Below are 144179 nucleotides of genomic sequence, written 5' to 3' on the forward strand. Positions count from 1 at the left end.
ATGCCGGGGTAACACCCCTACTCTTTTCAAGAAACACTCTTGGGAATTTTAATGACACAGAGAGTCAGGACCTCAGTTTTACGTCTTATCAGATGGCCTTTTTACAGTATAGTGTTGCCATCACTATAGTGGGGCATTAGGACCCACACAAGTGTGAGCACCCCCTGCTGGCCACACTAATACCTCTTCCAGCAGCAACCTTCGTTTTTCCCAGGTGGTCTCCCATCCAGGTACTCACCAGGCTCACACCTGCTGAGCTTCAGTGGGCTGCCAATTGTGAGTTGCATGTTGATATGACTGGTGCACAAACCCACCATTCATTTATAAAGATCAATCCCATCTTACCAAAGGTCACATGATGACCTAGAGCACAATACACATCAACAAGCTATACTTTCAAATTTGCTTTTATTATTTGTAATAAACAAACAAGTAGTATTGTTCATGTGCACAAAGCTTTGCACATTTCTACAGGTGAGGAGTGAACAATCAGAAGATTCCATCAATGCAAGACAGTGACAAGTCACATGGGCAAGTACACTGATGCAGAGTACACTCAGTGCACAGACCTACTGGAGAGGATAACTGTGGTAAAACAGGTTGAATCACACTGATAAGACGAAGTTTAGTTTAAAATGTTAATGACACTGTCACAAAAATGTGTACAGTTTTTTATCTGATTATACCATCTTGAAAAGTGTTATTTTCATAACACCATACACACTGATTCAAGTTTAAATATTGCAGCCATTTCTGAACTCTCACTGTTAAGCAGCGTTGACACATACAGCCCCTACCAAAATCACAGTTTTAATAACAGACCTATAGGCATTCAGTTGAGTTTAATTGATAACTTAGCATCTTTTGCAGATGTGAAGATTCTTCTTCACTTACATAATTAGAACAATCTTTTAAAATCAGAGGAGCTGACTTGGCTTACCTGTTCCAAGCAATCAGATACAGCAAATGTTAGATTTCATAGGCATGACAAATAAGAACTTTCCTTCAATTCACCTGCAAAATGAATGGTTACTATATGTGATGTCCCACATCTTCTCCATTAAAATGCATATTTTTTCTTGCGGCTACATTAATGTCATACTTAAATGGTAGACTCACAGTTATTATAAAAAATTAAGTGTTCTCTAATGGAAAATATTTCCTAATGTCTGTCAGTTTTTCTTTTGCTTTTTAAAAATGGTTGCTGTTTTAGGATTATTAAATTCCCCAGCATAGAGTATATACCTATAGTATATACCTATTTTCTATGGTAAAAAGATCATTTTTACTAAGCCTGAAATATTAGCTTTGGTTTTTTCACCTTACATTTATGCGATTTTTCTTGTTTTGTACATTAAGAAACAAGTTCTTTAACAGGAGGAAAAAACTTCATTAAAAATGCAGTAAGCACCAGGAATTCTCTATATATACACTGACCGCCACGTAATGATATTTTAATGTTCACATTTATTTCAAAGGAAGCAATTTCCACTATATCTAAAATATGCGGCATTGAAATAAAAACGTCTGAAGCCATGAAGGCTTTTTGATAAAAGTAAAAATTGCATAGGTTACCTACAGTACCACTTAAGTGCCTACTGGCTTCAAAAAGCTGTCAAAAGTTAGGATTCATGCCTAACAGTGCATTAGTTAAAGACTCGTTTAACAGTTTGCCTTTTTAAATATTTCTCAAATTCCCCCAGCCCTGGGCTCTAAACTCTGGATGCTGGGATGGACAGACTGGCAAGGAATAAACACCTTTGCTGTAGATATGGCTTCAGTTTAAGAACGGGATTCTCTTCAATTCCACGTTAGGTTAAAAAGTTAAGAGAGTGTTGTTTCCTAGTTCTGTCAGAAAAAGAGAACTATACAATTGAGTAACGCCATAAAAGAATAGCACAAAAATGCAGAAAATGACAACAGTCAGTCAATATCAAACAAACCAAATTTACAGGCAAAGGCAAGAATACTGCAGGGCACCTCTGCCCCCTGTAGCGGTTTGACTCTTGTGTATCAAAAGACAAAACTCTTCGTAGACTCAACCACCAAGCCATTATTCTTTTCAAGTAACTGGCATGTCATTCTAAAAGCCTTAATAATGATTCTAAAAGAATTAAATGCCATTGTGTATCAAACTAATTTTATACAAAAGCCTCCGAAGAATAAAACAAATAACACAATTAAGTGCCAAACCTTCATAGTTTCTATCTTAATCACATTAATATTTAGGTTCCACATCAGAATTCTGCATTTACACACGAAGAAGAAAAAACAGAATTTACTGTCACAGAGGCACTTGCTTCTTTCACATGTTCTTCTTGTCTGCCCTATACTTGATTTGTACTCCCGCATCACGGAAGAGTAGAACCGAGGAATGCTAGAGATAGGTGTGGTTTGAAAAAAGGAGCTGGATACAGGGAATGTATATGGAAGCAAATCAAGTCAAGCATGCCAATAAGAGTTTTTATTTCATAAGACTGCAATCTTACGTAAATGTAGGTGTGGACGCATTTTGCCTGCCAATATAGCTTTGGATGCAGAACTAATGTAAAACTAATCAAGACTGTGTGAAAAGATCTGAAGTATAGTCTGAGAAGTACAGTATGGTATGGGGGCTCGTACACATCACAACAATTACTAACTGAGAAAGACTAATGTCACAAGGTATCTACTGTTATGCCAAGTGTTAAAATTGAAGCCGACAGCTTCAATCTCAACAATAACATTCGACTCTAAACCATTTTGTTAATAAAACAATTTACTGTATAGTCATTACAAATTAAATCCTTGTACATTTTTCCCATTTATAGTTTTAGATTATATTTATATGATTAAGTCTAGAGCACAAATGGCAAAAAATACTTTGGCCTAAAAAAGTCAAAACTCACTTGTTCTGAAATTAATCACCATGCTGAAAAGACATAAAATGATCTACAGCCACGTAACCTTAAAATAATTAAAATGTTTCAATGACAGTCTTCAGAAAATCAATCTTTAAACCACCCATTCCATAAGCTAAAATCACATAAAAGGCATTTTTAATTTTACAAAAATGTAAATGCATGCACAAAATATCTGTTTTAATGATCTTTATCTGCTTAAACTGTGGCTAAACTGAGTGCCTTGATGAGTCACTGACAGTTGATCAGCCATAAATCCTGAGCAGAAAAAAAAAACAGCTGAATGCTTAAAAACAACACACAATCAGATTTGTATACAGAGTCCACATTTTAAAATTCATTGTAGATGCATAGTGACCATGAAAAGTTAGTATGGCACTAATCTAAATTACTGAATGCTTAAACCAGTAAGTGACCACAAAATGGATTGATTTAAAGACAGTGGAAAGATATAGGAATACCCAAGTATCTAGTTCAATAAATATTGATGTTATACCTCAAACTCTCGTCTTTTTATATATTTTTGCAGTTTAAAAGAGCCAATAGTATTCATTTGTTTTAACACAAATAATTGAAAGCTCTAAGAAAAGTAAATTCTGAATGAATATTCATGTTATCATAGGGCAACCAATCCCCACACCAAAATCACATCAGATAAAGCTTTTTTGGCAATAAAGGTTTAAAATGTTCACTACATTTTTATGTTTTGCAATCTTTTTGGGGCATCTTCATGTAAAGTTCTTATTAATCTGAGTTTAGAAAAGCACCAGATGGTCACCAAATAAAAGGAAAAGCCTATGCTAGTTCACACAATAGGGAACATATCATTTGTGTTAAGAGAGGACACTTATAAAATACAACTTTAGCCTTCCCGATATGGATATTACATTATCCACAACAGGTTTCAAAAGTTTCAATTTTAAGTATTTCCAAACATTTTTATTTTTTCACTGTTTCCAGGAATAGCGCAACATGATCAGCAGCTTTTCATTGGTAAAAACTCCTAGATCTGCATTTTATTCAATTTTCCAAAACGTTCACCAAAAAAAGAATTACAACATCCTACTGCAACATAAATAAAACAGTAACGAAAATACACAAACAGAGAATACAAACACAAACAGGGGACTATAAAGATCTGCAATGTGCTGTGCATTTTTTTTCCTCCCATGGAGCATAACCACCAACTGCACAACAGATTGAAAGACTGGAACATACGAAACAGACATACATACATACTTTCATAAGCTACAAAACCAATCTAAAAGGTTTTCAAATAGAAAATGTCATAGTATCATTCATAATTCACTTCAGGCACATAGAGTATGCAAAAATTCATAGCTACACACTACAGGGTACAAAATTTCACATCACTTAGATACAGTGCACCCCACATTCAATTCACTCTGAAGGTATGTTTAGGGTGCTTTTCCTGTAAAACAGAAGAGCTTATTTTGAAGCCAGTTAACCTTTTGAGAAAGGTTTTAGTGAAGATTACATCGTGAGGGGTCAAAGCATGTTTGCCTTACTTTTGAGAACAGTACTCTTCAATATATATTTGTGAGCTCATTAAGAAATGCCCATAGATTGTATGCTCTAAGGAAATGGGTCTACAGAAAAGATTCTACCTTGATTTCCTGTTATGCAATCCGAACATGAAAAGGTCTTTCCACACCCCACCCACATCCCAGAAAACAAAGATTTTAAGACAAATTTAATATTTTCCACAGTATTTGAGGGAAGATTTGTTGGCTTACAGAAGAAGGAAGTGATTCTAATCATTATTTTGTTGTGCCACACAAAATGCCCACACAGAAAGCTCAGAGAGCGCAGTTCCCATGTATGTGTTGGGACAATGAATTAATTCTCTGTGTTGACCAAGTCAAAACACAGGCAAAGCATAACTCTGATAAAAATCATAGATAATAGTTTAAATTAAAAAGCCTGTGAAACACAGTAGATATGTCTGCAACAGGCCACTACAGTGTCACCTGTATTAGGTATTAATGTCATAAAGGTGACAGCTACTGTGTGTCAACCAGTGGTGTTTGGTAAAGCCAAGGTCTCTAGGGTATGTAACCATTATAACTGAGCCCAAAAGCATTTTGTCAGTGCACTGTATTCCATTTTTAATAATTATTTTCTAAAAGGAATGATATTGCTTTTTACATATTAGACTCCTTTTCGTCTGCCAGTACTGTACTGCCCCACAAAAAGTCTCTGACCGTTTTCTCTTACCATGCATATGCAAATTATGGTACGAATAGAACAGTGCAAAAAGAAAGAAGGATAAAAAAGACAAAGCTATTGACGTCGTACTGTAATCATTTCCTTTTTTTGGTGAAATGTAGCAATTTGGGAATAGTTTTCTAAGTCTGGTATTTTAAATTAAAGACCTTAACAAAAACATACAAAACAACATGTTTTGGAAGTGTAAACTTTTTTGGGATAACCAAATGTCACTTTAACACTGAAAATTTAAATTAAAAATGATTTAACAACCTGATATTGTTCTTATTAAAACATAAACAATGCTTATGTTGGTTTTTACAAGTGTTCTCCTGTATTATAAATAGATATAGTTATGCAGCATTTGCACATTTTATGTCAATCCTAGTTTCAATCTCTTACTAACACTCCACATCACACCTCCACTAGTACTAAGTCTGCAAGGCAAAAGGGAATTCAAGTCACAGTTACACACACATTTCCCTTATAAACAGAGGTGATCTGTTTGTTGTGCTCAGTGAGAGCAGTTCAAAGCTTTCACACTAGACAGAGTCTGTCTAGAATCTATTGCACGCTTCAGAGGCGGAGCAGCGATGCTTGCCCTTACTGAAGGTAGACCCTATGTGCGATTTAGTGTCTGGAAGATTCTAGATATCTGTAGCATCACCGGCCCGGTTTCGGGATCATTCATCCATTGCGTGCTGTTTAAAGGGTTCTCCAGCATGTCTTCAAATGCTACGGAAACAACGAAATGTTTGATTAAAGAAATCAAAAATCACTCCCCTCACCTCCAAACACAGTCACTGCAAAAGCACCGATTTTTCACATCGCAGAATATTCCTCAACGGCAAACGACGACTAAGCTTTACAAACCTAGCAGTGTTTTCGGGTTGGTGAGCCCCAGCTGGACGACGGGGTTCTCCAGAATTGCCTGAAACAGAGGGCTGTTTGTGTCAATGCCCTTGTCCAAATCCTCCGGAGATGGCTTCCTGTCTCCCAATAGCCAATCGCACTGGGAAATCAAAATCAGAGCAGGTTAGTGGAATGACAGTAACATCAAATTACAAATTTTAAAATTAAATTTGTCCATATCAGAAAAGTACTACAGACTACACTCTTCAACTAGTTCAATGCAGGTATAATGGATTTAGATGGTGGCATAAAGAACAATTAACACCCTAATTAATGGGAAACCATTATTCACTAATTTCTGATGCTCAAGTGAGGAGCTGCGTCAGTGTGTTGGCTGCTAAGGAACAAGTAAAGGTTAATTCCACACCTCAAAAAACAGGAGAAATACAATGTTGAGCCTTCGTAAGGTTTGACACCTAACAACAAAAATATAACTGCTGTAAAATCACTCACATTTATGAGAACTCACAGGGTTGTGCACAGAAAAAGAAAAATATTTTTTTCCCATTTCTGCAAACAAATGTGTATAATACACATGGTACATTATTCCAATTTAAATCATTGGACTGAGTCAACAAATAGCCAATCACTGTATTTACCAGTGGAGTCAGCAACATGAAGATCGAGTCTTGATTAATCTCAGATCAAAGCAAGTCATACTAACTAAAAGCTTGCCTTTGGGAAAGCCACTGAGGTTGCACAGTTGGGACTGCCTTACTCATGAAGCCCAATGACTGCATGCGTCTTTAGCCCTTGCTGCAAAAATTTTTCAAAACTTACAGCGGCATCTTGCTGGTTATTATTAACTCGCAGAGCATCAATGACTTCTTTTTCATCAAATCCCATTTCCATTAGTGCAATCACAGCCTGAAAGAAAAAGAATGATAAAAGCATATTTTTAACTAAACTGTTTAACTGACAAAAATGTGTATATGTGGAGTGCACAGCTGTGGAGCTTCTCAGACTCAGAATGTTATCAAAGCTGACACACTGGCTTCCTTCAAGAAATGGCCAGATGGATCCTCAGATCACTTACCCAGTTGCAGCCAACTGAGTTGATTGGGCAGATTGCATTTCTAACTTTATCAGAACAACTACTAACTCCAGAAATACAGTAAACAGAATAAAATGAAAGACATTTTGTTTACTAGTTAAGCTCTAATGTTTTGATACCTGAGTAAAATAATTTGACAAAAAGGCACAAGAGGACATCGGTAAGAGACCCACCCGTGAGTCAGGCCTGAACTCTCTTTTCCTGCGAATCCTTTTGAAGATTTCGGTAAGCTCGTCTTGCTTGGAGTCTTCAGCGTTGGATTCCGAAGGTGCCCTAGCAGTTGCAATGCTGGTGCCAGCAGGAGGAGCTGCTGCGCCTGCAGTCTCCTGGCCTGGCAGGGGGGCGTCGACCGTGGGGTCATCCACATGCTCTATCAGCCACTCCATTGCCTGCGTCACTGACATGCTGCGAACAGACAGGCACAGGAAGCCTTTTGCTTTGATCAGGGACTAGAGAATCCTGGAACACGAGCACACTGATCCAAATATTTCATCAAGGCGTTTCTTGAAAAGAAACCAGGGTGTCAGCTTCAAAAATATGGTTGAGGAACTTGTTCCATACTTTCATAACCCCTTTGGGTAAAGAAGTGTCTGTACTTTCATGCAGTTTCCACTCTGCCCTCTGGTTAGTGTTTCACTGTTCATTGTGAAAGTCCGACCTGGCCTTTCCTGTTGTCTGTCCATTCTTCTGTATTACAGTTTTCAAATGAAGATTCTAACTTGCATAAATACCAGACTGCCTGTAGCACTGTCCTTTATACTGGAAACAGGCAATTCCAGTGATCAAAAGGGCACTGGATCCTGTGGGTTTCAGTCCAGGTCTATTCTTACTAACTAAACTGAACTGATTATTGGGTCAACAAGTCAAGTCACTTGATTCTTTCAGGTCTTCATAAATTGGTAAGTGAAACATAGTTGTACAACCTGAAATATTCTGGCCTTAATGGCACTGAAATGCCCCATCCCTTCCTTGCAAATGCCATAGATTTTACAAGGCAAAACATCAGCTCATTTGTCATTTAACGAAAAAAATGCTGAAGAAAATGCTCATTTTTCAATTTGATATGAAGAATATTTCAACTGCGTGGGTTCAACTGCTGATTTCCCTGTTTAGCCCCTTAGCTGTATCAATACATTTATTCTATATTTCAAATATAGAATGTTTTTCATACTCCTGGCAGCAAGATGAAGGCTTTACAATGTTTGCGCACACTAAACATAAGCTGCAGATGCATGGTTAAATATTTAACACCCGGAGGGGTTTAAAACATACTCACTGGTTTAAACGCAAGGCTTTGACTGCTCGGCTCTCAGGGAAGCCCATTTCGGTAAGCTGCTGGAGGGCCATCTCATCCACTCTGTCCTCCTCGTCTTCGTCCAACATGGCTACAGAGGCAGACAGGCAGGAAAATCACTACTTCTATCGACACAAAAGGAGGATCTGGCTTTAAATATGCATTTTGAAACAATGTGTTTCTGCTGTCATCCCTTACTGTTTTTACACCTTAGCAAGGTTAAAGCAAGGTGATGCTGCTGACATATACTGTATGTTCAGGAATTTTAGATACTATTTTATTGTCATATTTTCACATGTAATAAAGCTCAAGAGAACAAGGAGGAGTTAATTCCCTGCTTGAAAGTAAAAGGCAAGAGAAAAAAAATTACTGCTGTGGAGCAGAAGTTTTGTTCTTCTAGTCCATTTTAATTTAGGACCTGTTCAGCCTGAAAATGTTCCGGGTTTTTATCTAGTTTTTTCCACATTTTTAAAATAAAAAATATTTCTACTTTTATTACTTTAAAAAATATACAATTTTGATCATTTGCAAACTATCATTTTGTTGGCATTCTTGCTTTTCATAATGATTATTACAGAGTCAATCTTGTACAGTACTTTGAATTATTAGGCTCAAAATCAAAAACATCAGCTTTCAATCATGAAGAGAAATAGACAAGATCAGCTTTTACGGAATATTAAGGGTACAATCACATACAATATAGTATAAACCTCACTCTGTCATGTCATTAACAGACCTATGATTAATAAACTCCAGTTATTACATCTGTGTGCGAGTACCTTTAATAAAACAAAGTAAAATTACATTTCTTACCATTGGCTTTCTTAAATAATTCTACAGCATCAGGGTTAAGTGCCAGTAGCTTCTGTGCCACTTCAATGAGAGAGACAAGGATTTTCCTGAGTTCTGTCTGAAACTGAATCATCACAAATTCATGTTGACAGAGACTCTACCATCGGATTACTCATCTGACATTGCTCTACATTTCAAAAACAGTAGAAATCACACATTCAAAGACTTTTTTTTTTACCAAAGCCTACTTTTTGTGTACTGTAGGTTAACTTCAAAAAAAAAAATTACACTATTGCAAGAAGCTACTTTTTTCGTTTAATGGGTGAGTTGCAAAACTGCTAAGCAATATAACAGTAAGTCTGGCTCTTACTGGAACTGGCCTTAAATGCAGTTGTATTAACTAGTATTACAGTAGACGAGCATCCACCCCAACAATGCAAAAGAAAAAAAATGTCTGGTTTTATATAGTAATACAAAAGGAAAGCAGAATGAACAAATAAATGGTTTTGAGCTTTTTGATCCTCAAAATCGGGAGGGTTTACATCTATAAAGCATTTCTTATTACTTAAACTTCATTACCAGTAACAATGAGTTAAGCAAAACACATTCCTCTAAGTTGTGCTCCAGGGATCAATTTATTTATAGTGTCTTCAATGTCCAGCTAAACAGAATCTCCTAGAATATAGGGCACTGAAATAAGTTTTGTGTTTTTAGCAGTAATTTTGTGTCATTACAGAGAACGTATTGCTTCATAGTGACAGCCAGATTGTTCACGGTTTTGAAAACTCATTACATAATTAAATTTGTTAAATGGTTGTTCTCTTAAAACAACTTTAAAATAAAGTTTTATTTTAAAAAAATCTTAGTTTGTTTCTTAGTTTTAATGTTTTATTGATTTTATTTTAGATTGATAAATATAACAGACTAAAATAATGCAGACATTTTATAGATGGATTTAATCAACATGAGATGATGGAGGTAAACAGTGGCTGAAAAAACACAAACACTGCCCAGCTGCCTGTGTGTCACCCAAGTTATTCTATTTATCCCAGGGCAACTGAGTACTTGCAGAGTATGTTATCTTGAACAGTGGCCTGTTTCAGAGCATGGCCAAGCGTGTTAAAGTGAGACCTAATTCTCTGTAAATTAACAAATTGTGTATATTTTTTAGGCATATTAAACCAATAATGTACACATTTAGAATGTGTAAATCTACCTGTATCTAGGCAGCTTTTACATTTCCTTAAAAACCTGCAAATCCATATGATACAAATCTCTGTTAAGAAAAAAACGGTCTATTAAAAGTCTATATCTTCTTGGTTAAAGGCAGTAACATGATTTTATAAGCTTTAGTCCACAGACTGTAAAGAGGCATGATGATGGATTTTCACAAAACAAGGCTTGGCTTTTTTTTTTGCAGGTAAAGAACTGTCACCGATTCTTTTTTTATAACGTTCTCAAAACGTGGTTTATAACTCCTACACCCACAAAAGAGGAAAGAGGACTGGTGGGCATGAGTCTGCCCTACACCTGTGCTTCACATTCACCTTTGTGCTGCAAGCTTGCCTTAGAGGTGAGCAGGATCTTACAGGGTCTTAAACTGCGTGCTGAGAAAGCGCCTGTGTTTGTTGAGCCACAGGGGAGCCCCATAAGAACTCTGTGTAAGAAAATTGTTGCATAGAAACATTTTCCAAGCAGTTTCAGTTAATGATGTTTGCAAATTGAATACTTCACAAACCTTGGAGTCTACCTACAAAGAGCTTAAATTATTAAGCAGTAAAGAAGTAACTAGTACAGCATGAAAGGACACATTTAGTATCCCTGCAGGAAGTCTTCCCAGGATGTTTACTTTGCAGGTTTCAAATATCTAGTATTCTCCCTTTATTTTAATCTAACTCTTTCCATGAAGCACCCCGGCTAGCTCTGTTGGTAGAGCATGAAACTCATAATCTCAGAGTAGTAGGTTCATGTCCCACATCAGGCATCAGGTCCTCCATGTTGGAAGTTGGGCACAAGGCTAACAACCCTGTCCCATAAAAACCAAATGTTATGGTAACAGCAACAGGATGTTGCTGTCCCTATGTGCCAGAAGGCATAATAGGCAAGCATCCATCCATCTTCCCATGAAACTGTATTGTGCTCCATTCAGTTCCTTAAAAAACTCCTCCTGATACCAATAGTGGTGGTATATTTAGGATTAACTGTATTAACTGTATAGAGACCAATGGGTAACATTGCCACAGTGGAATATTTACATTCATCTGACAATCCAGAGAGCACAATGTATTCCAGCTACAGAATTCCAATTCTTTTTCATATTACCCAGTTTCAGTCTTGCTTAATGAAGAGATAATATTAAAAAACACAGTTTCTCTACTCTGTGTTCACTCACATTAGTGTTTTCTTCTACTGCTCTCGACTTCAGAATTCACTAAATTAGGTGTGTCCTTAATGTAAAAAAATACTTGTATCTATATTGAAAATAAAACTGAAAGATTCCATTATATAAACATAATTTATGTACAGAGAGTACATTTTACTTATAAACTGTTGAAAGTAATTAATTTGAAACAAACCTTTTTATGTCCAAAAAAGGGTACTGCCTTGCATTTCCATGACAGTAAAAAGAAAAACAGAAAGGATTCAGTGCTGAGTTTCAACAAAATTACCAAAAAAGGTAAGGCACACTGGAAAGAAATGTAAAGTAATACCACCCAGCTATTACATATGTTCAATATTCTAGCTTATTTATACAGTTAAATACAAAAACAGTTATATTAATCTTCAAATCCTCAATAAAAAAACAGACTGAACAATTTATCTGGGTTTATATCTTCTGCTTTTCTTGAAGACATGAAACCTGTCAGCATCTTTGACAGAAGAGTACAAAAGAAAAGGCAGTGGAACTGCAACAAATTCAAAACAGCTATACCTCACAGTGTTTTGTCTTCTTATTTCCAAAGAGCACACAATCAGTGAGGTATACCAAATGAGAGAATTTTTTCTCTAAATCTAAGACCCAAAACATAAGGAGCTGCAGGTGGTGTTTGCGCATAGTCACTATTTCAAAATGCAGACAAGTAATTTCAAGTTGCAACTCAATCTTGATAATGTAATTCAGGAGACTTTAAGAAATAAAGGAAAAGGCTATTTTCACTGAGCTGTCACACTGACTACCCTTTAAAGACTGTACCTTTAAAAACACTTTGTAACAAAGGTCTTTATTACTTCACAGACTGTGGTCTTATCTCAGAACATACAATTTGTCTAAAGACAAAACCAGGTGGAATTGAGTTACAGATGAAGCTGAATACAAGTGGAGTTAGAAGCTAATAAAACTACATATTTTGTGTTTTGGGCAATATTTATAGTGTTATTTTTAATAAGATCATTTATAAAACATTTCTTGTCATTCTGTAAATGTTAGTACTATTTTTTTTGTTTGTATGGTTAAGGATTGTACAGACACCTCATACCTGTAACCTATAAAGCACAATGCAAAGTTAAATTTGATAACTCACCAAGCTGCTCTTCAAAAGTCTTTGAATTTAATGAAAAAAAGCATTGTAATACTTTTAACAGGGTTCTGGTGTGTTTTCTAAAGGAACTGAGATGAGACCCCCTGGTGCAAGATGTCAAAGAAAAATGTGGAAAACATAAATCTGTTCTTAAAATATTGCAGTGACATTCCCATAAAGTAAATGAACATGCGGAAACTTACATCTCGGATATTGTGTTGTGCGACTGTTCGGTCAGAATGGCGAACAGGAAGGTTTGCTGTTGCTTTAAGGATGGCATCTTTGTCTGGAGCTTTTTGTTCCTGTTTCTTCTAGAAGATCAAAATGGACAACAATCAGGGTAAAATTTAAAAAGAAAGACAGATGATAATGAACTACAAATAGTGGTCATACTCAGAAGACAAGAATGGGCCACAAGAGGGGCCAGACTTGGACACAGAGTAAAGCCCACCAATCAGAGTGAAAAATGTGCCCTACAACCTGGCCATCGTTGGGTCAAACCTGCTCTCTCCCAGCAGCCAACTGTGATTTCAATTCCAGTAGCTGTCAGGCAATTTCTGAGGTATTTAGACATTCTTTGTACTTTCGGTTTGCTGTCTGAGGAGAAACCAATGGCTTGAAAATGCATGGTTCAGATGATGTATACTTCTAGGTTGGTGCATTGGCTTTTGTAGCACTGTAGTGGATTGATTCATAAAAAGCTAAGATAAATATCAAATGGAAAACCTTAAATCAGTATGTAACTTGAATTCAAGGTAGCTGTGAATTCATAACTAAGGTTACCAATGAGAGGCCACTCAGTTCATCTTTTGAACTTCAGACACACAAAATAAAATATCAAGAAAATGGTGATTACAAATGACTGAATGCTGCAATTTCTGTACTCTTTAGCCATTTAAAAACCTTTTTTCTAGTTAGTTCATGTACACGTCAATATTGTCTACAGTATCTTACTGCAGAATTTTACTGCACTAAAAAAAAAAAAGTTAAGGATTCCGGGTTGGAAGAGAATTCACATTTTTCAGTGGTTCTGCAGTTCAAGTCCCTTCTAAGGTGGAAAAGAGTTCACTTCTTTCCACGCAGGAATTTCAGCCACATCCATCCCACCAAGACCATCTGATGGGGGTCTTTGCAGAAAAAAAACAGCGTTGGAACAAAATGACTCCACAAAACCTGTGTGCACACTTTCTCCAAACTCCCCTTCCAAGAAACAGGTTCTGATTTTTCATTAACTCAAAAGCAAATGTTGGAATATGATAATGAGGGTCTTGTAATTATGTTATCCAAAACATAATAGAAAAATAAAATTGTGTGTGCAAAGATAAGTGAAGCAATTTATATTTCTTTGTAGAAGTGAATGGAAAGTCACACTGCTTTACTTGCACCCTTAACTGTTGCCAAAGAGCAATAGCAATATAGTTTTTTAATGCTGCTGATATCTAGCAAATAATATTTCACTTTTTTAAATACATTTGAATATTGAAAAATCTGCAATGACATTAACACCATTTTAAAGTGCAGGCATCATCTTTAAAAATAAACAGTAAAAATGCAAATCTTCACAAATAAATAATATGAGGTAATGGTTGTGCCTAGGATTTCAATAATTTATAGTATGAATGGCTTCCCTAAAGTGCACTGAAATTCAACTCCGGCCTGCCATAGCAAATGAGTTTGAGACCCCTGCTTTAAGGTATAGATCCCCTGCAAAGCCTTGGGCACTTTTTATAGTTGCTGTTTCATCACAAAGGAATTCCATCTCAGGAGCAGCTATAGACGAAATCAGTCTCCCTCCTCAGTTACACAGGGTAACTGATCCATTCAAAAGGGTTCATGTATTTTCGATTAACCCTTCTGACTGCAGCAATGCTGCTTTTAACCTACCAACAGATGGCACTGGAACACCTCTAAATGTTTTACACACAATCATGCATAGATGAACAGCCATTTTGACGAGAAACAATTATGGCCACGTGTTTGTAATATACAGTAAATTAATTCTGACTTCACAGTTTACCGTCGATGTTTGAGTCAAAATAAATCGGAAACAAAATTCCAAATAACCAGAAAGTTTGTGCAAAATACTGTATGTGCAGCACATTTCTTGTTTTTAAATAATGCAACTTTGAAGGAAGTTCAGTTTAGCAAACTGGCTGTGAGAGACTTCAGGGGCACTCACAATTGCAATCCAGAATTGGTTTGCTAAAATTCTGATGCATTCCGTTTTGTAACAATTCATTAATTCTTATGTGAAAAACAGGAGGTGTTTCTCACTGAAGAATAAACTGAGCCTGAGCAGTAATCTAAAAATCCAGTGATATTAATCTATAGGCATGACAACATCTCTTACTATTCATATACAAAGTCCTCACAGAGAGGCAGAAAAATGAAAATTGCTACAAATAGTAATAAAAAATTAAACATACAACTTGAACATGAAACTGGTTTCTTGTTTGAATTCCCTCTTTGACTTAAGGTGCCAGAGTGAACTTTTACAAGGTATTGGTGTGAGGTTGTTAGCATTTGACACCCCTGTGAACTCTCTCCAGTTGTAACAAAAAAGTGAATAGGCATGTTCGGATTAGCATATATTCCAGCACTGAAAGAAGAGCGTGTTTGGTAGCCTCCTATGCATCCTCTACCCAGCTCATTCTGGAATATTTGTGCTATTATAAATTAAAATATTTTGTTGGCCTCTCACTAGGTATTTAAAATATTTTACCTTTTCTTCTGTAGACACTTCAGTCATCTTCGGTGGGGGAGGAGGTGGTCTCTTTTTTATTAACAGTAAGACATCTAGGAGAGGAAACAGAATGGTCCATAACAGAAGGTACCAGATGAAAATTCTCCTCAGATGTAATTTTGTACCATTGCAGTCTCTTTTGGTGCAATCACTCTATAACAATTTTTCAAAATTAGTTCTTTTTTTTTTTCCCCCAACAGATGTTTTCAGAACATTCCAAGAACAGTGATCCAACAAAAGGAAAATAAAAGAAAACTATTTTACACTTGGGTGTTTGTCAAGCCCTTTCTACATAACTGCTTTAAAAAGTCATCCAGCCCATTTTTCTGCAAGTGAAAAACAACTTAATGAGTACACCAACGTACAATACAAAACTATGCATTATATTACCAGTCAGAATTATGGTACCACTATCTAACATAAGAAAGACCATAAGACTGCTTACAAATAACAGGAGGTCATTCGGAAGCAGTAGCTAATTGATGTGGTATTCAATTCCAAAACCTTAAATGAGAGTTTGTCAACCTTAGTAAGATACTAAATATAACATTAAAACCTTCCTCATTTTTAGTTCTGAATGTGTCAGCCTCAAGACATTTCATTATTACATATTGTACATGAGGCCAAAATAATCATTGAAATTAATCACAATAAAAAAAGGATGAATAATGAAATATCTTTATGAGATACAAATGGTTTTCAGCCCATCTAGGCAATTGGTAGTAAATATTTAAATGATCCAAGGACCCCATTCTGGTGATTTCTTGAAAGAAGCCAAGATATATGCTTCAACAGCATGGCTGGATAAACTGGATAAGACTCCCACAAACTTTAACCTGTAACTCCTCTTCCTCTCAACACTACTTACCTTTATCTTTAATATTCTCCTCTACTACAGTTTTAGTGTCTGCTAGGACTCTTTCTGAAGCAGCATGGATCAGTTTGTGATGAGTCACAGTCTTAGGGTCTTCTAGGCTCCCATGGACATACTAGAGCAAAGAAGAAAAAAAGAAATGTGTAACTCTCTTGCTTCTGACAAGTTTAAAACAACTTTCATATACAGAAATTAGTCACAACAGAAATCCACACATCCATCTACTTTCTAACTGCTTCATCCAATTCAGGGTTGCAGGGGAACCTGAGCCTATGCAGGTCAGCAACAAGAGCAAGGCAGGGCACATCCTCAACAGGACGCCAGTCCATCACAGGGCGCACACACACAAGACACACACTCGCACCAGGGACAGTTTTCCCAGAACCCTATTAACCGAGCAGTACGATTTTGGACTGCGGAACGAAAGGCACACAGGTAGAACATACAAACTCCATACACACAGCACCCCAGATCCAGAAGTGAATCCAGGGCCCAAGTGCAGTGAGGCAACAATGCATACCACCTCCCCACAACAGAACCATTGCAAAATCTAAATGTTAAGATCGTAAGGTCACAGATAAGATGAGGCTATTTGGCCAATCAGCTCCATAGCTGGCAGTTTATTAATTACTTCAAGGATCTCGACAAGCTGTTTCTTGAAAGAAACCAGGATATTGACTTCAACAACATGGCTGGGAAGCATGTTCCATACTCCCACAACTCTCCTGTTATTGGTTTTAAAAGCACCTCCAAACCTTAACTATACTTGTGTCTTCTGGTTCATCTTTTGTTGAAATTAGCAAAACGATTAAAATGAAGTTACATCTACACAGAATACACACAAAAAGTCCAATATTAGTAAAACAAAAATACATTCTTTCTAGCTAAGAATGAAATGGAGGAAAACGACAACAAATCAAATCAAGAATTATTACACCAACTGGGAAAATACTATTCTATTAAGATTTCATATAGAGTATACTGAAAATACAACATGCAAAAAATCGTTTCGCTCTGTTTTTATTCGTCGTTGAGGCAGTTAAGAGGCGGTAATGTTAACCGGCTGATGATACTAGTGGCTAGGACAACGGCAATGTGCAAATATAAATAAAACAAGCAACAAGACACCTAAAACCTATCAAGTTGAAAATGATATGGGCAAGAAGCGTTACATTTAAAGAAAACAGATCAGCTTGCAAACATTACGAGAAGGAAGAGGAGCTATGACAATTTTGGGGGGAAAAAAATTACCCTGTTAGGTCGACGCGTAAATTAAATTATAAATAGCCTAGACAAGCGCTCTTCTATAAATACCGGAGTATGACAGTTCTAACAGGCCTACCGGGAAATTCAGTCACTGTCCTGATAACGTCCTGGCTACTGCTGTCCTGACGATCTGCGTTTAATTACATTCAAATAACATAAGAAACAACAGGAAGACATACGTGTTTCAAGCACTTTTCCTTGAGTTTTTCAATGGTGGTGTCCTCGGTTACCTCTTCCAACCACTCTGCCCCCTCCATGGTGCAAATATGGATTTTCAGCACCTTCCCTGCAAAAATCTTCTCCTCCTGCACAAACATAGCCCTCTTCTCTCGAAATCCAAGATTAATAGAAAAGTCAACAGCTCAGCTCTTATTCTGTCACCATTTTACTGGCTGTCCGGTTCGATTATTGTACATCAACAGTACAGTACAGCGGTTTGTTTGTTCTTTTTTGATGGACTTGACAGCTATTTACCTATCAGGCAGGCCTGTGGACTGTGAAGCTCCGTAATACCGCTGCTGCTCAAGTCCAGGGATTGAACTTTAAACTCTGACCTGGAAGACCTTCGGAGGTATTCTGGGAGTTGAAGTTTTACAAGTGGGCGACACAGTGGAAAAAAGTCTGTTATAATACATTAAATGAAAATATTATTAATTTTGATAGGACAAATGAAAAGCTGAAATATATCCTGCAACATTTAATTGAAATATTGAAAACTTGAATTAGGTATTTTTATTATTACTCATGCTGTATGTGAAATCATATTTTTTTAGCTATAGTTAATAAACGGCGTACGATATCTAAACATACAGCATTAAAATGGCATTGATAATTGAATAATTTAGCTTTATGAAATAGCCTTCCAAAACAGATTTAGGATCAAACACCCTGAGCAAAACGATTCTTGAAAACCATTACGATTCTAGAAAAAATAAACTATAAAAAATAGTCACGCTTTTGTGGTATTCCGTTTATTGCTGCCTTTCAATCTATTAGAAAACTTTATATCCCGTCCCCTTCAAAAGTAAAAAGATTTAAAGACAAATCCATTCAGGTTTTTCTGATCAAATTTTGAAGTATCAAATAATGACCGACTTTTCACTGTTCTTTTAATGCCAGCCCGACCGATAGTACTTCCTGTAGTATTGTTTCCATCCCAAGAACAATGATAGGGAGAGGATGCGCTTATTATTTTTTCCATCGGAGGGCGACCTACAACAACAAATAGGCAACACAAAGACTGAGAGTTCCCACATTTAATAAGAACCCAAAACTAGGGTTTCAAGACAAAAATTAAAACGGAGACACTTACACTCATCATATACACACACGGCTACATTTTACGTTGCATTTTCGGCGTTGGGCTTTTGGAGACAAGAAAAGCAGTTCTCATCTGTGGAGCAGGTTATAACAAGACTCCAGTTTCAATACAGTTTTGAACAAATTATCATTGGAGGTGCGGACTCTAATTAAACAAATATCACCTGCAAAGGTTGTCAAGTTATGTGGTCAAGAAAGAAGGTACAGAAGTTCGCTGGAAATAAAACTTCTCACAGATAATTGGTTTCTTGTGGGAAATTCAATCATTATGAGTTATAACACCAGTCACCAGTCACCAGTAAAAAAAAACAAATTAGTTACCGCCTTTATAACTTTCATAATAATCCGATAATTTTGTATCCCTTTACCATCAGTCATACGCGCTATATTCAATATTTGCTTGTGCGTCACCTTATGGTAAACCGACGCCATGCAGTCGGAGAAATCATTATCGGAAAACACTTAAAATATTTCCAGTCATCTTCTAATGGCTCAAATATGTCATCAGATAACCAATGACGGGATTTACAGGTCATAGGTCACACGTTAAAATAGTGCTGCGAGCGAGTGTGGTATATAATCGTCCCTGCACCTGCGCTGGGATCTTTGTGAAAGCCACTCCTCACGTCATCCCAGATGACTAAGAGACTCACAATAGCCAATCTGAAAAAGGCACAGCGCTTGCACTTTCTGCGGTGCTTAACCGCGGCATCACTGTGTGGTACAACAATACTACCATGCATGACAGAGATGCACTACAAAAGGTTGTGGTAATGGGACAGAGGATTATAGGATGTGATTTACCATCAATCGACGAGATCCACACCATCATTCACAGGATCCCAACCATCCAGGCCACAACCTGTTCTCCCCCCTACCTTTCTGGCAAGCGATACCACACTGTTAAATCATGGACCACTTGACTCAAGTATGCATTCTCAACAGCTAACTGCAGTGCCTTAATACACATCTGCGCTACACACTTTTTACATAGTCTACCATTTTGTTTGGTCTACTACATATTTATTGTTCCTGTTGTCTACATTGTGTGGTGCTGTCCGTTGTACTGTATGCGTCCCGAGAGATCAGTGCGATTAAGAATTCCAATGTACGCGTACTGTACGTATGGCGATAAACTACTCTGCTGTCGACGGCAAAGTTGAACGAGAACTGGCTGTACTCTGTAGAGCGTTCATCACCAACTGGCTTTCTTTGGAGACGCCGGTGTTTTTTCATCGTTTGAACCTCGCAGAACATTACAAAACACTCCCGATGTAGGACACCCCATCCCTTAGTATCAACGTGAACCACCCCCCCTACAAACGGCAGAAACAATGATACCCAACTTATTCGTTTGTGTTATGTATTGCTAACTAGCAAATTGATAGAACAACAGGTTTTAAAGTGTGCCAAGTGTGCGTGTCCAGGAGACATTTTACCGCGTAGGAGCTGCGCTGAGCCTGTTTGAAGAGTTTGTCAGGTTACAGTGAAGTGCGGTTGTCATGAAACCAAAATCTTACACCCAAAAAGATGAGCTGAGAGGTCTACTTTTCCCAATCTAATTTGTACGATTTTATTATACACAACCCGAACACAATAAAATATTGGCAATAACGTCTTGCTTTATACTGTTTTCAGTCCATTCGTTAACCTTACTCGAGTTGGAACGTTTTGGATGCTTCAGTCAAACTATTTTTTTATTTTCTTTCAAATAAAACATTTTATCTTTCTCGGGATGTCCCTAATAGCTTGCAGTAAGGCCTTAATTAGATACAGTACAATATGTGTATATGGTACTTATGCCAATTAATAGTAGGTAATTCTGTCTGTATTTTAGCACTGTGGTTCATCACTGAAGGCCAGATAGACCCTTTTTAATAACACTTTACACATAACAAAAGAGAATCCAAACAGCATATTGCTGCTTAGTAAGTGGGTAATTTTTGACCCAACCCAAAACCTGCTGCTAACATCAATCCTGACCATTAAACCACTCTTAAGATCCTATACTAACACTGTGAGAATTGAGGAAATGTTTTATAGCAGTGATATCTGAAGAGAAAAATACACAGGTAACAGAAAACCTTTTAAATTCTGTCAGAGTTTGTGCAAATTAAAAGGCTGTATTGCATGTGGCTGACATGATGTAAAGTTAAGAAATAGAATAATTGAATGTTTTCTTCAATATAGAAAATAAATGAGAAGCCTCACAAAGACAGGAAAATAATTCTGAAACTCTACAATGTAGTACTGAACTTGTCAAAATTTGGATAAAGAGGCCTTGTGATGGATGTAAAATTACCAAAAACACCTTTATGTTAAAACCATGTAATGCCAGTTAGGAAAACTGCATGCATTTTCAATGAATGCTTACTCCACAGAAGAAAAGACTTAAGATGAGTTTTAGTAAAACCTAGACAATGGCATCATTTATTGTAGCAAGAAACAATCATTTACAAATCAGTTAACAGAAAATACTTTTTTTGCAAACTACAACTTTGCAGGTCGGTAATTTATTACAGACATTGTATTACATTTCCTTTGTAAACTACAGTCTAGTTTATAAAACATGACAGTAAGAACGGACACCATCAGATGCTCATCAAAAAAGCATTAGAGATGTCACAATATCACAACAGATTAGAACGCTACAAAACAAGTTTTTTCTTTTAAAAATGCTGAGTTCATACATCGTACCCTAAATCCCAAGGATACAGAGTGGCTTATCTTGTATTACAGCAGAAATCAATAAATAATGATTTATAAAGACTTACTGTTTCTTTTTCTTTTTAATATGTAGGGACTAGAAACAGATCCCATTTCTTTTATATATATTTCAACATATTTATATTTAATTCTTCCTCAGTAATACTGAGTAACATACATGTAATGTATGCATGATGAAACAAAAAATCCCTCTAAACATTGTGACATCTCTAATTGACATGACATTTAAGACTTAGATTTCTGAAACAAAATCCTGCTTTCGTAAAAACACCTTATTTACACATTAAACACACCTGGCCACAGGCTTGCTTCAAACAAGTATTACAGTCATTGAAAACCATTTTAAAGATGAGCAAAAAAGGAAAAGAAAGAATCTTCCCTCTTCTTTTCCTAAAAGCACCTCAAATGGTTTGTCAACACAACTGTTTTCTGAAAGAACAAAGACAAAAGTGTCAAAAAACACTGTGCAATCTTTGCACTTACTCAGACAATACGTTTGTCCCATCTTTCTTTATTTTCCATTCCTGCATAGACAGATTAGTCTGGTGCACTTGTTCACTAGGCATGTGACAACGCCCTTTTCTTTACAATTCCCGAAAGATCCTAGTGCAGTAAATTATAAATACTGTGCCCTGGCAAGGATGTTTACACACAAGACAAACAGCATCCCTGTTCTGTAACTGCTGTGCACCTCAGGAATGACATTTTTTTCTATTTTCCTTTTGTTCAAAATATTGGAATCCAATTTCACCACAGTCTGGACATAAACAGTATTTTCCCACAAAACCAAATTCTACCAGGGGCTTATATCATGAAAAGTAGTGGCAGTTACCTGAATGACAAGAACAACATTCTGAGATCTTGACATGTAGAGCTGAAATACATTTTAATATCTAAATGCATACACCATCGGTATGTATGCGTATTTAGCTTATGGATTCTGGTTACATGAGACCCTTATCGAAACAGAAAACTGGTGATTTCTACAGAAAAAAAAACTTTTAAAACGAATCCTACTTTTTGTTAAGGGACAAATATACATCTACTTAATACTGAAGCTTTAAACAAAGACTTAAGAATCTCTTCTATAAAATGTTCTAAAATAAAGGAAAAAAAACATTCATAAGCACTTTTTACAAAGATTATACAGTAGCACAATAAAATAAAAATTGGTGTACAAATTAATGAAGTAACATTTTTAAGACACCAATAAATAACCAGTGTTTACATTATCAGTAATCTTTCTTTTACTGTTGCAGACAAAAGCATTAACATAAAATAAGCCAAGCTGTTTTTTTTTCTACAAAAGCTATTTTTTTTATTCCCCTAAGATTTAACAGAGGGCCCAATCCTTATACCCCTGCAATTTCTTTAGCACAGACGACAATTAAATGTATAAATAACAAGGCAGTGTTTCTTTTCTCCATGTAAAATAAAAAGTACATAAATAAATACAAAATGAATAGAACATAATTCTCATCCTCGTTAGTATAAAAACATATAAAAGGGATCCTTCAGTCACAAGTTTTTTTTTTATTTTTCCTTGCTTTTCAAAAAAATATTTAAAAGAGTGCTTCTTCAGTTCTTACAAAAAAACATCTAAATGGTCCAAACAGGCCAGAGATTTTCATTTCCACTCTACTTGAATTGATCTGGAATGTGCCCAATTTGGGACTGCATGCTTGTAGGAGGGCTGGAGATGCCTTCTGACCAATCAGACATGTTGGAATGTGGAGAAGAGCTAGACCATTGATCAGGGGATCCTGGGGAAGGGGTCAGAAAGGGGTGATCAGACATCTGGTGCTGGTGGTTGGGTGTGTTGTCCAAGGGGGCAGAGTAACTATGTTGTGAGGGAGGGGTAAGGAACTGGGTGCTGGGCATGGTCTGGTTGAGTGAGGTGGGAAGGATCTGTGTCTCCTGGGGCAGGATGGTGTGGATCGGTATGGCGTTTCCAGACACCTGCTGCAGATCGGACTGGCTCAGGTCACTGCTTATGAAGTTCTGGCTGATGGTGTGACCACTGGTGGCAGTATTAGAGTTCTGGTGCTGCAGCTGAATGCTCTGCTGCTGTTGCTGCTGCTGCTGTTGCTGTTGTAACTGCTGCTGAAGGTTCTGCTGGTGCTGCATCTGCTGCATCTGTTGCGCCTGCATTAAATGCGGCTGGGTGGTGAGCCTGGTGTTCTGCATCCCCTGGTAGCTCATCATCTGTGACAGAGTGGTGGTGGGGAGCCCATTGTGTAGAGAGGTCATCATGCCATGCTGGAGGGATGGGGTGGCCTGGTGCATGCCCCCTTGGCCTGTATTCCTCATGGGGTTGAACTGGTTCTGCCCCATATTGCCGTGCATCCTTGAGAGCCAGTCGCACTGGCCATTCATGCCGGAGCCCCCACCCATTGCCATGGTCATGTTACCGTTGCTTAGCACAGAGCTGCTGGGGCTGGAGACAGGCAGATGGGAGAGGCGGGGCGGCACCGAATCAAACTGCATCCTGCTGGAGCCTCCCATGGTCATGTCCTGCTTACCTGCCATGCCCAGGTGATTGACCCCGATGTGGGTGTCAGACATGCCCTGCAGATGGTTGAGGGGCATGGAAGGGGACTGCTGGAAGGGTGACGTCATCATGGGTGGAGAAGCTACATCTGACATGTACCCATGAGGAGACTCCAGGGAATCCACGGGGGAGAGGACAGCCGAGCTGTCCAGCAGACTTCCTTTGCCATCCTGGGACTTCTTCCTCCTGGCTTTGATATCTTTGGCATCTTTGCCATTGCAGCTGATGCCCTTGGCACTCGGTTTCCTGGCTTTCTTGCCCTGCGCCGAAGGCTTCATGCTGCCAAGGTAGCTGTTTGGCGAACAGAGAGGAGGGGAGAGGGTGGCGCTCATGGGTCCGTTGTGCATGGGAGGGCTCCTCACCAGATTGTACTCATCCAGCAGGCGCACGATGTCGTGATGCATGCGTTCCTGGGCGATGTCACGCGGCAGCCGGTCCATGTGATCGGTGATCTCGCGGTTAGCGAAATGATCCAGCAGAACCTTGGCAGTCTCGTAGCTTCCTTCTCGAGCAGCAAGGAACAGAGGCGTTTCCTCCTGGTGAGAGGGAGAAAAGGTCCGTGTCAACAAGTCTTCCTACACGGCTGTAGGCTTAACTTTTCAGATCTCTCAGGCTTTGCACTATACACTGTGTTAAGCAAAATGCATTTCTTCACATTGACATCATGACAACATACACCTAAAGAGGTTCATGGCTTAAGGATAAGGCTCTGTTGCCAGTATCTGCATGACAAAAACACAACGCTCACCTTATTGTTTTGCATGTCTTTGTTGGCGCCATTCTTGAGAAGCACCACAGCAGCATCCACATTGTTCACTGCGGCAGCCCAGTGCAAAGCTGATTTGCCTGAAGACACACAAAAGTATAAAAAATATTTTTAGTTAAGAAAATAGCACAGCAGAGCTAGTCGATAAAATATTCGCTGGCTTTTTTTCTCCTGAGTGGAATCAATTTAATTAAGACATTATTGGGAAAAGATTTAAGACTCACTGGGCAGTCTGACTTGAATTCACACTGGGCAGCAATAAAAGAAAATGGCCACAGGATTTTTCACAAGACCAAAGCCATAGTGAAAGTCAGGGCAAAGGATTTGAAGATTTTTCATTTACGATCACCTGTAATACCTTTTATTGTCATGTATGGTTACAGGCTTTGCCTTTGTCCCTTAATTTAGAAACCTGATCTCAAACTCTTTAAGAAAAGGCCTCAGAAATCAAAACGTTTAACTGAGTTGGACCTAGCGTACCAAAGTCATCGATGGCGTTGACGTCCGCATGGCAGTTGATGAGTTCCTCCACCATGCCCTCCACTGCCAGGCGTGCAGCCAGGATGAGAGGTGTGGTGCCGTCGTGCATGCGGGCATCCAGATCTGTGGCCCTGTTCCGGATCAGGATCTGAAAGGGAGGCAAGTGACCCACGTTAGTGAAAATTAAGCCGGATAACATGGAGAAGGACATGCATCTAACACTAAATATAGAATCTGATCTGTTAAGCAGAGGCACCGGTAGGCTGTGAGAGCTCTGTGGCTGTGACCTTAATCAGAGAGGTTCTGACAAATTTAACCCCATCTGTGCTTTATATTAAACTGCTAAGCCTCTGTGCCTGTCTAGTCAAAAGTCCTAAGTTATAAAAACAGTTTGGGAGAGTGCAATATCTTAACATAAGCAAGAAAGGATCAGAAAATCTATCCAAACAATCAGGGGGAAGTGAGGTAGGTCTCATGCAGGAATTGTCACTTTTCCCCTGCTGGATTCTGGGACACACTACCTGGAAAACCCCCTGGGCGTCTGCAGCCACAGCGGCGTGAAGGGGCGTCCTGCCCATGTTGTCCTGGATGTTGGCATCTGCACTGGCCTCCAGGAGGCGCTTGGCGGCGTCGGAGCGGGCATACCGGGCGGCCAGGTGCAAGGCCGTCTCGCCCGTGCGGTCTGTCTGGTTGTGCAGGTTGGCACCCTGGTAGATAAAATCGGAGATGACGTTGGCCGAGGCATCCTCCTCTTCCTCGCTGTTCCCGGTCTCCAGGCCTCCTCCGCTGCAGGAGGCGATCATCAGGGGAGTGAAGCCATCTGCAAGACAAAGACCACAGACATCAGCGCTACTCGCACCTATACGACCTGACGGAATACCACCTGAATCCGGGTGCTTGCTAAACTAGCTTCAAAAATACACCTTTCTTTGCTGTGCACTTACTCTACTTTGAGAAGCAAAATTCAAAATGCCTTGAAAAATGCAGAAAACCATCGTCTTCGTTAAAATGCTCAGCTCAGCCAGTTCATTTGAAAAGCACCTTTTAGATCTTTCTGCTATTTTATGCCTTTGATTTTGAATGCGAGCTTGCTGATTCGCGGAAAATGAAGTGCACGCAGTTGACGAGCTCTGCTCTCGGATTTGTGGAATCCATTTTGGGGGTTTTAACTTCTCAACACAGGTATGTGAGTTAAAACCAATATTGTATTTTATTATAAAATGGCATAAAAGAAGAGAAGGGTTGGAAGGCAAATTATTAACCAAGCACAAACGGGAGCTCTCCCAAGTGGCCTCAGCTTTCAGTCTTTTGCTTTGAACCTCATAGCACTGCCCTAAGGGCGACTGAGCTTAAACCACTCCTACATACTGAAGATGTTCACAAGCTACACTAGAGGCATATTCCTGAGTATCCAATGCTGCTATCAGTGTCAGTGACAAAGCTGGTTTCTTTACCGACAAAACTGCTAGTAAGATCAGACAGAATCACCTTTGCATTTTGTCTTACTGTAAATGGCGATCTATTTAATTGTAAAAGAAAAACTCTGCCAAAGACTGACAAATGGAAGTTGTGGATTTTAACCTAAGATTACTCAATTAAAAATACATAAGAGCCGTGTGAAATTAGCTTTGCAGTCAGTACCTGGACCGCGGACATTGACGTCCATGCAATCGTTGTCGATCTCGCCCTGAGGGGGGGTGGGGGCCATGGAGGGGATGCGGAGGTCTGCAGCATCTAGGTGCTGCTGTGTCCACTGCCGGTGGTCAGTCTGGTCATCCAGGTCCAACATCGCCTGCTCTTCAAACTGAAAGGCAGAGAAACCACTGTGGTCAGATACAAGTGACACCCTACCTCCTCCCTGCCTTCAGAAGACAAGAGCTGAAACAGCTCACAGCTTATATCCACTAAATGATTCCATCATCGTTAAAAAATGATATTTTGGCATATGAAAAAATGTAACATAATATTCCAGTTAATAATTTACATTATAGTAATGATATGATTGATTTCTCCTCATGATATTGCTAAAAAAAATATGCACTTACAATTACAAAGTATTTTAGGCTGTTTTTTTTCTCTTCAGTTCTAATCTTACCCTGAATCTCTTGGTGTCTGAAGGTTCCTCATCCCCCCACTCGTTCTGATTATCATCCATGAGGGACATGTCGGAGGAGTTCTTCAGTGGCCTGTTTCCGTCGCACGGGAGAAAAAAATCCCATTATCTGAGAGCCCGACACGGGAGGAAGATCAACCTGCCCTTCTCCCATGTGTGCTGACTGGGACCGTGGCAGAGAAAAAGGAAAAGGCGACCCGAGAAAGCAAGCAAGTGAAAAGTTAATTAACAGCAGCACTTGGGTCTTGCTCTGTCACGCAGTCAAAATCCAAGCTCTTTTACAGCACCAATGCTTTTTACTGTACCCCACCACCCAAAGGTCTTAACAACCTCCAACCATCTCTCCCCCACCCTCTTTTGCACTGCATCCTCTATCTTTGACACCCACCCTCTGATGAAATGACTAAACAAAAACTCCCCACCCCCCCACCAGAAGCAGTTTTCCTCAGATCGGGAAGCAGGAGGCGACAGAAGTCTTAAACGCTGGTGATCACTTACTTCAATCCCACAGAGTCCTCCCCCACCGGCTCCCGGCGTTTCTTCTTGTTGGGTTCGTTCACTTTGAAGCCCTCGGGGAACCACAGCTGGCCGTGCTCCCGGCGCCGCTTCCTGGAGACCACCACCCCCACGCCAACGAACGCCAGCAAAGCCAGGGCGGCCAGCACCACGTAGATGGAGTAGAGCCCCGGGGGCGAAGAGTAGTCCGTGTTCTCACCTGCCGCGGGAGAGAGTAACATTCTGTCAGTCGGCATCCAACAGCCAAAGCTCAGGCGTCATGGTAGGAGAGAGCGAAGTGAGAAGACGAGCCCCCGTCTTGCCCAAGAATTCTATTTGTATACAGAAACCAGGCGGGCAAGTGAGATAATTTGTAAAACAAGGTCGTTTCACTCGCTAATAATCAGAATTGCTAACCACTTCTCAAGCAAAAGAAGCAGGGAAAAAAAAAACACCTCCTTTCCCCCCTTTTCAGCTCAGTGTACCAGGAGACAACTTTACCATTTCTTCTTTAAGAAAAAAAAGGGATTAATGAACTTCAAATTACTGCACGCGCTTTAAGCTGTAAAGACGGCGGATTTATTAGGATTTTCAAGATAACAAAGACTCCCAACTTCTAGCACACTCCCGATCAATTTTTTTCTCCTCTTTTTTTTTCTGCTAACGATTTTGAAATGATAAACTCTCACCACCTAACCCCTTAGAGATGCACTAAGTCCTGGTATTACATTCAACAAGGTGAAGGTTGCAGCATCCCCTTAACACAAGAAGAGGGGGTAGGGGGGTAGATTGGATCTGATTTACTGCAATTAACCATTTTGAAACCTGCAATCTGCAATTATTTAAATCCAAATGCCAGGGAAGGCTGTTTATACAATGTAAATTATAACTATCTTCTCACTGTACAACACTACAGAAATCTCAAAGGTCCAAAAGCAAAAGAATCTTGCGAAGGAAAAGAACACAAAAATAACAAATCCAATCAGTGATACAAAACTCAAGGGTGTGGGAGCCGTAGGTGGGTGATTGCCTCGTTAAGGGAGTGATTAGTGTTCAGAGCTGCAAAGCCTGCATGTGTACTCACTTGTAACAGCCTCAATGATGTAGGGAACATTCAGGTTTCCACTGGAGGCCAGAGCTCCCAAGAAGGCAGCCACATCTGTTGCACTTTGGAAACATTCTGTAGACTGCTGGTAACACTGCCTGTTGTCAATTTCCAAATACACCACTGACCTACAAAGAAAAGTCAAAAAGAAACGTCTTATAATCACAGCGCGGGCAAGTTCTTCTATATTTGGCTTCACATAGAAAGGACAGTTGGCTTGAACTTAAGGTAGGGGTGTAAACAGTGGAGATACTCATAAAACTCTCTCAGTACAAAAGAAAAGCTACAGTGATAAGTCAATATCAAAGGTTTCTCTGCATTTTTAATGACTGACAGTCTCCTTCGCTTGAAAACTAAAGCAAGGCAAGGAGGTTATAAAGCAAGGCTTTTGTATCCTAGCTTGTTGAGAGCACTTGGTCTCCAATTCTTTTTGGCAGCATCACATGTTCAGCAAGGATACTTTCCTTTTAAAAATAAGTCTATCATGGAAGAGCCGATGGAGGGGAACAACAGAGACAGAGGACACATTGGCTAAATGTCTTTTGTCTCCTCAAATATCACCCTGGTGTCCCCAAGCAGCCAAGAGGGCCCCAATCATAAACCCAAAACCCAAACCCCAGGTCCACACTCACCCCTTGATCTGCATCTGGTCCAGCTCCCTGCGCTTCCTGGCGTTCACCACCGTGTACATGGAGTTCTTCATCTTGTTGAAAACATTTCCAGGGATCTCCGTCCAGCTATCTGCTGACCTCTTGATGTTGTGCTTCCTGAGCTCCTGCTCGTTGCCGTAATAGGGGAAGATCATGTACTCGCCCTTGCTGTCTTTGCGGAAGACCACGTTGGTGTGCAGCACCCTGCTGAGCTCCCGGAGGAAGCCGAAGGAGTTGTTCTTCAGCTGATCCGGGAGGATGTGGACCACCAGCACCAGCCTGCCGTCCGCCAGCTTCTCCGGCATGTTGTTGGCGCAGTCTAGACCGTCCCACTCACACTCCGCGTTGTTGCAGCCTTGATCGCAGTGCCCGTCAGCGTAGTGATCCTTACAATACTGGTCATAGAGTGGACTAGAAAAGGAACCAATGCTATTATTAAAGCTGGGAAGGGTATTATTTGTGGCTTGATTACATACAGCATTTCTATCAAGAACATTTGATTTGAACATTTCTATCAACCTCTAGTGGAAATGTACTAAACACAATATTCCAGAACCCATACCAGGACTCTGCTAGGACATATTAAACTGTATTTTCTTAGCTCAGCCACCAGCCTTGCCCATTTATCTTTTTACATGCTGACATTGCTGGAGGGGCAACCATTATCGCCTCCTTTCAGAGTATACTGCTGGTCTTGCACATGGTTTATGTTAATTATGCCAACAACTCGAACAAGAGGAATCATTAATGCTGACACAGGAATCATTAATGCTGATACATTAGTGTTTTGAGAATAAATATTAATTTCTTCATCCCAAAGTTAATGGGAGGATGTGGTCCAAAACGCCAGCTGATATCCGCCAACTATAAAATGGAGATGTCACCTCACGGCTGTGCACTGAGCCAGAAGAAAGCCGCCTGCAGGCGAGAGACGCAACACTTACTTGCACTGGCCCTCCAAATTCTGGCAGTCGAAGCCGTCGTAGAGGCAGCCAGCGTTGTCGCACTGCTCGTCGCACTTGCCGTCGTTGAAGTAGCGCCAGCACTGCAGGGACATGGTGCAGTTCTTCCAGGGGTCGTCGAAGTTGAGGGAGCAGTCCCCGCCGTCCCAGCCGCAGGCGTGGTTGTTGCACAGGCGGTCGCAGATCTTGTCGTTCCTGCGCTTCTCGCACTCGGGGATCTCGCAGCTGACCGCGACCTCGGGAGGAGGCGTGATGTCCCGCCCGAACCCGCCCTGGAAGTTGTAGTCCAGGATGTGGCACAGGAGCCCGTTGAAATTGGTGGGGCAGACACAGTGGTAAAAGGGAGCCTCCAGGGAGTTCTCACAGGTGCCCCCGTTATAGCAGGGGTTGGAGTTGCAGGGGCTATTGGCCGGGTACTGGCATTCAGGCCCAGTGAAGGCGTCGGTGCACAGGCATTTAGGACTCTTGTGACCCAGGATGCACGTGCCCCCGTTTCGACACCGCAACGTACCACACGAGTGAGTGTCGTATTCGCAGGTGGATCCGGTGAAGCCCTGCAGAGACGAGAGAATAATTCAGTTGGCCCTTTATAGCTACACGACAAATTTCCAATTCCAGATTTCTAATTGTTCTGATGTACTTACAGGAGGACATTTGCAGATGAAGCCATGCGGAGTGTTACTGGCCACGGCGCATGTTCCTCCATTCCGACATGGCTTTCCTTTGCAGCCATCAAATACTGTATCACAGCGCTGCCCTGTTGTACAGAATTGAAATACACATTTCACTTCAGAGAATCTAACTGCACCAGGAACAATTTGCTGCAATACTCAAAAAGTGGTTTTCGGTGCTAAGCTTCAATTAGGAATCGGCAACTGAGCTAACTGAGCCTAATCTTTGTAGACGGCAATGATTTTTCAGCAACTTAGTGATCACGTTGGGTTTAAATTTGTCAAGATTCTTGTGAAAATCCATCTTAAAACTTGGCACCGTTTAAATACTGCAACCGAGAGCTAAAAAAGAGAATCGGAAAGCATGCATGCTGTTCTTGTAGCGTCGAAGAAGAGTGATTTTGCCACTGCAGTGTAAACGCATTTCTCACCTGTGTAGCCTGTGCGGCATTCACAGCGGTAGCTGTTGACAAGCTGTATGCAGTTCTGAGTGCCTCGCGGGTCGCAGGGGTTGGACAGGCACTCGTTGACGTCCCCTTCGCAGCGCTCCCCCACAAAGCCTGCCAGGCAGATGCAGTGGTAGCCGCCCACTCTGTCCACACACTTGCCATTGTTGAAGCACTTGGGCTCCTGCGTGATGGGATCTACAAAAGGGTTGCAATCGTCCACGTTGATCTCGCAGTGCACACCTAGATGAGGGGAGGGGAAAAAGACGTCTGTAAGTCAACAGGGCAAATGTGGTTAACTTAACAAGTGCTACTGGGCTAGAGTGGCTTTTTTGTATTCTGGATCTCCATAAAAACCATGCTGACACTAGCACCAGTGTAGAGGAGTGGTTAGGAGGCTCTTGGTCAGAGGATTGTGGGTTTCGAATCATGGGTAAGGACATTGGCTGCTATATACTTGAGCAAGGTACTTCACTCAGATTGCTCTAGAAAATCACCCAGCTGCACAGATGGGTCCTCTCCAGGTTGTCATTACAAACGGAGAATTTGTTCTCAACGAACTTATCTGGTTGAATGAAGGATTAAATAGAATGAAATAAATGTCTTAGGAGACCTTTTTTATCCATAAAAGGGCTTCATTAATGTGTTAATTCTGTAATCAATCCAATGTCCCAATGGGTGACTAATTTTAGACAGGTAACAAGACAGGTAAAGTCATTAACATCTCAAACAATAAACAAGGAGTAACTGTTAGAAATGTGTAGGGCTCTCTCCTGACCTTGAGTTCCCCGCGGACAGGAGCACTTGTATGTATTGATGAGGTCAATGCAGGTCCCTCCATTCTGACAGGGCTGGGAAAGGCACTCATTGATCTCCTCTGAGCAGTTGACTCCATGGTATCCTGGCACACACTGTGAAAGAAGGAACACACAGCAATTAATGCCTGACATAAAACAACTTGTGTTGTTTACCCTGCTTTTGTGTTTACTTATTGTTTTGCTATATAAGCAACTTGCAACAGTGGAGGTGCACATAAACTAGTACCTTAAGACTACATTTGAAAAAACAATCAGCTTTTTAGATGGCATTAGTAGTGAAGGCAGTATTTCCAGAAAGTTTCATCAAAAGGACAAAAGCTCAGAAGCAGATGGATCAGTGCTGTGCTGCATGTCGCTGTACTGAAATAAAATCAGAGCAGAATGCTTCACTTTCAGCAAAGCAAAAAGACCTGAAGGCATAAGGAATAAATTTAAGGTCTTGTTTCAGTTTTAACTCGAACGACGGCAAAATTAAAAATGGAATTGCCATTGGAAATGGAACGAACGAAGTCTTTCTTGGACTAAAGTCTTCAGATGTAAGTCTTGGGAAAATTGAGGAATCAGATATAGATGAGAAGACAAAAAGAAAAAGATTGGGGGTCTCACCTCGCAAGTGTATCCACCCAGGTAGTCCGTGCAGGTGGCTCCATTCTGGCAGGGATTAGGTGTACATTCATCCACTTGTTCTTCGCAGTAGCTGCCAGTGTAGCCTGCCTGGCATCGACAGTAGTGGGTATTGCCAGCATCCAGACACTGGCCAGAATTCCTGCACAGCTGCGTCACATCAACACCTAGAGTTCCAAGGCAGACAGCAGCAGATCTTTGTGAGTATGACTGCACTGGGTGACTGGGTAACTACACACTCAGGCTTAAAAGACCAACTGACTTTCACTGGATTTTATCAGAAGCTTCATACGCATTGTAAGGGGGTGTCTTTACCTTGCTGTTTAGCTGCAACCTCACAGGAAACGCTGGGGACGTCACAGTAAAGACCAGTCCAGCCACTCTGGCACTCACAGCGGTACGAAGTGCCAGTCTGCCAACACGTGCCACCGTTCTTACAGGGCGAAGAGTCACACCAGCGCACCAGGTTCTGAAAGATGGAAATACAGCAACTTTCTCACTTTCCAAAGAACAAAGGAAGCATAAGAAACAGGAAACCATGACATGGAGACACGTTTTTATAATTTTAAATATGGCAATCGAAATGTACAAGCTAGATTCCGTTGTGAGCAAACATAACATTTTACCTTTATAAACAACTTTCTCAGTATCTGACATTCAGTATGAAATTCAGAATGCCTCTTTTTCCAGTTCTCCTTTAAAATTTTATCTTACAGTGATAGACATAATTTAACACTGAAACAATATTATGAAAACGTGTTGCTCACAACATTTGTAAGTAATTTACAATGACCATGATAAAGAGAACAGCCTTTATTAATTTTCCTGGTATTCAGGTTGCAAAGAAAGAGATGTACATTTTATGTCTTTTCTGGCAGTAACCATAATTTATGGTAAATTTATAGCAATTGAACCTAGATAATTATTTTGTATAATTTCAGCTCTATAGAATATGGATTGTTCCTTAAGAAGCCAGAATATAATAACTTCGTTTTATGCTAGAATTATACGGTAACGTGGCGTTGCACATGAAGTACCAAGAATATTTTTTAGACCATATCAATATGCATCGTGTAGAGAGTACGTGTAAAATAGACAGAGATGTAAATGACAATACAGATTGTCATAACATGTTTTTGTTTTTGAAGTTCATTGTGAATTAACTCAAGTTGAAAAAACGTTGACACCAGTCTTACAGAAAAAGCATTTGATACCATCTAGCAATTCTCACACTATAATACATCCTATGTCCATTTAACGGGGATGTTTTGCTGGCATCAAACTTTTAAGGAGAAAGTTGGGAAACAGGCTGTTAACTTTGATTCAAAGATTCAATGGCCGCACTGACACGTTTGGGTCAAAGGGCAGAGCAGGCGGTCATGTTACCTGGCAGTTCAGGCCGGTGTAGCCCTGAGGACAGGTACACTTGTAAGTGCCATAGCTGTCCTGGCAGGTGCCCCCATTCAGGCAGGGCTTGGAGTCGCACTCATTGATGTCGTGCTGGCAGTAGCTGCCCGTGAAGCCAGGAGGACACAAGCAGGTGAAAGTGTTGATGCCGTCCACACAGGTACCCCCGTTGAAGCAAGAGCTTTGGAAAAAAACGAGCAGAAAAGAGGCCGCTCAGAATCTGGACTTTTATTTTGTTGGAATTCTGCCAGCAGGCTTCTGTATCCGCCCCGTTCCCAATTGCCCACCGCTGACGTCAAAGATTAAGCAGGGAAAAAAAAGAAGAGATCAAACAGCGCAGCCGAATTCAATACTAGAGAGTGGAAGGGATCTAGGTGGTGCCCTTATCTAATTACTTCTGTGTCTCCCCCAACTCAGACAAGAGCTGCATTGCAAAAGGAAGCAATCTGAGAGTATGAAGGAGGTCACGCAGCCCCACAGCTGGTGTGGAGTGACGGGGAGGCCATCCGTGCACGCAGCAGGGCTGGGAGAGCAGGTGTCAAGGGACAGGGGGCGTTACCTCTCCGTGCAGTCGGGAGTGTTGTTTTCACACTGGATGCCACTAAAGCCCGGCGGACAGGTGCAGGTGTAGCCATTGACGCAGTCTGTGCAGTTGGCACCGTTTTTGCAGGGGTTGCTGTCACACTCGTTGATGTCCTCCTCGCACTTGCTTCCCCGGAATCCCGGCAAGCAGGCGCACAGGAAGCCGTCTATGCGATCTGTACAGGAGCCTCCGTTACTGCATGGATCTGGGAAAAAGACACAACGTGGCGGGTTTCTTACACCGAAATCCATCAAGTTCAGAAAGTGGATTAAACGAAGGAGAAACTGTGCCATAGACACCCTGTCTTTTTCAAATTTCTGAAGCTAAAAATGAAAATACAGCCTTCAAAACTGACCTTATCATGTTTGTGTGTGAGTTGCTCTTCAGGGCCATGGCAGATTATAGGTTTTGCAGGAGTGAGAGTCTAACTTGTGTTTATTTCAGCATTTGTACTGTCCCCCTGGTACCACAGCATGTGTTCTTGCCAATACTAAGTCTCGTAATGAACTGCAGATGTCCAAGAATCACTTACTGGGCTGGCAGTCGTCAATGTCGGTCTCACAGTTGCGGCCGGTATAGCCTGGCTTACAGCTGCATTTGTAACTACCGATGGTGTTCTGGCAGGACCCGGAGTTGAGGCAGGGGTTCTTAACACACTCGTTGATGTCAACTTCACAGGTCTGCCCTGCAAAGGGAAGAGAAATGCGAAGCAAAGAGTTTGAGAACACAACACTCCATTCTCACACACACATGCATCACTGCACAGCTTCGAGCAATATCTCTGGTCGATAATGTTGTTTGTAAAGTCAGGACGCTGTATTATCTCACTATTAAGAACAGTTTTAATATTTTTCCTCCAATAACCTGAAAAGATCCATGGCAATGACTTTATTTACTCTGCAAATACCCAATTTCACTGTTAACCATTAGAAGTAAATTAAATAATTCAGCCTGAGAAGGCTGAAATGGTTTTGAAAAAAAAAAAGATAAGACAAAACTTAAAATCTGGGCCATACAAGAATTCAAAGCACGCACAGCAAGTGGCTGAGTCCTGTTCATTCTCCACAGTGCTAGCTGGTGAAGAGCATCTTACCTTGCCAGCCCTCAGGACACACACAGGAGAAGCTCTCGTAGTCCTCCGACTCCCTGCACACACCTCTGTTCTTACAGGGTTTGGGGCCACAAGGAGCAAGGATTTCCTCACAGTTTTCCCCTGGAAAAGAACAAACACCTCAGGTCAGCACAGGTGTCCTACACTCACGTTATATATCTAAATATGATGACTACATTTTTCATGTGCTGGGTTTAAGATTCAAAAGAAGGCATATATACACAAGGTCTCAATGTATCCATTTACCTAAAAAAAGATTAATTTATTCTTTGAGGAAACATAAGATTGCTACTTCAATGACATTTTTATTTCCTTTTGAAAAGCTGAACTAGGAAAATGAATTAATTATTCACATTTAAAGATTCCACTTAATTAAATTTATACATGAATAGATTTCCCTCAAGGACCATCCTACAATCTGAAACTTTCTGTCAATTTTATACTATATTGTGAATCTCCAGAGCCACTTCCATATCTGTTTCCACGGTAACAGGCGAAGGCAGGAAAGCGCCACAATTTCCTGTCATTGTGCAAGGGCTCTTGCTGTTCTGTGAGACAGGAAGCAGGAAGCGGGCAAACAGGAAATGGGTCAAGCAACAGTTCCCATCCCTACTCGTATTATTCCAGATCTGTGGATTTGTGGATTTTTCCAAAAAGAAGACTCCAAGAAAAAATAAAATCTTTGCCCAAAAACAGTCCATCAGAATCTGTTATTAGTGTGGGTATTTGTCTCTAAACTCACTTTTCAGAAAGGCTTTGAAAACATTTGTGAAACATCCTGTAGGCCAATGGAATACATCTGCTTTGTTTACATTAAGCCAAGAAAAGGGTTTAGAGTGATTGTCCTCACCACCTGTTTAGGTACCTAGAGGAAAAACTAGGGGAACTACAGAACTAATTTTTCTGTGTTTTAATTACCTGAAAGTCCTTAACTACCTAATAAAGTCCTAATTACCTTAACATCCTTTGAAAAAGTCTTTCAAACTACACGGTGTAAGACGCAAAGGGCATTGGTTAAATCTGGTTTAAAAATCCCTTCTGTTTTAAAACCTTTAAAACTTCACAGTCATAACAACTAAAGATTCAAGAGAAAAGCTTCCTACCAGTGTAAGGCAGTAAGCAGTTGCACTTGTAGCCAGCCACATCATCAATGCAGGTTCCTTGATTCAAGCAGGGATTAGAAGCACACTCATTGATGTTAGTTTGGCAGTTTGGACCTGAAAAATGTTAGATATAAAGACACACATTTATCACAGAGGCTTTTTGGCACAAGCCGTGAAAAAATAAAAACAGCACCCAGTTACGTGCAGGACTGATGCAAGATCAGGGATACTAACCACTAAATCCCGCTCTGCAGGTACAGACGTATCCACTGGTCATGTCTTTGCAAGTGCCTCCATTCATGCAGGGGTTGGATTCACACTCATTGTTGTTGATGTCACAGTTTGTCCCACTCCAGCCAGAGTCACAGTGACACTTGTAGCTGAGGAAGACCAAAATTCACACCGGTCACCCAACAACCAAACCAAATATCAATAATAATAATTAAACACTACTGCATCGGCTGAAGCAGCACAGCTTTTGCGTTCGAATGTGGAAACGAAGTCCTGATTTGTTCCTGGATCATGAATGCCATTCCAAATCGGGAACGATTTGGAATATGGGACTGCTGGGAAAGCTTCCTCGAAAAACGAAGGTTTGAAAGAGCTCGCTGAACTCCTCAGCAAAATTTGCAATGTGCTAAACCTGAACGTTAACTGCAGGAAGATAAAGTTTTTAATTAGTGGCAGTTAATGCTACTTAGCTGTCACTAATTTGTTACACACTGATGACAATCCATGAATTCATCGCAGAACTATGGAGAGCTGGCGCTTTGTCGTAGATCCACTTACCCATTGACATCGTCCTGACAGCTGCCGTGAATGCATGGGTTGCTGTTACACTCATTCACCTCCGAGCGACAGGTGGGGTCATGGTAGCCCTCAGGGCAGATACAAGTGAAACCGTTTATGCCATCTTTGCAAGTTCCACCATTGTGGCAGGGGTTGGACGTGCATTCGTCGACGTTGACATTGCACATGGCTCCTACATTTGTGAGCAAAGCAGAGGATAAATCACTTGCACTGCGAACAACAAAACCATGTGTTATGGGATTTAATGGAAAGACTGAATAATCTACACTTGTTGGAAAGTCAACTTCATTTCAAGATACCCCATTTACTAAGCTAAACAAAAAATGGGGAAACAGGCCCCCCTGTGGTCACTACTAGGATTTCACTAGGGAAAACACTTAAAATATTCTTCTGAGGTTTCTGCGGATTTTTAAATCTTCAACTTGAAAACAAACGGTATGTTACATAAAATGGTATCCCATTTCCATAAGGGACAGAGAATGCTTAACAGTTAAAACTTGGGGCTTTGGCACAGCAGAGCACATAAAACAATGGAAGAATTGAAAAAAAATGCAAAAGGGAAACTGATTCAACCTCTATTGATTCTTGCTTGTGGTTGTTTACAAGTACGGAAGCACAGACCTCATTTTACGCATGATGAAGCAACAATTAACCCGCCCTCTCCCCCTTCTTTCTTATTAATTAAAAATGGTAATGGAAGGAGGGGCAAGGGGGGGGTGTTCGCTTCTTAAATTACAATTCCTTTTTTGTTATATTTTTCAAGGCCTCCAGGTTCTGGATAAAAAAAGGATAGAAGAGAGGGGGGTATAATCTGGACCTGTAATTCTACACAGTGGCCTGCTGCCCAGCAGAAGAAAAGCCCTATTCAGAAACCCTCTGAGAGGAGTGGTTGGAGACAGCAGCTCCCTCATAATGAGAAGGAGGATCCTGCGCAGGTGAATCGAGGCAGTCGAGCCTCCTATTATACACGAAGTCACACTCCCTCTCTCAGGATCAAAGAAACCAGTTAAGCCAGGACCAGCAACATGATACCCATGGGAATCAGGGATTTCTTCACTGTAATTGGCGACACTTTATTTGGTTTATTAAATCACGCAGGACTACTACTAAATGACAGCTGTAGGCCTCCACTTTAAAATCAGGCACCAATTCTTTTTATCTTCATTGGCCTCCCCTTTACTTAATTGAAGACATTGTGAAATGTTCAGCAGCATGAAAAGGCCAAACAAGATTCCTCAATAAGAAAACAACTGGATTTTGTATTTCCTTACCGGTTTTTTTTTTCCCCACTAATCGACTTACAAGGTACCCAAACTAAAATTCTGTTGTTTTTTTTACTGTTGACTCTCAAAAAAAAGAAGCTTCAGGTTATCTGAAGAAACCATCCCCTTTTAAAAGATTAACTTTCAAGCTTTTTCAATCTGGGCGTCATCAAATCTTTTCATAAAGGAAGAAACTAAAGGCTTCCTCATATCGCTTCGACAGAGACACCAAGCACCACTGTTCTCTGACCTGAAGCAGGTAACCTGAGAGCTGAATGTTTTACACAGAACCCGAAGGCCACCTGTCTGGCCCACGCACCCAGGGGAGTCCCGAGTCAACGGCGTGCCCAGCCCGGTAGCTCTGCAATGGCTCTTACCTGTGTATCCCGGCTCACAGGCACACTCGTAACCATTGATCTTGTCGATGCACTTGCCATAATCGCAGGGTTTGCTCTTGCAGTCATCCAGGTTGATTTCACAGTTTGGGCCTGAAATAGCCAATGACAGTCTTCTTGTATTGAAGACTAAACAAAATCCCTCAAGATTTTCACAGAAGCTCACTTGCCAACCACACATCACACTACTCCAAATAGATAGAAAATGCCTTACAATAAATAGCAGAAAAGGGAATAACAGCACCTGTCTGCCTTATCAGGATTTTCTGCAGGATGGCAGGTGCCTAACTACTCACAGCAATGGCTTTGAGGGGCAGTTAAGTATTAAACCCAAGCGAGAGACAGGATCTGTCTCAGTCCGGTCCAGCTTGTGGCCCTCACCTGTTGTGCCCTTGGGGCAGGTGCAAATGTAGTTGTTCTGTCGGTCTTGACAAGTGCCTCCGTTCTGGCAGGGCTGGCTCTGACACTCGTTGATGTTAATTTCGCAGAGTCGGCCCGTGAAGCCGGGCTGGCAGGAGCAGGTGAAGGTGGCAATGCCGTCTTTGCAGGTGCCATAGTGGCACGGGTCCGAGAGGCATTCGTTGATATCCGTCTCGCAGAGCGGGCCAGTGTAACCTTAAACAACAGGCAATAAACGTCAGCTTACAGTCTCTCAGACCCACGGCCCCTCAATCACGCTATAAGATGCATGTCAATGTTGAAGCATCAATAGCATTTCAGACATGTAAAATGTATGATTTTAAGTTAGAAAAAATGTGAAAATCAATGACACTTGACACGTTAGGGAGACCACATGCTATTAATACCAAGTAAACCATATAGGACACCACAGAGGGGTAAGTAATATTTTTTATTCTATGTTCTGGAGACAAACATTTACTGATAAATGAAAAAAAGGTTGCTTATGGAGTGGGTGGGTTGTGGGTTACGATGGCATGAAGCCCAGATAAAGGACTTTCATCTCGTACAGTCATTCACATGGCTGGGAACACCTTGTACATTAAGGTCTTACTCCTCCCTCTGAGTGCATTTTGACTTGCCTTCAGCGCACTCGCAGGTGTACTTGTTGGGTCCATCCACGCATCTTGCCCCATTTTTGCAGGGCGTGCTGGCACATTCATCAATGTCCACCTGGCACAGGTTACCAGCGAAACCTGGGAGAACAAATGAGAAAATCAGCTCATCAGTTTTCTGAAAGGGGTTTCATATTTCATCAAACTCATCAGTTTTATGAAATACACTTAAATAACCTGCCACACCACTTGACACTGCACACATTACTAACTGCAGTCAATAAAAATTTCTTTTAAAAAAAAAAGCCCACCAATTCTGCATTTGCCAGAGATCTGAGGGGCTTTTCGTTTTCCAAGACATGATAAGCATTTCCAAATCCAGCTTTCCCCCACTTCTGTAAACAGCCGGTCAGCGGCTCAGATTCGACCGGAGAGAAAACCTACAAGGCCTCATAATCAGAAGCTGCAGACAAAAGCACGGCTGTCTTATAAATGTGATGGAAAGAAAAAACGGGCGCCCCTTTGTCCCTTATCTTTTCCATAACAATGTGCATTCTCCCGCGTCTCGCGCTCCCTGCCTCAGAGAACGGCACTGCTTGAACTCTGACCTTTCCACCATTCAGAGCCACTGTCTTTCAAAATCCATCGACAAGCTGCCCCCTTTCATTTAGTGGGTGTCCTCTAGTTAAAGTTACAGTATTTAGTCTTAAGGGGCAGTTTGGATTTGTTTGGATTCTTCTGTTAAAAAGGATGTGTGAGAAAAATAGTAATTGAAATTAACTGTCCATCTATAATTAGAATCCAACACGCTTTTCAGGTTTAAATGTACACTCTCTCATACATTTAAATGCGAAATGGGTGTGTTAGTTCCTTCAGCTGTTTACCTAACCAAGAAAAACATCTTGGGGAAAAACACTAATGATGCACACTCCTAAACTTCAGTGTCTGGTTGTATTTCCAGTACTCTGCCTGTGACTCAAACTCAAGAATGCACCTTCATTTGAACTGATTTTTACAGTTCTACCTCCCAGATCTCACTGGAATAAAGGAATTTTCTCGCTCCTATGGAATCAAACATTTCCAAGGCCCCACTGGGAGTTTCCATGGATATGGCGCGTAAGGGAGTGAATGGAGGCCTGACCCCACTCACAGAATAACTTATTTACATCTCAAGTAAAAGCAGAGACCCTGAACTTCAAGCACCAACTCCCACCTCCCCTTCACTCCTACAGAGATTAACTGTCTATGTATTCTATGCTGCAAACCATTCCACAGACACTCTATTCACCCAGTACCCCCCTGGCCAACTATACTTTGGAGTCTTTTCAACTGCTAAGTTTCCTGCTCACTGGAGAAAGCCATAGGTAGCCTCCACATAGTGGCTTCGGATTTTCCTTCAAGTCTATCGACAGGATGAGGATATCTCCTTTTCTATATCTGTCTTTGATCCTTCTTTTCAAGGGCCTCGCATTTTCTTTCCCTGCCCTTACAAATTTTACTGGCTCGACCAAAAGAAGTAAAGGATTGTTCTACCTAATCCTCCTTCTATTCCTTTGCCCACATTTCCTTTTTCAGAAAATTCAAAAGCTTTACAGTTTTTTTCCAGCAGGAACTATGGGGATTCCAAAGTAGGTTCTTTAGCCAATACAGTCATTATGCTTACAGTATACTTAACAAACATATGATTTTTCAACACTGAGACAAGTGTCTCATGCTTCAAGTTTCCATATTTGTCTTATGTCATCACCATTATGCAAGGATAATTATTTTCTAATGTATTAAACACAAAAAATACTTTTGGTAATCCAAAAGACAGAGACAAAAGTTCTTGCCAGGCCAATTCTGATAAAGTTCTGTGTATGTGTGGACTCATCAGATTTGAAACTTGGAAAGTGCAGACTTTAAAAGTTCCATGATTCCTCGATATCGCAGCTTAAATTAAACTGTTTCATAAGCCTCTCTTCTATGGATTTTTCCTGCAATTTCAAGCCCATCCTGCTAAGCCTTGCCTCTAGGCATGGATTAATTTCTGCCTGTGTTTCCAGTTCAAAGGCCGTGCTGGGGGAGAGCCTTCATCGACCCCCCCGTTCTCTCACCTGTGGGGCATTCGCAGTGAAATGCGTTGATCTTGTCGATACATTTCCCATTGTTCAAACAGGGCATACTGGCGCACTCGTCGGTATTGATTTCACAGAAAACTCCCTCATAACCTGAAGATTAACACATAAAATAATACTCAGGGTGGCTGCAGACACTTACACTTCAGTCAGAACAACAAGAGAACAGCAGTGAAACAAACTGCATGTGGAACTGTAGTCATACGGCATACTGTCTTCGCGAGTGATGACTTTCCCTTTCATTAGAAGAGTTGCTGCCTTTAGTTCTAAACAGTTCCAAGTATGCGTGGGCTGCAAAGGAACAAGTATGCCATGCTGGGAGAAACACAAAGTTGTGTTTCTTTTCTTCACTTTTCAGTATGCAATATACCTTTACTTGTTCTATTATCTCTAAACATCCTGTAATATACACTTGAAATGGAATATGTACTATTGTATATACTGTATATAGTACACCACCTGGTTAGCATAAGAAATAGATCACCGATCCTGACAAAAGCTCTGCTTACTTGATAAGAGCAGCTGAACAGTGGTGACTGAGGCTAAGGGACAAGACCCCACACTGGCGACAGGGACACCCACTTACCCGGCATGCAGATGCAGTGGAAGCCACCTATCCGGTCCAGGCAGGTGGCATCATTCTGGCAGGGGCTGGAGATACACTCGTTCACGTCCAGTTCACAACGGGGGCCCGTGTAGCCCTGCAGGCAGCTGCACTGGAAGGAGCCCTTGGTGTTGATGCACTTGCCTCCGTGTTCACATGGGTTGGCACCTGTAACCCCGAGAGCATGATTCTTCCCTCCAGTCTGCAACAGTCTGATCTTTATCTTAACCAACAGCAAACCTTTTTTTTTTGGCAGTCTTAAACCTCAGGATGCAAGCTGATTTCAAGATAAGGGGCTGGCTTTGAAATGACTTCAAAACAGAAAAGTTTAATATGACAACAGACATGATTGCTTGTGGAATTTTACCACAACCGCCTGATGTATAAGGCAGTTAAAAAGCTCTAAACCATGTGTGAATTTTACAAAGCCCCCCCTGTCAAAAACAGAGTAAAACAGTATTGCTTTGGGTTTATAATTGGGTGTAAAAAAACTAAACAAAAGTTCACCTAGAGAGCACTCATCCACGTCGTTGTTGCAGGCAGAGCCCGTGTAGCCAGGGGGGCAGGTGCAGATAGCCATGCCATTGACGGGGTTGGTGTCACAGTTGGACCCCTTCTGACAGGGGTTACTGATACAGGCATCGTCCAGGTGGCACAGCAAACCTGAATGTGTGCAGAAATGCACAGAACGAACAAACAGGAGTAAAAATAGGGCTCAATACCACTGCAGTCACACCACACTGCCAAAAAGAACAAGCAGGTTTGCTCTTGCTCCTATTTCACATTTCTTTACAACCATTTAAGAGTCGGTGCTTTTAACTTTCTAATTCCTGCCTGTCCTGTAAACTTTTCTTATCATTTTCCCATCTTTTACAATGGACATTCAGCATGCTCTGCACGGTGGAATATAAAAAAAAAGTAAACCCATTTATATATATATATGTTCAGGCGGGTAGCTGCGTCAGCATGCGTAGGCTGCAAAGGAACAATAGGTTTATTCCATGCTGAAAAAAAGAAAAAGAAAACACAACGTTTCGGCCGTGGAGCCTTCTTCAGGTGTCACCTGACACCTGACACCTTGACACCTGAAGAAGGCTCCACGGCCGAAACGTTGTGTTTTCTTTCTTTTTTTTCAGCATGGAATAAACCTATTACTTATTACATTTACTTATTACATTTATATATACACACACATCTGTCACACACACACATCTGCCAGAGCCGAAAAGCAGCTCACCTGTCCTTCCGTGAGGACACTCGCAGAAGAAGGAGGCCACGCGGTCGTGGCAGATGGCGCCGTGGTAGCAGGCCGCGTTGGCGCAGTCGTCGATGTTCTCGCTGCAGTCGTCCCCCGTCCAGCCGTTGACGCACACGCAGTTGTAGCCGCCGTGGGTGTTGTGGCACGTGCCGCCGTTCTGACACGCGTTGGGCATCAGCTGGCACTCATCGACGTCCTCCGTGCAGAACTGGCCTGCAGAGCCAAGACACGCGCGGGTCTGTACTGCGGACTCGGGCACACACCAGGCAGAGCCAACAAAAAGGCCCCAACACACCCAACTGTCCAGAGCTCCCCCAGCCCTGCTCTGCATAGTCTGGCACAGTTCTTCCTGACGTCAGCATTAAACTACTGACAGACCACATTACAACTCCCTCTTTATTTCAGGCCTCAAAGAACTAGATCACATGTGTTTCACTATCTATTCTAGATACTAGACATGTTCTCTGTGTGAGCAGCTTGACCATCCCATGGAGCAGAAATTGAACAATACCTGTCCATTCAGGACGGCACTGGCAGTTGTAGGTGTTCACCCCATCCACACACGTGCCCCCATTTTGGCATTTGTGCTCGGGACAGTCGTCGATGTTTTCCTCGCAGTTCTGGCCCATGAAGCCTGAAGAGAGAGGACACCCAAGATCCCGATAAGTCTCAGACATGTCAGGGGGTCATTCAACATAGTGCACAAGTTCCTTCTTGAATAATCAGTGCAAAAATAAAACTGCCATTGTTTAAAACATAATCTGTAAGAAAAGGCAAACGTTTATCGACTGTAACCTGACCAATATGCTGTGATTGTATTGGATGGCTGCATAAACATGACTTGTTACAATTTCTGAAAAATAAATGTCAATTTTAAATGAAGAATTAAACAAGGAAATTCGTGCCACAACTGGGCCCACGCACACAACCATCCAACAACCTTTGGCAGGTAGTGTGTGTCCTTTGTAACTTCAAGCCCATAAAAAGATAAATACAACATAACCGAGAACAATCACTCCCCTGATTGCTGTGTGACCAAACTCCATATCGCCAGGCCACGAGACTCACCTGTGGCAAGTTACTGATTTACAATGGTATGGACAGGACACAGGGCCCTGCCCTGACATTCCCACATGACACACAAACCAAATCTTGTGGAGTTCACGCAATTTGACAGGAAAAATTCTGAAAACACTGAAAAAACTCTGTGGATCAGGTAACCTGATATACAAAAAAACAAACAAAATCACGCAAAAGACCCGGGTCACTTACAAGCAGCATAAAACAAGTGCTTACAGGAAACATAGACAACTTTTGATCCTGTTAATCATTCAGACTTCATAAAGAGATAAACTTAATGAAGTCTGAGGGGCAGACAGATAAGGGAATTAGTTTCATCTTAAAGTAACCCAGTTGTGCACCTGTCTCTCATCTTTATTCATATATATTCTTTATTAGCCACTGTAAACCTTTATAGATAGCCACACTATCTCCCAACTGGAATCCATGCTGCTGCACTTGATACTTTTTCCACACCTGTCGATACACTAAAGCGGTGTTAAACTGGTCAGAGTGTGACTGAAAAAGAGAAGCATTTCAATGTGACAAATAACTGGCAACAAGGCTCATGTACCCACGATTCCATTTGCTTTATTTGAAGTTCTCGTCGAGCCTGACTCTGGGATGGCTTACAATACCGTTACACAAAGAAGCTTGTGAACAAAGTCTAGGAGTAAGGTGGCTTTTCTTTTTTTTTTACAAAGAACAATGGCGACACCCAACCTAAGACGCAAGGCAGGAAAGCTGCAGAACAAACCACCATTAGCCACCACTTCCTGGGGTTAACAACTGGCATAAACTGTAATCTTCCGTGGGAATTATGTGCTGCATCTAAAAACAACAGGAAAAACACTTAACCCACGAATATGTACATGACAAAAGAATCTACACAAAGCTTTGGGAAGTTTAATGTACAGCGATAACATGCCATTTTGAAACCTGTATTTAATTTCAATTGTGTTTTATGTAGGTAAGCACACTGTTGTTTTCTGTAGAAACATCTAGAATAGAGACAAGTCTTTTGGTTCTCACAGTGCAATTTTATAAGATGAGATGTTTTAGTGAAAGAGCCAAAAAATGTCCACTCCCAAGACATGTTTAATCCTGATTTGTGTGACCACACAATCTTTACCATGAAAGGCCATGGAAATTCTAGGGTAGTGGAGTGATTTAAGCACAAAAAGAAATTTGGAACATTGTGTTCAGAAGTCTCCACAATGTAATAGGTTGAGATGTCATACAGTTTAGTTGCTTGTCTTTGCATATACAGCACTAGGCTGTGGCTATGCTCACAAATCTCATGAATACCGTTAGGTCTGTGCCTGAAATCTGAACGAATCTGGTGAAGTGATAGCAAAGCAGCTTAAATAACTGCCCTTTCTAGGCCAAAAGAGTCAGGTTTTAGGATGTTGTTCTTCAGATGTTTCCTCCTGATAAGGCAGTTTCATTTCCCTGCTCCCCCCTGGTCTCACACAGTACAGGACAAGAAAACAGAATACAATACTAAAGACCCTCTCTACTACTTTTTCCACCACAATGAAAAAGAAAATCAGCTCCCCATGATCTGTACTTAGCTCTTGACAAATTAAACATTTTAAGATCATTTCCAAACCCTCCTGTTGTTTTGAATTGTGTGAACCCAAAGGAGGCAAAGGTTGTTTTGATCTGAGAACCAACTAAATGCAACTAAATCTAATAATAATAATAATAATTTGGATTTGAAGGAGTTTAGAGAAGGTGACTCCCTGATATCCTTGGGCAAAGAGTTCCAGAGCTTGGGGGCATAACAGGAGAAGGCCCTGTCACCCATACGATGTAGACGGGCTTGGGGGACAGTAAGGAAGGCAGAATTTGAAGAGTGGAGGTTGCGAGGTGGGGAGTAGGGCGATAATAGTTCAGACAGGTATTGAGGTGCCAAGCCATGTAAAGACATGAAGGCACAATATATTATGTATACCATGTGTAATCAACATTTAATATTTATTATTTTGTTGTATTCTCAGATAATCTATTGCTACATAATATATTCGTACAATATACTCTTACAGATTTCTGTTCATTATAAAATGACTAAGTGCCAAAGCCAGAAACATTCAGTGACCCTACCAGTGACCCATCATGTGTGGAGGGAGGATCTTCAGTGAAGCTTACCTGGCAGGCAGGTGCACTCGTAGGTGGTATCTCCTGTCTGCAGGCATGTGCCCCCGTTCTGGCAGGGCGAGGGGTTGCAAGGCACGTAGCGCACCTCGCAGTTCTTGCCCGTGTACTCCGGCAGGCACTCGCACTGGTACGAGCCGATCTGGTTGACGCACTGGCCTCCGTTGCGGCATGGCGATGGGTTCTGGGCGCATTCGTTGACATCCTGCTTGCAGGACTGCCCGTGGAAAGTCGGGGGGCACTTGCAAATGTAGTGGGCTTCAAAGGGGGTGCACAGCCCACCATTGGCACAAGGGTTAGAGGCACAGGGATCAGCCTGTTGGCACATTTGACCTGTAAAAAAACAAGAATTCAAGGTTGTGCATGTGGCCCACTGCACTGTTTAAGGATCCTAGCTTACAGATTTGTTCAAAACAAGTTGATGGGAGAAGCTGAAAGCATATCGACAACCCAGTAACAGAACCCATCTCACACTCACTGAACACAACTTCAAAGCACAGTAAATTCCTATTTAGACAATGTTTTTCTACAATTTGTTAAACCTGTATTCATCTTTGCATGATCCATAGGTTTCGCACATGACAGTTCTTAGCCCAACTATCCTATTGTATTCTGTTCCCTTGGTTTTAGTAATTCAGTTTGTCGTTACCTGACCACCCCGGAGGGCACTGGCACTTGTACTCAGTGAGACTGAGCAGGTCACATGTTCCTCCATTCTTGCAGGGAGAGCTCAGGCACACATTGTTGGTAGGTGTGAGGCAAAGCCGGTCCGTAAACCCGATGCGGCACTGACAGATGTAATCCACAGTGTTACCGTGGGTAACTACCCGGCATGTCCCAGCATTCTTGCACGGAGAGCTGAGGCAGGGGTTGGTAACCTGACATCTGCTGCCCGCATATCTGTCAGTACACCTGGAAAGACAGGCAAAGAAATACAGTTTGTATGAGGAGGCAGCTGGAACAACAGAAGTCTGCTCCATTAGTTTAAATTCCATGTGCTCTACGTCTGCTAAAACGTTGCTTCTATGTGAGAAATGTGTGCTTCAACATAATTGGGTCATAAAATCTGTGGGGTAGGATCAGGATTTCTGCAAACAAATGACAAACAAAAAGCTGTAATTTAAAGGTTCAAGCAAATCAACGAATTCAAGAATCACTGTTGTGCACACATTGCTTCTTAATCTTCACTCAAAACTTAGTTTACTTCTGGTATTTTCACATTTTCATACAGGGCATCCAAGTCTATATCTTTAACCCAGGCTTTGTCTTTTGAATGTCCTATTTTACAGTGAAGAACTACTCCTCTGAGACTGACTCCTCAGCGCCATCTGTGCAGGACCGCTGCAGTTACTGATTGAGGTGTGTGCGCTGCAGTGCTGTGCCGGGCTAAAGCCATGAGGAATGGAACACTGCATGGGAATCCCTGTGAATGGAGCTGATACTCCACTTAACCACCTGTTCCCCTCATTCCCCGCAGCACAGAGCTACTAATAAATCACAAGTACAAGAAAAGACCCACTCATTAATGCCGATGACGCATGAACAAAGACATTCGGGGTCACTGGCCGCATGTTCCTTTGGTGACTGTCAGTGTCAGTGTTGCTTCACTGGTTTAAATCAATTTACATGATCTTTAATCAAGAACACCTTCCCATCTAAATCATTCATTGCAATTCCCTGTACCATGCTTAACTTTAGGACTGGTACTTTTCTCAAGCTCAGCCTGCCACGAGCAACTGCCAAATCTGGACACAAATCACATTATTATTATTAATAATAATAATCCTTACACTTATATAGTGCTTTTCTAGACATTTCACTCAAAGTGCTTTACAGGTAATGGGGATCCCCTCCACCACCACCAATGTGCAGCATAACCTGGATGGTACGATGGCAGCCAGAGTGCACCAGTACACTCCCCACACACCAGCTCTCAGTGGGGAGGATGGAGCCAGTTTAGAGATGGGGATTATTAGAAGTCCATGATTGGTAAAGGCCAGTGGGAAATTTGGCCAGAACGCCGCGGTAACACTCCTACTCTTTGAGAAACGCCCTGGGATTTTTAATGACCACAGAGAGTCGGGACCTCAGTTTTACATCTCATCCGAAGGACAGTGCCTTTTTGCAGTATAGTGCCCCTGTCTTGTTTGTGCTGCAGCCTGGAATTCTTTACCTCAGTACTGTTAGATAGGCAGTCACAGAACAAGCAATCAGCATTTTTTTCCCCAGAAGCAACATCAATTCATACTACCTGTCCCCAGTATGGTAGCACTTTGCTAAAATGGCTGTAGCTCTCTCATTTCCTTATCAAGGACTGGTACAACTTGCAAATTAAGGATAAACTAAGGATGAATTCAGAAAGGAGTTATCACAACAAACAACAATTTGACTTGTTAACCTTGATTTCTTTCCAATGAAAGGGATTTCACATGATGGGCCACTGTAGACTTGTTGGTACATTTGCAAACACAATGACTCTCCATAAACAACAGTAGGTCCCCTGAGGCCTAGTCAGACCTAACAAAGAGATTGCCTTCCACCACTCTCTGGCACAGATACTGCCAACACAATAGGATGATCAGCAGTCCTACGTAAGTAAACACATGCTAATGTCTGAGCTGCACATAGAGACACAAAACAAAGGCAACAGCAGGACTAAAACAAAGGTGTGAAATGGTCACTGAAGTCACCATCTGTTACCAGGAACTTAAAGGATGTTTGTTACCTTTTGTGGCAGAAAGGTATTTACTACCCTCAGGAACATGCTATAAAAGATCCTAAAAATCACCACAGACAAGGATAGTTTTGTATCCAGTATCAAAACATGAAGATTTCATAAAATGCTCCTTTTGGTTTTGTAAACAATGAGGTATCTGTGGAACTGTTGTGTTCTGGAAGAACAACAGAAACAGAAAACAACACAAAACGGAGGCCACCAAAAACACAGAAGAGAAAGAGCACATGGTTTTGGTGCTTAAATAAAAACAACACACAATACACTTAATACAACACAACAACACAACACAACACAACACAACACAACACTTAATACAGAACTTCATTCAGTAAAATATTGGCAATTTGAAACAAAACATTCCTGCAAAAATACACGCTTTATCTGAAATCTGTCAGATCAGGGCTCGGAAGTCTTTCTATTCTGGTCGACAATTATAATTCAGTTTCAAAAGAAAAGGGGGGAAAGAGGCAAGCTGCTGTCAACGGCTCTCAGGCAAAAATCCGCTCGGCTTCAGCCTTTTCTCCCCCAAGCCCATTCTTTCAAAATACAAGGCAGTGTCTATTCCAAAGTCTTTGAACTCTGAGCTAACATTATCATACTTCAAAGCTCAGTTTTCAACCTCAATACCTTATATTCTTTTACTGGTAAAGGCTTCTCCTGCACTGAACAAAAAAAGAAAAACAGACTTCTCTACAAACTTTTTGAAGAGGCCTATACAGTCTCCACAAACAGGTCATAATGGATCGGTTTTGGCACACCAGCAGAACAAGCCCTTGCCGTTTGCCCACAAGGATACAAAGCTATTATTTTTCCCAGTGTTGACAGTGCCGAAATCTGCAAATGACTGAAAAGCAAATGGTGCTGGAACTACTCCAAAATGGTGCCACAATTTCCCCAATGGTTGGCATGTCGCTTCTAGATTAAAGCAGGAACAACACAGGCTCACCGGGGGGGGACTTATAATGTTTTTACAGAGTCTCCGGGGATTTTGATCCCCTACACTCCTTTCTTGCAAAACAAAACACTGCACTGGCTGCCTGCCCTGGACAATAACACAACTGGGACATTTGGCTCCCTATTTTCTCAGTACTGGGCATCTACCTCTCCATTCTCTGTCCTCTTCTATTCCATCTCCTCATTGGAGATCAAGCCACATGGAGTAACATCACCAACCCAAGTTGATTAATTCTTTTAAGGCGTTCTGTGCACAGCTGCGCCTTCCCTAGACATGGAAAGTCACAGCAGGCTGACCCTAGCCGAGCACTGAAAGAACAGACGGAGATCCTTTTGTTTTCAATGGTGTGCTAACCATCTTGACACTAATGAATGGTGAAGCTCCAATGTACGACTCTCTGGACAAAGCCACTCCTGAAATAACTTTAGCTTCAACATCTATTCCTTTTGCCTCTTCTTTCTTAGAACCTCACCGCTACAAATGTTTTTCTATTTGTTTAAGCAATGGAAAAAAGGCCACGTTTACGGCTTTAAAAAAAATACAGCTGGTGCTTTTGATCAACAATGAGTTGACATAAAACAATGGCTGAATGATCCATCGTCAAAAAGAGGATGTGAAGAAATCTAACACAACATGGTGATGTGGATATCCAGTGTGGGGCTTATCTGATGGAATTCATTTGCATGCTGCCAGGAAATACCGACAAGAACAGCCTCTCAGATGCTTTCCTTCTGTCAAATATGAATCCTTGCGATGTATGATGTATAAAGTTGTTCAGAGTTTTGGAGAATTATGCAAGGATTCCTGGACATCCAAAGTAATGTGATTAGATTATCTCAGCCAAAGACAAAAGGAGGTGATGTGGGACAGATGAAGCCGGGCATCTGCTGGCCTCCCAGAAAGGCCAGGGGGAGCAGGTGCGCATCTTAATGAGCGGACGGCAGCTGCTAGCCGGCCTGCCACCAATCCCACTCGGAGCCGCGCTCTCCGAGGACAACACAAAAGGGCAGGGCTGCTCGGCGGCTGAATGGCGTCCCTGCCGCGGGGAGCGGGCGGGCGGGTTTCAGGCCTGCCGTCTTTATGAGTGGGCCCATTGTTCCCGCAGCCTTTCAGAGCTGACCGAAGGCATGTCGACTCCTAACTGCTAGAGTGTGCATTCAGCTGTTAAACCTACCAGCTCTCCCCAGTTTTTTTTTTCTTCGTTTTTTTTTCTTGGTACCACTTCTGGCCCTCTACAGAGTTCACACTTGCCTGCAAGCACAGCGATACGACACTAGAATTTCAACAACTTCGTCCAGTCCTCCCCCCGCCACACACAAACACACACAGAAAAACAAAATATCCTTCTAAAATGTGCAGCGGCTTTACTGTGTTTTTTTGACTGAAAAAAATGAAAAATGAGACACTGCTGAGGGGTAACGTGACATAAACGCTACTCTCAGTTTAAACACAAAGAGGTGTGAAATCCTGTGGTGTGCTCTCCTACTTTGTCAGACAATTTTGTTGTAAAAAAACAGCCTTTTGTAAAATAATTCCCAGGCAACTATGGTTACTCCTAAAACTTGATACAGGGCAAAAAAGCAAGTGTATACAAGAAGACCAACTGACTGCATGTTTCCAACTTTCCAAGACAGCATATTTTGAAACCCTGTAAAAAACATAACTGCCCAGTTTATTTAGTAACCAAGAAGCTTTTTGAAGTAACGCCTGAACCTAAAGACCAAACAGAAAGAGAGAGGCATTCACTGCAATGCTTATTTTAGAGTCATCCATTGTATTTGTATAATATATCGAACTATCTGAAAGACTCAGTTCAGTGTACCAACTCCCATAAACCTATGGGGATAAAGAGAAAAATGCAGACCGGTCTTCCCTGACTCATCCACCAATTCAGCCACTCATCGTTGACGTACTTCAAGCTCTGCAGTGATGTGGAGGAGGTTCAGTGCTGATTGGTGCAGAGCTGCATCCATCACTGAAAGCTTGCAGGCACACAAGAAGTCACAAGGGGTTACTGGTTTGCTGGGAACCAAGAGCCCCCTGCCTGACTAATCCCAACCTTTCTGCCCTGTGGAATTCTGGTCACAGTCAACTAGGCATGTTACTCAGGCTCAAAATCGCAATGCTCAAACTAGGCTCTGCACTAGCACCTCTTCCCAGTCAAGATACCTAGGAATCCCACATAAATTGAATTTAAGAAGAGCTTAAAACTGTTTTTATTATCACTGTTTTTTGAGACAGAGGCCTGTGGTTCTGGAGGAATGCTGGGTTAATAAAACATTATAGCCTATCTGTCCCCCTGCCTTCCCTCCTGAAAGCGAAAGATCGGTGGCAGACTCACTTTACAGACCCCTGTGAAAACTCTCACTCTCTTTGAAGTGGCCCACAGTCTTGACAGGCTGAGGTACAAAATTCCCAGTGTGAGTGTGGGGAGGAGGGATTGAAAAAGCCAGTGACCTTGTTCCACGTGGCTCCTTTAACCAAACAGATTCTGGTCAAAAAACATTTGGAACTTCATCCTCGACGTGAGGTGCTGAAGAATACTGTCCATTGATTCTCTGACTTGACAAAAAGGTGTCAAATACAGAGTCAGCAGAAAAATTGTGTGCTCAAGCAAGAAGCAGCACGCCATCTCGCCACCAATTAGCTCGTCCTACAAAAATCTGACTTTTTACTCACTAGGTTCCATATAAATAATGATGTCCTGTAGCTCCTTGTTAGATGTGCAAGCAATCAGGTTACAGCTGCTCTTCTGAGCATTGAAGGCTCTTTACACAAAGTAACATAAGGTATATGTTCCATTACAAAAGACTAGGCTCTTTGTCACAAAGATTATTAATAAAGGTGACTCAAAGACAGAATGCAACAATTTAGCCTTTCATGACACTGAAAACAAATCACAAAGACACAAAATAAGCTTCATTGGTACACAGAATATAGATTTTAATGTTACGTTAGTATTCCTGTGATTGAAATGCTACTGTAATCTAGCATGTAATCTATTGTTACCCAGAGTAAATAAATTCTAAGAGATCCCATTATCATTCCCTTTGTTTAGGGCATTCTTCTACTTTCCAGCCCAGCAGACAACAAGCAACAGGTTTCTATCAGTGCTGCAATGTGCCTTCTAAGCCAAGCTGAAGCAGATGTTTGTTTCCATGACCTCTGACTCTGCCCTGTTTGGCGTTCTGGTCTTTTCCTCCTCATTGAGCTAAGCTAGCCATCTGCCACTCTTGGGAGTCACAAAAATAAAAGACTGACAGGACACAAAAAGTGAAAATGTACCCCTTGTGAACCATAATGTCTAAAATACTGGGAAATGACATTGATGGAATAAAAAAAAGTTGGAAAGAGCGATACAAGGCACAAGAAAAAAATTAAAAGGCAGATGTCAAGACTCAGGAAAAAATCCAAACATAAATCACAATGATTGCATTTCAAGTATGGTTTGCCTGAAATTTGTTTCAAAACCAGGCACCCTTTTGTCCTAATTAAGGGTCTCATGTACAGGGATGCTTCTAATTCACACTCCCAAAGAAAAAGGAAATTCCAGACATGATTGCAGGATGCAGTGTGCTAATTTGAAGTTTTAAATGTGCATCAGTCAGAGGTTGAGAGCTGGTCAACTTGGTGAACATCCTCAAAACCAGATTGAAAGATTCTCACTGAATAGTTCTCCCCCCTGCTTCTCTGATTCACAAACAATAGACTCTGTATACTGCCTCAACATCCTTTTAGGAAGATTTGAGATCTTCCCTATTTATTTGTCTGTACTATAAAATACACTGTCTGCCATGCTTGTTCAGATAAGCAGGACCTTTTCAAATACTGTAGTTTATTTCCCCCTCATTTCCTGTTTCATGAACATACCAGCATCTATCACAGTTCTGGGAGCTCTTAAATGCTGCATTACCTTCAGGCTGCTTTCCTACCCTCTCTAATCATTAGCCACTGACTGACCTTTCCTGGACCACATCTGGTGAGATGCATTAGAGCAGTGTTTATTTGTCGTTATTACCAACATGCCCCTGGGAAATTCAGGACTCCTGGGAACAAAAGTGAGCCCATGGCTTTTCAAAGTAACAGCCCCTGTCTTTGTTAATTAATAGCAATGCTCAAAGGCAGTTCAAACACTGAAAACAAACTAAGTGGTTTCAGATGTCTACAATATTCTCAAAAGTTCAGTTCTCTTTAACAGGATGACAAAAGTTGAATTTGCCAAGTAAAAAAAACAATAACACACTTTTCATAAGACAATAAGAAAGAAGCCAATCGATCTTGTCTGGTATTTAGTTTCAGTCCAACACGTTTCCTTCAAAAGACAGAAGATGATGAAAACCAGATTAATCCCCAAATTTATATCATGTTGGCTGAGGGAAAGGTAGACACAATCATAAATCATACATATACACAGAAAAATAAAAATATATTTTAGCTTTAAAGAAACTGCTGAGAATCACATTATTGAAGAGTCCAATTCATGTACTGGACTTCATTGGAAATCAGGCGTGTCTTGTCTGAAGCTTTGATCTAAGGTGCAGATTCAGACACTCTTGTTGTTCAGAGCACTGTGGATCAAATGGTGATTTTACTCACAAGCACATCTCCTGCAAATGCCTCTATTTTTTGCTCACACTTTTAATTTTATACTTCCTAGATAAGCTGTTTGACCTCCAATTCAGGTAAAGGTCTGGGAAACATCCAGATCTGCCAGATGTTTAAAATCCTTCACCTACAAACATGAACAGCAAAAGAGTCTTAGAGGTATTCTTCCTCCTTGAACTTCAAACAACTAGCTAAATGCTAAGGTCATAAAGTTTTTTTTTAAATATATTCTCAGTGTCTGGAAACTTACACATTTTCTGACACAAAGAATGATGAAAAGGAGTGTTCACCTTCCTTACACAGAAATTATTTTATTGTGTGGCCTCTTGTCAAAAATAGTCTATATCCAAACTGCAGTTTGTTAATATTACCATGTGTTTAAGCAGAATAATGCAAAACAAAGATGAGCCGTTCTAGAGAAAACATTTTTTGAATGCCCAAGGTCAATGTATTATTGAAATAACCCTAACAATTCCTCATTGTTGTTCAGTCAACAGTTTACACTGACGCACAATAGTCACATCAGATATTCTTTTAAGTATACTTTAAGTATACTTATTTGCCATTTTTGTCTCAGCTTGACCTGGAAGCAAAACTTAAAACTGTGGGATTGCATTTTATGCATAAAGTGAAAACATGGTTTCCAAAGTTACAGAAAACCCTTAGTCTTTTTTTGCAAAAGGAAAGCAAACCCTGTCAATACATTATGTGGTCTTATTCAAAGAGGAATATCCTGGAGCAGACGTTCATTCAGTGGGCTGAACTGAGGGAGGGGGGCGTTGAGACATTTATCTCCACCACCTGCCTCAAGAAACCACAAGTCTTCTGTTTGAGCTAAACTCCTTTCAGAAGAGCACAACCACGTGTAATTAGTGGAATAATAGAGCAGGTTGCGATAATGTTATTGAAGACATCACCTGTTTGACTGCTGGAGTTTTACAAACAGACGGTGTGCCTCTACCCCTTCAACTACCCCCTCCAGCCGACATTATGCAAAAAAATCCCTTGACTTTATAACACTAAAAGCAGCTGAAAACTTTAAAAACCTAAGTGGGATTCTCATGGCAAACCAAAACGTCTTTTCTCTTTAACCTCCTGTATTTGCATGAGAGATACAAATAAATGAAGACACACATATCTCCACAACATGACAATCTTCGCTTATTTTGTTTGCAAATTAAACAGTTCCATAGGCATACAAGTCTAATATAGTTCTGCTACTGGTGTTTTGTATTTATTTTCAGTTGGGTTTTTTTAAGTTACAAAGGTAGGCTCAGATAAAAAAGAAAGATAAAATTCCGTCAAACCTTAAAAACTTAAGAGGTATTTGACAGGTACGTTAAATTGCTGAGTTATAATAAACAGAGCTGGCTAGCATTTTCCCCCCATGAGCTCTGAGGGACTTCTCTTTGCCCACTTGGCAGTATATGCAAGAGTAAAAGTTAAAACAAAATGTATGCCCCAAGCTACCTGTAGCTTTCATGCGATGGGCTACTGAACAGTTTTCATGACGTGGACTTAAAGGGCTACCTTATGTGCCACACTCAAGTTAAGAAATTGTTCATGGTTATCAGAGATTCACCGACAGTCCCTGAAGAACCCACCGGCAGAAACACAATGCTTCCATTTTAAGAACCTGCTCCTTTAAAGTCCTATCAGCAGTGGGCTGATGACGATAACCGAAGCAGGACCTTGAAGCTCCACAAGGGCGCTTCCTGTATGGTGAATGAAAGGGGAGTAGACAGGAACTTAATCCTCCATAGAAAACAGTAGCTTTATTGAAGCTCCTTCAATAGGACAAGAGACTGCATTCATCTATGAGCATACAGTAGTTGCAACACAAGGCAAGGCCTTAATAACGTGTTCCAATATTAGCTTCTCATTTAGTCAGTAAGTATTCACACCTAAATATGTCCCACTGTTCCTAAGATAGCACTTAATCGTATCTCTGGTTAATAGGATGGGATCATTTTCATCCCAGAATATACTGTGCCTAAAATACATAATAAGGGTTTATAATATAGGTATTTAATTTATTACTTCCGCTTGACAAGGTTTATTTTTGAAGCCGGAAGAAATAGTAAGGACCGAATTTGCTTCTGCTAGCAACTGTGAAGGTCAGTTAGTTCAGATGAACAAATGTAATGAGCAGTGTTCTGTTTCAGTGGAAATACTGCAGAAGGACTCAACGGTTCCGTGAGGTCCACTTCCAGAAAGCAGGCCCTACTGTAGGCCCAGAAACATCTGAAAACTGAAGAAGGCATAATATGAAAATTACATCAAATTATTTGTGGAGTTCCTGTGCCATGAAGACAGTCTACAGTTTTTGCAAGCTTTTAACAAGGGAGAAGAAATGCAAAGGGGCTAGATATAGGTTTGGAGACCATTATGGAATACAATGCAATTGAAACAAATCACTCTTGACAGGGGAGAATTGAGCATTGTTGGAAGAGAACAATATGCATTTCATATTGTATCATCTTTTCCACACTCTGTTAAAGAGGTTAAGATTTCAAACTATCAACTAGATCTTCAAAGTAGTCTGGCATTCTCCATGACCTGCTTCAGGCTGCATGAAACAAACCACAAATACACAACTGTGTTCCTCTTGTAGGATTGAGAAGTGTTCAAAAGTATTACAGCAGACCAAGTTATCTGCACTTCTCCTGTGCCGTCAAATACCTTGGGGTGATTAACTCAGACAGTTTTTGCCGAAGCATGTGAGCTTTCAGCACCCACTCCAGTTTTTCTGCTGTTATCTTTAAGGCTGGGGCCCTCACCTTTCAATTTTGACAGTCAACACAACTAAGCAAGAGGGGGAAGAAATTCTGCCGCAAGTTTTCCAGTGCTGCTTATTATTACCATCAGTTCATTAGACATGCCAGTTCCCTTACAGTTTCAGAGCAGATCACACGTTGGTTCCCATTTTAAGCCTGGGTTAAAAGCTGTGTGCTTACACCAAAGAATAACAGAGACTCATCTTGCTTGGCTAAAGGAGGGCAGCCCTGTCACTCTGTTACCCAATAAAATACTTGACCTCAAAAATTCCAAAGCTCTATCATACATCTGCTGCTGACGCAAAAATTATAACTTTCAACTAAAGGTTTGCGGTCGGTACATTTTCATTTCTCTATTTTTTAGAGGAAAAAAACCCTGAATTGCCAACAATGATTTTTGTTATAGCCACCCAATAGAAGATTTTGGGAGCTTAGCTCACAGTTACGAACACCCCTCAGCCAGACACAGAGGGGAATGAGGAAGAGTAGGCAGACTCCTCCAACTCACCCACCTTTTAACACATCACAGGCAGGGCAGCGCTGTATTGGAGTGTTCAGCACCGACTGGAAGAGAGCAGCACCCATCAGCAGCAGAACTGCTAGCCTGCAAGCGCTCTCTGGAGGTTACAGGGGTCACCCCGTTTGCCGAGAGAGCTCCAGTTGGCTATCCCTACCCTCAATCGATTGGGCACATCCACTCACTGATCAGTCAGCGAATGATATAACCCAGGCTCGAACCCGCAACACTATATTTCACAGAGCTAAACCACTGCTCTCAGGTGAACACCTTTTCCAGTTGAGCCCCTCTAGAGGTTACTGCTAAAAGTTTTACTTTTAGCAATAAAACAAGTTGACACTGGCACTCCAAGGGCTGCCAGGCCTCTGAGACCACTTCATTCTTATGAGTCGTCTCCTAGCGACTCACCTTTTCACCGAAGCAGCAGGCGTTCTGAATAAGCATAGGCCGTCAGCTGCTCTTCCCTTTGACATTCAAGCCCCCTGCTCTAATGGAAACGCGCAGGGGAACGTCTGCCCTGGGTCAGCCCCAGAGTTAACCCCATCTAGCAACTGTCCCTCTCCTTTACAGACTCCTCAGCCATGCTAAATAATTTATCACTTCTACCACAATATGCGTCTGGAATACCTGAGAATCCGAATGAGCCCCCACAAACAAAAGAGCTGCTGCTCTGAAGACGCAGTAGTTGAGGTTTTGGGGGACAGACTTTATAAGCAGCTATCAGGGCAGGCAGAGAAAGGCAACCAAGGCTCTTTTTTTAAAACATAAAAAATATTACCAATGGTAAAAAGTCTGATGAGTTGAGTCATCTTTGTCCAGGTAGGACATAAAGACACAGTAAAAAATAATGAAAAAAACAAGCCTTCTTGCCTTATGTTTCCCATTGACTCCCTCTATTTGTCAGGAGCAGGGAATTCAATGCATTAAATCCAACTACAACACAATGTCTTACAGCAATTGCTCAGAAACGAAAATGGAACTCACAAAACACCAGGTCTCGGTTAACTTAATTTACACCTGCACTCTGTTTTGTGGGTAGGCAACAAATAGTGCCTCGTCACACCTAAGGGTCCTAAAAAGACTGCTCATTCTCATAATAGATCCTGAAACCAACTGGTTTTTAGAAAGGTCACAGTTCATTTACTTGTTAATTCACAAACCATCAAACTACATCCTGTTTTCTTCCTTTCAGTATGATTGTACCCACCCCCATTTACTGTCAGCTGAAAATGTTTTTACAAACATAATACTTCCTGTAATAAAAGAAACTAATTAATCATTTTTAAGATGCCCTGCAGTTTTTACTTACAAATTATGTTTACACTGAAGAGCATGCAAGATTTTACAAGATTTTTTTTAGGTTGCTCGAGCTGCTTGTTTATTAAATTAAAGTGGCAGCAATGTCTTCCTCTTGTATCGTGGGAACTGATACTCTCTGAATGATCTCAAGCCCAGATTTGTGCCTATCTCAAACAAAATCTAAAAACATGTTACCACAGAGAAACTGGGCAAAAATGGTTAAGTGCCATTCTTGAGAATCAAATGCTTTTTTGTTTTCGTGATTAGGTGGTAAAAATTACGTCAACATTTCTAGCCAAACACACAGAAAGTGAGGAGGGTACAAAAATGCTTTTAAAATAAACAGATATTAATCATTAATGAACACCATGAAGTCTGGGGACTCTGAGTAAACGTGAACTGATTTAGCACAAAGTTTCAATGGCCTAGTTAACTGGTATTGGGTCCAGACAACTGTTTAACCAAAGCTCTTCATTAAGAGCCCACCTTAACTTTTTAGAAGATTTTTTAGCAAATAAAAGTGTGCACTGAAAGTGAATCTTATTTATTCCAGAAGCTGCATACCAGCTCACTCATCCTATGACATTTCACAGCCCATCTGAGGTTTTCTTAGAAGTCAGTGCCTGCTTCAGTTCAGCAAAGTAGAAGCCAGTTCACATGTTGTTCCCTTCTGTGCCACTCAAGTGACTGTGCAGATAAAATGATCTGTTTTGATTGTGAAAAAGGAATCTAAGTGTCAGAGAAAGTCAGTTTTCAATTGACACTTGACTTCATCTTTCTTACACTGATGCATCAGATTAGTCCCTTATTTTCCCTTCGCTTAAAAGAAACACTTTTTTATCATCCAATTTTTGCTCCCATGGGTATTACATTGAAATTACGAAGATATAGGGTAGCTGTCTGCTCTGATTCATTACTACCTGTAGCATATATGAAGATAACAATGCATCACCAATGTGTAGGAGGTAAAAGGGTCACAACACTAGAATTACAGTATACATGAATGAGTTTACTCTTTTTTCAATATGACTAGGAAACTCCCTTGCCTGTGAATATTTCTTTCCTTGGTGTCAGAAAAGCTTGAATGTCCAAAAAAGCAAACCTTTGATCTCTGACTGAAACCCTTTCTCTCAACTTTTCACACAGATCTGTAAAAACCTTGTTAGTTTGAACACCAAAAAGAATCCCGGAAAACAAATACCGACATAAAATCGAAAGAGAAACACACTTTCTTTCTGGAAGAGGCTCAGACTCAAGAGCTCCAACAGTGGCCAGCCAGAACACCACACTGGGGTGAGGTAACAACGTGGTTAAACCAGTATGGAGTTTCCAGTCTCACGTGGAAAAAAATCATATATAGTAAACTGCTAAACTAAAGAGCAACTGGGAGGTCACAAGATTACTGACCCACACAATGAGACAGGTGAAAAGACAAACACACCTGTTGCACTACATTCGCAACTTCCTGTTTACATCTCCGGCATTTCCCTATCAAGCTGAGCTACTGCACCCCGGAGCCTTTCTCCTTCTCAAACGGACCACTACTCCTCAGGAATCCCATCTCTCTACTTTTCTAACACTCCCCTGTGGCTATATTCACCTGCTAACAGAGGGGCTTGCCACACGCAGAGCCACACGTTAAACCAAGGAAGGCGTTTTGGAACCCTCGCACTTTCTGAAATTGGGCCGACCGTCACATCTCTGGGGCAGAAACAAACCATCTTGAGCGTGATCTCATGGTTTCAGGCTCAAAACATACAAAACCTTTTGCATTCAAACACATTAGTTTTGAAAAGATCTGGAATAGCAGACTACCCAGGGAAAATGAGATAATTAAAGGACCTTCGGTTTCACTAAGGCCATCTAGATGCAACACTCATTCATGATGTGAATTACTACAGGAAAACATACATAAGACAACTGTTTTCTCACCACATCATTCAGATGAAAGTTGCAACAACATGGCCATGTCTGTGAGTATGGAATTCATACCACAATACTTCACATAGCAGTGCACATGCTAACAGCCCTAGTAGAGAAGTGAAAAATTGCTTCACTGATCAAAATAAATGGGGAACTTCAGGGAAGCCAGATTATGCAAGTCTGGAGAGGATTTAGTCAATCCATGTGGTTAAGACACCCAGTTTTACAAACAGCAACATGAGATCTTTAATGACCCAAAAAATAAGAACTTCAGATTAACACCTCCTATAGCATAGTATTAATTCTAGTTTATGAGTTAAACGTCCACCTACTGGTCCACTGAAACCACTTGCAAGTCTGATTGTCCTTGGAGGTCCCCCTTCCTAGTACTGACCATGCACAGCCTTACTTAGCTTCTGAGCTCTAACAAGGCTACAGTGTGGCAATGCTGCCGATAATAAACCTTACTGTTAGCAATTTGCACTTAACTCTCAGAAAGAGCCATTTCAAACTCAGATTGTAGAATCCATTTGTAAATGCACAACAGTGGGGAGGCTATAATTTTGTACAAATCCATTTCTAGTTACAACTCAAACATAACCTTTGCAGTACAAAAACAAATGGGTCTTCAGATGCCAAGCTAAAATGATAAACCCACATATTTTAGTACAAAGTATTTTTTATAAACTACCTTCTACAAAATGAACAACTCTAGTGCTCCAAGTCGTGGGGAAATGAATGCAAACATTTGGGAAACATTTGAAGGTTCTATTTTAGGAGACTCTTAAAAAAACTGGCCCAAATTCTCACAAGAGTGTTTCCTGTTGACAAAGTCATTCTTAGCCACTAGGTTTATCCTGCAGGAAATTACTGTAGACAAAATAAGGATTAAAGGTTGTCACTCTGACTTCTACCAAATGAAACTAAAATACACTTTGAAAGTCACTTTTTTCTTTTTAAGAAATTGACAAGAGTTTTAATGCCTCACCTAGTGGTGTAAAATTTGGCTGTACTTATACTTGCATGAGGCTTACTTTTCAGATCTGCTGAGGTAACTAGAAACTCTGATGTATGCTAACAGTGCAATTACACATGTATATCTATATATTCAGTTTTAAAATTGAAGTAGCATGCACATGGTTTTAAGTTAAACTTCCTTAAACTTAAACTCAGTACTAGGCCAAGCTAAAACCCAGCTTGATCTTTGCTTCTACCTAAAGGACAGAATAATCACAGAAAGAGTTTCTTTTGTAAACTGAAAGATCACATGCTCTTTTATTTCAAAATAAGAGTGGTAACTACTTTCTTTTCATTTTCCTTGACGTTTATAAGTCTAGTGTAAGTGGTGTCAATATAAGAATTATCTTATAAGTGCAGGATTCAAAATGATGCACTCAAAGCAGCTAACTCTGTTTTTCACCCCATAAATGGATAAACTGAACATATTTTGTATCCATAACAAGGTAATAGCAAAGACCAGTTAGATTCACATATACATTCACACAAATCAGAAGCAATTCCATTTTTTGAAGAATTATGAGACACCAAAAAAATCTCACACCTAAAAAGCAGCTTCTTCTAGCAGTTCAGAAAACCTTTGTTATTTTTGTGACCTTTGTAAAAGCCTAATAGCCCCACATTGAGAAATTCTCACTCCTTATTCCCCATCACAAATGCTAAAAATGGAATGACTTAATCTACAATTTACTTCTTTAAAAAATGAATAATAAGGCAAGAGCAAAACTAAAAGCTCCCATTTCTGGTCGAAAAGCTCCTCTCGGTTATAGTATTCATTCAATTTCACTTTCTAATTGGAAGAGTCTGAAGAGGGAACACGCACAATGGCAGCTTTGTGGCCAGAGTTTGAAGGATGCCAGACAGAAATTAAGATGTGGCCACTGGCCAACATGGCTTATTTCATTCAGAAACCGCTCAAAGATGCCAAACACAAACTTAGGCTATTTCATCCTCAACTTTCCTTCATTACAAAGATTTTAACCATGATTAACAGTAAGCAGACTCCAGGGCAGCATGTCTGTACTTGGGAAGAAGATTTTCCACTGGTGCCTGTCAGAGGAGCTCTGAGCCTGAGATGGGAGCTGTACATGTTTAGTTGATCAAGGAAAAAAATAAAAGCTCATAACAGATGACCAAGACTTTACCCTGGGCAAATACTTTTAGTTGCATAATTTGCCCACTGCACTTGTTTGGTTTCATTTATGTCTTTGAATCAGTTCCAGTCACATACAATTTAATTACATTTCACAGCCATCTGGGCTTATAATGTAAATCACAGAGAGATCTTCCATTCAAAAAAGGGGGGGAGGGACGGAGGCAGGGGGAGTGTGTGTAGGGGGGGGGGGGGGTTGGGGTCGGGGCCGAGAGGGGAACTCGCATTCTGAGAAGCCACACAATGATTAGTCACACAGCATTAATCTGCCTTTTTAACAATAGCTACCGAGTTGCGACCGAATCCCAGCTGTCGCCCCATGAAAGAAAAGAAAAACAAGAGTTAGAGCTTCAAGCGTCTATGAGACTTCTGCTGGAGAAGTGTCCTGCATTCATTAGAGGCTGCGGGAAAAGCTTGCTTTTGTCCACGAAATTGCTCATGGGCCTGATTAATTTGCCAAAGTTTTTTTTTTTGGTGTGTGTGTGCGCGCTGGGGAGGGAAAATGTTAGACAGACAACACCGAAGCAATGTCACTAAAACAAAAGACAAAAGAAAAAAAACAATATAAGGAGAATAATTTTGGAGATTTTTACGATATCGTCACACTTCGGGGCTCCGGTCTTGACGTTGCGATCAGATTCGCCGGTACAAGCGAGCGCTTACCTGCATTCTCCTGATCCATCAGAAGCGGTTTCGCACCTCCCTCCATTCAAACATGTCTCAGCGGGTAGCGTGCATCTCAGACCTGCAAGCACAAACATCGCAACTTGAACGGCCTTTCTCTCGCTTTATTTTATTGAAGTTCAAAAGTCGCCGCAAGAGATGTCAGGAGACATGGGATGAGATTCTTCACTATGTATTCAATCTGGCAGTTATTTTCCCCATAAACCACAGTGAAACACTGGGGAAAAGTGGACATCAGCAGCACGATTAATTAATAGTACGACACAGTGACACCCCAGGTTGCAACTTCGCGGACGACACAGGCATGTTCACTTTAAAGTCATGTGTTTTGCAGAGCTGAAGTAAACTGTAGTGCCAAGCTGAAAGCTAAATGAAATCCAAGGTGTTACTTTCAAAGGCTATTCTTGCTCACTGCGAAAGTCTGCCAAACTTCTGCGCACAGGGCAAAAGTTGAATACAGTACAAACCAGGTGCATGTGTATGGACAACGCTTGGGCCGCTCTGCAGGTGGATAAGGGTATTGCAACTGCATGCGACACGCAGAAAAGAGTGTCCTTATGTAGACTGCTTAGCAAAACAGGACAGAAATACGGAGAAAACGCTTTTCTGCGTCTAGGCTGACGGGCGCAGTGCAATGCCCAGTTATGGTTTACTAGTAGCAAGGACTTTGTACAATGTGCGGGGGGCAGCACAATCGCCCCTGGGGTAGTGAGCTGAATTGTGTATTTAGGAGAGTGCGTGACGTGCAAGCCCGTGGGAAAAACGCAACAGCTGCGGAGCAAGGACTCTCCGGACCCTTAACAAAAGAAGAAATCAGAGTCCAGCACTGTGGCAGCTAAAAAAGCCTCCTGTTGTCTTGTTTAATGCGGGGTACGATCAATGCTGAGCCTCCGCCTCCACTTGCGTTAGATACAATCTTAGAGCACACGAACGCCTTGCCCCCCTGCCTCTCAATAAAAAAAAACACTGGATTAATACCCTCATCAAACACCAAGCTTAAATGCTACAGTATCAAAGGACAGTTATGTATTAAGTATGCGTAATACTGTCAAAATATAATGCATACAAGGTTGGAGTTGCAGTGTACTGTACGTTATCACTGTTCTCAGTCGAAAATAATGATCGTTTATGATATTAATAATATACTGTGAAACAACACTAAGGAATACCCAAGCAACACGTAGGGGCGAAAAAAAACTAATACCTTTCGAAAATGATTTAGTTCAGAACAAGGGAGTGACTCATTTGGACACAAATGTAACTTAAGAGAAAAAAAAAAACTTTCACACGCTCGCCTGTAAGATAACAATTATTAAAACTGAGACCGCGAAACCGAAAATAAAATCACAGAAAAGTTACTCGCATGCCTCAATACGATCGATTGAAGCCTGGTGTCATTTTGTTAAACTTCCGCGATGTTTGCGAGGAACAAAAATATCTGAAGAGCGAACATAAATCGGACAAAAAGTACTCCACAATCTACATCAAACTCGACAAATTACGTGTTACGGTATCTCAGCATTTTAAGAGGTGTATGACAAGCAAAAGGAGGTGAAAATGAAGATTAGAAAATGAAATTCAGTGGCACTATAAAGAATATAGTCATTCTAATTTTGACACAAGAGTAAATAAACTCCTGAAAAGGTCACGCACGCGATATTAAGGTTCCAAAAAGGGTTATATTCACAATAATTCACTTTCTGTTCCAGTGGATTAGCAACTGATGCTATTTAGCTAGCAAGATGCGTCGCAGGCTGAGAACACGCAACAAGTGTTTTAGACTTGACTGCTGGATTTTTCCCCCCTTCAGTTAAAATAACACCGCGACACAGAATGAGTGCAATACTCTTGACTTCGACCACTTAGACCGGAATTCCCATCACTATTAGTCCTAATTATAAAGTCCCCCAAGTCATATTTAAAAGTGCGAAGAAAAAAATAACGTCTTCAATCCCATGCTTCTGCGAGAGACTGGGAATACAGTCACTGTTAAACGACTAAATAATAAACGGGCTCTACTGAATGCGAAACATGTTAACTCACCTCGTGTTAAACCAGTCAATGAAATCAGAAATATTAGTTTCACAAAGAAATGATGCATTCCTTCTCTTCTGCTTTACAGATCCTTAATAATCCCACGTAAGGTTAGCATAGATCCAGAGGTTCTTTTCTTCTTCTTTTGCCAAGAGTTTTAATGCACATCAAATATCCTCAATAAATAGATCCAAAAACCTCTCACTCCCAAATGTCCCTACGTACTCCGTGCGTGTGATGTGCTCTCCTCGGCTTCAGACTTCTATATGCGACTTGGCTTTCTGCAGTCTCCACTTGGCAATCAGGGGCGTTATCCTTCCGCGCAGGTACCTCTCCCAAATTACTTCTCGCTCCCAGAGCACTTGCTCGAGGAACAGTGGGAAAAACACGCCCCCTCTTTAAAACCACCTTGCGTTTGCTACGCAGAGCAGTTTGAAATTAAACATTGACGTCCACTCACGTTTTGCTGAAGTGTTTTAGAATCGGAACTATGCGGCAGAGCACTACTGTAGTACAGCACTTGGGGTTAGTACGGAAAGTTTGTGAAAGGCGGAAGACTTCTGCCTAATTTACAAATCAATTGAAGGGTTGCTGGTAGAGCGCCGGTCTGGGTTCGGCTGCTGTCTGTCGCTTGCTGGGAGAAAGTCTGAAGAACACAGCAGTCTTCTCACTTCAGACGCCCGGACAGAATATTCAAAAGTCTCGCCGGTTATTGAATTCACGACATCGCTTGAAAATGAGTTAATTTGTTTCTTTTCCCTAGAACAAAAAAAAAAAGTCCCGCGCCAGTTTCCGTCCTTTTCAGTGTGTGCTGATGCACTTTTTTGTTTATGGAAACGATACATTTTTTCAAATAAAAAGGCAAAACAAAGAAAAATTTGAAAAATAAAACATGTGACAGGCGTGTTGTTGTAAACAGTATTTATCCAAATGATATTCCACCTAAAATCCTGATGAATGTATAAAAATAACCTTTTCTTAAGACCACATTAGCTGTAAATAAAAAAAATATAGTCGGTTTTATCCAAACATTGTTCATTCTTTGGTGGGTTTCTTTTTTTTAGGAATATTGTATATATTTGGGTTGAGATTAAAACGATTATGGTATCTTGGCAAACAGTTTCATATTTCGAACGGGAGCCTTATCTTTTAACATTCTTTATCGCTTTATTTATATATAATATCCAATTTATTTTTGTATTTTGAGAGGGGCGGGGACATTGTTAATATGGCTTGAGAACTTTGGGGTCACAAGTTTACAATTTATTACAACAGGGTCTACCGCAATATAGTTATGACGCAGAAGAATGAAAGCCAGCCTAATGTTTGTCAAAAACAAAAACAGGCGGACACTAGAAGAAACCTACGGGGAAGTATATTTTAAGACAGGAGACACGTCTTTACACCAAGGGTTGTGGGAGTCTGAAACAAGTTTCCCAACCTTGCTGTTTAAAGTTATGACCTGGGAGACTTTAAAAAATGACTGTCTGAGATTCTCCAGTCCATCTCAGATCTGTGTTTTTTATTATATAAACCAAATTTAATGTTACAATAATTCGCCTCCAAAGAAAAAAATATAGTAGCATGATTTCAGGTGGGTAGCTGTGTCAGCATGTGTAGGCTGCAAAGGAACAATAGGTTTATTCCATGCTGAAAAGAAAAGAAAGAAAACACAATGTTTTGGCTGTGGAGCCTTCTTCAGGTGTAAGAAAGATTGGCCTGCCAATGGACTGCACTATTGTTTTTGGAATATACCTATTACTTGCTCCTTTATGGTAGAATTATGCCCATTACAATTTACAGGCCTTACAGGTTATATAACAACATAAAACAAAACAGTTTAATCATTTGAGGTTTCTCTGTTGTTCTGTGCTGCCTCAATGGAATAAAATTACACACTGATAAATATCTCACAGTGTTTCACCAGCATGGAAAGCTGAAAACACCAACAAAAAACACAAAGAGATAACTATATGCTGACATTAACCGTTTCACATTAGTCTTGAGCTACAGCAACTATATCTGATGACACTTCCTTGTTTATATCTTTATGCATGGATATTTACACAAAGGATCTTCCAAAGAATAGGTTCAAGTGCTGCACCCAATGACCTGTCCGAAAGAGATTTTGGGTTTATCTCCTGCAGTAAAAGGTCTTCCTTCTTTTATCTAGGATCGAAGACAGTAAAAGCAAGAATTAAAAGCACATTGACTACAAATTATCTTCATCTGTGATTTAAACTATGGCTTTTTTTCTGTTATACACATGGTAAGTGGAAAGTGTGAGAAGGTGGTTTTATACTGTTATCACTTTCACTCACTTTCGGATAGTGATTGAATGAAGGGGGAAAACAGGAGGGAGACACGTTCACACCTTTCTCCTTGTTAAAAGAAATCTATAGAAACCTATTGCATAGAGAACATTTCCATATAAACCTATAGATCATCCTTAGGTTATTTTCTTAAACTAATCATTTTTTAATCTAATGCACCGAGCACTTGCATAAATACTTCTACTGCTACTACCACTATTTCTATTGCTACTGCAACTAATAATAATTTATTTAGCACTTTTCATTCAAAAGTATCCCAAACCTCTTTTCAAATAAGAATGTACCCACTCTATCAATCACTGAAGTGAAGCCCCAATTGTTATGACTGCAGTCCCACTAATTGCCATGTCTGATATGAAGAAGAAAAATGTCTGTATGTGGAGACATTAATTCACATGTAACACAAATATGTAGTCAAAGGCTAACAATAAATGAGTGTATTCTCCCACCTGCCTAATAGAACAACCTACAGTTCTTCTACCAATGGTATCAGAAACACTAACCTTGAAACAATCAAAGTGCATGTAAATCAAATTAAAAGATCTTCAGACAAATGTCTGATAAAAACAAGAGATGTTAATTTTGCATAGACGCAATGTTATAATAAAAAAAATCATAAAAACATTTAATTCTACAAATGTCAAATCCTCCAATTGTTTTTCTAACAATAAATTAGTAGATAACCTTTACTTCAACTTTCCTTCTATACTTTCCTATGTAGGTTAAAGATGAAAAAACATCAGTTGCTGCAGTCTTGAAATGTTGTTGCTCACTCAGTACAATGCACTGGTTTCTTTGTGAAACTCCTGGCTTGTGTGATTTTGTGGTTTAGGTTTTAGGGCATTTAGATTTTCATTAAAGTCTAAGATGAGGGGAAAAAATGATGACGCCCCTAGTTATATAAAACATGTTTACAGTACACGAAAAGTTGAACGTATTGTATGGAAATTTGTGCCTTTCTTTCGGGAGTAAGGTGGGAACCACAAGGTGAAATGTTATCTCCAGTTTCTGCGCCTCCAGGCAAAGCTTAATTTTGCATAGCCATATTTTTGCGTTGACAGCTGAACTAAACCCTGGCCAAGAAAAAGCAGGTAACAAACGCTGGAAGTGTGGGAACAGCCTCTTAAGGAGAATCTTTGACCTGGGGCCAGAAAAAAAAGGTAAAAAAATTGTGGAGGTGGTAGTGGTGAGAGAGAGAGTTAATGAAGTACAGCACTGTGAGGACATGTGGAAACACCCCCATACACTTAAATGATATATACATTTTATTGTTGTCATAATCACAATATATCCCAAACATTTGGCATATATTAACTCCAAAACCCTTCAAGACTTGGCTTTTTATTGGCAGGGCTGCTGAGTGCCAACGGCATATTGCATTGTTAATAACTTTGAAAGACAACTCTTGTGGATAAATGCTCTAGTTATAAATGTACCATTTTATAGGCAGAACGTCTGTGGAACAGCAAGGCTTGTAAGAGAATATTTACAAGAATGACCGTTTTGAAAGAACATACAGAGTGTGACTTTGACTATAGCAGATCTAGAACGCTGCTCTGATCCCTAAGCTTTCTCATTTATTTTTTGCTCTTTGTGAAGTAGTCACCCACAGGTGACTTCAGTGCAGACCAACCCAGCTAACGCCCTGTAACATAAACCTAGTGGGTGTGGAAAAAAGTAGAAAAATCCCCCACACAGATGCATTCTGGCAGATGTCCACTAGCGATACTATTCACCTGTGAAAGGATGTGTGCTGTTAGCGTTGTCTCCCTTAACCCACTAATCTCAGTTTATCACAGGACTTATTTTGCTGAAACACACAGCTGCCAACACAGCATTCATATTTGTACAGAACTGAACAGAGGAGAAAAAAATGAACAATTGCCTACTGATAAATTTATATTCCACGTTAAGAACACCAACACAGTTTTTCATCTGTACACTAAAACAAACAGTAACTTTTATGGTGATAATTCTCTTTACATTAGACAGTTAGTGTTAACTGGCAGAAAACAATTTAGTTGTAGAATCCCTTTCATTCAATATGAAGCTGCACAAATCCTCCAAAGTATAGGTCTGGTGTTACAATCACTAATAAACCAACCAAAATTCTATATTACTTCTGTGTAGGTGTGTTCTTTAAAACTATTTTTAATTAAAAATTATAACAGTAAACCAACACATTGACAGTGCCCTCCAGACATATTAAAAAACATCATATAGCTGAATGAGTTAAGGATTGTATAATATGTCTCTTTATAAATTCTAATTATGTTATTGCTGTAATTGTAATAGGATTGCACAGAGCAAAGTAATTTTTGTCATAAAACAAACCGAATTCCAGAAAACAAGAGGGTCACCTTTACTCAGATCTCTAAATATTTAAATAAAATTAAACCAAAACAAATCAACAATCATATTATGCTGTTTGGAAGTACGAAGGAAGCCTCCAGAATAACAGCATATAGAGGCCTCCATAGGATATACAACTCTCCACTGTATTGGAAACAAAAGGAAGACTAGGGCCGTTTTAAGGAACACAGTCCTTTTCCAGATTCATTTTATGAGTTGTGGGACAGGTGACAGGTCTGCCTTGTTCTCAGTCCAAAAAATTAGGTTTTGTTTAAAGAACCATTCAATCAGCTTCTCGTGTCTTCCTGGAATCCAAATATGGGCTCTTTATGGATGTCCCACAATATCTTGTTTTCGTTTGTATCAATATGACTCTCTATCGTACAGTAAACATGCAGTATATTTTACTCTGCATTGGCATGTGATGTAACATGTTCAAATATGTTCAATCTGGAGCACCTTAAAAAATAGTTCCAAATGTCCTGTTTATGACAACAGAGCAATGAACAATTAAGGAGGTCTTCAGAAAAAACAAAACATACTTTCTCTTAAATGGATATTCAACAGTTGATAAAATATGCATTCTTTATGCAGACTTGAAAACGTGAAAACTTGAAGACTTGAAACAAATACTATAGATTACCATGGTACAAGAAAATTGAATTGTAATAAAGTAAAGTAACATAATGGTAAAAACGTGAGAAATTGTGGACAGTAAATGAAGGGTATTGACTGTAAGAACCATGAAATTCAACAAAAATGTAAATTCACTGTTGCAAGTATTCAGAAGTGGTATAATGACTTTTACATGAGAAAAAGAAAGAAACTGTTTACATGTTTTTGTTTTGACTGAACATGTTAGTCCTAGGCAATTTTCCCACAGTTGCTGGGTGATTTTCAAAGTCAATTTGCACCTAATTAAAAAAAACTGCAAAGGATTTTATGCACAAATCTAGCAAAGAAGAACTGGTAGATAAAAGGATTACAAAGCAGCATTTTGTCACTTAGTTCTTGAACTGTAGTTGAATGTTTTGGATGGAAAGATGGAGTGATATTTTTTCCACAGCAGCATACAACTTTTCAAGTTCCCTGACAGTCAGTTTTCCTAGAAAAATGCATGAAGAGACGAACCCATTGACTTCTCTGAATGGTTCTCAATGCCTTTCAATTAACCCCCGTGACATGTTTCTCACGATTTCTGTATCAGCTCTATTTGCACTTTACAACAACAACGTATATTTCCCACTAGAAAATAAGCTTCAATCAATAGGGACTTGATAAACACTTGATAATCATAGACTGTGCTGGCAAGAAAAACATGCTTGGATTCCGTTAACACCTTCAGTTATTGTTTTTAGTAATGTGGACATTCTAGATGGATGAGAACAAGATTTGTTTTGTGTGCTCCTTATAAATAGCCGTTTGTTTGCTTTGAGATTTAGGAAACTCTGTGAGAAATCACCTTTCAAGCATTTTTCTTATCATGCAGAGCCAGAAAGATGGCCATTTGCGAACGCAGATGTTGATTAAAAAAGACTAATAGATCTGATTATTATTTTACGTTTTAATTAGTTTTGTTTTCTTTGAAAAGAAAAACAGCATCCAATGTAATTTCCATATGAATTACAGTGGCCTGACAGTGGGTACTGCTTCCTCACCTCTTTCTAGGGTCTGGAGTTCCATTCTGGAATGGGCAGCCTTCCAGAATATATTTTATAGAATATATTTGATATCTTTCATGTTTTTTTCCATGGTTGCTCTGCTCTCCTCCCACCTCCCAAAAACCTGGTGGCTGGGGTAATTGATATTTCCATTATGTATGCAAGTATGTCATGTGATGGACTGGTGTCCCATTCAGAGTATAGTTATTCCCTGTATCTTATGCTTCAAGGATAGGCTTTGCTGAGACCCTTACTAGGAAATAAGGAGCTTTCTGATAATGAATGGGTTAAGTGGGGTATCTTAGTGTTTAATTGGTTATAATACATGGGAAAAAGATCACAAATACAAGACTGTAAATCGGTGTTGCCTCTTAGAGCAGAATCTCAGCTGTCTAAAAAATGCTTGGAGAATTTAGAACTTGTTTAGTGCTGGTAAATATTTTTTTCACAAACCTAGAACAACAGATGGTTTCAAGATGGTTTCAAGAAACCATGTGAATCATTTAAGCAACAAGGATTGGAGATCCCCTATTTATTTTATTAGAGCCACATCTGGAGAGGCTTTTTAAATTCTGCCCTGCTGCTATCAATGAGAAAGTGCCACAAACTCTCCACTCCCCAACTTGTACAACAGAGGGTTTTTAACTTCCCAAAACAATGGAATTATAAAAAGTTTGAATATTCCAGTTGGCATGAATACTCATACTGGGCATGCCTTGGCTATCAGTCCTAGCAGCCCACAGTAACATGAAAACAAACTCTCCCCACTAACACTGTGGGGGTCCAATCACACAGGCTTACTGCACTCATCCAATGGAAAAGAAAACAGAATTTAACATTCCTGCCGCATCACCCAAAGCTAGAAATGTTGTTTTGCATCACCTCCTCAACAACACAGCACAAATGACTGCTGTCTTTTGTCCACATTGTCTCCTTGAAGTCAGAATTCTTTAGCTCAAAAAGTAAAAAAAAATGCTCTCACTTTCTGAGAAAATAATTTGTTTAAATTTGAGCTAGACAGTCCAAGAAGTCTATTGGCACTCTGCACACATTGATAAACACTACTAGGTTAATTCCTAGTCTGTAAAGATGAAAAAAACTATTTGTATTTATATTTATTTTATTGAGATAATAGCATTATTTTAAAAAGTAGTATTCTATAGTATTCTAGCATATAGAGTAACCCACGGGATACTAAAATATCTTTCAAAAAAGGATGAAATGTTATGTAGTCTGGCTCAGCATTTACTACAGTTTTATTTCTTCATTTTTTTATCTTTGGAAAAACCCAATTAAAACAATGAAATAAAATGTGTTTTTTATCAGTGCTTGGCAAACACTCCCTACTTGAGGCGTAGTCCAAATCAGACTGTGTACTCTGGAGAGGACAAAACCATACTGACTGTGATTTCTATAAGAAAGCAAACAAAAATCTCCTCTGTTTTTCTTTTTTGGTCTCTTCTGTTTTCTTTACAATTATCAAGGTCATACAGCAAATCTTTTCTAAACCAGAAATTCCATCTGGTTAAATTTCATTTCTGGAGGGGTTAGCCAGCACGTTTATGAATTCCCATGGTATGAGAATTCACGTGGACTGTTCTTCACATCTTTGACTGTTTTTGCAAAGTGTGCACTAGTCCCACACGCTGCACCTGAAGGTCTTGTCCAGTATGCCCCTCCCTCCACATCACAACACCCACCCTGAGAAACAACCTGCCAGTTCCTAGACTTTTCCCACCCTCTCCTTCACAACCAAGGCCTGCAGTGAAACAGTGACTGGGGAAAAGCCAACAATAATAGCCAGTTCCTTTAACTCCCTTCCTTCCTTTTAACTGGACATAAAACACAAACTGACACACACACACACATACACACACAGAGATACACATGCTACCAAATTAGTTCATTTTTTTCTTTGAGTGTCAGACATAGAAACCAGAGGTTTATGGGAAATGAAATCTTTCACCACTCTTGTAGCCAAGCCCTGTTCTTGGGCTGGTTTGGGGTCAATTCGAATAGAGGACACTTAAAAAGATATCAGCTTATAAAATAAATATCTCCAGTTTACATTTTTGCATTCACAGAGGGGGGAGGGAATAGAGTCACAGCTCATTCCATTGTTGTGGAAACCATGACTTTCAAGCTTTAAAGAAAAAAATAATTTCCCCTTTCTGCTCTCAAAAATCTTTGTCGACTTCCATCTGTTGGTCCAAAAGCACATGGTCACATAAATGAGGCTTTTTAACCGAAATACGAGTGGCAGAAAAAAGACACTATATTAGCAGGCTCATGAGGTTTAACATCAGCTGGTGGTCTTTAAAAAATACTTCATACATTAGGTTCACATTCTGAGTCCCCCTGATGCGCAGTATATTTACAAGAGAAAGTTCGCATTAAAGCAAAGCTAAACACTTTCAGACTATTTCTCTGGATCTTATCTTGTGAACAAGACAATACAAACAGAAGTAGAGTAAAATCTAAGCTTGAAAAAAGCAGAAATACATAATAGCTTGGTTTTTTTGGAACCTGTTTGTTTGTGTAGCATTGCAGTCAAATGAGCATAGCGTCCTGGGTCATTTTTACGCTATCAGCATTGCCACACCAGCGTGTTAAAGAATGATATCAAGACACAAGTTCCATTCCCATGGCAGGGGAATGGATATTCGGAAGCACACTATCTGGTTTGGAGCCAGTTTTTCTGCCCCCAAACTTATCTTAAGCATGAGGTTCATGTCTTATCCTCACAGCTTATCAGAACTCAAGTTCTCATGAAATTGAAAAGCCAGATGAATTTACCATTTTTTTCTCTTGAGAGATGCTATAATTCGTAAAAGAGTCATTTCTAATTTTGTAGTCCAGATCCAAACACAGACATCTGTGAAGTAAACTATATAATGGGTAGTAGGAAAACTATTTTAAAGATCTAACTCAAGGCACTGTTTGATGTAAGAGCTGAAAAGAAGAGAAAAGACATCAAATTCGCTTGTCAGTAATGACACATGACCACCTGTTTTGAGTCACTAGGAAAAGCATTGGAAATCCTTTTTTTTCATTCATAAAATGTTATAATCTATCCTGATAGTATAGATTCATCTCTAAACTGAAAATTAAAAGGAGTTGTCTTACACAGACCTGGTAATTTTGTTTAATATTTTTGGAAACATATATACTATAAATTAGGAACTGAAGTTCTGGTAGTTAGTTTTAAGTTCAGAAGTGCAGACAGTGTAAGGTTGCCACACTCACTCTTTTGCATCTCATAAAGAAGTATCCAATATATCACCTTCAAAAGAAAAAGTGTAGAAGATTATGGGTTCACATTCTACCTGGTGCACTGATGTTTTAACTTTAAGAGCAATGTACTTCACTCAGATGTGCTGTCCAAGAAGTCTTTGCTAATGGGACAATGTTGTGAATTGGCTTACCTATTTATAATAGTTTTTTAATTCACAATTTCAGCTTCAGTCCATAACAAAGTTTTGCTTTGGGAAGGTATTCATCCCAGTACTAACATTCCATAAATGTTGAAATACCTATACCCTGGGGGAGCTCCCTCACCATTCTTCTCCATTTATGCAAAGTACAGTATAAAAGCTATGCAAATATTGAACTAACACTAACCTGAAGACATAGTCTTCAGTCTAAAGACTTGACAGGCATTGCACATTTGATAATAGATCATTTGCTCATAAAGACACTGACAGATTATATTTGCATAATATCTGTTTGCAAATTTCAGACTCATCCAGAAAGGTAATTTGAAATACCATTCAAGCCTCACACCCCTGCATTTAAACACAAAGAAGAAATCAGATCTTCTCTATTTTTTTACCACACCTAAAAGTATAATTCACTTCATAAAGTTTTAAAATTCCGACTTAGTTGTCTTAGAGAAAAATAATATGGATCCATGTTTATTCCTTATACTACCATATCACAAACTGCACTGAAGCTTCAAATTGCATTATTTTTGCAATTTATTCAAATACAACAGAATACTTAATGTGGCTGTTTTATAATAACAATAACTTTATTTATAGAGATCCTTTCCACACCAAGGATGGTGCACATAAAAAATGAAATGACAAAGAAAGAAAAAGAGAAAAAAGACAATAAAAATAAAAGGAAAAAATAAACAAGAATACCAGATATAAGGTCATCAGACATAGGCCCTAGTAAGAAGGTGAACCTACACCTTAGATTAGCTTTATGGAGTTTAGGAGTAAATTTAGATCCTAATCTCTTACACATTAATTTAACTGTTTATACAAGTCTTGCACCCAGGACTTCTCTTCATGTAATCTCTCTGATATCCCCCCACATCATCCCAATCTACACCCCCTCACTCCTCACAATATGGGGGGTGGGGGTGGGGTGGGGTTGGGCTATTACTGAAACACTGGTTTAAACAATTCTGGTTAAAGTCACCTTCTGTCTACCCGCACAAAGCAAACACATATCATTGGTTTCTCTCCCTGTTTTATAGCAGGCATCAACTTTTAAAAGTAACAGGCAAAATCATTATCAGCATTTGCAACATGGAGAATTCTGGTTTACATCATGGCTCAGAACTTGAATATGAGTGAGAAATAACACATGGCCTCCCAAGGACTGCATTCCACTGGCCTTCTAACAGGTCTCAAAACCCAGATTATCTGTGAGAGCAAATCTGAGCAACCGCGGATTGCGGAGCTCGCAATCCTAGAGGGCAAAGTGCCACTTACTCCCATGCATTTCTGCCAGCCCTAACCCCAAGAGTCTTCCCTTTACTGCAGGACAGCAAAAGGCCGCATGATTCCCAAACTTACTCTTTCCAGATTTATTTAAAGATGTAAAGTGGACCCATGACCTTTGTCTTGCTTTGAGGTAAATATTTAGACAAATAGTCCACTACTTGGAAAACCTCAGACTTTCTCTATGACAAGGAAATATCTCAGCTTGATGCCATGTTATTGAACACCATATAAAAAAAAGTGAATTTACTATAACTGTAATAATAAATAACATGTAATAATTGTGAGCATAGGGCATGCAGTTTCACATTTGTAAGGTGTATTGAATTGATGGTGTTCCAGTGCGTTTCACCCACAAGCAAGTTAGTTGCTTGACGTCTGAAAACCACCGTTTTAGGAATCAATGGCTTGTGAAAGTAAGGTCCTTGCAATTTCAAAAAGCTGAATAATATAGTAGAACAAGCCTGCCTATGGTGAATTTGTTTAGCAAATATCTGTTAAACACAAGCGAGATAACTAACCCACACAGGGTGTCAGCCACACTTACACACTGGCCAAACTCCAAGCCTAGAGTCTGTGAAGAAACTACACGCCCAGGCATATCTCTCCAAAGCATTCCTAGTGCCCCTTTAAGAATAATAAAGTGTGAGTGATTCACAAGTGCCCAGTTGTTTAACAGGAGAGAATTAAATTAATGTTTGAGAAAAAAAGGCAAGTCGGCTCTTGTAGTTCCTATTATCAGCCTCTCTCGCCGCCTTTGTAAAATAATTAGAGGTGAAACTTGACAACATGCTCATTTTAACACCTAATCTGATCTGTTTTTAGAAAGGACTACAAATGGTCAGGGATATTCAAATCACTTTATCAAATATCTGTATGGTCCAGATAAGGACATGTGATTGATGTACTAAATGCTCTGCCTGGCGTGGACTATAAATTGTGTCACCACCACATTGTGTTTTGTGCTAAAAATGCCTGAAAATGCATTTTTTACACAACAGAGAGAAGAATAGTAGTCAAGGTCGATATGAAAGCAAAGCGTAACATTCACCAGGGCAAGTTTTGCGGTCATATCCTCTTCCAAGTTAGCACTTTGGATTTTATGGTTCAGAGCAGGGATTTGCAGCCAGCAATCTGCAGACAATCAAGAATTACCCTCCACAGAGCCCCAGAGAATCTTTACACCCAAGTTCAGTGGTGTATAAAATCCACATTCATACACATTGAATCTGCTCTGCCATGGTTTAATTGTAGATATTTTAATATTTTAGAGTTAATTTCAGCACTGTCTATGATGATTACAGATTATGATTTGACTCAATGTTTAAAGTGGAAGGTTGCATTTTAACACAATCAGATACACACACTAATTTAAACCTTCACAGCCTATGACACCTATTTTGTGAAGTATTTTTAATTTAAGATCTTAAAAGGTTGATATGCTACAATATTTTAGGCATATTAAAACCTCTAAAAAGAGCAGCATCAGGATGTGAATATTTGTCTTTGAACTCAGTCAGGTAATGGTGTTGGTATCCTGTTTTCAACCCTGATGGGCAGAGTAATTTTATCTATAGTGGAGTTAGAAAAGAACCAGCACATTTACTTTAGCAGGAAACATTATTTTAGTTCTCCATAGATAGTTGTAATGGTCCTTTTTCTTGATTGAAAAGTACTCAAACATTACCTCTGATTATATTCTGCTTCATGAATGAGCAGCTCTTCAAAACTCATTTTTAATATATGTTGATCCTGTCTGTTCCAGATTCTACTGCCTAATAAGCCTAAAGCACCCCTTCCTTTTTATCTTTCTGGCTCTTTATTTACTGGACATTTATTACAAACTCAAGGTTTATGGTCACACTTTTACTCTTCCTGGAAGTTAAAACGTATTGAAGATTACAAATAGAATTCTCTCCAATGAAGTGCTGGCAATATTAAAGAAAAATAAAGCTTTCGTTTGTTTATTAGCCCAGTTCCAAGGAGGACTATGAAAGACAGCAGGGGTAATTATTTTGAATTTGGTGTAATTAAGTAATTATAGGCTGATTTGTAGGTGCCTTGTGCTTCTTTCCCATGGTTTGGTTGCTGTTGTGGTGAAGAAGGTGATTAGAGAGAGAATTGGGTCTCTTATCCACTGCTGAGCTCCCTGAGAGGCTATAAGACACAATCTAAAGACATGTTTTTACAAGACACTCCCAACTGGCTGATCTGCATGACGAAAACCCTTCTCTGCTTTGTAGTAAAAAAAAAGTCCAAGGTTACTGCTCCTTCCATGTCTCATAATCAAAAACATGTACCTGCAAAACGTTTTTGGTAAGTACAAAACATAATAGGAAAATATTTTACAATGGTGTCTTTATACTTGTCTGAAGGAGGAAATCCAATACAAAACAAAACAGAAGCTTAGTTAAGTATTAAAACAGAGTCCCGCAATGTCTCTCTTGCATCCACTATTTGTGTAACTGAAACTGAGACTAACCCCCAAGGAAGGCTTAGTTTTAAAAATTGCATCGCACAGTTGACATGTAGAAATGAAGCTGCTTATTAGATTAACAACATTTTTTTTTCAGGTTTTCTGTACCTGAAGAAAGACTATAAATTTGCTGTACAGAATATATTGCTATTCACTGTCCAGAAAATCCTTGCTACTCAGTGTTTGTGTAAACTAAAACAACATTAATGCTAGTACAAGAAAAACTATATATATATCACCTACAGCACATTTGCATACAAGTACACAGGAAGTTATTGTATCTGAAATAAGTTTATTTGCTGTTTTGCTATTTTCATCCCCTGTGCTCACATGGGTTTTTGTTATGTTTCCTCCCACCTTTCAAAGCCGTGCAGGTTAAGTTTAAACTATGTTAACATTGCCTATCCAAACCAGGGTCTGATCTCTGTTCCTATGTGGAGGGGCGCACAACAAAACGTCCGGTGACCTGTTGCAGCCCTAATACATTGTAAACAAGCAGGTTTGTGAATACATATCTTTTAATCCAAAATAAATATTGCTTTCAATTTCAAAACAATCTGTTGACAAATACTACTTGTTCACTCTGCATGCAGATAACCTTGAAACATTTTTGCAGTGAAATATCTGCTTCACAACCTGGTCTTATTTGCTCGTTATATTAGTCATTATGGTAACTAGTGATCAGGAAGTGTTGTATCACATCAGAATTTGTGGAAGCTCAAATGTGAGTTTGTGACAACGTGCTGACTTACAGTACTTTGACAAATGTTTTTGCTTAATTAGTAATGTAAATGCTTAATTATGTAATGCCGACATTGCGGATTGTGCGAGCCCTTCCCTGTGAATAGAAGGGACCGCAGCTGCTCAGCTGATGGGTAATTTCCCTTTAGCTCAACTGGCTGGGTCCCTCTTGAGTGATGCCGGAGGCCCGGGTTCGAGTCCCCAGTGGTGGGGGGCCGACCTGAGGCGGCAGTGGCGAGGGCACATACCCACGTGAACCCAAGAGCGCTACAATTAGTAAATTCGTAATTGTTTTTTGAATTGTAAACAAAATTATTTTGTTATTGAGATTTAATAACCGGTCTGCGAATTTAGGACTGCAGTTCTCCTTTAACTCTTTACTTGTCCATATCCTGTTCTCTACCTGGGATAACACTGACAGACTAATTTGTTTAGTATAATAAATTCTGTTATACTATTCTAAATTTGTCTGTGTCACATCTAATACATTAATACGAATTAATATGAATTATCATTAATTCTAGTAATTGGAAAGTAGGTAGTTCCCCATTTCCAACTGACTGTCTGACTTGTAGTCACAATGCCAGAGAAGGCAGACCTGTCTCACATGTTCTTATATGTGTTAAAAGCAGGAATGAGAACACAGTTTCATCTCCTGTACATGACTGGCAGGTAAATGTATATGCACACACATAATTCATTGCAAGTGCTGCTCCTATCTCCTGCCCTAAACTGGAAAAGTGTTCTTTTTAATATCCATGAAGAATGGACCTCTTCAGAATGAGCACTGAAACAAGTGGAAAACTATGGGGGAGTGCCTTTAAGGCTGGGAGCATGAGACAATTCTTTAATCACAGAGTTGTGGGAGTCGGGACAAGCTACTCAGCCATACCTCAACTTCCTTCAAGAAATAGTTTAACAAGATTTTATGATAAATTTTCCACCCACAACCCAATGCAGTAGATGGGTCAAATAGTCTCTTATGATGTATAATATCTCTTATGCTCTCATTTACAACATATGTGCAGTTTAGTTGTAGTGGTAAATACAGTTGTGAAAAAGCTCTTAATTCTTGTTTTCACTCATAAAACTAAATATCTGCCTTGATTAACTGTTCACATTGCTAGTGTCTTTTAAGATAACTCCATACCTCTGTTATTATGGTCAGTGAAAGCATCCCAGTTACAAAGAAATACATTATATCTCAACACAAGCAAGAATCTTGATTTTCTTTCAGCTAAATAAGAACTGTGAGGCGTTTCAAGCTGTCTTGGTCCAGTATCTTATAAGCTGAGTTTTCTATCAAAAAGCAAAAAGCTTAGGAATTGCCTATAGTGTTTGGTAGACTAACCATGTAAAATGTTTATGTTTTTAATTTCAATACATCAATAAAAAACAATTAAGCATTTCCAAACTCTGTCCTAAATAAAGAGTTACTTATGTTAATTAAAGTTGGCAAATGTGACAGAAGTTTATAACTTCATCTACACTGCTTAAAAACTACAACACATATCTCACTTTGGAGTACCATGAGCTGTGCAGAATGCACCAGTTCTGATAAAAGCATTCGTCTTCACTGCACCATAATGAGAGACGGGTTTGGTGTGCCAGAGGATGTGGGGTGTCTATCTGCACAGCCTAAGATATAAGTTAGATGGGCAACTACAGAAATTGAAGCCAATTGAGGACAAAAACAAAACCCCAGAGAAACAAAAGAAGGAAGAAAGCAGGATTGGATCCCAAAAATTTTTCCTGTTTGTGACCTTCATCACCCTGGCCACAAGCCATTATCAGGTGTCCCAGAAAGCTTAACAAGGACCAGAAGACATTTTTTGTGATTTAAATCGCCCCTTGATTTATCTGAAGATACTGTATATAATAATGCAATTTTAGAATGCTCCAAGCATTATACACATACTGTAATGCACTTTAGAGATTTAAAAAGAAAAAAAATCCCAAAGTGAACCAACTCAGTAAAACAAAGAATAAAAAGTGGACAAAAACGCCGTAAAATAACCTGAAGTAGGACCATTCAAGGCCTTATTCATTTTCAGTGCAGGTGGGCTGGTGAGCATTAACATCCACTTGTTCACAGTGAGCCAGTGTAATTTACATACAACAGAATTTGTGTGCTGATACAGAGTACTGTTAGTTAGCATGGTCTTGTCCAGATTATGTTAAGAAAGCTCTTATGTATGTGTATCATAATATCAGACAGACAGCCATAAAGTGCAGAAACCATAGCACTAGAATCTGATTTGGTTTTCAAGTATATCGGAGTGTCATCGGCATATATCTGAGAAGTACGTTCATAGTCTGTGAAACATCCCAAGTAAGTATGTAGATGTCGGAATTAAAACAGATTATATTTTCAAATGAGTTTCATAATTGATTTCACTGTAGCTAACTGCAGAATTACTGCTACAGTACTTCATATTGGCTACTTATACATAATTTACCTTCAAATGTTGTGATCATGTTTTTGAAGCTCCTGATCAACGAGAATGAAAGATTGCTACATCACAAATTTGTTTTTTTCTTACTCTAACTAGACTGTTTTAGTCACAGTCAAATATGTCATAATGGAAAAGAACACTAGCCAGTAACTTTTCTGAATGTGACTTCTGAGAAGCATTGCAAACAGCGCTGGGTTCCAGCTGCTGAGAAAACATTTACTTAACAGCCCTGTTTTCTTATTTCCGGACATGCAATTTAGTAACTTTTATGGTTACACTTCAAAGTTCCATTAAGAAAATGTTGTGAAGCAGCCGCCTAACAAGTCTGATTTCATTTTGACCTCAAAACCAAAACCCCAAAAGAGAAATTTGTGCCAGAGTATCCTTTCACACAGGATTTTGGACAAACCTATTCCTTTGATTTGGATAAGAGAGCAGATTTGTATTACAAAATAAAAAAGTGGATTTTTTCAAAACAGACATGTTTTCCTCTTTTCTCTTTTCTATTGTTTTCTTTGCTCATTTTCTATTGGCTGGTTGGGTTAAAGTGCTAGCCATGCTGAAGTTAGCACACGACAGCCATCCCTTAAGTTCTGACTGTTTCATTCTTTTAAAACAACAAACTGTGTGACCCATGTAGCCTTATCACCGACTTCCTTTTCTAAAACATTCTGAAGCCTGTAGACCACCACATCCTCTCTCAGAGGAACACACCAAAGCACAGACAGCAGTCCTGACAGCCCCAGCTGAGTAACCATGACAACCAACAATATCGAGGGAGAGTGTGGCCTGTAAGTCACTAGCTGCCAGCAGGCCAAAAAGTTAAAAACAATCAGAGAAGTGTGTGCAAAAAAAAAAAAGGATAAAGAAGAAAAACCATTCAACACAAATATCTGCAGATCTTTTTACCCTGTACCAGTTTCCAAACAATTGTGGCTTAATTTGCTGTAGAATATTTACTTAAGTAAAATAAGTAAAGTAAAAACGAAGTAAGTAAAAGTATTACATCAAATATTAAGCAACACAAAAGACGTCTCAGAATTTAGCAAAGAAAAAAATGTGTACATATATAGTATATAAATAAACATATGTTAAATAGACAGTACAGTGGAACCGTTAGTGTGAATATGGACTATGATATGGAAAAGTGTGTAAAAGAAGAACTGTGGTAAACACAAATTTTTCTCATGCCCCCTTTATATGCAGTTTATTAGGTCTCCTGATAGTGATGAAAAAACACCACTTTAAAATGTGACTTCACAGTGTGGTAAATTCCTAGAGAATTAAACCCATAATGTAAATGGATATCTGAAACCTTCACTTCAGTGCAACTTCATCCTTTAATCCTGACAGCTTTAATGCTAATCCTTTTTATTACACTTACACCCAGGTCATGGGTCAGCATCCACAAACCAAACTAAATATAGGCATTAGAATTGTGAGCCATTTCAGTAAGGTATTGTTTAACGATGAAATCGTATTTATGTCTGTTGCTGCTTTTATGACAGGAATATTGAAATACATAAAGTTAAACATGGTCTTCACAAGCATGCTGCACTGTGGTCTACTTTAATAGCTAGAACAATGTAGCTGTGGTCACTACTTAATTACCCTTACCCAACTCACATTGCTTTAAAACAGCTGGTTTACAACAGCAAGTACAGCCCTTTAAATTCAAATTTCATTTTAATTTGGTAACCTTCAGCATTTAACAAATAATCATCAACAAATACCTTGTTTAATTAAATGCACTTTGTATCCAGCCATGTTTCCAAAAAAGCAAAAATGTGCAAAGATTTCAAAGTTTGTTTTACATGTTTGTAATAAATGAGTATTGAATTATGCATTTTGAGAAAACTCTCCAATGAGCAGTAAATAAGATGCAGTTACAAATCCGAATGTCGGTCAGAAAGTATAACAACAATGTACAAAAATATGTTGTACAAAAATTAATAAAAATGCTATCAGTAATAAAAAAGTAAATATTATGTTTGTGAATGGAATGTATACAGAAACCTAGGAAATGTTTTCCCAGATGGAAAATGTGGGGTCTTATTAAAAGACCTAAATTAAGTTATGTTAAACCTACATTTAAAAAACATTTTTTCTTCATTATGTATGGTAATTCATAAGACAAAATCCTAATTTTATCAATGGCCAAAAGAAAATCAATGAAAGGTTTGTCTGTTAAAGTAAAAATTCATTATGTGTTTGTCGGAGTGTGATGGATGTCTTGATCCTCACAGCCGTCAGCGTGAGATGCAGCTCCATTGTGACACTGGTGCTGGGTGCTGGTTTTGGGATGGAAATCCAGAAGGAGTTCATGTGATGGCTCATCACCTCCAGGCCTCTTTGATGTGGCTCAGAGGTCTGAGGGCACACTTTGCACGGCAGTGTCACCAGAGTGCCAGAGCGCTGGGACAATGGTCAGTTACCGTGGGCATTCCTGAAACAGCTTCCTGAATGCGTTGCACCTCCAGAACACCATGGTGAGAAAGATTAGCGCCAAAGGTGTTTCAGGAGGAAGCAAAGCCTTTAACAGGGAATGAGGTCAGCTGTCGGGGATGAATGGAGTGGGCAGTCAAAGAGATAGCAGAGGATAAATGATATAAGATAAGAGACTGGGCTAAGAAGCGGGGGGTTGGTGGGAGAGAAGGACAATGGAGTTTAATACAAAGCCTTTGTTCATGTGGCAGAAAACTCCTTTAGGCCCTTATTCAGTGTGTGGTGTGGCTGGTTTGCTCTAAGACCACCTACATTCTACACAACTCTAAATTTCCAATGAAGATTAGTGTCACTGTGCTCAGTAAGTAATTAGTTTATATCCAGTTAAGCTGGTGCAAAAGCATTGTTATGTTTCACTGAGATGATAAAAAAACAAGTTGTAGTAATAAACAATACCAAAAACTTTTAAGCTAACTTCATGGATGTCTACTTGAGTTATATTTATTAGCAAGTTCTTGAAGTCACATTTTAGAAAGCCTACTCTTTATTTTTTGCCAGCTAACAAGTTTAATTTCACGTCTACTGATAGGTTAGATTCAAACCCAGCATTTCTGCTTTCTGTGTTGTGTTATGATTGGACTCATGTGGTGCTTGTGATTCCAGAACATTTTAGGGGTCGTTAAAACGTCTTAATCCATGGCTTTGCATGAAAAGACCAATTGTTAAGATAAAGTCAGAGTGGTTCTGGTAAATTTTATCTGGCGTTTCGGGAATACTTCCCCTTGCACAAAAAGAATGTACAAGGTATCCTTTCAAAACACTTATACAACAACATGGCAATTGGGGCCCCATAGTTTTCCCGCCTTGCTGTTCTTTAACTAGATAGAGCCATAACCATAAGGACAATCTGAGGTGGAAGCTGTGTAGCTCTGCCAAACGCACGTCAGTTCAGGAAGGCCTTATGAGAAAGTGATTGGCCAAAACTTATAGAGCAGAAAGGGCCGTAATTTATTTCCCCCGATGTCAAAACGTGAGTGTGGTGTGTGCGTTTGATCTTTCACAAGTCTTTTCATCCTGCCAGCTTGGGGTGTCCGTTCCCCAACCTGGATGGCGAATGGTTTCTGCATTAGAGGTATCAATCATGTGTGGCTCTCCCTCTGCACAGTTTCAATTTACCTTGGTCCCATCTCCCCTGCACATCCTGCAATAAATACAACCCAAGGGAAGTTCCTCTCTATTTATACCCAGAGTAAGTTTCCTGACTTTCATTGCTTTCCAGACTCGTTTCAGCACATGTACTCTGCCCTCACTATTGACCTACCATGGATCTCGAGAAAGGTCTTCCGAATGCAAGTGTCAACAATTTATAATTAAAAGATAAAGCACGGTTTTGGATTCTAGCATTTGAAAAATGCAGGAATTCCGAACTCAATATTTTGTTATTTCTATTCCCCAGACAGAACAAAATAAAGCACGCGGATGTGTAAACCCTAAAAGTCTCACAGAATAAATATTCTGTTGCACAATGCCCACGGCTGAAAAATATGTATCACAAATACGAATGAGAATTGTTAAGATGGGCTTAGGAATCTGCTGCCGTTTGCATAGAAGCTAAACAATGGATTACACTTAGGCAGCCTTTAGTGGGATCAAAGATTTGGTTCAGCTTACCTTTTCCTGCCTATTCAAAAAGTAGTTCAGATGGGTAGCTGCGTCAGCATGTGTAGGATGCAAAGGAACAAGTAATAGGTTTATTCCATACTGAAAAAAAGAAGAAAGAAAACACAATGTTTTGGCTGTGGAGCCTTCTTCAAGAAGGTGCCTGAAAAAGGCTCCATGGCCAAAACGTTGTGTTTTCTTTCTTCTTTTTTTTAGCATGGAATAAACCTATTATTTGTTCTATTAAAAAAGTATACATTTAACAAATTCCACACGGGGGCTATACATTGTAATGATCAACCACACAACCCCACAACCTTAGTTTTAGTTTTTTTAAAAAAAAATAGGTGAAGATACAAATATCTATCACTCCTTTCAAAATTTAAAATGCCAAATGCAATGTTTCCCATTTTACACCATATACCAATGCTAAAAACAAGGTATAATGTGGTAAATAATCCCTTAGATGGATCAAAATCTTTAAATTATGTTTTGTCAGATACATAAATTATAAATTAAAATTGCAATGGATTAAAAACTGTAAAGTAAATTGTGATAGTTTTTAAAGTATTCTCATTACACAGAATTTGAGGGTCTTTTTGGCACTTTTTTCACATTGACATGGGACAAATGAACTGTGACTGTGGATCTACTGCAAGAGTAGGTGAGTTCTGAGAATGCAAATTTGTCTCTTTAATCTCTCTGTTTATCAGGCTGAGACAATTAGCATAGTGCTAAAAAATGCAAACATTTAGATTACAAGGTAAATGGTGCATTATGGTGCTGTAATTTAAACTCAGTTGCAAATACAGACACAGTTCCTCTGCATCTGTACTCTTTGAATTGAGCCTACAGTCTAGTATTTTCATACATGGATAAATACTAGAGTGGACATTGTCTTGTTCCATTCTTGAAAACTCAAAGACATGTCTCAACATGCTTTCTAGTCACATCTGTCCTTGGCAGCTTTAATTTGCATTTGTAAAGGCAAAAAAGAGGGAAAAAGTTTTTTTTTGAATAATCAAAAAGACTTGATGTAGCTTACTGCTAATTGTCTCTCAGATTTAGCATGACAGTCTGATAGTATATATGCTTTACACAACTAGCAGTTACTATAATTTGACACACTGTAGTAAAGATATGTATTGTACAGTGTACTTAGGGAGTTCTAAAGAGGGTGGAACTGTGGGCTTTCACTAATAAAGGCTAAATAGATGAGATCAGAACATAAAAGAGACATTATAATCCTGACACAAGCACTCAAATGGACACAGTTCTTTCCAGAAGGTAGAATTTATATAAGGTTTTAAATGACCAGCTTTAACATATGCTTTTCTTTATCCAAAAGAAAATCTTTCCACTTGGGGAATCCAAAATGCGTGAGCAGGAAAATCTTGTCAGAAGCGTGAACCCAGGGAAGGTTGGGTGTTTTATATAAACAAATTAAATTATATAGGACAATATTAGAATAAGGAAACTGGAATGTGCCAACAGCATAATGAAGACGAGTCTAATTTTTATTTGGAAAATTGAGACTAAGGAAATGCACTACAGAAATTGTGTGTGAGACAGAAAACTGTGACACATATTGATATTTTGGAAAGCATGCTGGATACAGTGCACTAAATATCATTACTCACACAGAAATGTTGGAAATGCACTATGTTATATGGTGAGTGTGGCAAAAACAGTAGCTAAACTAAAAAAACGATTGTGGGAATGTGGAATAGGCTTGTTGTTGAAGCCAAAACCCCTGCTTCTTTTACCTAATGACTGAATGAGATCTTCAGATCAAGTAGCACCATCCTGGCACGCTGTGTTGCGCACTGGAATAGTCAATGGGAACATGTTCCCTCTGGTCTGGTGTGTATGTGTATCGGATTTCAGTGGTTCTACATGGATTTCTTCATACAGTGCTTTGAATATATAGCAATGGTGCAGTTTGTTCTTAGAAGTGTAAACTTGGAGCTAAGAGGCAGAGAATCACACCATATCTTGTTGCATGATTACAGCAGCCAACAATTCTCTGTTGCCTTGTTGAGGAACTCTGAATATGATGAGCTTGGTTGCTGTCTGTATTAGGATCCACAATAACGGCTGGGGTCTACCAAGGATGGCTGCTTGCTGTAGTGTGTTTGAGCTCCTCCGCTTATTGCAAATGCCAGGAAGAGGCAGCTAGAGCTCTGTGCGGTCACAGACTTCAGCTCTTGCTGTGCCCAGATGCCTCAGCTGTCAGCACGAACGAGGAAAGACCATCCTCCTGCCTGAGCCCACAGCTATGATCGTGTTGTCCAGCACACGGTTGTGAATGCTTGATGGTCTTGTAATTAATGTACGATTGTCCGTCAATTATTTCATTGTGTTTATGCGCAAACATGGTTCACTGCAGGCTATAAGGACAAACCTTTGTAATATTTAGACACAGCAAGAAAAAGGCTAGATCTCACAGAGCTGACAGGTGAAGTGGCCTCTGAAATTAAGAAGGAGGTGAGTTTCTTTTGAGTGAAAATAGGGTACAGACTTTGGTCAGTGACATTCTGAGAGGCTATAAACATGCCAGTGCCATGATTATCTAAACTTGGAGTCTGTAACTCTTGTCCTGGACAGCCAGGATTTATATTCCAGATGAGCTCTGAATGACTTAACTGGATCAATCACTCCCGTACTCAGAAGAGGTGATCAAGCTTTCTCAGATCTCTGCTCACTGCCTCTAAAACATGTAGGACCACGTCTGTCCTGGACCAGGATTCTGTAAAAGTGCTCATAGATAGGATTTCATTCAGCAAATTGAGTAGCCACCTCCCCGTACTTCGGTTTTCTAATTATTACAAGCATATGAACAGAACCATGCACACGTCCGTATCTGTTGTACACTTCAGGCATCCAGTATCTAAATCTGCTAAACAGATGTTATTCGGCTTTTCATGACAGAAAAGACTTCAAAAGTTATTGAGATGGGTTTCCATGGAGATTAATAAAGGCTCATACCCAAACCTGTAGGCCTGTGTAAGTGGAAATAGATAAATCAGGATGTTGAGCAAAGCAGATCAGTCTTACAACAAAAATACACGAATAAATATATGAATGATATGTAATCGGAACAGCAAGAATCTTCTAGTAGCCTTAACAGAGCACATTTCGAGGGCTGTGGCCTAGCACTGGCTATGGTTGACACAGGCTTCCTTGGCATTGTTGCCTGTCCCCCTTGACCACCAGTGTCAGTTTTGTTCAGAAAAAAAAATCCTTGGGTAGCCATTCTCTAAAGGGCTTTCAAGCTGCTAGCCTGTACTGGGACAGGATTTTCATTCTCTTTGGTGTCCCTGGCCTTCAAACGACAACTGTTTTTATGAGCTGCACTGAGGTTGTTTTCTTCTTTAGAGATGGGGGGTGGAAGGACTGAGACTTGCCATGAAACAGCTATAGCCGGGAGAGACAGGGCATATTTGCTTCTTACAACACAATGAGGAGGAAAGAAACACAAATCCTGTTTATTTGTCCCCAGAAACCACCACATAAACATATTTCCTTTGGCGAACAATTCCAGCCTTCACATTCGGGGCAGGATTAGGGGACAGATAAAAATGGCCTACCTTCAGATAAGCCTATAATTAGTTTTTTGTTTTTGTTTTCCATCAGCATTTTTTAATGCTAGTTAGGATTAGAATAAGTCAAACCACAAACTGAAATTCTATACTAAATCAGTACTAGATAAACGTATTGGTTTAAACAAGGCAAATATAATGAACACTGGTGCCACTTGTGGTATTAAAAAAAGCAGTAACTTTCTATGCACTTTCAATGACTACTGGTGTTTTTTTTTTAAAAAAAAACTGGCACGGACATTGCAAGATGTAAATTACAGTACACAATTTCATACTTTCAAAACAGCTGTGAACTGCTTCGTTTTGCAAATAAATCTCATTTAGAAACATCACATATCACAGCAGATCTGTGAACATTTGCAACAAACTATGAAGAGGAAGCTGACAACCAGCCACGCTATCACGTCTTCTTTACTTGTGACACAGCCAAATGTCTCAATGCTACAGTGCTGGGCATGACCACTTGCAGCATTTGGGCCAGAAGGACCTAAAAGAGATAAGGAATCTATTTATTCTGGGGTTGTATACCGCGACTGGCAGCGTCTCTGTACAAGATCAATATCCAATCCTCAATGTGCTTCTCTAGCGTGGGACTTCAATAGAGGGATGTGTTATATCCCATCCCCCAACCCCCACCCACAAAAGGACTCACAAAAGACTGAATACAGACTTCGGCAGCTGGTCCTGTCCTACAGGGTGACAAAAAAGGCCAAGCGTCACCTTAGCACCAGATGGCCAGCTGGAAACCAAACTCTGCCTTTCCATTGGTCAAGCAACAATCAAACAGGTTGACATGCTTCTGCAGACACCGTCCACAAAGGATGCAGAAAGAAGGGGTAGCATAGAAACAGCAAAGCCCACTGGTAGTGCAAATTTTTCTTTACATGCTCATAAATATTTTTGCCAGATTGGAAGTAGATTTTTTGGTAACAGCTAAATGAAAGAGGTGTTTGCATTTCATTAAAATCACACCAGTGCTAAAAAATGAATCTTTTTAGTGTGCTTTAGAATTTATAGCAGCTAAGTGTCAACAGTTAGACCTTCTACAATCCCTTTTCCAAATTAATTAGATTATTTCTTCAGGATTTTTTGCTAATTTCACAAACCTCTTCCCAATCTCCTAATCCCTTTTACATTATTATAAGGCATATAGTAATAAATTGTATTAATACAAAAATAGACCTGTTAAAAACATGAATTGTATTTATTAATATATTCTTAGTGAAATATTATTGTAAGATTTTTTTTAATCATTTAGCTATTCAATTAAATCCCAGAGCTCCAATAAGCCTCTCATGGAGCACACTGTTTGGCACCCTAAATATTCCTTGAGGTGATAATACCTATAAAATATGACACCTACAATTTGTTCAATTTATTTAGAATAGCTTTTGGAAAATGAAGAGAGTGAGAATAACTTGTTTCATTTAAGGCTTTGCTAGGAAAATAATATATTTATTTAAGTTGGTAATATTTAAAACAGTGTTGATAATTTAGTTGTTTTGCCAACTCACTTGAGCAAATGCTGCCATTAAAGGTGCAGTATTGTTTTCGCCTTGCTTTACTCTTTACTCTTGGGGAGCCCTCATTTCCTCAGCCTAAGATACTCCACATCTGCTAAGTGGGCCTCACACTTATCCTGGGGATAAAAACCAAGTGTCAAGATTTAAAAAACTACCCTCTGCTTGATAAAGAGGAATGCTAGCTGGCAGTCAGCCCTGGGCACAAGGCTAGCCTACCACAAAGAGCAACGCACTCTCCAAGCAACAGAAAAAATAGATATTTTTGAAAACATTGTGGCATATGGCACACACAGAAAACTGGAAGAGCAGACAGAGAATGGAAACTCTGAGATGGCACACAAATACTAGCTGACCTTCAAATAGAGGCCAGTCCTATCAGACTGTGCTTTGTGCACATCATAAGTTGGTTCCATTAAAAGTCAGTTTGTCTTAAAATACCTTGAGAACAATCAAAGGATTTTGGCAATACCTTAGGCACAATGTTGAGCTGTTGTAATGTCTATGAGAGTCCTGAGCAGGTGATGTAATGTGGTGAATGTTGATGTTACTCATGGACTCAGGGGCGCTGTCATTATGAAACCTGATCTGAGACTGGCCTTACAGGGTGACACAGTTCCAATTCCTTCAGCTCTGAGAAAACAAAATAGAAAATATTATATTTTCCAATACATTCCTTGAGAATCTGAATGGACAGTTACCCGTAGTTCTGTTCAATTTATTGTCATATGCACAGGTGAAATGAAATGCATATTCCCACACTGTCAGCTACACTGTCTTAACAGATTTGGAATCAGTGGCAGAACTGCAAATGTCCTTATTCTTCTTTATATATTTAGAATTTCTCTCTGAGGAATTGAAAAGGATGAAGGTAACAGGGATTTCACAAGTATAACAGCTCTGGTGAGGTTTTACCCTGCCATGTTTTTCTTTTAATCTGGAGAAAAGAATATGCTTTTCCTCTGACTAAAGGTATTTGGAAAGACAGAGCATTCATTGTTGTTGCCAAAACACACAAATAGCTGTGAAAAAACTGGAAAACTCCTATTTGCTTTCTCTTCTTCTTGTCACAACTATAATGAGCAAAGGTCTCTGAAATGAGGATTGCATTAAATTTCTAAGAAGTTCAGTTGTATATTAATTTATACTGTATAGTAATAATTGCCTCACTTTTGAGTCTATGACCGATTCTTCTGATACAACTGCAAAAGGCATCTCGCTTCATGCTGCTTGGGCACAACAGTCTACAAGAAGGATGTGGCCGCCATCATGCATCACACGATTAATTATTTTTACCCCTGACCACGCTTCAAAGCAAACACTTGTATAAAAGTTCAGCCAGCCCCCACGTCATTCCACTCAGTGTTGCTTTGATTCTTCCCCCACCCCGTGAGTTCGCACTTGAGTGTCCCTAACAAGCACTCAGCTGGAAAAGTGTCGTCCTTCCTTCTCAGGTGGAGCTTGCGAGGAAACAGCCTCCAATTTACAGGAGGGTGGCAGAGAACTCAACTGTTGTTAGCTCTCCACTTCCAGAAGAACAGAGGACTGGGGTCCACAGTTGGTGGACAGGCAGAGAAGAAAATGAGGGAGGCCCTCTGCTGGAGAATCCCAGATCTGATCCCATTGTCACCTGGGGTGGACAACATTGGGGGTACTTTGTTTGGAGAGGTTGAGTTCCTTTACACACAAGGCAATGAGGTTCCTTCTGCTCACATTAAGCGGAGAAAGATCTCTTGCATCCTCTTCTGGCACGTCCTGGAGTACTCAGGATTGGGAACTGTCAATCTCCAGTTTATAGCTTCGGGATCTAATCAAACCTTCACCAGCTCTGCACCTGCAATCCCCAGTTTGTTTCAGCGAGCCCATGTCTTCTGTAATTCGACTAAAAAAGAGAGAGTAACAGAGCAAGAGGCAGTTAACATGGCTCTAGGTTATCTTCGATTACCGTTGTTAATCCAACAGTTTGCCTTTACTTCAGTTTTACTGTTTTTTCAATAATAAATTCGATGTGAATACCCTGCAACAGATAACGTCTGTTGTCAACATCAAATCAGTTTGAAGGACCCTTAGTAAGAATGCTCACTTGTCTCTCGTGTAAATAAACACAGGAATTTATCGTGGGTTTTAAATGAAACTCTTTAATTTGCGACTTTGATTAGTAAGGAATGTTCTATCCTCAAACGTTTCTGAGTTAAGTGGGGGGAACTATTCTAAGGCATAGGTTATGTTTTGCAACATTAACCAAATTTAAACAGAGATTCCTCCTGCTACATAACCCGGTGAGATTTCTCTGCTCAAACGAGTTTCCCAGAAATACTTTCACGGTGGCAGGGATTTAGCTGAAACTTTTGGATAAGATGTTAGAAAGCAAAACCTGCTAACTTACGGTTGTATTAAGACAATTCGTAAAGTAAACATTATCTCGAATATATTAATGTATTAAGAGAAAATGTAAATGAGAAGAGACGCAATCTAGTAATTTAAATACCTGTGGTGACACTTCTCTAGCAAGCGAAGCATGCAATAGCAATTCTTGAATAGTGTAGGGGCGCGGTGTTTTTTGTCTTTGTTTCAGATGACTGCAGGTCAAACTTGCTTTAAATCGGAATTTGTGCATTCGTTAAAAAAACATAAACACAGACAAGCAGCTAAAAATTCAGACTGGAAGGATGCCAGCAAGTTATGCAACAGTTCCTTGAACATAGCCGAAGGCAAAAACATGCAGTGAATTTTAGGGTTAAACGTGGTTTAATAATTAAACTGCCCCAGGGATAGTAGGGGTGAGAGGCTTCAGGTCGTATATAAGATCGTACACTACCTGTTCCTTATTTCATCTCCACATAATTTGAGTTAATTTAGGATTTGAAATACCCGTTTTATCTCACCCAAGAGTTCTCGTGTTATTGAGGACAATATCTCTTTCTCGCTGCAATTACAATAGTCAATCCCGTGGGACAGTGTTTTTGTAGTGTATTACGTGTTCAAGAAGTGTTTTAGAGTTCTTAACACATTGTCGTCAAGAGCCAGCAGCTCTTTGGAGCTTCATCTCATTTACCGCTTGAGAAATCAAGTCATATGCATGGACTTCCATTTTGCTACTTTCAAAGGAAAGAAGATTTAACAGAAAAGATAAATTACCTCTGTAAAACATTTCTTAAAAACTGCCCTTGTTGGGCGTGTTACTTACTCTCGTAGCTACTCTCTACAGCCTTACAACTCTTTAAAAACAGAAACAATTCTTTAGCACATCTCGTACTCTTCAGATCCCAGAAAATAAGCAGACCTACCAAGGGCTGTAATGATATGGTAAACCTCATAGGGACTTAGTGGTTGGTGGACCAGTAGGTAGCGCTCTTTCCTCTGGACTAAATTTGTAATCCCATGGGACCCTGTTCTGTAGGTCCAGGGAACTACATTTCAGTGGTGAGTGCAGAGGATTCCTCATCTTGGTCCTTCACCAAAGCTTTGCTATCTTTTGGGATGAAAAGTGCTATATACATTTAAGGAATTATTATTGCACTCAACCCTGTTGTGGTATCATGGTTGCATATTTAATCACGTCATTGTTAAATAATTTAATTCAATTCAATTATATTTTTATATAGTGCCTTTCACAACAAGATTGCCCCAAGGTGCTTAAATTACTCCATTATATACTTGGTTTAAATGGTGGTTTGAAAATATTAAACAACACGTATGCTTATTTAGAGCAGGTTTATTTGATTTTCTCAGCAGCGTATCACTCAGTAATGTTTCCTTTCTTACTGCATATCTCTGTAGACAATATCTGCCCTGAACTTTTTTTGAAAGCTTTCCAACAGGCAAAAGTCAAGGAAATAAACATATAATAGATTGCTGTTTAGAATTAAGTTGTTATTTAGAATCAGATGGTGGTCATACATGGGCTGCTGTTTCAAGGACAGTTGAAAGTAACCACCAGATGCATATATTTATACAAGGAATGTGTACAGATAACTATTCAAATTGTTTTTTACAAGCACTCTCTGTGGTCAGCCGTTCTTATAGTGGTCTGAATGAATTTAAAGATGAAATTGAATGTGTGTGTTATAATAATAATTATAATAATTGCTTACACTTATATAGTGCTTTACTGGACACTCCAGAAAACAATTTACAGGTAATGGGGACTCCCCTCCACCACCATCAATGTGCAGCATCCACCTGGATGATGCGACAGCAGCCATAGTGCGCCAGAACGCTCAGTGGGGAGGAGAGCAGAGTAATTAAGCCAATTCATAGATGGGGATTATTAGGAGACCATCATTGGGGCCAATGGGAAACTTAAGGCCAGGACATCAGGGTTACACCCCTACTGTTTGCAAGAAACACCCTGGGATTTTTAATGACCACAGAGAGTCAGGACCTCGGTTTTACATCTCACCAAAGGACAGCACTTGTTTACAGTATAGTGTCCCCATCACTATATTGGGGCATTAGGACCCACATGGTCTGCAGGGTGAGCACCCCCTGCTGGCCCCACTAACACCTCTTCCAGTGGCAACTTTAGTTTTTCCCAAGAGGTCTCCCATCCAGGTACTGACCAGGCTCATACCTCATTAGCTTCAGTGGGTTGCTAGTTGTAAGTTGCAGGGTGATATGGCTGCTGTATAAATGAATCTGTTTTCCCTTTCTCATATCAGTCTAATTTAATTTCTCTCACAATCTAATTCAATCAATTTAATTTAATTATTGAGTCCCTAAACAACTAGAAGATCATATAATTAAAAAAGCAAAATGATAAATCTTGCAGGTGACATTTTTCCACATGTGTGTCTACAAGAAAAAAAACATCTTGATAAAAAGATTAGCACTTATGTGCCATGTTAAACTAAACAAGTATAGTGCTGGTGCAAGTATGGGTTTTATAGTGGTGTAGCCTAGAAAATTTTAATTGTTTCATCCAGTTGAAACAATTGAAAAAATGCAATTTAGTGGCATTTGTAAACTGATACAGCTGTGGCTGAATTCAGAGATCAGTTATAGTTTTTACCTAATTAACATTAGAGAGCTCAAGACTTGGGTGAATCAGATACAGTGAAGTTTTAAGTCAGTTTATTTTAAAACGTGCTTTCTTAAAAGTTATTTAACAAAAAAACTGTCTTTGGTATCTGAGCATCCACCTGTCACCTTGTTGATTCTGACAGTTCATTGTGCTAACTAGCTCAAAAAACAAAACAAAACAGGAGAAACATGTACCTGTTTCAGTGGCAGGTGTTGTGACGAAGTGCACAACGCCATCGTCAGAATGGGAAGTGGGCTTTCGGCAGTTGACAAGCTCAGGCATGTTGGTGGCCGGGCCTTGGAGGCTAGAAGTACTGTAGCACCGTCTTTTAATGTGCAGGCTCGCCATTGACTCAGTGACTGAGGGGAGAGTGCAGTCAGCCAGTGACCATTGGTCCCATTATTGAAATGCACTCAGCCAACATTTAATGCCCCTTGGCCTGGGGCTGGAAGAAAGAGCACAGTCAGGGGTCTGTATTCCGTAGGCCGACCATGTCTCAGTCACGCGTCCAATGAGCCTGCGTGTGCGCAGGCATATGCTAATTGCTTCTATTGTCCCCTAGCCAGCAGGCCTTTTAGACAAGACTAGCACAGGCCACTGCTACTTTGTGTGAGCCACCACAAGAGCGAATTCTGATTCAGCTCCACTAATTCCGGCAGACGGGGCCCCCAGATGGAACAAAGGCCTCATTGTCAGGATCTTGCTGTGACCCCCCACCCCCACCCAAGTGTCACCTCTTTCCTTGGCTGCATTTTGCCACACAGGCAACTGGTCCTTGTCTGACCTGCATCATTAAACTTAGCTCCTCACCTGTTGCAGAGGAATGAGTTTAGAGGAAGGAAAAAAACTCACCATTCTCGTTTGCTCCTTTTTTAATTAAACAAATACAAGAAAATTAAGATATGGGAAAAGTACACAGCAGCCATAGCAAGAGCTCATTAAAAATTGGTCTTGAGCCAATCCTAAACTTAGCCAATAGCTCACGGAGAAATTAATCACAGACCAGGGTTTTATCAATGATTCCCCCTTGTCGAAAAGACATTCCTCGAGTTGAGGACAGGTTGTGTGTGCCCTTGTCTCCTCTTACTTGGCTTGGTAGATGACAAGAGCTCACTGAACCTTTTTATAGCTTACGTCAGAATCCTGACAGAACAACTTCTATGAAGGCTAGTATCATCTTCCTACAGTGCTTGAGTAACCTGGAGAGTAAATTGTTTGGGAGTTCAATGAAAAATGTAAAGAAATATAACAATAGTGCTTCACAGCCTAGTTAATTTTCTTTAATTTATTACATTAATTAGCAAACAGTAATTTTACTTATCAGATATTTTTTCTTATCCCATTGACATTGAAATTGATGTACATTTGTTTTGACTTGACTGAAAACATACGCAAGACCAGTGTTCATATTAGCTCTTCTATTTTAGCGTTTTATCTTCTATCTTCAGTTTTGTATAACAACAGAATGAAAGGGAAAGCCTGTAAACCTTGTTAAAGGGTTCACAAGATAAAAAAAATCGCTCAAATTCTGGCCTCATTTTCACTGGCACCCAAATTAAGATGAACATGTGGTTATATATATATACATCAGCCAGAGAAACATTGACAGATATTAGTGGTTGATGAATGAGACTAAAGCACCACAAAAGAGAAGGCAAACAAAACAAAAATCGTGGGCCTCTTTTCTTTAAATTTGACTTCAATCGGGAGGGTCATTCAGCAGCGGATTCTCTTCTGTACTTTCATGCATAATTCATGAGCAGCACGCACACTTCGGCGGCGGCTGCGGCGGCACCTGTCCGTTACGAGCCGGGCCTTGCACACATTCGTGGAGATTAGCGGACACATGTCAGAGGAGAGGGGCCGGCCACAGCAGACGCCTCTTTAGAAATGCCAGGCACAGCTGCAGGGAGCCCTCGGCAAACAGCAGCGCTCGCTCAGAAGCGCGACGCGCAGTCTACTCTGAAACACCATGGCAACAGCTTGGAGAGGTGTCTCAAAATGCTCGCCGGGTCCAGCACAGGAACAGAGTTCCAACCCCGTTGTCCTTTGGTCTTCCTAAACTGTCTTTTTTTGCCACTCATGGCAGTGGGCTTTTCTAACACAAAAAACCGCAGGCGCTGTCATCAAGTTAACGCCTCTCATTTAATTTAAGAACTAACAGTATGGTTGCTGACCTCTAAAGACCCACTGCATGACTTCCACACTCAGCAGAATTTCTGTTCTTCACACAGCATCGCTTTGTCACAACAGCCTGCTGGCAGTTTCTAAAGCACTTCTTTGATTTCATTTTTATGAAGAAATAAAGACAGTTATAATGTTTTTTCCCCCTAAAGCTTTCTTGGGGAAGTCCAATTTCTTCTGTATGAGGTGAGATCAGTACTTGGGGCTTTTGAAATCCTGAATTAGTGGACAGATCTTCAATATAGGTGACACTGTGTATGAGTTAAGTACAGTATGGCATTGGTTCTTGTGAGCTGTACAGTGGAGGACAAATGCTTGATATGCACCATGAATGCTCACCAGCGACCACAAAAGTAATAAGTCATAAAAGTAAGGATCAGCACAGTTTTGTTCAAAGCGATAAGTGTATGCACATTGATGTGATGCAACTTGTGTGTATGACTACCAACCTAAGAACAAATAGAAACATTTGGAATGAAAGCACCTGAACTAACCTATGAGAAAACATTCCCAAACATTACGGGCATTCAGTGGGAAAAGTCAGAATGAACATCTTTTTTTCTGATTAATAGATTTTTTTTTTCTCCATCCTCCTAGGATAACGTTACTGAAAATGGATGGATAGACATTTTGCTTCTGACATTGGGGAAACTGTTTAGGAATCCATGCCACAGTAACTATGGAGTCGGCCTGAAGAATTATTCACTGCAGGAAATTGAAAATGCATAGCAAGATGGGATAAATGCATGTTGGTGATGGGGGAATATGCTGAAAAACAGGTACAGCGGCAGAAAAAGAACAACAATGTGGAACATAACATAAACAAAGAGTTGAAGAAATAAGCACCATTTTAATTGACCCTACACCTATATATTGCAATATATTGCTTTTCCTGTTTTCATTGTGGTGGTTCTGGTGAATAGGACATGACAGCTTTATTGTTTGTGCTTGGTTGTTTCTACTTTACCCCCCATGCCTGACTTTTGCAGGCTTTGTAAAACACAAAGGGGAGCTTTGGATTACAAAATTTAATCCACTGAGGTATGCCTGGGTCAGTGATCTTGGAAGGAAAAGTCTCTTAATCTGATATATCACAGCACTTTGCAGTATGGTGCCATTTCCCAGAGACCACATCCTGGCATTAGATAGCTCCGTTAACACAAGCATTCAACCCCTTGTCTTTCAAACCGCATGTGATGCCACATTCCCATCCTCTAAAGCCAGTGTTCACGAAAGAATTGGAATCCGTGGTAATAACAGCAAGCCCTGAAAGGTGAATGTGTGATTGAAGAACATATTAATCAATATGACAGGGAGCAAACCAGCACTGCAGTTATCTGCTATTGAGTAATACAAGCACAGTGGTACTCTGCATATTAAGCCAGAACAGAAACTGCTGAAAAAATATTAGACTTCATAGAAATAGGTTGACATAGAAATGGCATCTAAACTCTCTCTTTTTTTGAATGGGATACTTGTGAGACTAGCTTAGTCTAAGAACAGTGCTGTCATTGCCATGTTACGAAATATTTCCATGTCTTTGAATCATGGAACCAGTAGCTTTCCCAAGAGAGTTCAATTTACCAAATATGCTCAGCTCAGGTGTGGTATCTAAAGAGTAGACTTCTCTCATTAATGGATTTTTATCAATTCTATAAACATTTAATTATGGCTACATTAACACGTTTACAATACACTGTGGAGATGCAGTAAAAAATATTTAAACACATGACTTTATATTAGATAATTCACTAGGTACCTGAGATATCACCCCCTGGATGTAAAAAAAGTGTAGTTTTTTGACATCCAGTTTAATAAACTGTACTGTCGCATTTCATAGAGTAGCAGATACAATCTGAGATGGCAAATGTCAACAGTTAAATCTGCGATGGTATGAATTTTCACAAAACAGTGCATCAAACAAAATCACTAAGTTGGGAACAGAGAACTTTTATGACTATGGTTTAAGGCTGGGCTGACTCCACGTAAAATAAAAACTGTACAGATAACCAAAGAAACTGAAAGCTTAATAGCTAACATACCGCAGGGCAGTGCCCGTGAGTCTAGGAACTGCAGAATATTACTGAGTTGAAGAGAGTATATACTGAGCACTCAAAAGTCAGTGTCACCAGTCGTGTTTCTGTGGGAATGCTGAAACAGACCATGGGAAACGACACTTGGCATCTTGTGGAAATATGGTAGAGTGATTAATAAACATAGGAGTTTAAAATATTTCTTCATGGCATTTTAACACAGTTTTTACGAACTGTGTGAACCCATAAATGTCTGTTTTCGTTTGTTCATCTAAAAAATATGTCTTTCATTGAGAAATGTATATTGCTAAAAATGAGCTTTAAGCATTTCACTAAGTGTCTTGCTGAAGTGCATTTAAAATCATGTTTATCTCTCCTTATTAGTTGTAAGCTTTTTATGGAACAAGTAATGGTTTATTCTACGCTGAAAAGAGAAGAAAAGAAACACAATGTTGGAGCCTTCTTTGGTTGTGCTGCAGCCTACGCATGCTGATGTGGCTACCTACTTGAACTGCGTAAGCTTTTTATAACTGCCTTTCTACAAAAATGACTGAATTAGCTTACATGTTAAAGTTGACATATGTAATTGGAATTGTATATATGCCTCTCAGTACTGGAATGCCACTATTCTTGATGTTTAGATCAGCCATCAGTTATTCCCTAGCTACAGAATGATTTAAAATTAAAAGGTTTTCCATGTAACCCCTTGAAAATGTACAATATGTGAGATGTACAATATTTACACAGTGATTCTAAAAGGTATTTACCTAAAATGAACGTACTGCATAGTATTCACTGAACATTTTAATGATGTACTTAAGATAAATGTAAACCTTAAAAGCTGTAAACATGGCTTTCCATGACCATATCAGTGTTTAGCACTGTAACAGAAGATGGTCGTCACCATGTCCTGGGATGACAGTGATATTATTGAATCTGGCACACAGCTGCGGTGATGAGAGTCAAACTATGATTTTGTCGGAAGGAAACCTGCACAGTGTCAGGGCTTGATAGTTCATGGCCAGAGGAAATCTGGCCAGTGTCACAATGGGTCCGAAGTGGGACCTACAGGAGGGACCTCTGTGGAGACAAACTCACCCGGGATAAGGGCCTATCTACTCCTCATGACTGGCTTTTCATGATAAATAAATCAAACACACAGCCAGGTTCCAGATGTGATTTATAAAAACAAAGAAGACCTCTCAGTTTTATTCTGAACATATGACGCAAGTGAAATTCAAAATAGCTGCAGACTCGAGACTTGGTTTCGCAGAGGAAACCAAAAGTTCAACTTACAGTATATCTTTTACAGGAAAAAATGCACACAAATATAAATGGCCATAGTTCAGGTTCTTTTTTTTAAACAAGCAAAAATGACAACAGCAAACATTGTTTGAACAGCACTGCTTCACCACAGCTAGAAGTCAAAACCAACCAGCCAGTCAAACCAGCAGCCCTCTGGGATGAACTGTGGCAGCCATATATCATACTACTCAACAGACCCTGGACTGTGGGAAACTTGGAAAGGGGAATTGGGCAGGAAACTATTGTCTGTCATCTGCAGTATTTCAAGGGGGTTCGTATGTTTTTACTCTATATGATTCTAAAGTCACAAGAAGGTCAAGTTGTCAGAAGACTGATAAAATAAATTGATATATCTTTAATACAAAATGGGACAGCTGTGTATATACTTTTGAGACACCGGGAACAGCTTTCATTAACTGCAACAAGAATTGCAATTAATGTTCTTATGGTTTATCTTACCCTTCATCTGGTAGATGACATGAGCCATTTCGTCTGTCCCGGAGATCGTGATGTTTCAAATGATGAGACCAAGATATTCTTGTTCACAACATACAAAATAGCACAAAGTCAATAGAAACCATATTTCACAAAGTGACTTTATGTTTAGGTTTTAGGTTTTAGGTAGGAGTCCATCATTAAAGGAGAACTGCTGTCCCAATTTCTCAGACCAGTTATTGAATCTCTGTAACAAAATAAATTGTACAATATAATTGACATTATAGAAAAAAATTCGAATTTAGCATTAAGCACAAAAATGTGAACTTTGTGAAAGTACTGTAAGTCACCTTGTTGCCACAAACTCGCATTCAAGTTCTTATGAATTGCAACATGATGTGGCCCCTTCCTGCTCACTAATCTCCATAATGACTACTGTAATGCAATGTACGAACATATTAGTTAGGTTGTGCAGCAGACATTTCACTGCAGAAATGTTCCAACATGCAGAGTCAACAGGTAAGTAGTATTTGTCACCAAAACCATCTCAAAGCCGAGAGCAATATTTCTATTGGATTAAAAGAGATGGATTCACAAGCTTGCTAATTTACAATGTAATAAGGACACAACACGTTTACCGGATGTTTTGAATTGCAAAATCTGCGCATACCTGGAAATTTTGACTCTTGTGTGATGTCAATTGGAGGTTTTACAAGTTACTGTGTACATTGTGGTTTGAAATACACTCATCAATGCTGAATCGTTCTAACCCCAAAAAAGAAAAATTGCGTTGCATTTCCCCTTTAAACTTTCTGTTACTTAATTGAAAAGCAGACAGGAACATTGTTATGGTTATGATCTTTGACTTAATTTCAGCTGCACACAGAATTTGCAGTGTTGTCGCTTAATTGCGTGGCAATGCTGATCCACTTGTGACAATAAGTTATTTCTGAATGAACGCATTGTTCTCTTGGTGATAAGGCATAATTGGATAGACTTACTGGCACAGAGACCTGAATCTACGGAAAGGTTAATGTTTTCCATCAATTGAGTCCAAGCCGAGTGTAGAGGAAGTGGAGTCTGATGTCATTGTAAACAGCCTGTAAAAGGGTGGGGTGAAAGCGGAGTGTCTGAAGAGAAGGCGGCAGATATCATAATAACTAAAGAACAAAAAAACAAGCTGGGATGTTGCGTTTCTCACATTTCTTTGAAAGACCCAAGAGGCTATGAAAAAAGGTGTTTGTTTAATAAGACGGATAGTTAGGGGATTAACCTTTCTCACTGGCATTGACCTCTTTGCTATCTATATATAATGGAAAAAGTCTGTTCATTGGAGCAATGATGAACCACGTCAACACTAAATGACGACAAAACCGGAAAAGCACAGTAGGAAAAGCACTCTTATAAAGTGTACACAACCAGCTAATTTGTACAGCATTGGAAATGTGGGCTGTGTCCAGATATGTTGTGGCTCTGCCTCTTACTGGAGATAGCGATATGGAGCTGTTCAGTCCCTGTTTCCATGAGTAGAAAGTGCAGAGGTGGTTAATAAAAAAAAACATTTAAGAATAGACACAATACAAACCTTTAAATTTTAGGAATATTTTATGAAAACGGTTGAGCTTTCTATGTGCATGAGTAAAAATTGTCACTTCAGAGAGAAGGCAGTTGAGATGCTTTTGGGGATCCTTATGTTGTTTGAAGAACAATAAATGTGCAGAGATTTTATTTTTTTAATCACTAATGAATCCAAATAACCATGTTTTCCAAATGTTTATCATGTTACTTACTAGTGCGATAATAAAACTGTTTTCAGTGACTAAGAAAAACAGTGATTTGAAGTCTGTTAAAAAAAACGCCATTCATGTGGCTGCATCCAAATACACAAAATTTAAATATTGCAAAAGTTTTTTAGTTCAAACTTTTTTGGTTTGCTTAGTGTGATACATCTCCCAAAGTTCTGGGGAAAGGATAATTAATCCTGCATTGAAGGATTAAATGGGTCTTTCCTCTATCACAGTAACGAGAGGAGGAGATCTAGCCGTGTTTTTGCCCCTCGATTGCGAGACCGGAATGGCTATAGATATTTGGCTTGTTGTGCTCCTGGAACTTCCTGACGCCCAGATGGGAAGTGATCTGACTGAGTGTACAGTTTCTACTTCCATTCCTTCACTGTTTATTTTAACCCTTTCTAGAAACCCGCACAAGGGAAAGGGAAAAAAAAACTGCAGCTGAAGACATTATCCACAGATAGTCTTTCAATATGGGGGTCTTGGCATGTCAGGCATGTACATGGGAGTGTTTTCACTAGTTAGAGATCCACAACAAAATTTCAAGACCAAATGTAAGTAAAATGTTATCTCTTGCTTACACACATAGTGCAGGCTGAAGCTAAAGACAGCTGAATATAAATACAGATTTAGTGTCTTGCATGTAATGCAAGCTCTTTCTAAATATTACTACAATGTTCAAAGAAATGAAAACTGGTTAGGCCTTCTTAATCTTCTGTTCAGGATGTGCTTTACGCTGGATTGTGCTGTTGTGTAACTGCTAGACACAGCAGCTCATGGGTGTTTGCCTTTGTGTACAAAACACAATAGCTTAATAAAATCACAGGAAATGTAAATGACACAAAAGAATTTCAGTAAAGCGTTTTCGTTCTAATTGTAGGAAACTGAATTGTCATGATTCTTCCCATGAATAAGCAGCTTACTAATAACAGATTGACGTTGGAAATGTATAGCACATTGAATGAACTAATATCACACAGCGTTCAAGTAACACACCTCCACTTTCCAGAGAGTGAATGGATCTGTTTATACAGGTATTAACCTGAATAAGTAAATTATTTATATGGCGACTGTCAGCTGCTAATGTTAAAGAGAAAACATTAAATATAAAAGTCAAACAAAAAATACTTTTTTTCATTCAGCTGAGAGGAACTATTAAAAATGTTAAAAGATATACCATCCTCCGGTTAAACCAGCGACCTAAAGCAAATTAAACCGACAAATGTCTCAGAGCAAATGTTGCTGTACTGTACCACCAACATTGCGCTGATTGCTGATAGGCTCTTTTTGTTATTGAAACCTGAGTTGAGGGGGAATATTTGTCATGTGCCATTAATTTCATTTCGGCTTTCCTGACCTTGTGTAATGCCTCAGCTGTCTCTCCTATCACTTTCTTCCAAAGTGGCACTCAGGACCTCAGCAACTGCAGCGATGACCTTGTCACTCTCTAGTTCTCCAGGTCAGCCCTGCCTTCTCAGGATATTTGACCCTGCTTGTACACTTAACACTTTCCAACAGTATAGCCACCTTCTCTGTTTAAAATAAAGTGAAGTGAAGGTTGGACACTTTTACAAGGCTAGTTGTATATATATTTAAGCATGACAGGGCTAAAAATGATTTTGCTAAAAAGTGTTTATTAATACCCTTTTCAAGTGGAGGGTGAGCAGATACAGTATGATTTATGTTACTTTGTTTTTGGAGAAATTCACTTTTTCATACCTGTATCATGCAAAGTATTCTTCTCTTGACAGATTACCAGTCTTAACCGAAATCCAAAAGTCAGTGTGTTTTTACAACAACAACAATAATAATAATAATAATAATAATAATAATAATAATAATAATAATAATAATAATAATAATAATAATTGCTTACACTCATATAGTGCTTTTCTGGACACTCCACTCAAAGCGCTTTACAGGTAATGGGGACTCCCTTAGTAACATAACATACTTTGCCTGTTATCAGTCACGCAGTTTAAAAAGAAGGTGAAACGAGATAAGACTTCAAAGGCATGTTCCTTGCTCTTGAAAAGCACAATGCTCAGTTATCAGTTATCAGTGATTGCGTTTGCATTTCGCTTCTGATGTAGAAAAGGAATCAGGCTGGAATTGTTCCTCATCTCAGTCAAAGGAAGCACCTGTTTGTAGAAGCATCTTTTGTGGAAAAAAAAAGAAAATGTTGCCACCCCAGTTTCTTTTCCCACTGTGCCAAGGAAAGGATGACACAGCTGGTGCAGTGCATCTGACAGGAATAGAGAGATAATGCTAGGTTCTTGTCTCTTTACTCAGGCTGAATTTCAGGAAGAAACGTTTTTTCAAGACTCTCTTCTCTGAATACCACCAATCACACAGATGATGCACTCCAGAGTATGACATTCCTCTACATTTTAAATATGAGAAACAAAAGTAGTCTTAAGTACGAGGTATTTTAGGAGCTAGAACAGCCTTTCTGGCTTGAACTGACATCCTATCAGGATGACAAAATAGGACTAGAACTGAGAAAATAGAACTGAGAACACAACGTATTCATTATTATCACAGCTTGTTTATAATTTTGGTTTTCCATTGAGTTTATCTTAAGGTTGATTGAAAGTACTGATTTTAACCTGGGACTAAACATACAATATAGATATCAATTTAAGACTATAGTCTGGATTTTTGCAAAACAAGCTCAATATAAGAGTATCTGATGCTTCGTATACTGCCTTGTACAAGGTAGAAACATGCTTGAACATCGTGTGATAATGTAGAATGGTCATTCAATCAGATGTTGTTGGAAATGGCTTAGCTAGGATGCTTTTAAAGGAATTGTGGATACTCTAAACATGCACAGTGGGGGTTGTTTCCCCGTAGGCCTTTCTAATCTGTATGGTTCCACAATAAACAAGTATTTTTTAAAAACCTTTATTTACCAATGTTTAGTCACTGTAGCAAAAGTAACAATTAGGTACAGATTAAACAGCCAGTGTAAAAAAACATCACAAATAATAGGATACAAACTTGGGGTAAAACATTGAAATATTTACTATAAAGATTCAGATAATCTGTCTACCTGATGTCTGCTTTTTCTTCCCGTGAAATGTTAAAAAACCCATTCTTATGGTACAATGTGGACCACTTTGCTAACATGTCATAACAAATCTCATAACAGTAGAAAATGTTACAAACTAAAGGCAGCCATCTAACTGTTTTGCTAGCAGCTACCTAAGCAAGGATCTCATCCAGTTGTTTCTTGAAAAGAAGGCATGGTAACATCTTAGGCGATGTGACTGGATAGTTTGTTCGTCACACCTCCAACTCTGGCCCAGTATCTTTGCTGTTAAACTAGAAACTTGCATAGGAAGATACTGTATCAATCAACCGAAGAGGATGCATTTCACTTATTTAGTGGCACGTGTTGAGGGGTCGTAACTTGAAGACTACAAGATCTTGCAAGAGGGTCCGAAAGCAGAAACAAGGCACCAGTGAGCCCCCCAGTTGTACTCACTGAATTATGCATTTGGCACCAGCCCCAGATATCAGAAAACATTCTACCCTCTCTCTTCCACGTGGCACCAGATTACAAAATGGACCGCAGCCAGGATTTTTGTGCTGTTTCAGTACCATAAAAAGAAACATCCTTTGTAAAAGCGATCTGTTTTCTTGTAGAAGATCAATAAAAAAGTCAACAGCAGCTCTTCTTGCTAAACTCAGAATTTGAGCCGACAGTATCTGATCATGGTAAACGTTTGCCTTTTTCAGGAACAAAGTGTTAAATAAAAGTATCAAAATGTAATAATCAAACAATAGATCATTGTTTTTTTTATAAACATAGAAGCTGACTTTCTTACACATTTAGGAATATATGTCTGTGTGTTTGTAGATATAAGCCTGCAGACACACATTGCAGAGACAGCTGCTATACATGAAATATGATGGTGTCCCCACCACAAGCAGACACTCCTGTCCTCAGACAGTCTGATGTGTAACAAGTGGTTGCAGTAAATCTAGAGGCATTTTTGGGACATTCAGTGAATCAGCTGACATCAGGAAGAAAGGTAAAGTGAAACCTGGAAAATTACTCATAAGGGCAAGTTTGGAATCTAAAGGTGAAAAGGGGGCTATTCAAATCTTCAATACACTAACGCAATTCAATTCGATACATTTAAACAGGGACTTATAAACCATTCCTAAAGGTATTAGGAATTAGAAATTAAAAATCATGCATATACTGGATCTTTTTCATGTATCATGTTTAAAATACTGTTTCATGTTATTGCTATAATACTATGTCAATGCAAATTCCTAGACAGGTGCTTAAAGCTTAGCTTCAGTGATCAACAAAGAGAACCAAAACTCTCATTGTAAAAGATGAGAAGAAGGAGGAAAGGTTCTATATATTGTACATAGTTCTGACAATTGTCGCATTTGACACAACTGAAGTCATCAAGTCCCAGATTATTCTGGTGCGTTGTAAAATAAACACCACACTAAAATTCAAATGTGACTGAAAATTTTATACACAAGATAAAATAAGATTTTCTAGTCTTTTAAGATTTAATGAATGCATTGTGTCCTGAAATACATACAAAGATAAATGTTTCATTTCAGTCCGTCATTTGCAGGCTTGAAGCTACCTGAGAAAGAAAAAATAAAGTGTCTTCAGAAGCAAACGGTCACTGGACAATCACTAATTGAATTTCACAGCTTGGCATCAGAAGACTGGGATTGATGTATGGTAATAAAAGCTGGTATAAGAGTGTTCAGCCTACCTCCTGTCCTTTGAGTAGAAAAAATAAAAGAAGATCCAAGAGAATTCAGTCTCTAAATGGAATCTGCACTCCTGCTTCCTTCCATAATTATGATTCTCGTCTCATTCTTTTCACTCTTTTAATTAGTTTCTGCTAATGATTCATCATGGAGCTTTATGCACTTGCCTGAACAGCTTTATATAGCTCAAGTGGAAACGGGATTTTTTCTAATGTGCTAATGATTTAACTGACTTGATTCCCAGCCACGTCTGTGCTCGTTCCCCGTGCACTTGCTAAATCAAAGTCACATCTTGTGAAGTGACAGTGTCAAATAGTTTTCCATCACTAGGAAAGCTTCCTTTTCATCTGTGTGGTTTCCACAATGCTTCTGATACAGTGATCGTCATTTCTTCAAACCGTCTTCCAAAACCATTTTCTTGCTGCTGTCCCATGCATGTGATTGCCAAATGCAACTGCCCATAAAAATCACCAGCCTTCCAAAAGACAAGAATCATTCAATAAAAGAAGTCTTTTATTGCATTAGTGAGAACTAGGATTTTTTCTAAGTAATGTCTAAACAAATCAGGTCAATTTAGTGTTTTACAAACAAAGATAAGAGGTGAAGATGAAAAGCATACCTCACAAATTTAACAGAATGGACTTTTACCTTTATAATGTCTATTTGCTTAGCAAACACAGAGAATAAAATTCTTGATGGAACAGGAGCAAGTCACAAGGAATACTTGGTGTGTGTGTAGTATGAGAGGCTCCAGGTCATGCAGTAGCAGTTACTAATTTCATCTTCACATGGCTTTTTAGGTTTCTACATGTGTTTTGTGTGAAATATGCATTCAGCAGTTCTTGGAACTGTGCATTGAAAAAGGAGATATTTTCCCTAATGTGGTCCGTGGGTCATGAAAAAAAATATGCAGGTATTACGTGGTTCGAAAACTCCAAAATAATAATAATGGTGGTTTTATGCATGGGTGCTCTGCCTAAGAAAAGAAATGGAACATGCATTCACCTCTTCCCATTTTCATGTTCATAAATGTTTCTAAACTGAGCTTCCTTATATAAAGAAGGTCATGCAAAGTTAGCGTTGTATGTTAGAAAACAGTACAGCTGCGACAAAATTAGTAGTATCCATCATTCCATTCATTTTCTAATCTGCTTATTCAGTTAGGGGTCACGGAGCAAAATATAATAACAGACGTTTATTTATTCTTTTTTAGGAAGTCTTCCCCCTCAGGTTAACAAGCGCTGTTAAAAACAAATCCTTTGGAAATTCTGGTATCTAGCAGCTGCCTGACTTGCGCGTCATAAAGGATTTGTCATTGAGTTTGTGAAAAGAGACACCAAACCAGCAAGGAGCTCTAACATAATCATGCTGAGATTAGAAAACAGTCTGTTTTTAGAAGGAGTAATTACTGCCAATGCCTACCTGGGGACTACCAAGAGAAATTCACCATATGGTGGAACCTGTTGTATGAATCTTCTTAGGCAATGAAAGTATGACATCGACATAAATAATAGAAGTTGGTGTTGGGCTGAAAAAACCTGACTGTGGTTTGAGGGGCTGGTTCACGGAACATTAATTCTGGTTGGGGATGTGGTATAAAGCAGAGAGGGTGGGAGGTGAAGTGCTGGGAGAGAGAAAGGGTCAGGAGCTCTTCTTGTGAGACTGCTTTGCATTGGGAGGTGGTTGTTTCTCAGGCCTTGCGGTCTCAGGGGAGTAGCTGTGGCAGATGTGGTGGCTGAGCCCAAGCAAAGCCTCTTGCTTGGGGAGGAGGGGGGGTGACAGCCTCCGCCTAGGGAAGAGGGTCTCTCCAATCCATCACCTTCATCACGCCACCAGTGCCGAGCTGATCCAACAGGCCGCACTTTGCCTCTCTAAGGCTTTCTTTCACAAAGTTCCAGTGAGGAGACAAGACTTGATCAACCTTGGAAAAATCTCTTGATTTGGCCATTCAAAACGTTTCTCAGGTTAAAACAATTTCTCAATTTTTACTGAAATTTCTTGCCTCAAAATGCCACTTCTTTTGACATGAAAAGGTGAAGAAGAGATGTAAACTATAGACTCACTTGGTGATATTATCTAATAAAATAAATGTGATATTTAGTGCAGTCATTCAGAACAATGTTGGTGTTTGTTTCTTTGATTTTTTTTATTTCAAATGTATCTCATTTCACCAAAATTGTGACTTTTGTTACTAAAATGCTGATTTGTTTTGAACAAAGAACATAGTTCAATTTACTAGAGATATTTTACTAGTCATGTGGATTACAAGAGAGTTCCCCAGGTCAATGATGGCTTTAGAGAGAAATGTGTCACCAGATTTGACTTAATTTTTAGAAAAGCATTATAATACCTGCAACTATAATCCAATTACACAGATACAAGAATGCATCTCTGATGTTTGAAGTTATTCTACATAGCATTGCTGTTGGAAGTTAGATTAAACTTGTTATCAGAATTATTTTAGGAAAATCATTTTAACAAAAAGGAGTTTTATTTACTTATCTTTATCTGTTTATTGCATGTATTCAAAGAAACAAATAAAGAAATAAATAATTGCCCTATAAGGTTTTTCATGCCATATATTAAATAGACATTAGTCAGTCCAATAGCTCATCGTTCTATATAACTTCCTTACAAAAATGTTTTATGTCTGTTTTCATACATTCAATGTTTGGCCTTTTTTTATTGTTAAGACTCTTGAGAAAGAATATAATAAACCTGGCCCACAACTGCAATTACTGTTTTTTAATGACGCTATTTTGGTTTTCATTGACCATTGCTTACAAACTGTGCAAAACAAATGCATTTCTATGTTCAGAGTTTATGGACAGCTTGTTGATGATAAAACTAATGAATCCATAATTGCATCTCATTAAATACAGCATAACAGTATTTCAGATAAGGATAATTTCCTTGCAGCATTAGTGTTCATGGTATTCAGTTCATAAAACTGTACTTTTTATGAAGTATTTTTACAAGAAGCAAAATTTAGCTCGTTGCTGCACAAGCCAGATTACATCACATGAGCCACAACCCTGTAAAGAACTGGTTTTAAAAGTCATATATACAGTGCTTCCAAAAAAGGACATTTCTACGTTTTAATTTTTATGTTGTTCTAGTATCTTTTTAAAAAGTATTCACTGGAAGTCCAAACTGGTTTTGTTGCTTTGATAGGTCAGATCCTTCTGGGTTCTTGAGAAGAGAGTCTGTTACAAACAAAGCTTTATTTTTCAGTAAACTCAGGTTTACTGAAGTTTCACAACCTGGTGATCCTGACTCAACCCCTACACAAGTGTTATGTGGAAATGATTGAATGGCACAGTAATGAAACAGGTGAGGCACACTTGCTCTGCCTCACCTGTCCTTGTGTTGCAAGAAGAGAAATGCAGCCTGGCTGTATGAGAGGTTAACTCTTTCAGACAACAAAAGGGAAAAAATGCTGGGTAGTTTAATTTCAGGTTCAGCTTTTGAATATTAAAGCAACTTTAATTTAATAATTCATCATAGAGGATAAGGGGCAGAATCCAAGTTTTGTTTGAATGACAAAATCAACCCAGAACACATGATGGAATAATTTTTACAATTACAAAGTTCTGAAGTTATATCTACGCATATGAAAGCAGCACAACGCAGTGCCCTGATGTTACTTGCATGGTATTTAAGAAATACGTGGCATCTGGGGAACACTACAAATGTCTTAAATAAAGTTACATTATCTTTTTATAAACATTGTCTTGGCCTTATCTCAAGAAGCTTACCATGCCAGTGTGTGCCATTTGTTTCAAACTGCCTCTCTCTATTTCACAAGGAACTCTGTGACTTCTTGCATCAAAGGTTCCTTACCACAGCCCTGGCATTGCAGAGCAGATATAATCCAGTCAGATGGATAAGCAACCAGTGTGAACTGTGTCCTGTGCTTTGATTAATACGGGGCTGTAAAAGTTACTCATTAGACTCCCACGGTCTTGCACACACAAGCTAGTCTGTAAAAGGTTAACTAAGAATGAGTTCTGGAAACCATTGAGCACCTTGATGGCAGAATGAAGGTAAAAGCCAGAACAGGGAGGAATGTAACTCACAGACAGCAGGACAAAAATAGGCAGTTTAAACCGGGGAGTACCCTACATGCCTGGGATGGTAATGATTACTCTACAAAGACAAACAGTGCAATATTCTTGCAGCTTCATTTGAGCAATTTTATGATTTCATGTTTTATTATATGTAAATAAAACATGTAATAATGTGTTTATATATGTTTCCTTTTTGCAAAAAAAATCTTAACTATTTAAGAGCACAGCTATTTATATTTCTATATATACATGGACCCCAAAACTGATTTAGAACAAATCTATTCATTTTAAAGGCTCCAAGTGACTAGTTTTGTGCTTCAACCCTATTTATGGCAATGTAAATACTTCATGAACATGTCTTTTGGTCCACGCTCTCTATGAGCATTGTTAGCGCGTGTCTAACATACTGGAATTCAATGAAGCAGCAATTAATGTAAGGAAAATCTGGCTCCAGGATTTCATTGAATTACTGTATGAGTCTTTACAGAGTGAGGGCAAAGTTACTGAGGAGGAAGGAAAAAAGGCAACAAGAAACACATATAAGGATAAGGAGACAAAAGTCTGATGAATTCTAAGAAACAATTTTCTTTGTGTCTTTCATGTACAGTGAGATACTGAGACAATATCCCAACCACTGAAAAATACCATGACACCACATTAGCAGTTGCATCCTTTAAATCCAGCAGCAATGTAGGGTTTCCTATATGTTTCTCGCACAGCATAGAAACTAAAACAGACATTTCTACTGATTTTCAGGGAAGACGTCTCGTTATGTTTGTTCCTTAGACTCAGAAGAATGTTAGCTCGGTTAAAAAAGAAAATAAAAATTTCTGATGTGCTCTGGACAGCTGAAACAGCCAGAGCAGGCAGGCCTCCTGTTACCTGGCTTCATTTTTCATCCGTGAGCAGGGCTTCTCTGCTGTTTTAGTAATGGCAACAGTGTCCCCTGCTGGAAGACACCAAACTCAAGAACCCCTTGTACTGGCTGTGAGGTGACATAGAAGACCCAAGTACTGATTGAGATGCTTATCAGGTAATTTATTATATGTAAGTTTGGAATTTTAGAAAACATTCTGCAGGTTAATGAGAACTGTAAAAATTGTTTTGTTAGTATATTAGTACATCTCATTACATGACTACGTTAATGATGTAGTCATTCATTAATTAGTATTTAAACAATAAAAAATGTCCATTGACACAGTCCAACAAAATGCATGAACTTTTTGGAAAACACCAAATGTCAAACCTAAAACATTCTACCTAAAATGCTTTATTAAAACTATCAGGAGGTTGAGAATTAGTGTTTACACATTTAGAACTACAGACCTAGGTCCCTGCTGATAGTCTTAAAGAATATGCAGTGGTTTTATTTCAAGCTACATAACACCAGCAAATCAAATTATGATTTCAGTTCTTCAGTGGAGTTTGGTGGTCTGGTTAGATGCATCTTAGCAGCTGTGTGGAGTTACGCACAATCTATTTATCTCCGATTGTGAAGAGTTTACCTCTATGTAAACACCATAAGTTTGTTACAGCTCCTACCCTGTCAGAGGTTATATTTAGTAAGAGGTAACTGACCTCATTTTCCCTTTCCCTTGTGTTTATGTTAATAAAAAACTTGCAGGTTCCATTCATAGTATCCCTACCAGTTTTAGTTTATGTCCATTGTGCCCTGATGCTTGCGAGAGCTGATTAAAAATCTATTCAATCTTTCTATTCTGTGAACCGTAGCAATAATAAAACCTGGGACATCCACTATAATGTCAGAAAACGGTGAATCCTTCCTTCATCTCAGTAACAGACTCTAGCACATAGATTGTGACTGAGGGTGACCGCTATAGATTACATTAAACCAACCAAACATTACACCATCACAGAAAATATATTAAAATAATTGGGCATGCCCCCAAACTGCAGTCTACTGTATGTGGGGAAATAAAAATGTAAGTACTTTAACATGGATCCCCAACTTAGACTGTCTTTGGTCATATAATATCCTAGTCTTAATTTTCTCCACTAGAATAGCAAAGCACCTGGATGAAGTTTCTCAAAGCACCTGGATGTATGTCTTCATAGCATCTGAATTAAATCATTGTCTTGTGATAGAAGCTTTAACTTTGCCTCTCTTATAACACAGAATTGTATTATCATGGGATCCTTAAATGGGATATCAAAAACAATTGAAACATTTTGAAGAAATATCAGGTCACATGATAAAGCAAAACACAGGTGACTCACTTTAAATTAATAACATGTTGTCCTAAAACAAATATCAGAAACAAAAATATGTGCTATATCTAGACGAGTACCATTTCTATTAGCATTATTATTAACAAGGTGATTACGCTTTGCTATACGTTTTTGTAGTTTTGTACCTGATTTCAACATCCTTCCCTCAAGCAGTGTATTTTGAATGTACTACTGTGAATGAGAATATTTATGTTTTGCGTATTTTTATTATTTGGTTTAAGAGCCATATAAGGGATATTCAATTTATTTTAAGCCAATCACATAAAAAAAACACTACTTCAATTTCAAAACAAATAATATAGAAACAAATGCAATGACAACAGATAACGCAGATGAGCGGTAGGAAAGTACTACTTTTGACTGGATGAAATAAAATGTTGTTCAAATGACTTGTGTATATACATCCACTCATGTAGAAAGCTGCTTATTCCTGGCAGGGATAATTTTATCCTGGAGCTTCACCTGTAAGGACAGGGCCACACACAGGGGCACAGGCTTAAACACAACTCAAGCACAAAGGGATAATCTAGTGAAAAACACACATTTTTGGCCTTATCAATGGCCTTGAAGTACAATGGTGACATAATCTCCAATGAGGCCTGGTCTTGCTGACTTACACTCTTGCTGGTTTTTGTTCCAGCTGAGCCCTTAGTGACACAATCAGATTTTTCATTGGCTTCATAATTACAAGAGCCATCCGAATTTGTTTGTTCCCAGCTCTTAAATGTGTTTGAGCTTTAATCGTTGTATTTTGTAAGTAAAACAAATACCCAAATGCCCCGAAGATCAATTAAGTCTTTAGTTATACAATGAAAGTGGGTTAGAATAAAAATGACCAGGTGTGTGGGTCATCAGGACCAGGATTGGGAAGCATTGAGTTAGGAGCAACAGCTGCTGGTCAACCAGTAAAAATAACTCATCTACATGTGTAGGGGGGAACGAGTTGAAATGGAAAAAAACTCGGAAAATTTGAAAAACATTAAGAAGTTTGAAAGAAAGTTCAGACTAAGCCAGTAGTAACTTTATCATGGTGGCACTGACATCAGGGAACAAAATGTTTTTACATGATTCCAGACGAGATAAGCCACAGACCGAAAACCCAAGATAGAAGAGAAATTCACTAAAAAGAAGCTTCCCCAGGCAGTGTTTGTTTTCCCTTTTTTAACGTTGTGTATCAAGTCCTTTTCGGCAGCGTTTTCCTGGGTTCGGCTGGATCCGCAGCTGTGAAAACAGGCAAGAAGTTACACTGCGCTGTGCTGGGAGAGGGCAGTGGGGGAAGTGACCTGCCCAGAACCCGGGCCCTCTGCACTGCTCCACAAGAATGTTTATCACAGCCTGCCGCTGACAGAAACCAAAGCCGTCAGCTCTTCAAAACTGAATGAAGTTAGACAAAACCTGCCCTGTCCCTCCCCTGATACTGCAGAACTAACAACGTAAACATTAAACTCCATTACTTTTACAAAAGTTGAACAAGATAGATAAGTGAAGAAATGCAGGGTTATAACTGAAACACTTAACCCTGACACTGATGATTTGGGGAATAAAAACCATTATCATTAACACTAAAGTGCCAAAATAAAATGTGAGGAATTAACGTAACAAGCTTTGCTTCATACTGAACGTGTGTGCAGTTTCTGAAGGAAGTTCACGTAGGTAGCTGCGTCAGCATGCGTAGGCTGCAAAGGAACAAGTTAAAGGTTTATTCCAGGTGATTTTGTATCATTGGTTCTCAAAAAGTGTACAGATTATATTTTAGAATTGGCAATAGCTTTAAGAAAAAATATACAAGATGTTGCATTTTTATACACAAATTCATTCTACTCATTTCCGTTAAACTACTACTGTTCATGATGATTCAAGGCTGGAACTTTAAAAATATTTATTTGGGAACTTCCACTTGATAAGACTGTTCAGAGAACTGGATTACCAGGAAAATGGAAGAGGATAATCATTCTCTCACTTCCCTAACTTCCTTATTCTTTGTGCAACACTTACTGGACACAGTGAAACTACAAGGCTGAGGGGTTAAAAATGCAGGTCCAGCAAAATCTCTGAACGTACAAGGAATATTAGGCCTGAGAGGCCCTTTCTGTTTTTAGCACTTCCTGGGAATTTGGCTCCAAATGCGTGTAATTTAAACTTGTGTTTTGTTCTCAAGGTCTCAAAGCATAGCAAACAAAAGAAGAAAGAAAACAAAAACAGAGAGGGAAATCTTTCTCTGACCTCTGTGCTGTGATGCCCCTATGCTCCAACAAGAGGGCCAGCATTGACACATACAAAAGGTAACAAGTTCTGTTGATAAGATGCAATTCATAATGTACATATACAGTACATCGCTTGGCAGAGAACTCCATACTTTTCCACTCCCCATTTTGAATAATTCCTGCCCTCGACATTTTTAAGACAGTGTTCATGAGAAACTAAAGGAGATTAAGGTCAGGTTGCTTTTTTTTAATTTTCAGTTGCTGATTGTTCAGTAGCTGGAAGTATCTCTTCCAGCCATTCAGGTCTAGAGATGGCCTCTTCAGGAAGGCCTAGAATCACACCCATAACATAACACAATTATGCATGCCTGTATTATTTTAGCCAGTTAAGAGGCAAATGTGCAAACAGCGAATTAAATTAATATGCATCAGAGTTTTTGTCAAACAAGTGATTTAGTCTCATATTAATTTACGCAAATAGACATCCAGTCCCCATCTTTTTGTTGTGGATGATTTCTGTGAGTTGTCATTGACTAATATAAAAAACAGCCCATTGAAAAAACATTTTCCTCAGTGAAACTAACACTGCTTTGACAAAATAAATGTATCTGATTGAACTGATTCCAAAGCAGAATTGTTAGAATTGCTAACCTTGAAATTATTTGCTTTCAGGACACAATGAGTAAGTTCTGCTCAGAAATAAAAAGGCACTGAACTCCACCCCCCCCCCCCCCCCCGCCTCCGTAAATTACATCATTGTCTTTTATGTGAAAACATGGAATCTGGAATAAACTTTATGAAATCCTGCTCCGTCATCAATGATGACACACCATTAGGTCTGTAGGTTTCTAGATGAGACAAAGGCAAGTTACTCTTCTGTATTTGTTAATTGGTGAATGTTACACCAAGCAAGTTCATATCACACAACAAAGGCCAACCTGTGCCATACAGCAGGTATAGTATACGCTACAGCTTCAGACAGCGCCTGAGGCCAATCTTCCACCTGTGAAACTGAGTGTGTGAGAGAGAGTGCTTTTCTCAAAAAATCAGCAAAAGATTAACGGCTGATAATTGCTGACTGCGCACCATTAACGCTTGAAATGCAGCTCCCTGCCTCAGGCTGAAACGTGCAGGCTCTCCCCACAGTAGATGGTATCGCTGTCTCTGATTACAGTAAACAGAGTGTTAAAACGTGCCTGTATGATTCACGGTTATGTGCCAATTTCCCTTTGGGGTTCATAGTGCACCTGTTCTGCTCTGTGCCCACGGTAAATAGAGAGACTGGTGTGCCACAAGCAAGGCTTCCAGTGAGTAGGGAAGGAAAAGGTGGTGGTGGGGGGGGTCTCTAAAAGAGAGCTTGGGAAAAAATTTTCTCTCACTTGTCTCTTTCTAAAAACATATTTCATATTTTTCTGGTGTTGCTGTGTGGACATGCTTGTTCCTCCCACCTTGTTTGACAAGGCACAGGTATTCTAAGTATTAAAGCGTGTTCCCTGTCTTTGTTTGAATTTAGCCTCTGCGAGGAGGTGTCTCACAATTTCTGATGTTTTTTCCCTCACTTTGTTTCGCAATGGCTTCTACAGGCATTCCCACCTTAAGGCTACAGATTTGTCTCCCACTGTTTTGTTTTTTTTGGGGGGGAGAGAGATTTTAATCCTCCTTACCCCCACGGATTCCAGTGCTCACTGGTTCCAATGAAGGAAATGGAGAATTTAATGAAAGTGAGAGGAATCTGTCATCCTGAATCAGGCTGCAGCAGCTGATGACATGCTTTCTCCAGAAAACAGGATAGGAAGGGTATCAAGCTTGGGTTCTTGAAAACCAAGCACTTTGTATGCCTGAATTATTAAGGAAGTGTGCAGTGATGTCATCAGCACATAAAGAATGGCATTTGTAGCCCCTGTTTTTCTGACCAGTATGTACAGCAGCTCTCTGTGTTGGTCATCTGTAGTTGGCCCATGTTCTTTGGCATTGTACCGTAGGTTTTGCTGCTTTATTGTTACCTGCCCCATTGTGCGAAGAGATTTCAGTCAACACCGTGACAATGGGAGCATTCCTCTTCCTTCACCTGCTCTGTGATTGTCCACAGGGGGCTGAGGTGAGGTCCAGACAAAAGAACGAGTCACCTTTGACAGCTACATATTGTTCAAGTGTCCGTTACATCAGAAGGCCACAGGAGATGTTTTGTTTTACTTTTTTTTTGCATTGGTTTCATTGTTGTTTGTGTTTTTCTAAATGAATACAATGTAAAAAATGAAGGCCGCAGGAGAGGACTTTAGCAAAGCAAGGAAGACCTCTCTCACACTCGCAAAGCTGATAACACTTCATCCTCTTTCTAAATTTAAACACTGGGCTGCTTAGCTTGTGTACCTTCGTTCCTACCCCTCCTTGGTACTTTCATACAACAGACACCTTTATTATTAAACTGATACCTTAAGTAATTAATTAAATAATTCCGGTTACTGGTTGTAGCAGTTAATTTGTCAGAGTCAGTGGCAAACTCAATTTATCAGACTTGTGTCCATGTTCCTAAATTATCTGAGAGAAATGACTAATAATTTTCTTTTTTAATTCAACTCTGAAGTCCACAGCACAGGTAAAACGTCTTGCTGTACAAATGTAAACTCAAATTGGACAAAAGCATCTGCAGAAGACTTGACTTGACTTGACTTGAACTTTATTGAGAATGAATAGAATTGAATTGAGAATGAAGAGAATGAATAGTTAATTTCTACCTCATTATGTTTGTGTTGCTTATCTCAAGTGATTATTCAAAGCACGATAAACCTTCAGTACTGCAGATCTTACACATAAGACTGTATTATTTGAATTAGAGTTATTGAATTAGTTGAATTGAGTTTTTGGAAACACTCAGTGGAGTGGGATTTTTGGTCTAAATAAAAACAAACCCATTTAAAACTTTAAATGCTTCACAGCACAAGATCTTTCATTTGAATTGTAAAAAAGTGAATGTTTCTAATTTAATAGCCTTTTTACTATTAACTCAAATTCAACAGGATTAGGTAGTTCATTTTCCAATTCTGTATCTATACATGCCTTGACATGCAGAATTCTATAAGCTTAATACAAATAAAATGCTGTCAAAAAATGAAAATGGAAACTTCATAACATGAAACCTTTATAAAACGACTGCTAAAAAAACATAATGAGAATATTTTGAACCAACCAGCGCTTAAATTTTTAGGAGAGTGTCTGACCAAGTGACAATACAGGAGCAGGAAGCGCAATCACTAATATAGGCAATAAAAATAATTGAATACTTTGTCTTGTTTTTAAAATAATATATTTAATATTACTTGGCTCTTGTTACTTTAACAGCTTGATATCTCCATTAAAATATTATGAAGTTGCAGATCAATCACTTTCTGTAAAAGTCATACAAAATGAATGTTACTTTTTTCATGAGAAAAAATCTAACAAATGAGGCATAAAATAAAATTCTGATTCTGAAGATTCTTCACTACATATTGTAATGTGTGTCTCTTTTCATAATATAAACCTTGATCGCAGAATGTAATGGTTGCATGGTAGGGATATACCTACCTTTCACTTTTGGAACATAATTCCCTTGTCTTACAAACATGGTGAATAAAATGACCAAAACCAACCAATCTTAATTACCAGTGCAATTTAATATTGGTTCCCAGCAGGATTTGTTTTAGGTTTTCAACTGTGAGAAACAAGCTTGTACCAACATTTTGCATCTTGTTTTTCAGCCTTTAATTTCCATAACAAAATGTAATTGAAGGCTTTTTTCCATACCTGTTTGTGTATTGTTGAACAGGGAGCACTGTGCTCTAAATTACTCCTCTGTATTCGTCCATGAAGCTAATTAGCTGGTTTCCACATTGATCGTTTAACTGCTGCCAGAAGGAACATTTCTGACCTAAATCTTTTGTTTTAGCCCCCTTCATTACAGCAAATTGGAGTTTGCTTTCCTTGGGGAATCTCAGAGCGTCAATGCATACACTTCGATAAAACTCCCTTTTCTATTGTAGCCCTATTGGAGTTGAACATGAGTTTCCTAATTCCATCCAGGTGGTTTAACTTGGTAAACAAAGGACACCCAACACTTAACTGCACTTGTTTTGTTGCAGAGGTCTAAAGCAAAGGGTAACTCAAGAACAAGAGAATACATATACAAGTGCGAACACTAAGTTCTAAACAAATAACTTAGGCAATATAAAGTTGTTCTGTATTTGACATAATACATACGAACATAAGAAAGGGTATGGTGAAGAAAAAGCTATTTAGTCCATCTAGCTCACAGGTAATTAACCCAATGATCTCTTCCACATGTTTATTTTTAAGAAAGCTTCAACATTATGACTGAAAACCTTGTTCCAGGCTCCCATCATCATTTGTGAATACATCCAAAGAGCATCCTCCTGTTGTCAGCCTAGTCCAAGTTTCCACTGACACCCTCTGGGTCATTTTTCATCATTGATGCTGAAGAACTTACAAAGATTAACACAGACACTATCTGAATTAACTATGTATATAAATTACAATAGTCAGATAGCCCCAAACAGCATTGTTGCTTTCTTTCAGTATTGTTCATAACTGAAGTGTGTAATTGACATTATTGTCATTGTCTTACAAATGTTCTTGGCAAAACAACAACTAGTTCATCTCCAATTTATTACAGAGGTTATTGAAACGCATCTCATATACAGAATATTTGTTTTTAACTGACTATTTGGTCATGCATTTAGAGACCAAAGTCAAAATCTAATAAAGAAACATAAATCACTGAAATTCATTCATTTTCTAGTTGCTTCTTTCAATTCAGGTTCGCAGGGGAGCCAGCGCTTATTCTAGCAAGCAATGGGCACAAGATCTAATTACTCCATCCTCCCACACTATTCAGAGATATTGCAAATCAAATCTTTTGGCTATTGTGGAATCAAGAACAAGGTACAATTCTGTAGCCTAAAACTGGATTTAGGCTTGAATCTAATCAAGGATTAAAGCAGGATTATGTTTCTTTTATTAAGATGTTCTGGATCCTCATTAGGGCACATTTCATAGCAAGGCATTGATTTCTGTTTGGCTGCTCTACAAAAAAAAATACTTCCCAGTTTCTGAACTGAGGAAATAAAAAAGGTTAATCAAGGTGATCACAACACCTCCAAAGTGAGAAGCTAATTCTAATTTTACTTTAAAGTATAATACATATTGTAGATATCATATTTTGTAGATTACATATTATAATCTACAAAAATATTGTAGTTACAGCAGTGGTAAGTCTGAGTATACTGCATACTAACTAAAATCCAAACTTTAATCTTCAACCTACTCTGAACTTGGCCCTATCCGCAGACTTAACCATAAATGTCTATGGAACTATGAACAATTTAGTTTTTTGTGCTCGCAATGAATGTTTAATTAAATCACACATACAGATTCAATTGAACAGCACCGCAGTAACTGGTGCTAATAACATTATATGAATTTAATCCGAGATTTGTCTTGTTCAGGGAAAAAGTATAATAATCTTGAGCCTAAGAGCTTCAATTTTTATCTATGAATTCGGACATCTGCCTGCTCATGCAGTTGGAGTGCCACAGTCATGTGGACAACTCAAAGACTTTCCATTACTGCTTTCAGAAAAACAGAACTGTGCATGCCAAGACCAATAGCCTGCACTGATTATTTCCAAAGTCAATATTTACGACTTGATCTCAAATAGTCACTAAATCAATAGGAAGGCCTTAATGCCTTCAAGAAACTGACACGTCATGTAGGAATCCCCAGGAGTAAAAAAATGTATTATGAAAACTAACAGACAAAGACAGGACACACAGATGAGAAGGAATCTGGGCACAGGATGGAAAACATTTCCTTTCAAAGACTCTTCTATATTGACCTTTTCAGTTTAGAATCAGCAGCTCACCACACAGCTACAGCCAGGCAGTGGGACACTTGCTTCCTCCAAAATGCACATTTGTCAGAGCAGTCTGCCATTTTGCACAGTCCTAATCCTGTGATGCATAACGCATAGGTGAGTTAATTACAACTGCAAAGCAGCTCTTGCTAACTGTACTGCAAGTTACAGGAGTTACTGTTGTGCAACAAGGTGTAGATATATTACCCATAAAGCTCCCTCCGGCAGCGCACAGACAAAACTGCATCACCATTGTCAATGGTGAGGTTCTGAGAAAAAAGACTGAAGATGTATGGAGTCTAAAATATTTTGAGAAAAAACTCCCAAGCAATACAGCACTGACTGGGTGACCAGGGCTGGAAATAAAATGGTCATGGCAAACAAATATTTTTTTATGCGTAACTAAAATGCCATTTTCAGTTTCCAAATGCACATATACAAACATTCTTTAATTAGAGTGATTTGGAAGATGAGTAGTTACAGCACGTACTTACATTATTTATTCTCTAGCAATCTTACACAGCTGTTGAAAATGTCTGTCACTGCAAAATTTCCAAATGGAGGCCCTTACATCTACGAGGTGACCTACGAGCACCTTTATGGTTGTGATCCTTGATCCAGATGAGCAAATCGAGCTTTTTCCAGGACTCCTTTTTGGTTTATATTTCATTCATCATTTAAAGAGCCCCACCTCACAGTTCTTGTTCAGGTAAGCACCACCTGGCTGCTCTTCGATTTGTACTTGCAGGAGGGTGATTTTAAAATATCTTATAGTCAATGTATAGGAACAATCCAGTTTTTTTTTTCTTTTCTTAAAGAAGTATTACATACAGCAGTTTACATCATAAAGCTCTTCTATGTAGCTTCTTGTTGAGACAAAGGTTAAGGTAAATTAATAAAAGAAGATGTTAGAGTAAGTCTGCTTTTCGTTTTTTTCAGTACCTCAATTCTTGGTGTTGGGTTGAAGAAATGTGTTTTAACGTCATCATCCCCCCTCCTGTTATGGAAGAGAAAGTCTGAGAGCGTAAACAAAACAAATGATTAAAAGTGGGGTCTGGAGATCACATGAAACCCAGTGAGGCCTTTTTGTCTCCTTTTTTTCTCACGCCTGCAATGAACTTCGAAATCTGCTCTGACTTGCTCACCGAAACCATCGATATCACCGCGGCAAGTCTCGAGCCCCGAAGGCGCAGGAGCAAGTCTGTACAGCGCCGCTCTTACACAGCTGTTATTGGCACGTTTGCCCTCCCGCGCTGCAGGAGTAAGAAACTGCTCACACTGCTCCTCCCTGCCTGTCCTGTCTTGTGCAAATAAAGGGGCAAGACGTGCCTTTGTTTTCTATCAGAATACACAAACTCATTACGATGCAACCATTTACAAACCTCCCTCCACAGCGTCACTCACAGAGAAATAATCTGACCTGCTTGGGTATGTACATGTCGCCAGTGTCCCCCCCCAGAAATATGTAAATATCAGTTAAGGGTTCACGACATTTCTTTTTATCCACATCCAAAAATTGCAACTGTATTCTACAAGTTAAATATTTTTCTTGGAAAAAATTGGAATTCTAATTGTGATTTAATCCAGCTTTGCATTACACTTCAGCTTTACTTTGCTTTTTTCATCGTTGATGCTGAAGAACTCACAAAAAAATTAGCACAGACACTATCTGAATTCATTATGTATATAAATTACAATAGCCAGATAGCCCCAAACAACATTGTTCATTTCTTTCACTATCGTTCATAACTGAAGTGGGTAACCGACATTATTGTCATTTTCTTTCAAATTGCCTTGGCAAAACAACAACTAGTTAATTCATCTCCAATTTATTATGCAAACTTTACTTTGGCTCCTCAGCAATATGATGTATGACAATGATTAATTGGGTATAATAATCCACAAAGCAAACTTTAACTTGACCTATGTAAAGGTATGCTTGTAGGGTATACCATATTGTGATGTATAGGTGCTTCACCCCTTATGAAAATAACCTAGAGATAACCTTTATAGGTTTGATGACCTACAGGTTTCTATAGAGATCTTCCAATTATCTACAGAAATCTTTTGTGTTATTTTCCGAAGGGACTCCCCTAGAACCTCGAGCCTTCAGGCATGTCTTAATGAAATCACCATCCTCACGCAAGGAATGCTTTTTGAGTGTTTCTGTTTGGGAGAGTACTTTTTTAAGGGGGCTCTCAGCCACTTCTGAGCTCAGATAAGATATTCAGAACAATTTGGCGCACAGCATTGGCACAGAATTGATACAGAGCACAGGGATACAGGGTTTTTTTTAATGGCAGAAACAAAATCTGATTGAACAATCTGCTGCCCCAGGTTTGTGTTGACATTAGCTATCTGCTCTTCTCAGAATGTGAGTTGTCTACAGATTGAGGACAATAAAAGCCAGAGGTCAGCAAGGCATGCCAGAGCTGCCTCTGAGTTCTGCTGGGTGTCAGGTGCTTTTTGTTTGACTAGTTAACTGTTCTGTTAGAACAGTAAACATGTGGATGGCTCTGTTAACACTTCTACCACACCTGCACTTTGTGTCAGGTCATTAACACAAGGGCCCTGGGAAAACCTGCTCTCTCACAGCTCTTCCACTTGGTGCCTGTTGATAGGGGCACTTCGTGGCCTGGGAGTATCTCTGAATTCCTACACAGCTGCATTTCATTTTTGTTATTATGAATGGAATTATTTCTTCTGCAACTCCTACTGCTCCTCCCTTGAAATTTCCCTACTTCTGGGTTTAATGTGTTTATTACTGAAGTGCTGTTGAGTGCCAGTTAGGTCTATTAACAAACGGAAATGATCAAAATACAAAATCTTTGAGTAGTAATCTATTAATACAATATATGCATATATTTATTCTTTAAATTCCTACCTTATTAAAACCGTATCATTAATGAAGAGATTACATGTACTGTATATAATCTAGAACAGCCTTTAACTGAAGCATAAAATAAACATGCCTTTAACTTGTAGTGTATCATGTCATTCAACATTTTTAAAACACTGATAAAGTATTTTAATAAAAAAATATAGCTTATTTTGAGTTTTTTATTTTATTTTAAACAATTCTTTGAAGAGAAAAAAACAAAAACAATTAAGTCGTATTCTTCTGAGTCCTATAATCATTAAAGGCTCTGGCTGGATATTTGCAGACAATCCCCTTTTCAAGTTTTTATTATTTAAAAAGAGGTAATAGTGCTGTTGTGACACAGTCAGTCAGCTAATCCATCTGTTTAAGATGTTGAAGACTAGGACAGAAAGATTTGTGAGGAAAACTATAAGTAGTTTTTCTCCATCACATTATATAATGCCACATGTGAAGTTCTTTGTGATCCTCTAAGATGAAAAGTGCTATATGAATGCAATAAACTAATAATGCTTCAGAACAACAAACAACCCCTTTGTGTTATTGATTGTATACTATATATACCCTAAACATATGGTACAATTGATGTTGTTAGTTTGCTTTCAAGACCCAAAGCCTCACTGATTTGATGATCTGACCAGAGTTATTTGAGGTAAGAGAGGTGTCTTCAACAGACCAAGAATTTGTCTTTATAAAACTGAAATAAACGTAAATCACCACTGTGGCAGTATCTTGCAACATAGGTTGTCTGAAAAATTCAGAACGGATACAAAAATCGGGCATCTCTGCTGGAATTGAATCTGCTGTCTATACTGCGAAACACATTTCTTGAAAAGAGCTGCCGACCAGACAGGCTCTTTTGATTGGCAAGCACCAGCGCTCCTAGTCAGGCTGCATCAAACCTCTTTTATTGTTATGTAGGAATCCAGGGCGGACGGGGCTGTTCATCTCCCTCTTGAACCCTGTAAATCATTAGGATAAACTCACGGCTCATTACTGCTAACCTTTGGTTCCCCTGACTCAGAGAGCACAGTGGATAGTCTTTGCTCACTGAGCTTTGGCTGCAAAAGTAGCCTTTTTCCCTCCAAAGGCAAAACAATAGGAGTTTGTTTTCTGCTTTCTGAACACAGGCTTATGGGTAATAGATTAAATAAACACACCCTGCAGTTGAATTACTTCTGTGGTTTGTGTTGCTGCTGAAGGGAACACAACACAGTTCAGTATGTAGCTACAGGCCAGAGATAACCCCACAGCACAGCAATGTGAGCAACACAAGGCACCTCTGCTAATGGACCAAAAGTAATTTAGTCTTCAGGCTAACACCCTTCGCGTTTCAGTGTGAGAATCGCTCAAAAAATAAATTAGTTTTGTTCTTCCGATGGTTAAACCTACTTTGTTTTGGGACCTACATAGGGACAAAAAGATCCACGGTCTGTTATGTTTCTAGCAAAGTACCAATGCCCAGGTATGTTTAGGTTCCTTTCACAACATTTACACACCAGTATTAATCTAGGATACGCTTTGCCCTAAAGATTAATTTAGTGGAGCTGGCTGATATTTTCCAGTTGGAGACCAACTATTTTCCCTCAGCACTACAAGGGGCCTGAACATTTTTCCTTTCTTTCATTTTCTGCTTGATGGGTAGGCTCCATAGGCCATCAGTGACTGACTTTACAAACTGATTACTTTAAATCATCAGTTTGCCAAGTCTTGGAACACATGTGAGTCTTGATTTATGTAGTAGCTGAGTGGGTTTAATTCAGTAAAGAATGGCCATATGTGTTCCTTGTGGTCTGCACAGTGTTGGCATTTTCATTTCTAATGACCTCTAAACTACATAATTGAGCAAATAACCTTCTTATATGGTCAAAACAAAACTACTCAAAATGATTAGAGATTGCTGACTTAGTGTGACCTGTAAATTCCCCTCGTGGCTGGGATGACCACCTTCAAACACTACACAAATTCATACGTTTTGAGATAAAACACAGCAAACATTAAACACATGGATCACTGCTGTGCAAAATAGTGGCCTGTTGCTTCAGGGAAAACAGCAAGTCATATCAACAGCAGTGGTAATCATACATTCAATGAAAAAACATTTTTAAACCAATACCAAAATATACTATTCCTGCCATACAGTATTATTGTTTTAACAAAATGCTACACTGCCTTGCACTGTTCAGTCTATTTTTCTGATGAAGAAGTTTTTCCATAAATGGATAAAGACAGTATGTGGTAAGATGATTACGGGCACATTGGTAATTAATCACTTCATATCAGCTTGGAAATTACCTGAAACAGCAAATGTAAACACATGAACAACTGGAGAGAGAAAAAAATGCAAATTGGCATAAATTCTCCTGCTGGGCTGAAGCACTGAAGCATGATTCTGGCATTTACATGCTAGGACAGGCCTCTTCCAGCCTTATAAATCCCCATGATCCCTCTCTATAAGTAAATACAATGAGAATATCCTGGGAAAGTTAAATATAAGCAATTTGCCTCCCCCCAAATGATTATTATGGTACCTGTTCTGCCTTGAGGATTTTTATATATAGGGTGGGAACAGCACAGAGAACTAATTAAGACTTGGGACTCCTGTCTGGAGTGTTGTGGGTTGAAGCCAATTCTTGCAAGATGTTTTATTCTGCTTGCTCCACCTAGCTGTATACATAAGAACAATATCGGCTACCCATCAGAGGTGGCCTTCAGGCCATCTAACTACTTCGAGAGTTAGTAGTTAATTGATCCAATGATTTCAACCCGCCCTTTCTTGAAAGACGTAGAAGTATCTGTCACAAAGTGTAGTACTGGACCCTATGCAGACGGTATAATCCAGAAGTAAGTGGAGAAGGAAGACGGGGAGGAGACCACGAGGATCAGGAGGGGTTGACAGACAGGGGGGCGTGACGGTGGTGAACTGGTGCTCGGGGGGCGTGGCCAGGGCGAACAAGTCCAAGGAGTCCAGGAGGGAATTCCGGGGCGGAAAACCGGGTGATCCAAACCAGACGTGACAAAACAGAGTTTAATGCCGTAACGGAAACCGGTGCATGGACAGGGAATAAAAACAGGATGACGAGGCCAGGCACTCCAAGCCCCGGAATAGGGCGACTTGATGGTAGGCGGGCCTCCGTGCGTCCGTCTTCCAATGCAGAGCTGGGAGTAGCGAAAGCGGCTGGCTTAAATAAGGAAGAGCAGGATTGGAGGCAGGTGCATGAAATCATCAAAAATGTGAAAGAGCCGGAGCGCCCTTAAGAGGAGGGATTACGTGACAGTATCAACTGCAATATAGGTGGGTAGCTTGTTCCATACTCCTAAAACTCGTTGTGTAAAGACCTATCTTCTGTTCTTGATTTTAAACACCTAATTCAATGGTAATCCTGTGAGAGGCTGACATCTCATTGAGAGGGATATCATTTACTATTAATCCAGAATATGGAAACTGAAATAAACTCTGGCCTGCAGAAGATACTAAAGAAAGTATTATCGCTATATACCATACATGTAGTGCAATGTTTTTGGAGATGGATAAAAGTCTGTGTCAGCAGTAAGCGGTTTTCTCATTTCATTTAATGTAAGGTGGCATTTATCAGGTGATGAAATTCTTTTTAATTACTACAGTTCTTTCCAAGTTTTGTAACTCACCACAGTACATTGATAATTTTAATAATAGTAGCTATAAATGTATCTCTAATCATACATGCAAACCTAGCATCTTGAATACAGAAAATCAAGTGGGCCCAGCTTGTAGAACCCAATTTAACAGTTTATCTCTCAGCTGTTGGTTGTCCACCCTAAGGAAAACACGTCACTTGTCTTTCATTTCAGCTCACTAAGAGAGAAATAAGGAGTCTCACAATAATTAATGAGGTTGTGGCCCTTTTTTATTTCTTTTCATCAAAATGTCCAGCAGGGCTTTTCATCAAATAATCAAAGATATTGTTTTGGGAAAATGAACACTGTATCATAGAAAAATAAAATCAGGAGGTGAACGACTTATCAGAAGTTTCCCAGTGCTTGTTTTTTGAAAGCACAGGTCACAGACCTGCCCAGTGCCTGACCTTGTGTGGCTTGTTTGACTCAACCAGAGACTGATCAGAGGAAGTCTGCACACATTTTCCACAGCAAATCGCTACAAATACATGCTGGCTGCGAGGAATTGTGGTCAGGCCAATGTGTTTTTGGTCACTGTCTCTGCTATAGTGAAACTGTGAAAATGAGACAGATGCAGATGATCTGCAGTCTGACAAAAGTGACCCTGCAGTCAGGGGCTTGCAGAAGAAAAATGAACTTCTGTAAATGAATTTCTTAGCTGATTTGGAGTCAGTGGTGCTGTTGCCTCTTGCCTGCCTTCCAATAAATGTTCTGTCAAATAAATGAAAATATGTCTGTCTAAGACATGGTAGACAGCTCCATTGAGATTTGGAAGATTGTTCTAAAACAGAAGGGCAACAAGTAATGTAAAATGAATTTCTATGCCATATTTGACTGCCCTGTAAGATCAATCAACAGGGTGCAAAAATATTCATAATGCATATTTAAATTTAGCAAGATTTAACAATGCATAGGAAAGAGATTTTGCGATGGTTTTGAAAATACTGCTGAAGTTGTTCTCTGAGTAAAAGAAGGAACTTCTGAACCAGTTGTGGTTATTTAGACTAGGCTCGTTATTACATACACATGACCCGAAGTTGGCCTGTAAGCAATGACATTGGAATATAATCACTTTTGAAGGCGAATTTGATTAAAAACATAAACAGAATGTCAACAACTGCTTCCAATCAAACTGAACAAACTCCAGTATTCTTATTATCTGGAGAATTCTTACTATTATTCAAAGATCACATAAACTCTTAATGCCCTTATTTTGTTTCAGGGTTGGCCAAAGTTTCTTTAAAAGCTTTTGGTTAATCTTTAACAGAATTGATGAAAACCTTCACATTATCACTGTTTCTTCTAAAATCTTTTCAGTGCAGTGGCCAGGCTTAGGCCAACTGGCAGAAAAACAGCAAATTTAAAAACCTTTTCCTACACCATGTATGATATTTGGATTTCAATAAAACCATCTATTAAAAAAGCTACTGTTTATGCTTTACAGTTATTGAAGACCACCCCTCATCCATTAAAATAAATGCACTACTTGGCAGATGCTGTAAGATGTATGAAAAAGGCCTGGTTGGGATTAAACATAATACTGTGTACTCTTTCATGTTGTGATTTGGCTACAAAACTACCACAAATGATATCATCTTTGTTTGGCTTACATATGGAACCTGATTATTAGTGATCTGTTCCATTGTGCAAGTTTGTTTTATTCTACCGCAGCACCACAGTTACAGTAAATGACATATGCACTTACACTCAAAAAGTACATCTTATTTATTTCAATGCAGACCAAAGGGTGTTACAATTAACTTTCCTCTTAAATAAACCATCATCGTGTCTAAGATTTCTTTCCGTTATTTATTGACATTCGAAATTGGGAAAATGCAGGCAACACTTGAGAGAGTGCTGTAGCAGACAGGATGTGCACTTTAAGGTTGCATTCCCAGTTGTGAATGTAAAGAAATATTACATGTAGCGTAATGCTCAGGAATTACTGTAAATATACTGAAGTATGCTTCTATGCAGAAATTTGTCCCAGGTCATTGTGTCAATTTTGTGCATCCTAATTAAGCATTGTAGGCAGTGCTCTGGGAAAGGCTGAAAAGTGGAAGTTAAGAATTTTAGCCACTTCCTCATAGTGTGCCCTGAAATGTCTCACTTCATCCCAGCATTCTCAACTGCACAGAAATAATAAAAAAACAACTTCCAAAGCCAATTGCCCTAGAACCTGATGCCCTGCATTAATCTACTTATCAGATGGATGATGTACCCCATTTATCCACCTTTATCTTTTCTTCCTGTGCTAATTCTTCTGTCACCATGAATTGCTTTAAACCTTTACTGTGCTAAACATTAGTAAAGAGTAATAAGCATAGTAAGGAAAAAACATCTTACCAACCATAAGAAATCATAGTAAAGCAAAGCCAATATATATCTTGATAAACATTCTGCATAGATATACTGATATATACTGATAGAAAAAAGAAACCCAGCATTTTCTGGAATGAGAATACTATAGTTATGGCTAATGTACTTTCACAAAAAGTTGACAATTTGTTTTAAGCCCTCTGACCAGCAATACAGCTTGTACAGTGCGTCATTGCAACTTGCCAATCACACAAAAGCTCGTTAGGTGCACTTTTACCCAATGAGGTCCAGGTGGATCAATGCCTGATCAGGTCACCTTTAAAAAGGCCTTAATTCAAAGCCGAGGTCACTGCAAGAAAAAGCCACACTTAGTTTTCTGTGCATTCAATAGTGCCTCGAATGTCACCAGAAGCAAGGGAGAGGGCCATTGGCATGCTGCAGGCAGGCATGTCATGTGCCAGCATTGCCAGACACTATGGAGTAAGCCGCTCCACTGTGTTCCGACTGCAGTGAAGGTTTCAGCAGACCGACAGGACAGATGACCGTTCAAGATCCGGTCGCCCTTGAGTGACCACACCTGAGCAGGATCAACACATCAGCCTGGTCCATCTGAGAGATCGTTTCAGATCTGCCACCCGTACTGATGCTGAAACTGCCCGCATCAGTGACAGGACAGTGAGGCTCCATGCTGCTGGCCTTAGAGCAGAGGCCCTCTGCTCACACCTCCTAGACATCACACGCGACTGGCATGGGCTAGACAGAGGCTGCAATGGACTCGTGAGCAGTGGCATCAGGTCCTCTTCATGAATAAGTCACTCTTCAGCCTGTTCCACACAGACTGCAGGACCAGAGTGTGGAGGAGGAGGTGTTGTGTTTCTTTTTTCTATCAGTATATATACTGCAATTAATGATACCAATAATATTATGAGGTTACTATAACTGCTGCTGCAATCTGTATTATTACAAAATAAAAATATGAAATAATGCTGGATCATAAATAATAAATGCAGGATCTATTTTGTGCTCTATACAAAGTTACCACTAATGATTCTAAGGATTTCACATCCTGTAAAATGTGTTTTCTGGTGTTGACATTTTCTTGGTCTTGGTTCAAAATGAACTTTGCTGCATTGACTGGAAGCGCAGGCTCATCTCAGGTCATGACTGCAACCACCCACGCTCCTGTGTCAGCTGAGACAGCGTCTCTGCTCCTTGTGAAACAGAGATTTAAGCAGTCATTGTTGCAGAGTACATCCTGTATTGTTAATTCCTATGCTTAAACTGCTGAATCACTACTGATGTAATCCCCAAAATAGAAAGTCCCTTGTTATATGTTTTTCATAAAATATCTGTTATTGGACCTTAGTTACAGAAGTTGCAGACCATGCTGCCTTTCGGTCTACAAGCATAGAAAATATCAGTGGCTTTGGTGTAACTTGAAAGAGAACTGTAGATCAGCTTCTCAACAAGCACGGGATGAGAACTTTTGCCTCTGAAAAACATCATCTCTCCACCCTTCCTTGGTCAATATAATTTTAAACAAGTGCATCCCCATGGATCTGTTATAACAATCTGATGACCAAACAAACTCTGATCCTGAAACTGCTCAACATGGGAATACCTGCCACAAGTTATCATTTAGCCCCATGACACCTGAAATTATTTGCTGTTCTTGATTTGAATGAATGGGGAATGTGAATATAGACTAATTGCTTGCAGCCCTCTAACAGGGTCCTGGATTAATGTGGGAAAGACACTGATGAAGGCAGTGGGTGCAGATGTTCTCTTGAGTATCCTAATCAAGTTCAAGTTTATTGTCATTATACTCATATACAGGTATATGGTATAACAAAATGCTATTTAGCTAGCTCTCAGACGATAAGTAGTACAACAAAACAACAATACAATTGTATAATAAAAGAAAGACAGAGACAACAGGCAGTGTGCAAAACAACAACAGGCAATGTGCAAAACAAGAAAAGGTCAAGTAGTGACCTAGTACCTAATCAATAGTGGACTTGAAGAACAGCCCACAAGCTGTTAAAAGAGCTGCAAGGTTCCCCTGCTCCCCAAGGCACATGCTGTTCAATCATTGAGCCATCAAAGGCTTAAGTACTTTCTACAGCTTGAGGACAATGTGCCTCTCTCAGTTTTGTTTGGTGATTCCACATCAGCTCCTGTCACTGTCCACTGGCTTTAATTAAACAAAACACTCCTGGAATCGTCCCAGATCTAACCCAACTGTAAGGTAATCAAGCAACCTGAAAGGTCTTTTTACTAGTGTTTTTTTTCTAGAGTACACTATATAATCAGCACACACTGAATCATTGCATTTTTGGCGATACTCTAAGGCAGCGGAGGAACTCTGTGTTATGTCATTTTTGCTGCAGCTGAGTTCCTGAGGACAAATTTGTCAATTCGTTTTCAGGCCTTAAAAGGTCAGTGGGTTCTGTTACTGGTTTCAATCCTGTAAGAATGTCTGAGTTGAGCTGCCTGAAGCGTAATCAACTGGATGTTTGCAGGAGGAAAACATGCTGATCAACTAATAAGGGAGCCATTCTCAGGTCAGAAATAAGGGCAAGCAAGTTGAGGAAAAAAGATGGACAGTTCTGGATGCTGTCAGGACTGACTAAAGAACCAAGTTAAATAAATGTCTAAAAAGATCAATTCATTTATCAGTTAGCATTGGAGATTTAGGGCTCTACTGGAATAAAAAGACTGTATTCTTTCAACAGCAGGACTAGGAACCACTGCTCTAAACATGGATTTCTTAATCAGAATATATCAGGATTTAGACTTTATATATATTAAACATGACAATTATAATATATAAGAGTGCAATTGACCCACATATACTTATTTTTGTTAACTTCCTGATTACAAATAATTGAGTGTTGTTCTGAAAATGTTTATAGTTAAATTAGGACAGAAAGATGAGACATGCTTAAAAACATGGAACATGGAACTGAATACCTATGGATCAAAAGGTTAAAGGTTAATAACTATAGGAAAAACCACAATCATTTTTTTTTACTTTAAACTCTATTTCAGTGTCTTAAAACATTTATATGTAAGTCTGTTTTAACCTACAGTATATGATTAATAATAAATATTGACATTTACATCCAATGCAATACCCAGATTTGTTTTAATGAGTCTGAATGTTAATCCTGAACATAGTGTCATAAGTTAAATAGCATTTAATTTATATTATGGTACTGATTCAACTGAACTCAATAGTATGCATGACATAATGTGAGAAAAAGCTCTTTTATATCTGGCATAATTAGACCAGAGCAACACATAATTGTACAGCAAAAAGAAATTCTGGAAACATGGGATAAGTGATAGTATGACATGTTAAGCTTATCTTTCCAGTTATCTTTTGATCTTTAAATTCCTCTCTGTTTCCTGTCTCATATCTCAACAGAGAAAAAAAATAAGGTTTGTGCTTCATTGAAAGTGATAAAGACAAAAGTATGAGGACTGGGCCTCTTTCTTGCTCAACTCTAGCACCTAATATTTTGGACTTTTACCCAGATGTTTCGGAAGTAACTGAATAAAAGAGAAATGTCAATTCCATGCAAACTCCAAGACATTCGATTCTCCATATAAAGTACTTTGCATGTTAAAAAAGCCTCAATTGGTAAATGGTACTAAAATAGGCCAATGTTAAATGGTATTTGGAAATATAGTTTAAATTTAAAATATGTTTACTAACTTCCTACATGTCTTAATTGGTGTCTGCATAATGATTAATAATAATAATAATAATAATAATAATAATAATAATAACTTACACTTATATAGCGCTTTTTTCTGGACACTCCACTCAAAGCACTTTACAGGTAATGGGGACACCCCTCCGCCACAACCAATGTGCAGCATCCACTTGGATGATGCGACGGCAGCCATAGTGCACCAGAACACTCACCACACATCAGCTATCAGTGGGGAAGAGAGCAGAGTAATGTAGCTAATTCATAGAGGGGGATTATTAGGAGGCCATGATTGGTAAGGGCCAATGGGATATTTTTTCCAGGATGCCGGGGTTACACCCCTGCTCTTTTTGAGAAACTCCCTGGGATTTTTAATGACCACAGAGAGTCAGGACCTCGGTTTTACATCTCATCCGAAGGATGGCGCCTGTTTACAGTATAGTGTCCCCGTCACTATACTGGGGCATTAGGACCCATATGGACCGCAGGGTGAGTGCCCCTTGGTGGCCCCACTAACACCTCTTCCAGCAGCAACCTTAGTATTTCCCAGGAGGTCTCCCATCCAGGTACTAACCAGGCTCACACCTGCTTAGCTTCAGTGGGTTGCCAGTTGTGAGTTGCAGGGTGATATGGCTGCTGATCTTAACACATTCTATAATAATAATAATTGTTTACACTTATATAGTTCTTTTCTGGACACTCCACTCAAAGCACTTTACAGGTAATAGGGACTCCCCTCCACCACCACCAGTGTGCAGCCCCACCTGGATGATGCGACACCAGAAATAGTGCACCAGAACGCTCACCACACACCAGCGGGGAGTGGGGAGGAGAATAGAGTGATGATCTCAATTTATAAATGGGATTATTAAGAGGCCATGATCGGTAAGGACCAATCGGAAATTTGGCCATGATGCCAGGGTTACACCCCTACTCTTTTCAAGAAACATCCTGGGATTTTTAATGACCGCAGAGAGTCAGGACCTCGGTTTTAAGTCTCATCCGAAGGATGGCACCTTTTTACATTATAGTGTCCCTGTCACTATAATGGGGCATTAGGATCCACACAGACCACGGGGTAAATCCCCCTGCTGGCCCCACTAACACCTCTTCCAGCAGCAACCTTAGTTTTTCCCAGGAGGTCTCTCATCCAGGTACTAACCAGGCTCACACCTGCTTAGGTTCACTGGGTTGCCAGTTGTGGTGTAGGTTGATATGGCTGCTGGCCTATTAAAAGATAGGATTTGTTCTTCTTATTTCAACAAGTTGTATGACATTCAGTAGCAGTCCTCCTAAGAGTATCAATAGCCTTACTCCAATTTATAATCTGACTTCATTCATCTTATGTATGAACATTCACTGACTTGACATCTTGAAAAGAGAATGTAAAAAAAAGACTTTTTTTCTGTAAGGTCTGCCTGTCAGAAATTTGAAGTGTGATAAAAGAATATATATATATATTCCACAACTTAAAAAAGGAAAAAGGTTAATAAGATATTGGCTCACCATGAGCTGTTCCTGAAGCAGCATTCTTGCACTGAATAAATCCTGAGCAGAATTGCTTAGTAGTTTTCCAGTTATTATACAAGTATAAAAATCCTCTCTTCAGAATGTCTACCTGGATAAATCTACCCCAGTATTTGCACATTTTTACTGCTATTTTAGTCTTCTTTATTTGGTTTTAACTCTGCATTCTTAGTCTATAGGAATACTAGGATAACATGATTATTTTTTAATGGTCCATTTTAGTTCCATGTAAAAATATGAAAATACTAATGTCAAGGTTATTTTCAGGTCATAAGAGAAAATTTACTACTTTGGGAACATTTTCTAGAAAAAAATAACAAGCACAATATTGATAATAGATTTCTGTGGGAGGAAATTCCAGCAGAATTATTTTGCTGTTGCAATTAAATGCACAGGCAACTGTGGATTCCTGGCACAGTGTTGTTTGCAGTGTATAGATAACCCTGTCAGTGACTGAAAAGCACAGAAGCGCATCTGTGAGAATCTGCAATATAATACACTATAATCAGTGCAAAATGTGATTGCTACAGGGATATTCCTTTTTTTTATCTCCTTTGTGCTGTTTGACTGCTATACCATCTGCTGTGCAGAATGGTGGGCCAACATTCTTGGTTTTGTGTTGGCACATATTAGACCTGGATTCCTTAATGACCTGCAGAGCTTTCAAAAGTCCGGCCACTATTACAGTCCAGTAATTCAAAAGAAGGGTTTATGATATCCAACCTGTAAAAACTTTTTTTATAAATTTGCTTTTGGTAAACACTACTATTGCCCATATGTTAGGACACATCCTTGTAAAACACCAAACAGCTGAAATCTATTCATAGTCAACTGTGTCAAAAGAGTTCCTCTTCTGCTTTGTTTATTCTCTGTGTGGGATCTGGGTTAATTCGCAACAAGCAATACATTTATATACCTACTATCTCAACCTTTTCCCTGCTGGACAAAAACAACTGAGCTCAAATATAAATGTCAGATAAACAATCAAATAAATAACTTCAATATTTGTGATGAAGCAAATGAACACGGTATAACATTTTAAAATGTGAAACTGCAATTCTGTTATCAAAACTTAACTTTCAATTCTTTGTCCCTTAGTCTTTGTAAAGAATAATTGCACTTCTAAGAAGCACAAAATAGAAGCTACATGTTTGACTGATAAAAGCAAATATAATACAAAACATCTTCCTTTCCTCTGTGTGCTCAGAGCAAACGTTTCATAAGCCTGGGTGGCACAGAATGATTCACCTTTAATTGTTATATTTCCATTATCTGCAAACAATACAAGGATATCCAAAGAGGAGACCATGCTTTAAGAAAAGGCGTGTTCTCAGTCATATAGATCTACAATGTAATTCTTTAAAGCACAGACTTATTTAATGACACCATAACATAGAATGGTGCAGAACATCAAAGACTCTAGCAATATAGCGGGCTTGTCTTTGCAATAGATAATGCTTCACTTATAACTCATTTATCCTGCCTGAAAAAAGAATGTTCGTCCCATGAAATTGTCTCAATTAATTTGCCTTGTTATTCATAATGGGTCACAATTTAGTGAGTGTGCTGGTTAGCACTGCTGTCTCACTCTCCTGGTGTTTTAGGTTCAATTACAATTTAGGGCAAATTCAGAGATGGGCACCTTTGTGGGATTTCTCGTGGTTTCTAGTTTCCTCTCACTTCACAAAGACATACTGGCAGTGTTAATTGATATCTTTAAACAGTACCCGTGTGAGCACACTGTCATAGACTACTTATCTACCTAGGTATCTTGGTTAATAGACCACCTGTCCAACGAATAGTTCTGCCTTACACCCAAGCTTTCCGTTTGTCATGAGGAATAAACAAGTTTCTGATAATGGATGAATACAATTCATAACCATGGAGTCTTGCATTTATAAAACACACATGCAGACATATATTTTCTGATGCCATTAAGTAATAAAATTGCTGTTTTGATAGACAGCAGCCAGAGCAATTATTGCTAATACCTGTAAAGGTTTTCTGTTCTTTTTTCCCACAGCCGTGAGGCGTGTAATAACAGGCATAGCTGACTGCACTAGTCTGTACATCAGGGCCGACATTTTACTGACCTCTATTGCCCTCTGCTGGAGAAAATAAAATAAGTCACAAAAGTACAGTACTGCCTTTCAACAATATCACTTTACTTCATCACTTTATTACAAATAAACTAATAAACTGTATTATTATTACTTCATCACCTATACAATTTCTTGCATTAGGAATTCATCTTTTCTCATACCCAAGCTTGCTATCCATGAGACACAGACACATGGAGAGAAGCTTGGGGTCAGAGCACTGGGTCAGCCATTGTACAGCCCCTGGAGCAGTTGGGGTTGAGGGCCTTGCTCAGGGACCCAGCAGAGTAGGACCCCTCTGCCAGCTGCAGGATTTGAACCAGCAACCTTCCAGCCACAGGCACAGATCCTTAGCCACAGAGCAACTGCACCACTCCACTCCCCAAAGATACAACTTTGTGTATCTACATTGGCACAAAGTTGTTGTTTTTTTTGTCCAAAACCATTACAACATTTCATGGTTTAGTTATAAAAATGGAAATGATCCATGAGATTTTTTTTAAAGATCAGAATTTTTTTTTAAATCCCCTTTTCACGTTTTAAATTTTTTCTTACGTACATACCACAGTGCTATTACATTTTCGAAATTTCATTAAGTTCTGTTCAGTGTGGTCCATGGTTAAACTCAACTCAAAGATAAAAACAAACAGTGTCATCTTATCCACTTGTTGTTGTTGATCATTTTTTGAGTAGCACTCATATTTTAGCTTACGAACAGTCATCCTCATCTGAGGACCTGGTTAATGCAAAACTATGTATTTACTAGTGAAGTGAATTAATGAGTAAATTATGTGTGTTGGGCTGCTGGACTGGAATGGCAGCTTTGTGTCACCCATTGACAGCTTTGGGATCCTTTGGGCTGATCAACACACAAATGCAAGTATTTGCTATTAACTGTTAGAATTATCCTTAAAGAAACTGTGAATAATACGCTTATATAGTCATGTATACAGCCAATCAAAAAACAGTGTGAGTGAAGGACTCAGACAGTGTGAAAATGATCTCTTACAGATGTATTAATAAGACTCCCAGGCCAATACACAGCTACTGATAAAAAACAAATATAATTTCTTGTTGTGAGTACCTCACTGCTGCATTAAGAACATAAGAAAAGTTCCTATGTGCAAACAAGAAGAGTTCCATTTGGCCCAGCTGCCCTGTTTGATCATTGCAGAATGATCCATGAATCTCATCCAGAAATTCCTTGAAAGAAACCAGGGTTTCAGCTTCAACAACAGGGCAAGGTAGCTTGTTCCACGCTCCCACACAAAAACAGCAGACACAGGATTACATCACTGCTGATGATTAGATCACTTCAGAGCTTTCAGGGCCCAAGTTTCTGTAAACCTTTACTATCTTAGCTGCTTCATCCAGCACCTCATTAATGTCTTGATTTCCTCTCCTTATCTTTTCATTACACCTCTCCTTGCTTTGGTAACAGGAACAAAAAGTTAACTTAAAATCTACACTGAAACTGTAACTGTAAAATCCCATTGGCCTTCTTTAGACATTCCTTCTCAGGAAACTGACTTTCCAGACCAAATGAAAAGCTCACTGTTTCCACTTTACTTCCAAATTTTCTTTTTCTTTCAAAACCTTCTTGATGAAAAATATTTGTCTTACCTCCTGGCTCAGTTAGCATGGGAGAGAGAAGGAAGGAGCTTCATGACAGCTGAGCATTGATCTCAGCTGATCTCATTGATTCCTCCATCAAACATTTCCTTAACCTGCTCATGGGGGCTTTCTTCAGGGCACGCATGGCTGCAATCTGAGCATCCGACTTCCTTTAGTTGTGAAGATAATGTCATGTTGGGACGCAGGCATCAAGGGAGAGACCACTTTCCCTTGTTGCAAGCGTGAGAGACAGCGAGAAGAAAACATAGAAGAATTCAGTACAGTACACGGCATTATGGGTTGTAAATAACCAATCTTTGCAGCAACAAATCCTATTAGATCAGCAGAAGTGCTGACCAGGAATGAAAATTCACCACTCTATTACCTCTATTAATTATATAAAACTATCATTTATTATTATGACTAAGCTTTCAAGGAGACTTTTAAACTGTCATGATGGAATGGTGTAATGTTTAAGAATGAGCTACAGCTGCACAGAAATGGGATTATTCACCATTTGCAGCAGAGATGCCCAGTTTTAGAT

General features: G+C 39.4%; 2 protein-coding genes across 3 annotated transcripts; both read right to left on the reverse strand.

Moving 5' to 3' along the window:
- Window positions 1-391: 391 nt before the first annotated feature.
- Window positions 392-18127, reverse strand: ubac1 (UBA domain containing 1). Of its 2 annotated transcripts, XM_015366825.2 has the most exons (11): window positions 17762-18127; window positions 16311-16431; window positions 15422-15495; window positions 12903-13010; window positions 11758-11784; window positions 9203-9305; window positions 8372-8480; window positions 7269-7500; window positions 6822-6908; window positions 6003-6141; window positions 392-5864 (listed from the first exon to the last, which is right to left on the reverse strand). In XM_015366825.2, exons 1-11 carry the CDS (start codon window positions 17897-17899, stop codon window positions 5749-5751), a joined length of 1254 nt encoding a protein of 417 aa, XP_015222311.1. In that variant the 5' UTR covers window positions 17900-18127; the 3' UTR covers window positions 392-5748. The 2 variants fall into 2 exon arrangements, with proteins under 2 accessions (XP_015222311.1, XP_006640601.1); XM_006640538.3 differs by lacking the exon at window positions 11758-11784.
- A 3176-nt stretch (window positions 18128-21303) lies between these two features.
- Window positions 21304-68233, reverse strand: notch1b (notch receptor 1b). Its single transcript, XM_015366778.2, has 34 exons — window positions 67900-68233; window positions 65836-65917; window positions 48839-49101; window positions 48184-48522; window positions 45485-45607; window positions 44953-45186; window positions 44223-44378; window positions 43698-43883; window positions 43091-43204; window positions 41022-41135; window positions 40363-40596; window positions 39964-40074; window positions 38304-38496; window positions 37749-37894; window positions 37515-37628; window positions 36394-36513; window positions 35833-35985; window positions 35277-35505; window positions 34697-34898; window positions 33626-33779; window positions 33293-33477; window positions 32647-32779; window positions 31854-32111; window positions 31396-31508; window positions 30734-31305; window positions 29772-30200; window positions 29119-29267; window positions 28038-28254; window positions 27522-27612; window positions 27068-27230; window positions 25948-26246; window positions 25427-25574; window positions 24929-25026; window positions 21304-24716 (listed from the first exon to the last, which is right to left on the reverse strand). Exons 1-34 carry the CDS (start codon window positions 67955-67957, stop codon window positions 23268-23270), a joined length of 7629 nt encoding a protein of 2542 aa, XP_015222264.1. The 5' UTR covers window positions 67958-68233; the 3' UTR covers window positions 21304-23267.
- Between the last annotated feature and the right edge of the window lie 75946 nt (window positions 68234-144179).

Source organism: Lepisosteus oculatus, chromosome 24 (genome assembly GCF_040954835.1).
Source record: "Lepisosteus oculatus isolate fLepOcu1 chromosome 24, fLepOcu1.hap2, whole genome shotgun sequence".
Lineage (NCBI taxonomy): Eukaryota > Metazoa > Chordata > Actinopteri > Semionotiformes > Lepisosteidae > Lepisosteus > Lepisosteus oculatus.

What these genes read in the sequence shown, in the direction of transcription:
- notch1b (XM_015366778.2), bottom strand. Translation starts at nt 67,957, where the DNA reads ATGCATCATTTCTTTGTGAAACTAATATTTCTGATTTCATTGACTGGT. An exon ending in TGTCAGGACGATGTCAATGG is followed by an intron (nt 37,895 to 38,303) that starts GTAAGTGGATCT and finishes GGTCTTCCTCAG; the next exon opens with CTACAAGTGTCACTGTGACT. An exon ending in CGTCAATGTCCGCGGTCCAG is followed by an intron (nt 26,247 to 27,067) that starts GTACTGACTGCA and finishes TTTGTCTTGCAG; the next exon opens with ATGGCTTCACTCCCCTGATG.
- ubac1 (XM_015366825.2), bottom strand. Translation starts at nt 17,899, where the DNA reads ATGTTTGTGCAGGAGGAGAAGATTTTTGCAGGGAAGGTGCTGAAAATC. An exon ending in AGGAAAAGTGCTTGAAACAC is followed by an intron (nt 16,432 to 17,761) that starts GTATGTCTTCCT and finishes TCTTTGCTCTAG; the next exon opens with TATGTCCATGGGAGCCTAGA. An exon ending in AAGTGTCTACAGAAGAAAAG is followed by an intron (nt 13,011 to 15,421) that starts GTAAAATATTTT and finishes TTGATCTTCTAG; the next exon opens with AAGAAACAGGAACAAAAAGC.